The following is a 144,179-nucleotide window of genomic DNA, read 5'->3' on the forward strand; positions in this document are numbered from 1 at the left end:
GGGCTCTTAATAAGCTACAATGCACAATTAAAAGTACATGCACTATAGTTGTTCAACACAGCACAATGCAAAGTGCTTTCAGTGTTGTGGTGCACTAAAGGGCTAGTGGGTTTAACACACTTGGATTGGTGTACCATTTTTAGAATGCACTTCAAATCAGATATACTATGCATTGTGATTTGTTGCCTTAACATGCATCTTAATATATGTGAAAATAAAGCCTATTTTTTAGGATGACCCCTATTTCTCAGTTGTCAAAGATTATTTTTATATAATGTAAGTGGTGCTCAATTCATTGATTGGTAATTTTAAGTTAAATCTTTTAAAACAATCCCTTTGCAATATGCTAAAATAGAAGGAAAAAGTGGATCTTGAATATTGTAAAGTAGAGAGTGTTCTTTAATTCACAGAAGATAAAGAAGTACTGATGTGTATTGACCTGCATGGAATTTCCAGCTCTGCTTGTACTTCTTGACAGGGCCAGGCAGAGGGTAAGGCAGAAATGGTGGCCACCTTGGGCACTGCAGCAGGAGGTGGGAAGATCAAAAATGGGCAAGACCTACAACTTATGCTCTTAAGGTAGTTTGCAGCTGGTGGGGGGCATTTTGTCAATAAGCCAGCATATTGGCTGGTTCAGCAGGAACCAGCCTAGATTTGAACCATGTATGTGCAAGCTAAATGTACCCAAGCTGATAGACCAGTCAACTTGGGTACAACTAGCCTGCCAGATTTTACATGCAGTTATCGCTAGCAGCTGTTTTAGTGGGCTAAAGAACTTTGTTCCAGCTTGGGCAGCAGGGGAGTTTTAGGTAAATCCCTTTAAAAAAAAAAATCTGAGACAGAAAAGGAACAACTGTACTTTGGTCATTACTGGTGTTTATTTATGCACCCTTTATGACTTTACCTGAAAGTTGAAACAAACAATAGTGGGTTTCCAAATTATATTTGCATATAAGTAGAGAACAGAAAAAGGTGGTGTGCACAGCATGCTAGGTTATTTAATATATACAAAAATACGTCGTCTAACATAATTTCACTATAGGCATTTAGTTTAAGTGGCGTTCTACTTTATAAATACGACTTAAAGTGTATGTAAACGCTAACATTATTTATTTGCTTCTTTATGGTCTCTAAAATATAATATTAAAAGCATTTTGTTATATCTGTTCAACAAATGCAAAATAAAAAAAGCTGTTCATTAAGCCAGAAATCATGTTGGCTCATACCTTCCCCTTTGGACAGTTATCAGTTGGCAATGTTCCCAGCGAAACACCTCCACCTATTTAATGGAAGTGAGGTGTTATATAGCACTAACACACTAAGGTGACGATGCTGTTCCTACTAACAGGAAGTGTGCTCCTGGCACAATCGCCGGGTAAAAATGAAGATACAAATGTGAGAAAAAAAAATAAAAAATACAGCCACCCCATCTAGAAAGGTAAGCGGGGCTGTAATGCAGTACATTTTTGTTCTTTGGTTTTAGACACATTTTAATGCGCAAAACAATTCTGGGTAATGTACTGCAACTTTCTTACCATGGTATTATTAGAGAAATCTTTGAGCATAGCAGCCAGAGATTGATAGAATCATAAAGTGTTTGTCAGGTGACTTCAGGCAACAGAAATGAGACATGAAATGGCTAATTTTCACATCCTGAGCAATTGCACTGTTTAATAGTTTTTTTATTTTAATATTTGGATACTTAGATGGAGGATACAGTATATAGGGTAATCTAGCACATTACAGGAAATGATGGAGCCATTTGTTGGACATTTAGTGTCCCTAGATACTGAAGGTTGAGTAGGACCAGCTTTGAAGAATAAGTGCAAAAGCTACCAACCCTTGGTAAGCCACAAAAGGGTATGGAGGTCCTGTTAAAAAAAAAAAAAAAAAAAAGTTCTAGCTTTTACTAGCAAATAGATTAACTGTTATTGCACTCATATTTTACTCTACAGAAATAGACTAAGATCTTCTGAATGAACGTCCCTCCCAGCATTCCCTGGTGGCCTGGCTGTTACCACTGTGCCAAGTGAAAAAAGTTCTGCTCTCTTCACAGTGACAGCTGCTGTTATGCAAGCCAGGAGCATTAATCACGTTGGCATGACTAGACTTGTGCTGTAGACAACTCATTCCACCCAGCTTTTATAATAAGTAGCACATAGCAAAACTAGCCTAAACAGCTACATAAAAAAAAAATGACCTTAAAACTTCTCTGCCCATGCAACAGGTCAGCTTCAAGAAGCATTTTCGTTAATTCGGTATGCAAAGACATTTTGCTTGAATAATAGGATTTTTATAACAGCTTACCTGTAAAATCCTGTTCTTTGAAGTACATCACGAAACACAGAGCCATAGTAATTACTATGTGGGTTATGGGCCACATTTCAGGTGATGGACACTGGCACACCCTAAACAGGAAGTTGCCTCCCTATAAAACCCCTCCCACTACTGGGAGTACCTCAGTTTTTGTAGCAAAGCAATACACGTCTATACCAGAAAGAGGGGAGGGACTTCTGTGTCCCATGATGTACTTCAAAGGAAAGGAAAGGATTTTACAGGTAAGCTGTTATAAAAATCCTGTTTTCTTAGGCGTACATCACGGGACACAGAGCCATAGTAATTACTATGTTGCGGCCTTGCAGATTTGAGCCATGGAGGCTTGGTAATGCACTGCCCTGAAGCACTAACAGCCCTGGAGCAGCTTTGATTTGAGAGGGTGGAATCTACCTCTTTAAACCATAAGCTAGAATGATTACAAATCCATTTAGAAATAGTAGATTTCAATGCTGCCTGTCCTCTTTTAGGACCTTCAGGCAACACAAACAAAACATGTTTTTGGAATCTGAGCAGTCGCCTTTAAGTAAGACCTTGACTACTCTCACCACATCAAGAGAATATAGTGATTTTTCTTCCATAGAACAGGGTCCTGGAAAAAATTAAGGTAGAACAATATCCTGGTTTAGATAAAAACCTGACACTACCTTTGGTAGACAGTTAAGCTGAGGACACAATACTACCTTATCCTTGTGAATAATAATATGGCTCTTTACAAGAAAGAGCAGCCAACTCTGATACCCTTCTTGCAGAGGATATGGTTACCAGAAAAACAAGTTTCCTTGTCCAAAGAACCAAGGGAATATGTCGTATAGGCTCAAAAAGGCTGTTTTGTAATGCCGACAGAACTAAATTCAAGTCCCAAGGGTTCAGGGGAGACCTAACCGGGGGATTAAGCTGCGTTACCCCCTGGAAAAAAAAAAACTACAAAACCAAAGAATGTGAAACAAGTGGTCATTGAAACAATACTGATAAGGCTGAGACCTGGCCTTTGAAAATACTCAAGGCCAGCTTCATTACTAACCCCATCTGCAGAAAGTCAAGGATTCTACCCATGACATACTTCCTGGGGTGCCAACCCCTGGATTCATCCCAGGAGACATATGCCTTCCAAACTCTATAATATGTAATTCTGGAGGCCAGCTTCCTTGCATTAACCAAGGTAGATACCACGTAACTTGACAGCCCACATTTCTTCAGAATGTGGGTCTCAATAGCCAAACTGTAAAATTTAGTGTTTGTAAGGTAGGATGGAATACCGGACCTTCTGAGAGAAGGTCTGGACGTGGTGGTAGGGTCCATGGGACCCCTACCGCGATCCTTATGATCTCTGAATACCAAGATCTCCTGGGGGCCACAAGAATCACAGACTTCCCTTCCTGCTTGATCCTGCAAAGAAGTCGTAGACGCAGGCAGAATAGGAGGGAATGCATAAAACAGAACTGATTTCACGGTAACACCAAGGCATCTGTTGCACATGCTAACGGATCTTTTGTTCTTGACACAAAGTTGTCGATTTCTTTGTTGAACCTGACTGCAAACAGATCCCCCATCTTTGACATATTGACAGGAAGATATTGGGGTGAAGGAACCATTCTCCTGGGAACAACTGCTGGCAAATCAAGTAGTCCGCCTGTCAATTTTCTATTCCTAGAATGAAGACTGCTGATAGGCAAAGTATATTGTTTTCTGTCCAAGATAGGATATGGTTCACCTCTCTCTGGGCCACACAACTTTGTGTGGCCCCTTAGTGATTGATATAGGCCATTGTCGGATTGGATCCTGACAGGACAAGTCCATAAACTGAACGTTCAGTCCCTCAGGGCCAAGTGCTTTGCCCGAATCTCCAGAATGTTAATGGGCAAGGTAATTTCTGATCGTGACTCTTCCAGGACTGCTCTCCAATTCAAAAAAGGTTGGCGTATGCTGTTACCACTTCCAGGGTAACTGTAGGAAGGATTTTCCCCTTTGCAGATTTTTGGTTATTAACCTTAAACTGAGGCTACAGTGGAGTTAGACACATTGGGAAATCTAGAGCTTGAACCTTCTTGTTCCAAGCCGATAGGATACTGTTTTGCAGCAGTCTCGAATGAAACTGAGCATAAGGAACAGCCTCGAATGAAGCCACCATCTTTCCCAACAACCTCATGTAAAGCTGAATAGAAGGATTCATCTTGCTTCGACTCAATCAGTTCCTTTATGGCGCTCATCTTTGCCTGAGGCAAGAATACCCTTTTTTGGGGTGTATCTATGATCAGACCCATGTATTCTAGCCTCCTTCATGGTTTTAAGGAAGATTTCTCTAGGTTGGGAATCCAACCTAGGTATTCAAGGTAGTTTAATGTGTTGACCATATTTTGGTCTAAGCGGGCTATCAAGAGCAGATCATCTAGGTCAGGGCTTGACAAATTTGCTTAGAATCTAGGAGCCAGCTGAAAAAAGGTTAGGAGCCAGTTATTTAAACCCTCTGCCCAGCGCCCAGATCGGGAAAATAAGAATTGCTCATGCCTGACGCCAAGAGAAAAAAGGATAATATTTTTTTTAAAAATTAAGATTTTGCAAATACTTTTTTTTTTTCTCCTTTACTGATGTGTTCTGATAGGCTGCACTAATAGGCACTGATGGGAACTGACAGGTGGCACTGATGGGCAGCACTGACAGGTGGCACTGATGGGCAGCACTGGCAGGTGCCACTGGCAAATGGTACTGGCAGGTGGCACTAATTGGCACTGGCAGGTGGCAATGGCAAGGGGCACCGATTGGCACTAAAAAGGTCCGTCGCTGTCATCCCCATTCCTGTGAATGAACTTATCGAAAGAAGTCAGATACGGAAACAACTTTAGGTTACGGGCTGGCTTACGGGACCGTTACTGCAGAAGGACCTGCCACATCCTGAATCTTCAGGGTATCACGGACATCTGTGATAAATGCTCCAACTAGTGCTTTTCTTGCACGGACCCGGACGGGGACTCATCCTCACTGTCCGATCGGTCCTGGTCAGCGTCACCTGAAAAACAACAGATCAGGGGCCCGAGTCTGCGTTAGAGCTCTCCCCGGAGGACAAGGGGGGGAGCAAAGGACCGCCAACAAAGCGTCCAGAGGCACTGCACTGTCTGCAGGCGAACCGGTTGCAATTTCCTGCATTTCAGGGGAAGAAACACCAGTTTCTGAAGCCATGCTGACCCTACCCTGTCTACCACCTGTTGGGGACTTAGGACATTGATGGTCCCAACCTCAAACTGCTGTAGGCTGAGGGGCCCCCACCGCAGGACTCACCACCCCGACCGAGTTCTGCGCTGTCCAGCTAGGAGTGCCTGCATCAGCTCCCAGGTGCTTGTGAGAGAAAACCGCTCTGTACTTAGCCTCAGGGATCAGCGCTGGGCATGAAAAACATGTTAGGCTACAACAAAATGGCCGCCAAGCATCCAGTATAAAAGACATAATCACAGGGAAAATGGCCGCCAAACTGCAAAAAAAAAAAAAGGGGGGGGGGGGGGTTCCCGACCATGCTTCTCCCTGGTCACACCAAAAATGGCCACCAAGCACTGTATAGAGAGAGAGAGAGAGAGAGAGGCAGAAGAAATGGTGTCAAACAGCACTCCAGCGATCAGCAGACACAGACCTCCAGGGCACAGCCACCCAGCGCAGCCCCCCCCCCCCCATCCAAGGTGAGAGCCCCCCCAGGGGACCCCTGTCTATGTGACACACACACACCGCTCAGCAGCCCATGCAGCATCCCCCACAGGGGGGGGTGGGGTGGAGGGAAGATAGGGACAGGGAGAGAAGAGAGGGAGGACAGGGACCCCAGAATCGACCTCCCAGGGAATGCTCAGCTGCTCTGCCCCACCGAGGCAGGGAGAGCTGTACTTACCTGTCCTGATGAGCTGGGAAACATTCCATCACAGACCCACTCTCGATTAGTACCAGGTGGCTGCTGGCCCAGCACACTGACGCAGACATCAGTAGCCCGGACATATATGTGTGCCGCCCCTGGAGCCTTAGGGGCATGTCGTGGCTGACCAAGCGCGAAGCTCTGGTCTGCACACGCTCACTGACCAGGCTGGGGAAACTACAAGGCTAAGGGTATCCAGCCTGTCACCCAGCCGGCTGTTAATAGCAGATCACAGGATCTTAATTTTGTGCAAAAAGGTAAACTTCTGCAGAAAAAACAAAATAATCCACGGACCGATGGGCCCACAGGGTTCCTAGGTCCTTCTCCTTCATTAGGCAGAAAAAAAAAAACTGAGGCTGCAGGAAGCAGACTGGGGGGTTGTTACTGAAGGGACAGCTTCTTGGGCGGAACTAGAAAGTTCTGTTTTTTGTACATGTTAACCTGTTCTGCCTAGTCCTCTCCTGAAGGTGGTGTAACAACACAATGGTCAAGAATAAAGGAGCTGTGTCAGTCAGTGAATGCAAGAGAAAAAAAAAATCCTTAGAAAAAGTAAAAGTAATACATCCATCACATCTATGGACTGGTAAGCTGTACAGAGTTACATTTTTGATTTGGGATTTAGAAATGCTTTAAGACTTTATCACACTTTTACATGAGCCTCTTCCGGGAAAACTTTTGTCGTTGATGAACCAAACTAAAAAAGGGAAGCTACTCTCCTGAATGGCCACGCGTGCTTCCCAAGCCAGTACCTGGACTATTGATCTTAAATGTCTGCCCAGGACATACACTTGAGCACATTCATTCTTGGCTTAAATAACAGTGTGAAAAAAAAAACTGACATTTTATAGCTCATATAATCTAATAAAAAGTTAACCTTCATCCACTTTTACAGTACAAATGTCTCATACCTTTGACCTAAAAAAAAAAAAAAAAAAAAAAAAAAAAGCTGTTCAGCCAAGTTATTAATAAAACAGACTAGAAAATATTTAAACACAAAGAAAAACTGGTCTTAAATTATATTTTACTTTTTTTGCGACCATTATTTAAAAATATACAGTTAGCATTATTCTAAGAAAACACATTTTTCCAGAAGTTTTGAAAAGTGAAAATATATACATTCTACCATAAAATTCCCAGTAATACATACACAACTACATGGAGCCATATGTAAATTGTTATTGCTCAAGCCGTTTTACAGTCATGCTGACATTGCTGTTCTGGAAATGCACTCCAAGGAGGAGCTCCTCTCCTTGTCCCACGTGGAGAGGGCTCTCCAGGACAAATGCAGCTTGTTTCCAATGTGATGACTCATGGGAGGTGTCCAAGCTAATGTCTTCATCAAGGTGGAGATGATACCAAAAGGGAATGGCCGTCACTTGTCCCGATTTACAAACTTTGACCTACAGCAAGACAAAAACATATTCAATTTACATAACGTGTAAACTCATAAGCACCAATTTCTTCGTTAGCTATAAAATTTGAAGTATAACTAAACCCAGAGAACAAAAATGCAATATATTGAAGCTTATGCTTATTAGATGTGGTGAGACTGCATTAAGGAGAAGTATAGCCAAAGCTTTTTCAGCTATATTTTTCCTGTACGTCACAGGAGTACACTTCGTTCTGCTCTGTGACCCGTTTTCAGCCAACAGAGGGCTAAAGTCCGCTGCCATCTGACACCATAGAGCTGGTCCAGGCTCTGAAAAGGATCTTGATCATATGGTCGGGATCCACAGATGCCTAGCCAGCAGCTGGCTCAGTAATCCTCTGGGGAACTGAGCCAGCTGCTCCTGCCCCTTCCACAGCGCAGTGCTATAGTGAGTGCAGAGCTTGCAGTTTTCTTCATCGGAGCACTAAGTACATCAGCTGAAAAAAAAAAAACAATTGGGAGTTAGGCCTCATGCACACTGGACCTTAAAATAACGTTATAAAAACATCAGTAGCTTTGCTGTGAATTTTCAACGTTTTTTCCAATTGCGTTTTTTCCGAATCATTTTTTTTTCCCCGAATCTTGGTGGAGGATTTACGTCACTTTTCTATGGACAATCACGTTTAAGTCTTTTGAATAACAAGACCCCACATCTCACCTCTAGGTTGGGAAGCCTAAAATCAAAAAAAAAAAAAAAAAAAAAAAACCTGATCACGGTTCCCCATCCGTGACGGTGCTGTTTCTTTGAATGCAGAGGCCAGGTGTGATGTCATAATATCACGCCCGGCCTCCGAAAGATCATAGAGACTCCGGTGACCATCAGGCCTGCCGGAAATCTCTATCCTCACCATCCGGGGCCGGCGAATACTTTCTCAGACTCACTGATGGAAGAGGTGAGTCGGTATCCTTTAAACCAGAAAATATGTTAGCAGGGAATGCCTTCCTTTCTAAACACTGGAAGACAGTTCTCATCACAGGAAGTATTACTAGTTGAGTCGGAAAAGCTTCACCCAATTCACGGTTTCTAATCAAGCTGGATACAATCAGTATACTATACATTAGTAAGAGCCCTTTCACACTGGGGCATTAGCGGTAAAACGCTGCTAGTTTTAGGTGATTTTAACCCCCACTAGCTTCCAAAGGGTTAAAAGCGGTGCAAGCACTGCCCATTGGTTTCAATGGCAGGGGCGGTTTAGGCGCAGTGTATACTCCGCTCCCGCACTGCCCCAAAGATGCTGCTTACATTACTTTTATTTCCGTACTGCAAGCACACCGCCCCAGTGTGAAAGAACTCGGCTTCACACTGGGGTGGCTTGATAGGCACTATTTTTAGTGCTAAAACGCCAGAAAAGCCCCCCCCCCCAGTGTGTAAGGGGTCTAAAGATTCCTCAAAGCCATAAAGGAATGGCAGCAACCTTTGGATAATACAACACCTTTAGTTCATTAACAAAGCTGAAGTTGTTTGAACATGGGTCCATAAGATCCAGCCTGAGCAGTTCTAGTGGATCACTTAGAGAAACAAAAGGCAGGGTGGATAAATTCAAGAACACCTGGACAGGTACCTGCAAAAGAAAACAAACACAGCTAAAGCACAGACTGCAGTGGTATACTAACACACAATTTTGCTAATCTACACACACAGCACCACATCTATCTTAATGATGAACTCTAGGCAAATGCAAATCAAAAATAAAAAAGTTGTGCTCAAAAGTTTGCATATCCTGGATGTTGGCATTGATATTTAAAATATAACCGAAACGTATTTAAAGTGATATAAAAAAAATGAATAATATGTTCTACTTCGCATGTTATATCTGCTCTGTGCAGCGATTTTGCACTGAGTACCCCGGATCCTCCTCTTCTTGGGTCCCACAGTGGAAAACCTGGCTCCTGCCGAGTGCCCCCCACAGCAAGCAGCTTGTTATCCACATATGGAGCTGAGGCTTGGTCCCAACTCCTCCATCTCCCGATTGGCTCACTGACTACCATTGCCAGCAGCAGCCAATCAGGAGTGTGAGTCACCGGAGAGGCAAGACTATTCTGGTGATTGAGAGAGGGCTCAGGTAAGTATAAGGGGGCTGCTGTACACAGTTTTTTTTTTTTTTACTTTCATGCATAGAATGCATGAAGGTTAAAAAACAAACAAAAAAACAAAACAAAACTTGTGCCTTTACAACCACTTTAAGGCTAATGATCACAGCCATTTATTATCACGATTGTTTGGCTCCTTTTTTAAATCATAACAGAAATCATCCAAATGGCCCGGATCAAAAATTTATATGGAATATTTGGCCTTGGTACAGACACACAAGGCGACACACATTAACATTACTTTCCCACATTTCTGGCATTTTCAATTGCAATAAGTGCGTGTGTATATAAATGTCAATGAGTTTGTTAGCTCTCAGATGGATGCACGGAGCAGACTAGATACCGAGCCATGGGGAGCAGAAAAGAACTGTCAAAAGACCTGGGTAATAAAGGTGATGGGACTTTATAAAAAGATGGAAAATGATATAAAAAGATATGCAAAACCTTTAATATGCCAGTCAGTACTATCACTTATTAAGAAGTGGTAAATTCAGGGATCGCTTGTTACTAAGCCAAGGTCAGGTAGACCAAGAAAGATTGCAACCACAACTGCCAGAAGAATTGTTTGGGATATTAACCACTTCCCAACCAGCGCACTCCGATGTACGTCGGAAGAATGGCACAGGCAGGCATGTTGGCGTACAGGTACGTCCAATCTTAAATGCTGCCCTGCCACCGCGAGCGCGCCACCGCACTCACGTGCTGGTCGGGACCCCTCACCCCTGTGAGTCCTGTCGCGGGTCCTGCGGACTCGATCGCCGCGGGCATACCCGAGATCGTCTCACGGGGTGGCTGAATGGAGGAAATGCCGTTGTAAACAGCATCTCCCCGATCTGCCTAGCAACAAGCGACGCCGATCTCTTCTCTATGTGATTGGAGCAGAGATCAGTGTTTACTAAAAGAAAGCCCAGCCCCCAAAAGTTATTAACACTGCCAGTGTCATTTACACAAGAATCACTGCATTTGTATAGCAGTGATTGCTGTATAAATGACAATGGTCCCAAAAATGTGTCAAAAATGTCCGATGTGTCCGCCATAATGTTGAAGTCACAATAATAAAAAATAAATAAAAATAAAATCGCTGCCATTACTAATAAAAAAAAATTTTAATAAAAAAAATGCCATAAAACTATCCCCCATTTTGTAAACGCTATAACTTTTGCGCAAACCAATCGCTTATTGCAATTTTTTTTTACCAAAAATATGTAGGAGAATACGTATCGGCCTAAACTGAGGGAAAATTTTTTTATATATATTTTTGGGGGATATTTATTATAACAAAAAGTAATAAATAAATGTGTTTTTTTCAAAATTGTCGCTATATTTTTGTTTATAGCGCAAAAAATAAAAACCGCAGGGGTGATCAAATACCACCAAAAGACAGCTCTATTTGTGGGGAAAAAAAAGGATGTAAATTTTGTTTGGGAGCCACGTCGCATGGCCACGCAATTGTCAGTTAAAGTGACGCAATGCCAAATCGCAAAAAGTGGTCTTGTCTTTGGCCAGCAAAATGGTCCGGGGCTGAAGTGGTTAATAAAAAAAAAAAAAAGCCCACAGGTAACCTCAGGAGAAATCCAGGCTGCTCTGGAAAAAGACAGTGCGATTGTTTCAAAGGAGCACAATACGAAGCTACTTGAACGAAAAGAGCTGCATGTTCGAGTTACTAGAAAGAAGCCTTTACTGCACCAATGCCACAAAGAAAAAGCAAGGTTACAATATGCCTAACATTACACAGCTTATGGCGCACTAATCTCGAGTGAAAAAAACAAAATAGAGCTTTATGGTCACAACCATAAGCGATATGTTTGGAGAGGGGTCAACAAGGCCTACAGCAACAAGAATACCACTCCTACTGTGAAGCATGGTGGCAGCTCACTGATTGGGGAGTATGTGAGCTCTGAAGGCACAGGGAATCTTGTGAAAATTGATAGCAAGATGACTGCAGTACTTTAATCTCAGTATAAATAATGCTGTTCTGTGAAGCCCCCAGAGGTTTGTTAGAGAACCTTAGTGAACAAACAGCATCATGAAGGCTAAGGAACATACCAGAAAAGGTCAGGGATAAAGTTGTGAAGATTTTTAAAAGCAGGGTTAGGCTATACACATACATACATACATACACACACACACACACACACACACACACACACACATATGCCCATGGTAACTCTCGAGGAGATGCAGAGGTCCACAGGACAACTATTAGTTATGCACTCCAGAAATCTGTCCTTTATGGAACAGTGGCAAGAAGAAAGCCATAACAAGTTCTGTTTGCAGTTTGAGAGAAGCCATGTGGAGGGCACAGCAAATGTGGAAGGAGGTGCTCTGGTCAGATGAGACAAAAACTTTACTTTTTGGCCCAAAAAGCAAAACGCTAAGTGTGGCGGAAAACTAACACTGCACATCACCATGAACACACCATCTCCACCGTGAAACATGGTGGTGGCAGCATCATGTTGTGGGGATGCTTTTCTTCACCAGGGACAGGGAAGCTGGTCAGAGTTGATTGGAAAATGGATGGAGCCAAATACAGGTCAATCTTAGAAGAAAACCTGTTAGTCTGCAAAAGACTTGAGACTGGGGCGGAGGTTCACCTTTCAGCAGGACAACTACCCTAAACATACAGCCACAGCTACAATGGAATGGTTTCAATCAAAGCAGTGTCATGTGTTAGAATGGCCCAGTCAAAGTCCAGACCTAAATCCAATTGAGAATCTGTGGCAAGACTTAAATTGCTGTTCAGACTCTCTCCATCTAAACTGAAAAAGCCTGAGCTATTTTGCAAAGAAGAATGGGCAAAAATGTCACTCTCTAGCTGTGCAAAGCTTGTAGAGACATCCACAAAGAGACTTGCAGCTGTAAATTGCAGAGAAAGGTGGTTCTACAAAGTATTGACTCAGGAGGGCTGAGTACAAATACACACCACACTTTTCAGATATTTGTAAAAAATGAAAAAAACATTTATAATTTTCCTTTCACTTCAGAATTATGTGCCACTTTGGTCTATTACATAAAATCCATTTACGTTTTTGGTTGTAACATGGGACAATGTCAAGGGGTATAAATACTTTTTCAAGGCACTGTACATCCCACATTAATAATTATGCTACCAACATAGGTGTGTGCTGTAAATTGCCCCCACCATTGTTCTGGTTTCTTCTTGCTGGAGGCTGCCATTTTGCTTAAGTTCAGAGCTCCTGAATAGCAGTAAATCATAAAGCAGAACTAAAGCCTTCAGTTTCAGTAAAAAAAAAAAAAAGTTACATTCTTGGAATGCCAGGATTGATAACTGTCACATTTGCTTGGGTCCTCAACCAAACTGCTGGTGTTATAACTGATCACATATGCAGCACCATGGCAGTTACAGATCAAACAGAAGCAGCTTCTTTCTTTGCAATGGATAGGAGGGTTCAATTCTGCCTTAAGGCATCAGCAGATTCAGCAGTGCCTAAAAATGGAGACTGACACACTAGGCAAAACAAAAGAACGCCAACAGTAACAATGAGTGCTGCCATGTAGAGGATTACAGGACAAAAATCTCAGATTCAAGTGCTTCAGGTGCTTGTTTTCTGTAGGATACATTTAGACCTCACTTACACTATTCGAAGCAGAAAATCACGTGACTGAGATTCAGTTCTACCACCCCAACATCTCACCCGTCAAATGATCTGTGAATGTGGATCGATCTTCAAAGTGCAATCTACTGTAAACTAGCTCTAAATTCCTATCCTAGCTTGATTAAATGGTGTGTTAATTCTGCCTGAATTAAGATTTAAACAAACGTACGTAATATAATATAATATAATATAATATAATATAATATATATATATATATATATATATATATATATATATATATATATATATATATATATATATATATATATATACACACACACACACACACACACACACACACACACACATATACATACACATATACATACACATATACATATATACACACACACACACACACACACACACAAAATGCTTTTTTTTTTTATCTTAATCATACAGGTCAGGCCACAGGCTGAATATTCATCGATCTTGGTTATAGGCCGGTAATTTCAGGTGACTGGACACTGGTGAGCTTTGGAGGGCATGTCCTTCCTTTAACCTTCTTAGTCCTCAGTTTTTTTGCCAGTGTCCTAAGGTGATGGACCTCTTCTCCCTTTTTGAGAAATCAGTCTTAGCTTAACTAGATTATTTACTTTGGATTCTTCAACCAACTCCTCCCTGTCTCCCAATACAAGAGAGGCAGTGCCTCCAGATTGCTGCAACATGAGCATTATGCATTTAACTTGCTTACAAGGACACAGCCTACCCTGAATGGTTCTCATTTTCACCCTTACAATTCTCTTTGGCTTCCAGTATCCTCAAGTTACAAAAAGGCCATGAATCTGAGCTTAAAGAAATAAACGTGTGTTTACTGGGATGACCACCATTACCAGTTCTCTGAGGCTGTAGCTTTGAGGATACAGAGTGAGAATTCAAAGCATAGAATCATGAGACAAGGAATTTCAGTACTGTAAACAAGAACAGCTAAATGCACAGTACAATTCTTCTGTAATGAACGATAAAGAACTCAAGTGCATTTCTGGATCAAGTGCATTTCTGGATCACAAGAGAACAGACAATAGAAGAAGAAAAAATAAATTAAAAAAAAAAAATCAGGTGGGGTGGACTGGTGCAGGCAAACAAAGCATATCTGAAATATTACTTTTATACAGAATGACAATTTACAGGTAAAGTATAATTTCTGTTGCCTCTCTCTGATTCAGATGCTTTGGCTTCAGTATGCTGCGTCACTAACCTAAAACAAGTATGTAGATCAGAAGACCCAAGCTCACTGGATACTAACTTGTTCTGGGCCTGTGAGCGTTATAGCCCAAGGTTGTATTAAGGGCCGGTTCACACAGCGGGCGATGCGAGGCGACACGACTCGCCTCGCCTCGCTCCCGCAAGTCGCCCCCGTTCTGTACAATGGAACCGTTCTGAGAGGAGCGACTCGAGTCACTCCGACTCAGAAAAAAGGTTCCTGTACTACTTCTGGGCGACTTCGGGGGCGACTTGCATTGACTTCTATACAGAAGTCATCTGCAAGTCGCCGCTGAGGTCGCCGCAGGTCGCGGCGAGGCAAGTTGGAGACGCCTCGCCGCGCCTGCAGTGTGAACCGGCCCTAAGGCAACCAATCTTTCAGAATATGCTGGAATGATATGAACATTGCAGGACATGTAGATCTCTGTTCTTGTCATGGGCATGGACCGGGAGCTCCTGTTATCCGATTACATACCCTGATACACTGCCTACTCATTTATGATGCGATATTACTTACAGTGCCTTGTGAAAGTATTCGGCCCCCTTGAACTTTTCAACCTTTTGCCACATTTCAGACTTCAAACATAAAGATATAAAATTTTAATTTTTTGTGAAGAATCACCAACAAGTGGGACACAATTGTGAAGTGGATCGAAATCTATTGGATTTTTGCAACTTTTTTAACTAATAAAAAATGAAAAGTGGGGCCACTTTGTAGAGCCACCTTTTGCTGCGATTACAGCTGCAAGTCGCTTGGGGTATGTCTCTATCAGTTTTGCACATCGAGAGACTGAAATTCTTGCCCATTCTTCCTTGCAAAACAGCTCGAGCTCAGTGAGGTTGGATGGAGAGCGTTTGTGAACAGCAGTTTTCAGCTCTTTCCACAGATTCTCGATTGGATTCAGGTCTGGACTTTGACTTGGCCATTCTAACACCTGGATACGTTTATTTGTGAACCATTCCTTTGTAGATTTTGCTGTATGTTTGGGATCATTGTCTTGTTGGAAGATAAATCTCTGTCCCAGTTTCAGTTTCTGCCTGAAGGTTGCGTGACCCTTTTATATGTACCACCGAGAGTGAAAGGATCTTCCCTTCCGCCTCTTCTAGGATCTCTTGCGCTAATTTCCTCAGTCTGCCTGACCTTGTCCCTCCCTGATGGTTCAGGTAGGATACCGTAACCAGGTTGTCAGAGAGGACCTGTACCTCTTTGCCTTGAAGCTGCTGTTGAAAAAAGTCTAGCGCTTTGCCTACTGCCACAAGTTCCCTGAAATTGGAGGACTCTCTGGTTTGGCTGCGGTTCCAGGACCCTTGGGTATACTCATTTCCTAAGTGAGCACCCCAACCCCAAGCGCTGGCATCCGTGGTTAAGACCAGCGGGTCTATCTGGGACCAGGGGCGACCCTTCGATAGATTGTCTGAGTTGAGCCACCATCGTAGAGAAAGGGTGACCTCTTCTGTGAGAGACACCCTTTCCTCCAGTGCTTCTCTTCTTTCCCTCCCCCCCCCACCCCAAGAGGCAAGAAGGAAGGCTTGGAGTTCCCGAGAATGGAGTTGTGCCCAAGTCACCGGTGGTATACAGGCGGTCATGAGTCTCAGAAGTCTCATGATATACCTGAGAGGCTTCTCCCCCTTCAAGGAGGGTGGTTACTGCACCCTGGACTTTCACCACCTTCTCTGCTGGCAGGAAAATTCTCTGTGCACGTGAGTATCAGGTAACCCAGGTAAAGCTTGGACTGTGATGGGGTCAGTGAGGACTTTTCCCGGCTGACCATCCAACCCAAGGTCTCTAGGGCGAGTAGAACCCTGTCCCTGTCTATCAAAGCCTGCGCCTGATCCACACTGTAGATCAGCAAATCGCCCAGGTAGGGTATCAAGCCAATTCCCTGGAGATGCAGGTAAGCCACCACTTCGGCCACTACTTTGGTGAAGATCCTTGGACTGGCAGCTAGCCCAAAAGGGAAGTGCCCTGAACTGCCAGTGTTCTATCCTTTGCTGCATGCGTATTGCGAAGCGTAGGTATTGCTGGTGTTCTGGGGCAATGGGTATATCTAAATACACGTCTTTCAAGTTTAGAGTGACCATGAAAACTCCTGCCTGAAGATGCTTCCTTACAGAATAGATACTTTCCATCCTGAATTTCTTGTGTAACAAGTAACGATTGAGTCCTTTTAAATTTATTATCAATCAAAACTTGCCCGAGGGTTTTGGGACCATGAAAACGTGGGAATAAAACCCCTGGGTTAACTGACTGGCTGGCACTGGAGCAATAACGTCTTGCTCTGCCAGCTCCCGTATACTTCTCAGCAGACCCTCCGCCTTGGCAGGGTCCCTGGGAAGAAAGGTGACAAGAAAATTCTGAGGATGGTACAGCTGAAATTCTAGTCTGTACCCCTCTCTTAAGAGAACCTGCAGAGCCTTGCGCCCACCTTTACGGTGGCGTCATTTGGTTTCTTTGTGGGAAGAACCGGAAAAAAGGATCGCACTCTTTTCCTTTCCCTTCCCAAGACCCCACTTCTTCCTCTGGTCACTTCTCCCCTTGTGTTGACCTTTTGAAGGGGGGCTACAAAAAAAAATCTCTTGCCCTTTTCTGTCTTAGCCCTTGTACACACGGTCAGACATTTCGACAACCAAATCCGTCGGATCTTGTCCGTCGGATCTTGTCTGAAACTGTTGCACACACACGGTCGGACAAAGTTGTCGAAAAATCGGATCTTTCAGAATGTGATAACATAATTTCGTTATGATGGGACTACGTTCAGGCTAGTAGCCAATAGCTTTGATGTAGGAATTTGATATGAGCATGCGTGGCACTTTGTCCGATCGAAATTCTCTACACATGATCGGAGTATGTCCTATCGGACCAGTTTGTCGGAAAATATTTCCAGCAAGTTTGAAAATTTGTTCCCACGGATATTCCGACGGAAACAGTCCGATGGATTCTCCGACCGTGTGTACAAGGGCTTAGGCTTCATAGGGAGTTTCTTTCCCTTCTCTGTGAACTGGGAGAGGACCTTATCCAGACCCGAACCAAAGAGCAGCCCTCAAAAGACGAGACTTAGAGGTGAAGTCCCCATCCCAGGTTTTTACCCATAGGGCCCTCCTAGCGGAGTTTAGATGTGCCACTGATTTGGCTGTGGTTCTGACAGTCTCCACCGCTGCGTCTGCCACATATGCCACTGCTCTGCTAATTACCTCTAGAGAGTCTACTATTTCCTTAGCCTCTCTCTTACGCGAGACCTGGTCCATTAATCTACCAAGCCAAGCGTTCGCATTTCTGGCTACACAAGCCGAGGCTAGGGCGGGGGGCCATTGCCGCCGCGTTTGCCTCCCAGGCCCTCCTGAGCAAAGTCTCAAGACTTCTTGTCCATCTGGTCCTGAATATTTCCTGAATCCTCAAAGGACAGATGTGACCTTTTGGATACCTGTGCTTGGGCTGCTTCTAGGCGAGGAGTCTTAAAAAATTTCTCTTCCTCCTCATCCTTAAAAGGACATCTCCTCTTCCAGGCCTTTAGCCTAAGAAGTTTCCGCTCAGGTTCTCTCCATTCCCTGAGGATTATATTCTTCAGGGACTGGTGAACAGGAAATGTTCTGGCCTGCAGCTTTCCTAGGCCCCTATACACCCCATCTTGGGCCGATACCTGAGCAGAGGGTACCTGTATATCCTCTGAGGCATAAATGTCCTTTAATAAACCCTCCATGTCGTCTGCTGAGAACAAGAGACCCCCAGGCTTAGCCTCCCCCTGGCTATCCTGGTCCAAATCCTCTTCCCCAGAACTCAAATCTGGGACCTGACCTTAATCCACCTCAGATAGATAGAAGACCTGGTCTTGGGACCCTCCCGTATATGACGTGGACAGGGCTTCCTGTGAAAGGGGGGTATCTCTACCAGAGGGACCCTCTTCCTGACTTTTCTCAAATGTGGTCCGGAAGGACTGGAGGGTTGCTAGCATTTCAGACTGCAAGGCGCGACACTCCTTCGCTACTTGAGCGGTCTCCTTGCCTGCAAGCTTAAAAATGCACTTATCGCAAAAAAAGGCTTGCTGTGGTCTTCTGGCAGTTTGGCATTACAATACCCACAGCGCCGGGAAGCCTTTCCCTTGGACCTACTGGCTGACCCCTGGGCAGAGCCCTCGGTCCCTGGAAACAGTAAAAAGGTACAGTTAACTACTCATGTCCTAAGAGGAGGGAGGTCTGCCTCAGGGTACCTAACCCTTCATTATACAGCCAGATCACTCACCCCCTGTGGTGACCTCGCTGGCTGTCTGCTCAGATGCACCTTCCTTGTCCATGGCGTCTTCACTGCCCCACAGGATCGCTGAATCTGGACCAGGTGTTTTGAGCGTCCCCTCCTGTTTAACTGCTGGATTGAGCCTGCCTATTGTGCCTCCGAATCTGATAGTGCTGTCTGGGTGCTTTCCACTGCACCTCTCCACAGCGTTTATCCCGGTGATCGGTGCCATTTTCTAGAAGTCCGTCGCCCGGAAATGACGTCGGTCATGCGCAGCATCTCTGGAACGCAAGCCGCTCAGCCAAGCGTCCAGCCACTGCCGCCCTCAGTGGGGGAAAGAGGATGCTCGCCACACTCCACCACCGGCTAGTAAAGAAGGCTCCAGTGGTCCCCCACTCTTAGGTAAGGGGGAGCAAACAGTACAGACAGGGAGTAATGCTAAGACAACTCCCCTGTCTTAAAAGCCTGCAGATAGGAGTTTTACTGATAACAGGAAAGGATCACCCCCTGGAGGCCTCCGTTGGAGTCCTACCTCTCCTGAGACTACCGCAGACCCCCTTCCTGCTCAGAGCCTGGGGAACGGTTGAAGGCAAAAGGTCCCAGACCCTTCCTGTTAAAAAAAAAAAATGGAGAAACTCGGTTTCGCTGCCACTCATGGGAAACACAATCAAGAACTGAGGGTCTGAGGAAGGGGTGGGGACTTTTAACTTTGTTGTTAATTGTGTTTCCTGTCAGGTGGACCAGTCCTCTCTCAGGTGTGCCGTCCTAGAAGATGACTGGAGAAATGCTGTTTTTTTTTATATTCCTTACATGTTTCCTTCAGATCTACAGTGAATGCACTTCCATGTGCACAGTGGATTTGCCTTTGTTAAATAAACCCCACAGTCTTGGTTTCAAATGTATATGTCGATTTTATTCTGAAGGATTCATTCTAAAATAAAGAGCTTTGCTTTGAAGGCATATTATTCATTTCATAAAAAAGTGAAGTTCTGGCAATTATAAAAGTCCCATATTTGGTGGGAATGTACAAAAATAAAGAGTATTGGGACATATGATGTTATACAAAGGGAAATTACAGGGGAGGACACTTTAAATGACCAATGGGTGTGCTTATTCCACAATACAAATATTACAAAGAAAAAATATATATACCGTATTTATCGGCGTATAACACACACTTTTTTCCCCCTAAAAGCAGAGGGAAATTGGGGGTGCGTGTTATACGCTGATCCACCACTATTTTAACCCCTTCTGCGGCTTCAGGGTATTTTCGGCCGCACTCGGCCGTTCTCGGCTATCTTCAGCTGCACTCTGCTATTTTTCGCCGTTCTCTGCTATTTTTGGAAAGCCGAAAACCGCAGAGAACGGCAGAAAATAGCCGAAAGCCACCGAGAGCGGCCGAGGACTACCGAGCGCCGCCGAGATACACAGGACATCCGCTCTGTATATCGGTTGCGCCATTTTTAAATGACAAAGCCACAGACAAGGCTAAATGCAAGGCTGCAAGTGATTGACAAGGCTAAATGCAAGGCTGCAAATGACACGGAGAATGCCAATCAGAAGTGTTTTGAGGATGTGTGAGCTACAAAAAAGGCACAGGAAATTTGGTCAAAATTGTTGGCAAGATGAATGCAGTATGTTATCAAAAAATACTGGAGGAACATTTGCATTCATCAGCCATGCATGGGACATACTTGGATATTCCAATATGACAATGATCCAAAACACAAGGCCAAGTCCACCCGTCATTGGCTACAGCAGAATAAAGTGAAGGTTCTGGAGTGGCCATCTTAGTCTCCTGACCTCAATATCATTGAGCCACTCTGAGGAGATCTCAAAAACGTGCAGTTCATGCAAGACAGCCCAAGAATTTACAGGAACTGGAGGCTTTCTGCCAAGAGGAATGGGCAGCTTTACCATCTGAGAAGATAATGAGTCTCATCCACAAATACCACAAAAGACTTCAACCCATCACTGATGTTAAAGGGGAAAATACACGGTATTAAGAACTGGGGTATGTAAACTTTTGGGTCATTTGGGTAGTTTCTGTTGCCATTATGATTTAAAAAAAAAAAAAAAAAAAAAAAAGAAGAAGGGGAAGAGTAAACACAGTTGATTAATAATAAAGGGCTTCAGCCAAACACTAACCATGAGTAAAGACGTTTTTGTGTCATCATTCATATTCTCTGAAAAATGGCCTAGAGATTATAAATTCTGTATACAAAATATTATAGACACTTGATGAATACTACTGTATCCGTCTTAAAATTAGACATAAGTGCATATTTTTATTTATTTTTTGTAGACAAAACTAAATAAAAGTTTAAATAAAGAATGGAATACCAAGAAGCAGCTTTGTCTGTAAATGTGAAGATGTGTTTAAGCTAAGGAAACTGCAATGATATGGTAAACATGCAGGCATATTACACCAGGACTTGACAAATTTGCTTAGAATCTAGGAGCCAGCTCAAAAGGTTAGGAGCCAATTAATTAAATCCTCTGCCCAGTGCCCAGAACTGCATGTCTGGGGCATCAGACAATAAGAATTGCTCATGCCTGATGCCAAGAGAAAAAGACAACATTTAAAAAAAAAAAAAAAAAAAAAAAAAAAAAAACATCAACATTTGTTTTGGTATAACATTTTGCAAATAATTTTTTCTCCTTCAGTAATGCTCTTTGATAGGCTGCACTAATGGGCACTGATAGGGCGGAAATGAGGTTGGAATTGATGGGCACTGACAGGTGGCACTGATGGGCACCAATAGGCAGCACTGAGGTACCACTAATAGGAACTGGCAGGTGGCACTGATGGGCAGCACTGGCAGGTGGCACTGATGGGCAGCACTGGCAGGTGGCACTGGCATTGGCAGGTGGCACTAACTGGAAGGCGGCATTGGCAGGTTGCACTGGATGGCACTGGCAGGTGGCACTAACTGGCAGGTGGCACTGGCAGGTGGCACTGGATTGCACTGGCATGTTGCAATGGGTGGCACTGGCAGATGGCATTGGCAGGAGGCACTAACTGGCATTGGCAGGTGGCACTGGAATGCACTGGCAGATGTCACTAACTGGCATTGGCAGGTGGCAATGGGTGGCAAGTGGCAATGTTTGGCACTGGCAGATGGCATTGGCAGGTGGCAATGGCAAGTGACACTGGCAGGTGGCACTAAATGGCAGGTGGCACTTGATTGCACTGGCAGGTGGCAATGGGTGGCACAGATTGGCAAGTGGCACTGGATTGCACTGGCAGATGGCATTGGCAGGTGGCACTAACTGGCACTGGCAGGTGGCACTGGATTGCACTGATTGGCATGTGGCACTAACTGGCAAGTGGCACTAACTGGCATTGGCAGGTGGCACTAACTGGCATGTGGCACTGGTAGATGGCATTGGCATGTGGCACTAACTGGCATTGGCAGGTGGCACTGGAAGGTGACAATGGTTGGCACGCAGCACTGACAGTTGGCATTGGCAGGTGGCACTAACTGGCATTGGCAGGTGGCACTAACTGGCATTGGATTGCATTGGCAGGTGACAATGGTTGGCACATGGCACTGGCAAGTGGCACGTTGGCACTGATTGGCAAGTGGCACTGGCAGGTTTCACAGCCGATAATGTAACTGTGAAACTGAATGCTCCCTGAAGTGCTGCTGTATGGAGAGAGAGAGGAGCTGACAAATTCAGCGTGATGTCAGAGGTGGGCGGGACCCGGCAGCTATCCAGCCAATGATTGGGCAGTTTAAGAAAGGGGAGGGGCCACATAGACGTATCAGCCCGCACAGATCGCATCCCATTGGCTGGTGTTGGAAAGCTGGGTACCGCCCACCCCGACATTCAGCCTCAATTTTGACAGCTCCTCTCTACAGTTTCACACACTGTGGTGCTGCTCTGTCAACAGTTTGTGGAGAAGGGAGGAGGATGTCAGAGGCTGCTGAGCTGCTCTCTTCCTGCTCCATCCCGAATACCAGACAGTGCTCTCTGTCTGGAGGCACCAGACAGAGCAACAGACGCACCTGTCAGTGACAAAAACCCAGGCGCCAGGGCACTATTTCTAGTCGCAACGGCAACCTGGCACCTGGGATTTGTCGAGCCCTGATCTAAGCAGTCAGATGGAGTTCTAAGTCCTGTATTTCACTATAGAAACTGACTTTGCTGTTATAAATACGTGTAAAATGCAAAACGGCAGCACGTCACTTCTGTAGCAAACGGCAATGGATCGCCGAATATGTTGTTACACCGGCAATAGCACAATCCGAAATTTAGCACACTGTACGAGTCCTTCATAAAAACGAGGCATGTAAATATCTTTATAGAGCAATCTACAGGCTGGTCATGTGACTTTTGGGTGCGTTACATCTGATAAATGGCTTCTGCAGGAGGGGCAGACGCCTCACTCTGATGCCAGCTGGGGAGGTCACATGGCTGCTCAGTCCCTCCTGCAGTAGCCCTGGAAACCGGGCGAGTCACGTGACTGGCCTGAAGATCACTAAAAATATACTTACATGTCTCGTTTTTAGAAGTTTCATACAATGGCTGGTTGTGACCAATTATAATTAATTTTACTAATAGCAACAACACTCAGAACTCTTAGTTCCGCCCAGGGGGCAGTCCCTTGGGCTACAACCCTCCAGTCTGTCAGACAGACCTCAGTACATCAACATGCAGTATAACGCAAGATAAAAAGGAGGGGCGGGTGCTGTGTCGGTCGGTGAATTACAGAGAAAAGGATTTTACTGAGAATACAAAAAATACTCTTATATTCACCAATGGACACAGCTCCTCTTTTAGCCATTGGGACATCCCCAAGCAGTGCCAAACGAGGGGTGGGAAACCAGCATAGAAACTTCATCCACCGTGGCAAGTGGGAACAAGTGAAACTTTACCCACAAAAAACAGTGCGTGGGAAAAAAAGCACCACAAAAACCAGGGTAACCTCAACAGGAGTGACTAACCATAACCGTACCAAAAACTGTGGAATGTAATGCAACAGCACATTAACTTAACGGTAGTGTGTTTTTATCAAAAAAACAACACAGGAAAAAAAAAGAAAAAAATAATATATTGCATATCAATTGCAACTTTGCGGCCACAACAGGCATCAGACGATGCATTGACGTCTACCTTGTAGAACTTGTTAAACGTATGGCCAGATGACCAGGTCGCCGCTTTACACACCTGAGCGACAGACACTTGGTGTCGGAAGGCCCAAGACGTTCCGATTGCCCTCGTGGAGCGGACCGTGACCGGAAAGGGGGGCACCTGCCCCTTCAAGGCGTAGGCTTGTACTACAATCTGTCTGATCCACCTAGAAATGGTGGCCGACAAGACCACCATGCCTTTCTTGGGACCAGCCACTGAAACAAACAGTGAGTCTGACTTCTGAAAGGGAGCAGTGGTAGACAAATACACCTTTAGAGCCCAAACCACGTCCAGAGCGTGAAGGACCACCTCCTTAGGGAACTTCGGCTTAGGACACAGAGGTGGTAATACAATGTCCTCATTGATATGAAAAGCCAAGACCACTTTCGGTAAAAAAGATGGTTGTGGACGCAACACCACCTTATCCTTGTGGACAACCAGATAAGGCGACTTGCAGGACAAGGCCGCCAGTTCCAAAACCCTCCTGGCTGATGAGATGGGCACTAGAAAAGACCAAGGGAACAGGGGAATCTCCCTGATATTTTCAAACGGCGGTTTTTGAAGCACCGACAACACCAGGTTCAAATCCCAAGGGGGCATGGGTGGATGCACGGGAGGGACTGCATGTCATAACCCCTGAACAAAAGGTACTCACTAAGGAGCGAGATGCCAGGGGGGTCGTTGAAAAAAAAAAGACAGCCAAGGCTGATATTTGCCCCCTAATGGTGCTTAACGCCAATTTCTGGTCTTCTCCTTGCTGAAGAAACAGCACTATCCTGGATATAGAAAAGGAGCGCCGATGCAATCCTTTCTCCTCACACATGGAGATGTAGGCCTTCCAGGTACGATGATATATCTTCCAAGAAGAAGATTTCCGTGCTCTCAACATAGTTGGGATCACCGAGTCCGACAGACCCCGGATCCTCAACACCTGGCTCTCAATAGCCTTGCCGTTAAAGCCAGCGATATTAAAGCATGCTGGAGAATCAGACCTTGAGACAGAAGGTCTTCTCGCAACAGCAGTCGCCAGGGAGCGTCTGCCAACAGAAGCACCAGGTCTGCATACCAAGGACGCTGAGGCCAAACTGGAGCAAACAGTATCACTGGGATCCCCTCGGCTTCCACTCTGCGAAGCAGGCGTGGTAACAGATTCAGTGGGGGAAAGGCGTATATCAGCTGTTACTGATCCCATGGAGCCACCAGCGTGTCTGCCCACGGATACCTTGTCCTGGACACGAATCTTGGCACCTTCTGACAGACGGGAGGCCAGAAGATCCACGTCTGGTGTGCCCCACTTCAGGCACAGTAACCTGAATATCTCCGGATGCAATGCCCATTCTCCTGGGTCCAGCATCTGTCGACTTAGATAGTCCACCTGCCAGTTCTCCACTCCCGGGATGTAAATGGCTGACAGGGCCGGTACGTGTTGCTCTGCCCACCGAAGTATGTGAGCGACCTCCCGTGCAGTGGCTGAGCTTCTTGGTCCCCCTTGGTGATTGACGTATGCCACAGCCGTGGCATTGCCTGACTGGATCCTGATCGGACGCCCTTTCAGTCTCATCGACCATGTGGAGAGGCACAGCCTGATCGCTCTCAATTCGAGCAGATTGATCGGCTACTTGGATTCTTCTGTCGACCAGAGGCCCTGAGCCGACTGAACCCCCATCACTCCACCCTAGCCGGATAGACTGACGTCTGTTGTGATGACTGTCCACTTCAGAGGAAGGAACGGTTTCCCAGACTGAATCACCGGAGACCTCAACCATCAGATCAGCGAGTCTCTGACTAACTGGCTCACCTGGATCCGTCGATCAAGGGACAACTGAGATTTGTCCCATTTCGTCAAAATCTCCTTCTGCAGGATTTTGGTGTGGAACTGGGCATAAGGTACTGCCTCGAAGGAGGCTACCATGAGTCCAAGTACTCGCATGCAGAAGCGCAGTGATGACCACTTGCGGTTCATCAGCAGTTTTACCGCGGCTCTGAGTCTGCAGTTTGTCTGAAGGGAGAAACACTCTCGCTTCCCTGGAGTCCAGCAGCAAGCCTAGGTACTCCAGATGCTGGGTCGGTACAATCACCGACTTCTTTAGGTTCAACAACCACCCAAATTCTTGCAGGGTCTGCATGGCGATCGCCACATCCTCCTCTAATTCTGAGGTGGAAGATGCCCTCAGGAGGAGATTGTCTAGGCATCCCACGATCGCGATCCCTTGTTGCCGTAGCAACGCCAAAACCGGAGCCAATACCTTAGTAAAGACTTGTGGTGCTGATGTCAGACCAAAAGAAAGAGCCACAAACTGGTAGTGGGCTTCCACGACTGCAAACCGCAGGCATATGGATATGTGCAGGTACGCATCCTGGATGTCTAAGGACGCCAGGGAGCCCCCTTGATGGAGTGCAGAGACTACTGAGCGAACTGATTCCATTCTGAACCTCTGCACTTTTACAAAGTGATTGAGGGCTTTTAGGTCCAAGATTGGACTTGGGAACCACAAACAGATTTGAGTAGAATCCCTGGATCCCTGTCCATGGGCACTGCACAGTCTGCAGGTGACCCGGTTGCAATTGCCTGGATTTCGGGGGAAGAAACACCAATTTCTGAAGCCATGCTGACCCTACCCTGTCTGCCACCCGAAGGACTTAGGACAGTGACAGTCCCAACCCCCTTGCTGTCGCTGGCTGAGGGGCTCTTTCCCGCTTGACTCACCACCCTGAGTTCTGCACTGCCACAAACAATGCCCGTAGTCCCTGTGGGCTCCCAGGTGCAGAGGAAATAAAATCTGTGTCGGTGGCAGCCGCTGTAATTAGCGCTAAACCGCTCTGAAACGTGCTCAGGCTTCAATAAAATGGCCACCCTGCGTCCAGTACAAAGACATAAAACACAGGGAAAATGGCTGTGAGAGCACATGAGTACATGCTGCTGCTAGAGAACACTGAAAAATGTGTTCAGGCTTCCAGAAATTGGCCGCCAGTGTCCTGAATAGGAGATCACTGGGAAAATGGCCAGGAAGGCATGCTGCCCTCGCCCACACCTAAAATAGCCACCGGCAGCTCCATGAGGTACAGAAGAAAAACGATGGCAGTGAACACAGCGCCATATAAGACATCAGCAAAACCTCACAGGCACCTTCCAGGGACATGAAGCACAGGACCCAGGACACCGCTAGGCAGTACAGTCCCCCAACCCAAATGAGAACCCTCCAAAGAGCCCCTGTATAGGCACACACACCTCTAAGCAGCCACATGCAGCATCCCCCCTGGGGTGAGATAGGGACAGGGGAGAGAAGAGGGAGGTGAGGGACCCCAGAATCGACATCCCAGGGAATGCCTAGCTGCTCAGCCCCACCGAGGCAGGGAGAGCTGTACTTACCAGTCCTGAAGAGCTGGGAGACATTCCATTACAGACCCACTCACTGATCAGTACAGGGTGGCTGCTGGCCTCGGCACACTGTGATGCAGACATCAGTAGCCCGGTCATATGTCTGCCCCGGAGCATAAAACCTCACTGACCGCCTCTGGAGCTGAGGTTTTGTTGTGGCCAACCCAGCGTGGAGCTATGGTCTGCACACGCTCGATGGCCGGACTGGGGTGACTACAAGGATAAGGGTATGCAGCCTGTCACCAAGTCACCTGTTGATAGTAGATCACAGGATCATTAATCTTGTGCAAAAAGCCAAGCTTCTGCATAAAAAAAAAAAAAAAAAAAAAAAAAAAAAAAAGCACAGACAGATGGGCCCGCAGGGTACCTAGGTCCTTCTCCTTCACTAGGCAAAATAAAACTGAGGTCTGTCTGGTAAACTGGAGGGTTGTAGCCCAAGGGATGGGCGGATCTAAGAGTTCTGAGTGTTGTGTTACAACTAATGCCTAGCATCTCCTAGTAATAGGGCATAACAACCCAATGGCTAAGAGAGGAGCTGTTTCGGTTGGTGAATATAAGAGAAATCTAATGTTATTCATTATGACATTGAGGTATGAACATGCACTACAGACCAATGTTCATTTTGAAGTCAAATTTCAATTTAGTTTTAGTCTTTTGACTAAAATGGCATTTTTAATTTTAGTCATATTTTTGTCATCTCAGTTGTTGTAGTCGCATTTCAGTGGACTAAAATGTTTTAGTCGACGAAATTAACACTGCTTAAAAGGGACGTTTTTTTTTTTTTTTTTTTCAAATGACATTTCACGATTATCTCAATAGGTAATTCACAAGGGCTCCTGGGGTAGCGGCGTCATGTATCCCAGGAGTCCTTGCGAACCACCTACTGACAAATTCTAGCGTTATTTGCAGGCAGTAAATGACACAAACATGTCTGATTTACAGGGTGCTGTAGCAATGGAGCAGGAACTTCCGCCGAAGAAATATAGGGAATGGTGTACCTGGCCCTAATATTCCCCATATTGCTTTTATTTGAACTGTGATCACTTTTATTCAGGAATGTCGGTTTTTATCAATTAAAACCTACCATTTTTGACCTGCACCCAAGTGTGAGGAAATCACTCCAGAGTGTGGGAATTCTGGGGGGGGGGGGGGTCACTGGGGGCATCAGAACTAGTGTCTCCATTGAAAGGCCAACCCTATTATTCCTGTTCTGGTGACAAGCCCAAATTTAGGACTTTCTTTTACTTTCAATTTTGATGATAACGGTAAAAAAACAGTACAAATAGAGAGGGATAATCTCCCTAACGGGGGCACAGACATCAAGACATCAATAATGACTGACAGGAGTTCTAATCCCTCTCCGCTCTATTCAAAGAAAAAAAAGTTATGCTTCAGTTACATTATAAAAAAAAAAAAAAAATTAAAAAAAAAAAACACGTTTTTTGGTAGAATTGGTAAGGAACGTGGTACCAATGATCACCCATCAATCCACTGAATACAATATATTGGATTTTTTTAACATAATAAATATATTGGAAAATAGAGGTTCATTTTTTTTACTGTAGAACAGTGAAATATTTACAGTAGAGATTTGCTCTTTTTTGTACTATAAATGGCTAATTTTTTTTTTTAACCCCATTATGTTACTGACCGATTAATTGATTATAAAAATAGTAAATGATTCATTTCATAATCGATAAGTTGTTTCAGCCCTACTGTCGGCTATTGTGCGCAGGCGCGGTCTCACCATCACAACAGTCGATTGTAATAACGGCTATTCCGTATGGCGTATGTGTCGTTCGTCCCAGGCACTTCTCAACACAAACACCGGTGTAACGACATATTCGGCGACCCATCATAGTTTGCTAAGGAAGTGATATTCCATCGCCGCCATCTTTCTACACCCCACACTGGTCCACAGTAAGGACACACCAAGAAGGGGGAAAGCGGACATGTTACACCTACTGGAGTTTTGCATTTTACACGTATATTTATAAACGGTAAAGTGAGTTTATGTAGTGAAATACAGGACTTACAATTCAGTCTGACTACTTAGATGTTGAATTTTAAAAGCAGCGGCAACCCTGCTCATCTCACAGGTTTGCTAATCTGACAGAAGTTCGCTGCTTTTAAAATTCAACATTACACTATAGCCAGCATTGCAATTAACCAGAAGAAAAAAAACAAAAAAAAACAAACACACCACAGTAAAAAGGTATGAAATATAATAAAACAGGCAAAATAACCAACCTTAAAATGATTAATGGATGCCGCTATATTGAACCCGAGTGTAGGCTCTGTGCCTTGGACAGCACACTCCTGTAGTAAGGTGTGAGATTCTATCAACATACCATATATAACTACAGCCCGGGGGAATATCTTTCCTCCAGACTGAAGTAAGCACCTACAATAAAAATAAAATAAAAATAGAGCTTGGAATAGCAACATCTCTGTCAAATAAAGCATACAGCTACACTTTACCAAAACAATATTGTCAGTTATATATAATCAGTGCTGCTCCCATACTAAACACAAATTGTCATCAGGTGAATGCACTACTCATGTCATATGAGAAGGGACACAGAGCAGTTAGTAACTGCAATCTGGCCACGATTGATCATCCAAATGCTGACTGGGATATAGTCTGTCTGTCTCTTAATTGCCCAGTTCAGTGTAGACTTACTGTACATCAAAGCACTGAAATTCAGTTAGTTCTCTAAAATGAGGTCTGTTATCAGATCTGCACACAACTAGATAAAAACTGGAGATCAGACAGGCAGATTTAATGCAGCTGCTGAATGATCTTATTTTTCAAATGACTGATGCATAAAAATGCTCAATTACCAAGAGCATGCACGCATGTTCAAACTTCCTGGTCACTTCACGTGATGTAGCTAACTAAAAAACCTGTCAAAAAAATAAAAAATAAATAAAATGAAAGTGATTGTAAATGTTCATTTATTTTTTCGATTTTTTAAAATAACAAAACGTCTATACTTGCCTGCTCTGTGCAATGGTATTGCACTGAGCATCCCGATCCTCTTCTTCTGGGGTCCCCTGCCGATGCTCCAGGCCCCTCGCTCTTCATTGGGTATCCCCATGGAAAGCCGCTTTCCATGTGGGCACCAGTGCGGGCTCACTCCCGAATCCTGCTGCTACGTCCATTGACACAGACAGCCGACTCGGCCCTGCCCCTCAATCCCGGGTAACAGCTTTTGATTGACAGCAGCAGGAGTCAATGGCTCCTACTGCTATCAATCTGTCCAATGAGGAGAGCAACAGTGGCTGGAGCCGCTGTGCTCTTGCACATCGCTGAATCGAGCTCAGGTAAGAAAAAAGGAGGGGAGTTTGGGGGAAGCTGCAGCACAGGTAGTTTTTCATCTTCATGCATTAAGGTGAAAAACCTTAAGGCTTTACAACAACAACAACAACAACAACAACAACAAAAAAAAAAAAAACAGCTCCCTTGGGATTTTTTTTTTAGATTTGGCAAGAGGCCATCCTTATTTGTGGTAAAGGGCACAAGTGTATTGGTCATCTCTTCAAGATACAGTCAGAGTCAGTGGATAGTTGAATGTTGTCACTTTTTCCTGGACTTAACTGGGGGTTTTTTTTTTTTGTTTGTTTGTTTTTTTGTTTTTTTCTTTTATAGGATTTACACATCACTTGATGTCTGTGGACTTGTGTGGCTGCGCAGTCATTTTATGTGGATGTGGATTCTGGCATCTAATATTACTATGCTCAGTGGGTGCTGCTTTGTGTACACCTTTTCACACTAAAAGCACAATAGATGTTTGTATTTTTTATTTTTGTACATGAACTACACTACATTTTATTGAAGAAAGGGGGTATATGGGTTTACTGCTGCAGCCTGACTTCATATAAATAAATAAAAAACATTAAACAAAGTGACCTGTTAAGTGTAAATACAGTATCCAAAACCAAAAAGTTGAGTTACCTTGCTATTGCTGTTTTTTCCATCACCTCTTGTCTGATTAGGCCACAGGGCTCAACCACATCTAAAATAATAATGCTCCATAACTTATCAGACCTTGGCCTCCGTAGGACCTCATCATCTGTATCCAGCTGGTTCAGCCAGAACTCTAAACTTTCTTTAGCCAGGCCATTCCGTTCTGCCAGTTTCTGCAGAGCAACACAATGTTGTTCCTCTTCCACTGAGCTGTATGATTTTACTTTTCCTAGTTGGGCAGCAATTAAGGGTAAAATGGAAAATCCTTCAGATACGTCAAGGACATAAAGTGCATTTGAGTAATGTTCTTCAGGTGATGATGCACCAATGCTGACCCAATGGTCTCCTGATGCCAGGGAAGATATAACTTTATAGATGGCCAGCTTGAAGCTCTCATGATATGCAATGTTGTTTAGGATGGCAATCTCATTAGGATCCAGGATGCACGGCCCTTGCACAGTGTCCTCCTGGTTGCTAGTATGAAGGCTGGCCAAGGCATCACACAGCTCAGTCTCATTTCCAGACAGCATGTTACAAAAAGATGTGCTATGATCAAATTTTCCACCTCTAGCAATGGAGACGAGGTCCAATCTTAAATAGCAGTTAGGGCAGGAAACATCAACTACTACTATATCGCCAGGGTTCACAAAGTAGCCATCAACTATTAAAAAAAATATATATATATATATATAATAATAATAATAAAAAGGGAAGGACAGAGAAATTAACAGAAGGATGATTCTATATAGATATCACCATTCATTTTGGTCACAAAAAGCATTTTATTTCTGTGTTGCCGTTAGTAGAGATTTCCCCTCACTTCCTCTCCTGGAGATGATCTTTTTTTACCAAGCAAGAACTGAAGAAATATCCAACTGTGGTAAAACCAGACAGAAGTTCTAATCCTTATCCACTAAAACTAAAATAAAATGGTCTATTCTAAACTCTCTTTCACCTTTTTTATCTCATCTGTTTCCCCCTGTGGGGAGATTTACCCTTATCTGTCCTGATCACAGAAAAAAATAAAAAATTCCAAAATGTTATGGTCATCACTAGCAAAAAGCAAGAAATTTCCAAATAACATTATCCGTTAGACTAATAACTGCAGAAAGTGGGATTTCAACTCACTTCAGTGAAGCAAAAAAATAACAGAAGTTCTAATTATTTCCCACTACATCAAACACAAGAATCCAAAACATTTGCTTGGAATTGTGCTTTAGATTGGAAAAAAATATTTGTTGGTTTAGTGGCTAGTACTCTGGTTTTGATGGAATCAGACATTTTCATTCCCACCAGGAACCCCATGTGCATGGGTGTCATACTTTTCTCCTAAAATCCTAAATTATTATTGGATTAATAGGCTTCTATTTTAGCCAAAAATCAGCTCTAGTTTGTGGCTTTTGTGAGCAACGTAGAAATACCAGACTGCAGCTTCCTTTGGGAGAATTTATTGATGTGAATGGTTCTGTGGTCTCTAACTCACTGTGTAATATATGGCTGAAAAACAAACACAAAAACACACTTACCAGGGAGGTTCTGAATAGGGAAGACCGCTTGCTCCCAGCAAGTTTCTTCACTGGGTCCAGTTGACAGATTGTGTTCTTCATCCAAATGCAGGACAAACCAAGTTATAAAACAATCAAGCTGTCCTTGTTCATTGATTTGAACCGGTATACGGCAGGTCTTTCCAGAAGCAATGCTTTCCATATTCTGGCAGCAAACCACAAAAACATTTTTTAGTACATGGAATACCTGTTCCCCAACAACATGCACTCCGGAATTGTCCCCTACTATTCTTTATAAATAAAAAAAAAAAAAAAAAAAAAAAAATTCATAAATAAGCATTCATAAAGCATTAGCATCAGACTGAAAATATAAACAGGAGTAGTTACGATGATGCATTCCCTTCAAAATACACTGAAGGTTATATTCTGACACATACATTTGTTACAGTATATAAACACACACACACACACACACACACACTTATTAAAACTTGAGCACTCAGAACCTGATGCAGCTGTGCATGGTAGCCAATCAGCTTCTAACTTCAGCTTGTTCAATCAAGATTTGACAAAAAAAATAAAAAAATCTGGAAGCTGATCATGGTTTCTATACAAAGCTGCACCCGATAGTGCACTCTGCAGTTTTAGTAAATAACCCATCCCAGTGTGCATTTACTTTTGTGTACACTTTTACAGCTCTTTCACACAGGCACTCAGCCCCGTATATCATAAGAAGTTTGTGTTTTTGTACTTGCGGCGAGCTGCATGGAGGGAGCCCTGTACAGCCGAGGTTGACAGGTACAGAAGGCCGGGGTGCACAGCCTCCAATGAAGAGCTTGTGCACCCAGGTTCATGCACTTCTGCCTGCATACTAGCTGGCAGCCTTAAAAATCTGGTAAAGAGTTGCTTGATGCCAAAAAAGATCAAGAAGCGCGCACAGGTCCAGTAGCATGCGTCTTGACAGGAAAAGGTAGAACTCAATCCTTCAGACCTGAAGCTTTGATTACCCTCAGGAAAGTCAGCAGTGGCTGTAGGATGGACATGCACAGTATAAACAATGAAGGGAAGGATCAATTGGAGTCAAACAGACAGAAGGAAAATGTCATGCGAGGTAAAAGGCTAATGCCACGTACACACGACCGGACTTTCCGGCAGAATAGGTCCGACGGAATCATTCCGGTGGATAGTCTGATTGTGTGTGGGATAATGGGATAATTTTTCCTTTAAAAAATTCAGACGGACCTAGAAATAGAACATGTTTCAAATCTGTCTGACGGACTCAATTCCTATTGGGAAAACCATTCATCTGTATGCTGGTCTGATGGACAAAATACGACGCAAGGGCAGCTATTGGCTACTGACTATTAAACTTCCTTTTCTAGTCCCATCGTACGTCATCACGTGCAAAACGACAGACTTTCGAACGGACTTTAGTCGTTCGTGTGTGGGCAAGTCGGTTCAGGAAGTCCGTCGGGAAGACTGTCGGAAAGCCCGGTCGCGTGTATGTGGCATAAGGCTTGCTTAGGAAGGAAGGACTAGGACTCAATAACACCATGACTCTGTGTAAGACCAGAAAAGCTGAGTTAGACTTACCGGTAACTCCTTTTCTGAGAGTCTTTCAGGACAGCCCATGAGACCTAGGGCTCCTCCTACCTGGACAGGAAACACGTTAACCCCCTCCAGGTCCCATGTCAGTATTCTCAAAAACCGTATGACGTCCCTGTAAACCATATGCATAATACACATTACTTCAAGACAAAACCGGGTGGGAATCCGGGTGTCCTGAAAGACTCTCAGAAAAGGAGGAGTTACCAGTAAGTCTAATTCAGCTTTTCTCTAAGCGTCTTCCAGGACAGTCCATGAGACAATGAGCCAGAACTTACCAGTCTAGGGAGGGACAACTGCCTGAAGGACCTTACGACCAAACGCCTGCTCATGAGCAGATAGGAGATCCAGGTGAAAATGTTTAATGAAGGTTAAAAAACAGGACCATGTGGCAGCCCTGCAAATAGTTTACGGTGAGGCTCCAGCCCACTCAGCCAAAGACACAGACAAAGCTCTTGTTGAGTGCGCAGTGACAAAAGGCAGTGGAACTTCTCTAATTTTGTAAGTTTCAGAAATAGCTTGCTTTATCCATATAGCCAAGGCGAATTTAGATGCACCCTTTCCCTTGTGCGCTCCTGAAAAGGAGGACAAACAAGGAGTCTGTTTTTCTAAACGTCTTGGTGACCTCAAGGTAGACAAGAAGAATTCTCTTCACGTCTTAAAAAACTAAAAATTTTCCTTTCTTGGTCACTCTTTGACGAACTACAAAAGATTGGTAGTACAATGTCCTGGCCACTTTAGGCAGAAATCTTGGATCGGTTTTCAAAACAACCCAATCCTCAAAAATTGTGAGGAAGGGCTCCCTTACTGATAGGGCCTGTAACTCACTTACCCTACGAGCTGAGGTAATTGCCACAAGAATAATTGTTTTTAAAAAGGTAAAATTACTTAACTGAAATATCCTCTAGGGCAGGGGTGCCCAATCTTTTGAAGAGCAAGGGCCTCTTAAGTGACTTGGTAACCTGCCACAGGCCACAATGAGCAGAGTGGGCGGATGATAGGTCCGTGTACTCTCCGCATATGCGGAGCGGACACGAACACAGCCCACTCTACTCTATGGGCTCTCCGATCCACCCAGATGGAAGGGGACAGATCCCCTTCTGTTTTTCTTTGCCATAGAATTCTATTATATCCTGCAGGTAGCACTTTCTGAAAGCACACCAAACCTGTAGGTAATAACATAGGTCTATGGCTCAGTGCAGTTTGAAAGCAGCCTGGTAACCAATGCAGAACAGATATGCCCATATATACACTGTGATTATAGTATTAAACATACCTTTAATAACAGTCTTCTATTGGGGTATCGCCAGCTGTTGCTGTTCCAGGCAGAGTGCATTTGGTATCACTCCGCCTGTGACAGAAGGCATCGTCTTATGTGGCTCTGCTACGCAACCGCTTGCTTCCTCTACCGTTGGCTTCATTCACAACACTGATGTTCTGGGATGCCGGGTCAGAAACCTGTTATCTGGGCTTGCCAACCAGCCATCCCAGAGCAGGCGGTTGTGGGCCACATCAGAGAGCTCCACGGGCCACTGATTGGGCACCCCTGCTCAAAAAGGGAATTCTACCAGTTTGAAGCACCAGGGACAGGTTCCAGGTTGAACAACTTCTAACCACTACTGGCCTGGACCTAGAAATTGATTTGAAGAATCTAGCTATAGTGAGATTTTCCAAGAGAGAAAATTGGAAAAAAAATAGTGATAGCTGCCGCTTGTACCTTTAAGGTACTAACTGTCTAACCTTTGTCGACACCCTCTTGAAAGAAATTCCAAAATTGAAGGAACATCATGAGTTTAATTTTCACATAACCATGAGTTAAAATGTCTTACAAACCTTGGCATATATGGCTCTAGTGACCGTTTTTCTGCAATTTAACAGGGTCTTGACTACTTTGTCAGAGAACCCCAGTGCGCTTAGTATCTTTTCTTTAAATACCAGGCCATCAAACTTAAGGAAATCACCTGTGGGTGCGACACTGGACCCTGCGATAATAAATCTTCTCTCTTCGGAAGACTCAGTGGGGCCTCTGAGACCAGAGTCTGCAACATGAAAAACCATGGCCTCTTGGGCCAGAAAGGGGATATTAGGCTAAGATCGGTTTCTTCTAGAAGAAATTTCCAGAGGACTTCCAGAATTAGCCTGATCGTTGGGAAAGCATAACAGAGGCCAAATGGCCATGGATTCGCCAGAGCATCGATCCGCTGGGTTCAGAGAAAAGAACTTCTCTGTCTTGCAATTGTTTTGATTTGCAAACAGGTCCACTTCGGGATATCCCCATCTGTCGGTGAGACCCACAAATATTTCGGGTTGAAGGGACCAATTGTCTTGACATACCCGACAGCGGCCGAGATAATCTGCCAGATAGTTTTGTGTCCGCTTCAAGTGCATTGCTATATGTTGGATTGAATTCATATAATACTTCTGGTATTTGTTCATGGTTGAGGTAGCCACTTAGCCTCAGATGAATGAAGCACATGAAAGCTTTGTAATCAGAAGAACAATAGCTTGACTCGGAACCCCCCTGCTGTGATGTGTGTGTGGTTGCAGGCTTCAAAGGGAGTAAAAGCAAGCTGGGTGGCTCATCGTTGAAGACACTGATCAATAGTGGACAATACAGCATGCTTCCTGAAGAATGGACATACATGTGAAGGAATGCCTCTTGGCGAAATCTATTGGATGGAAGGCAAATGGGGATGGCTACGAGTGGGTGTGTATGTTGGTATGAAAAGGCTCACACACAGACAATGTTTTCTGTTTGCTGTAAGACCATGCCATGTGGTGACTCGGCCTACTTTGGGAGATGGCTCCGGCCTAAACCTCATGGTGAAGGCCCTCTCCTGGTCTGAGCCTAGCCGATGCAGCAAAGCCTCAAGGAGGACCGTGTGATAAGTATCTTTCATATTCTTGTATTATATGTTCTGATTGTAAGCTGCGTGATATTGTAATGTCCTTTTACTACTTTATGTTAGCTTTCCTAATTTCTTGGGAAATAAATAAGATAGTGTTTTACTAGCAGCAATGTGTGTGTTTTCATAAGTAACTTTATATCAGTGTGCTTAGTAGGGTTTTATAAATTAGATAATTATGGGAAGAGACAAGGTAGTAATAGTTTTTAGAGCACAGAATGTCTTTCACTATAATTGAGGCTAGATTCCCTTCTGCCCATGATAAAATCACCTGGGTGACAGATTGAAGTATCGGACTTCTTGTACCTCCCTGTTTGTTGAGGTATGCAACCATATCAATATTGTTGGATGGAATCTAGAGATTGCAAACCCTGATTTCTGTCTGAAATGCCTGCAAGGCTCTCTGAACTGCTAGAAGCTCTCTTTGATTCGATGAAGCTCTTGCTTCCCTTGAGGACCATTCTCCCTGTGCCATTGTGTTGCTGAGGTGGGCTCCCCATCCCCAGGAACTCACATTCATGACCCTCTAGGATATAAGAATGGCCCATGGTACCTAGGAGGTACCTGCCAACAAGTACGTTAGTATCTGTGTCAACCATACTTCTAAATTTCTGGCTACACAAGTGGAGGCCAGAGCTGGTTTATGATTCCCAATGGCCCAGGCTCCGTGAAGAAGGATATCTCCTCTTTTAGCCATCGGATCCATAGGCGTGTCAATATTGTCAAACGCTAGGTCCGAGTTTCTTGAAGCTTTTGAAAAGAGGTACGTCTAAGTTAAGATTTTTGTTCCATGGCTGCGTTGTGTCCTCTCCAAATGGAAACCTTCCTTTAAGGTTACCAGAAAAGAAAGGGTTTTCTCTCTGAATTTTCCCAGAAGGGAAAGAAGGGAACCATGCACGGGAAAAACTCTAGCCTTTTTCTTATGCAAACCTTTGTACATAAAAGGTGATGTTTCCAGAATTGTACCTTCTCTTCTATATCAAGTGTTGTATAGATAGTCTTTAATAAATCATCTACATCTTCCAATGATAACTTATACCTCAAGCCCCTTGCGGATTCTTTATCCCTGGGCCCTGTATCTGACCCTGCATTTTCCGGAGAAGACTGGGTAGATCCGGTTTCAGCCTTAGTCTTCACTCTCTGCACTATGCTGTGGAGCACTAGAACCGGCTGAAGTCCTAACTGGAGGTGGACCCTCTGAAGGAACTTTAGAGTTTTAAACAAGCTAAACATAGACGTAAGCTCATCTCTAACAGAAGTCAGCATTTTCTGACAGGAGACTACCGAGTCATCCTTAATAAGGCTGTCTATACAGGTGCGGCAAACTGCTTTACTCCATGAGCTGCTCAATTTGTTGCCACAACCCCACATTTCCTTTTTGGTGGCTGCACTTAGGCCTTCTCCTAAGTCTTGGCCTGCAAGAGAACAAATGACCCCAATCAATTTTATGCTACCTACGCTCCATAACACCCCGTGCAGGAGGAGAAAAAAAAAAAAAAAAGTGCCCCCTTCACCTAGTCCCTACTGGTTACAAGGGGGAGAACACTCACAGGATGTAAAAGTAAAATACACTTCAGGCTTACCTGTTAGGTGCTGGTATTAGGGCCTGCTTCCGCTGCCTGTGCAGGTATCGCAGAGGAGTCCATCCAAACCCTGTAGTGGTCCTCAGCCACTGCCGGATTTCACTTTTTTAAAACACCAGCTTCCTAGCATCCCTGTTCACGCCATTTAGAGACAGGAACTAGCGTCTCCGGCGCCCCGCTGACGTCACACTTCCCGGAAGTGAGCCCCCCCGGGTACTTCCTGTGGGCTAGCTTGGAACACGGAAGTTCCGCCCCTTCACGCATGGCTTTCTCTTTTCCCCTGCACACTCCAGCCACGCGGTTTAACAGGGAGAGAACAGCCGACTGCCGCCATGCGGCTCGCGGAGCGGAGCTCCGACGTACACCACAGTGCTGGCATTCCCCATACACTGAAAAGCAGGGACAGCAGCTACAAGCCTATACCCCTGGTGGATGGGCTGCTCTGAGACCTAAGAAGAAGGTAGGAATACCACGCCAAAATGCCACAAGAGCCATGTTCATGAGACATAGGTGAACCAGTTCCAGGAAACATGTTGACTCCCCCGTCCGGAGGAGACACTAATACTGACATGGGGCCTGGAGGATCTGGTGGGGGTTAACGTGTTTCCCATCCCAATAGGAGGAGCCCTAGGTCTCATGGGCTGTCCTGGAAGACGCTTAGAGAAAGGGTTTTAATACATAAAAAGGATTCTAGGATCAAGTACTTGCATAGCCAAGGTGACAGCAACAAGAAATGCAACCTTGTGCAGAGAATGGACAGCGGGATATCTTTGATTGGTTAAAAGGGTAGCTATTGAGCTGAGAGCACCAAACTGAAATCCCATAGAGTCATGGGAGAACATACAGGGAGAGATCCTGCACAAACGTCCTGACCAAGGAATGGGAAGCCAGCTGTCTCTGAATAACTTTGCAAGCACAGGGGCCTGACCTTTGATGGAACTCAAAGCCAAATGCTGTTCCAGGCCCATCTGTAACAAGGAATTTCCTGGGGTGAAAGTTCTTTGGGGGCTGTGCAAAATATACTGTGCACTGCAAGTGCGCTTGCTCCAAAGCTTAGTAAATGAGGTAAACTAACACTTTGAGAAGAATACTTAAATCACATGCAAGGAAAATAAAACACAGCATTTTTGTTTGTAAATTTTTGGATAAAACTAGCAAAGCTTCCCCTCAGATCTAGAGCAAATGCACAGTAGTTTTTCCTTTAGTTAATCAACCTGTTTGTTTCACACAGAAAAGTATGTCTTCCATGTGCACTGATAGACCTTGCGGGAAGTATACTTCATAGATTTTAACATTGTGGGAATCACCAATTTAGAGATGCCCAATCTCAGAATCTGGGCTTCAACTGCCATGCTGTTAAAGCCAGCAACTATGAAATATGATGCTAAATTGGTCCTTGAGACAGAAGATCCAGACGAGCTGGAAGACCCTATGCAGCATTTACCAGGAGTCTAACCAGATTATTGTATCCGCCAAGCCAGTTTAGAGCTTTAAGAATCACCAGAATGACCTCCCACTTGATCCCGTTAAGCAAATAAGGCAGGGGTTTCAGTGGTGCAAAAAAGGCATAGATCAAGGTGTACTGATACCACTGAGCCATCAGACCATCCACTGTTCCACTGGAGGATCCCTGTGCCTGGAAACAAACCTGTCCTGTTTTTTGTTGTTGAAAATAGAAAGCTAGTACAGAGGTCCACATCTGACGTTCCCCCCGACACTGGTTCTGGAACACCTACAGATTCAGGGACAACTTTCCTAGGTGCAGGTGCTTCCAGCTGAGAAAGATTGGTCTTTTCTCAGCAGAGCAGAAAAAAAAAAAAAGGTAAAACAATGAGAACATCCATGGTCTCCTAAGACAAAACAAAAAAAGTGGAGGTATGGTGCAAAGAAGGGTTATACTGGGCTGGCCAATTTTTTTTGCCAGTGTGTAATTTTCCTGAGGTCATGAGTAAACTCAACCGCCTGAATTCACGTGTCCCTTATGCCGCGTACACACGATCAAACAAGTCCGGCAAACTCAAGTCCGCCGGACAATCCCCCCCGTGTGTAGCCTCCGGCATACTTTTTTGACCCCAAAGTACGGCGGACTTAGAAAGTAGTTTTGCACTCCAATCTTCCCGCCGGACTCGCATTTCGGCGGACGATCCGGCAGTGTGTGTGCCAGTACTGCCTGTAAAAGCTATAAGAAGGCGCGGTGGCCCGGCAGAAGAACCGAAGAGGGGGGACAAGACCCCTGAAGTCGGAAGAAGAGGGCGGCGGCGAGGAAGAAATCCGGACTCCTCCGCTAGTAAAAGAGCTACAAGAAGATAGCGGAGGAGTCCGGCGAGAAGACCCCCGAAGACGGAAGACCCCCGGAGCTATGCAATAAACTATTTTATCTTGTGTGTTGTGTTTTTTTTGTACTTCATTTTACAGGTGAATGGGTAGGGGTACATTGTACCCCATGGTGGGGGGCCGGTATCCGGGGGCCCCCTTATTAAAGGGGGCTCCCGGATTCTGATAAGCCCCTCGCCCGCAGACCCCGACAACCAACAGCCAGGGTTGTCGGGAAGAGGCCCTTGTCCTCATCAACATGGGGACAATGTGCTTTGGGGTGGGGGGGCCGCGCGGGCCCCCCCCCCTTCCCCAAGGCACCCCCCATGTTGAGGGCACGCAGCCTGGTACGGCTCAGAAGGAGGGGGCGCTTGCTCGTCCCCCTTTTCCTGGCCGGCCGGGTAGCGTGCTCGGACAAGGGTCTGATATGGACTTGGGGGGACCCCCACGCTGATTTTTTTCAGCGTTGGGGTTCCCCTTTAAGTCCATACCAGGTGGAGGGGCCAGCGACGTCTCCTTCGCGGGCCCCGCCTACCTGGAGACCCGCTCGAAATGAGCGGACTTTTCTCCGGGCGGGAAAAGTCCGCTCATTTCAAAAGTATGGCGGACTTAGTACGCCATATTAGTCCGCTGAAAAAGTGCCGTGTGTGGGCAAGTAGCCCGTTCGGAAAGTCCGACGGACAGTCTGACGGGAAGTCCGCCAGACTAAGTCCGTCGGATAGACAGCTACGTGTGTACGCGGCTTTAATGAACAAGAAAGATAAAAAATAAAAAATAAATAATAAATAAATTAAATGTAGGCCGATTTCAACAATCAATGGCACATTTCCTGAGTTTTTAATTTTTTTTTTTTTTTTTTTTTTTACACTTTATATGGCTTTGTATTTAACAGCATTTAAACCTATAATTATTGTAAAAGAATAATCCAGGAAGTTTATGTTTTTGAGCTTCACATACAGTATTGTCAGAAGAGTTAAACCGTTTGGAAGGAAACTTAACCACTAAAGTTTCATAAAACATAAACTTCAATAAGCTGGTACTGGTTCCTTGCAATGGCAGCTGCTGTGGAGGATTTATTGGAAAACCATGGCAATGCTGAAGCTATTGCACGTGTGGCAGGAGTGTCTCGATTCCATACAGACAAAAACTGCCCCAGCCGCTAGACCGCCAGCTCCTTCATCAGTTCTCCACTGAAGAAGAAGTCACACCAGCAATTGCCAGAGTGTTAGTAACCCTCTATACTAGTTTTATACGGTGTGTCTAGCTCCTCTACACACACGCTGGACTCCTTTTACCTATGCTCGCCTCCCCCCCTTCTCAGTTTCACCTCAGTTTCAGATTCCCTCCTGCCATCCACACCGCTTCTCATTCCTCTGCACACTGCTTCAGCACCCCTCCCCCAGTTACTTGCATTGCACCCACATGCACTGTGCCTACTCCTTGCAACTGCATCCATGTGCATTTCAATACTTGCTGCCACCACATAGATGTACACTACATCCACAACACAAATGAGCACTACAACAACTCATCACCCATTTGCACCACTACTCCCACTCACTGCATCAATGAGCACCATAACCACTCAACATTGCGTTGCCACTGCACAGATGCCCATTACACCCACATGCATGTCTTTCACTCGCTGCCATACTGTACAATCACGTGCTTCTCCACTCGCTGCACCCATGTGTACTTTCATATGCACACTTTTGCCAGTACAGATCTAAACAAACAGTACACAGTGCCAGATCAACTGTAACCCTCAGTCCCAGATCTCTTTAAGAAAATAATAGAATAGTCATCAGGGGCTATTACCTGCAGGCTGTTGAAGTCCACTGTCAATGCCTGGAATGGTTGACTCAGTGCTTTATATCCTCCAGGTACTCTGCTCATTTTTTCTGAAGAATACGGTTCTGCTACATCATCATTCTTATGACTGCTGTGTACAGGACTAGAAAACTGCATTTCAAGCTTCACTCCAGCAACCTCATTCACAAACACTCTAGGAGATATTAAAAACAGGATTCTTATTCTGTAGAAAGTTATAAGTACTTTGTTGCATACTTGTTCATTTTTCATGAGACGTATTATGAAAAATAACAGCTCGAATAATGGCAGGTACTTGACCGGACCATTTCTTTTTCTCTATTCAAGAGACACAAATCTTATTTTTTGTGCACTTCAATTCAATAAAATGGATTTGGAGGAAAGTAACAAGTCCCAGAATCTTATAATACAGACATCTCAGAGGCCCTTGTCTATGTGGTTGAACAGGTAGCATACTAGAGCGGTCCTTAGTCACCATTAGGTCGCCTTGAATGCTGTCAACTTCTTGCTTTTTCATTTTGATATTGCAAGGGGTTATCCGTTACGGTCCCTACAAACACCTACTTGAGGCACTGGTTAAGCACTGTAGCCATTTTTTTTTTTACCTGCATGGCTGATGCCACCCTGATTCCACTGACCATTACCAGGATGCAATAATGGCCTGAATTTGGCCCTGATACGGTGCCAAAGACGCACAGCAAAACCGCCCCAAAGATATGTGAATTGGCTCCATAGAGAGCCGGTCACAATCTCCTGTCATGCGAATTGGATGCGGGAATATCCGCATCCAATTCGCACAGCTTTGAACCCAGCCTAGTGGTATTCATATACCTAACTGGTTGTCGACCAGCTTTTACACAGCTAGGCAAAATGACACTATCTTACGTCACTTCGCCTTTTGCCCACTAGGGGCGCGCATCCAGAGCAAATGCGAGTGCCCCTCAGGCGCGATGACCGACAGGCACCTGCGATCACTCGTGAGAGCAAGAACCAGGATGTGTGTGTGTGTGTGTGTGTGTGTGTGTGTGTGTGGAGAGGAGACAGATCGTGCGTTCATACTATGTGGGATATTTTTTATAGCAAAAAGTAAAAGATATTGTATTTTTTTTTTCAAAATTGTCGCACTTTTTTGTTTATAGCGCAAAAAATAAAAACCGCAGGAGGTGATAAAATACCACCAAAAGACAGCTCTATTTGTGGGGGAAAAAAAAAAAAAGGACGTCAATTTTGTTTGGGTACAGCATCGCAAAAAATGGCCTGGATATTGAGCAGCCAAATCTTCCAGGGCTGAAGTGGTTAATACCTGAATATTATTTGGAATCAGTCTCTTACAATACCATGTACAGCAGACTGAGCTCTACGGTGTTTTGTGCTGCTGCTCTACCGGAAAACATGTCAATAGGATGAAAGAGAAAGAGACAAAGATGAACTCATCATTCTACTGCTTTACCTCTCACTGTTTAGTCACAGGCTGGGGGAGAGAAACAACCTAGTTGTACCATTTGCAATAGGGCAATAGAGAAAACTCAGGAGTTTGGACAGAACTGTGTAAATCTCAGAACTGGATAAACAGAAATACAAAGCTATTGGCAGGTAAAGCAGTTCTCATATGCATTTCATCTCCCTTTTTAGTTGACTGGCTGGAGTTCAGCTTTAAAATGGTTCTAAAGCCTGAACATTATTTTACCTTAATGCATTCCCATCTGCAGCTCTTCTCTCCTATCACTTCTGCATCTCCCTGGCTTTGCACCAGCTCCTGGCTCCCAGTGCTGTCAATCAAAGCCAGTGACAAGGGACCAGATGGTGGGGCAAAGACCCATTGTTTGTGTCAACGGATGCAGAAGCAGGATTCAGGAGCGAGCATTCACGAGTGCTCCCATAGGAAGTGGCTTCCTGTTGGGGCACCAGACAGAGAGGAGGGGCCAGGAGCGACGGCAGGGGACCCGAGAAGAAGTTTGGGGCTGCAATTCCTTTGCACAAAGCAGGTAGTTAAAAAAAAAAAAAAAAAAAAAAAAAAACCCTTTGCAATTGCTTTAAGTACCAACAACTATTTTCTAGAATGGTGATTCTCAACCTGGGGGTCTGGACCCCCTCAGGGGTCCAATGACCATTTGCCAGGGGTCACCGAATCCTGGGCTGTCCCTGAAGCCCACACCGCTCTCCCAGCAGGGCTATTCCTGGAGCCCATGGCTGGCCACTCAGCCTCCTCACAGCCACCCATTCAGTTCACAGCATGGCTGGGGGTGTAGAGACTAGAAGTCAGCTGACTGGTGAGGAATAGGTGTCACTGCTATGAGACGCCACAAAGTCTGAGACACAGTGAGTAACACCAGCTGTGATTAGGTAATTAAGTCTCCACTACAGTTCTCAGATCAACAGTTGACCTTGATCAAGAGCACCTAAGTTGGCTGATCACTGCCACTGATCCCAACTCCCCGCCAGCACTGCCACTCATCCCATTCTCGCCTCCCCCCACCAAGGAGTAAGAGAAGGAACCAAAAAAAATAGAGAACACATGAAAGGGAGAGGAAAAGAGCGGGAGGAACAAAAGGGGGGGGGGGGGGAGAGAAAGAATGAGAATGAACAAGAAAGATGGCTAGAGAGGGATAAGAAATTGGGATAGAGAGAGATAAAAAGGGAAAGAAAGGAGAACAGAGAAAGAAGGGTACATCCCAAAACATACCAAAAGAGGTTTTAATGCTGTACGAGTGGAAGGGACTCAGAGAGCACTTAATGTCCGTGGTTTAGGGACGCAAATGACTTGTCTTGCTTTGGGTGCCGACACCCCGTGCTACAAAAATAATTTTACTGTTAGGGGTCCCCACAACTTGGGAAATTTTTTTAAGGGGTCATGGCACTAGAAAGATTGAGGACCACTGTTCTAGAAGTAGCATCCCCATATTTTCTGAGGCATAAAAAAAAAAAAAAGGGATCAAATAGCAATAAACAAATATAGTTTTTGTGGTTTTACTTCTAATATCAGCAAGGTAAAAAAAACTGTGCATTCGCTCATATCACTTACGCATTATGATGCATTTTTTTATTTTTAAACATAATAAAAAAGTGACCAGTGATGCCCACCTGTGATGTCTACGTATCTCTGAGCATTCCACAGCCATTCCAAATACAACAGCACCGGCAGGTATGACTTGTCCATATGTCTTACAGTCCAAGTCTTTGTGCTGAGAAGAATAAAAAAAAAGAAACTTGTATGAAATAAAATTCAGATAAAGATGTTATACTAAGTAAGGAGTAGCATAATAATAGGACCTCTCCAACACCTTTATTGGAAGCACTTTGGGAAAGTAATATTTAATTTGCTAACCTTTGGTTCTAAAAGTAAGTTTTTCCAGGCATGAATTAGAGTTTCCAGAATACCTTCACCAAACAAACCAGCATCCACAGTTTCTGTGACAACAAGTGAAACCCTGAAGAAGACCAAAAGTGTAAATAACAGCACAAACACAACATATGCACCCATAAAACAAAAGGGCAACTCCATAACCAACAGATTTCTTACACACGTCACCCATCTCCTAATCACAGCCGCGATCATGCAGCATCACTTGGACGTGTCGAAATACAGAAGTGATTTTTTATTTTTTTTTTAAACTGAGAGACTAAATAAAATATAAGGATTGGGGCTACAAAACAGAGGCGTCAGCTGCCTGTGAATCTGCGCTAACAGTTCAGCCACAGGGAAGAGCATTGAGCATGTGACCTCAACTGGGCTCTTCCTAATCTGTCTGGCTTGCGTGATCGTTAATCGCGGTACACAGGGGCCGAAAACCAGCTGGTTACTTTCAATCTGTGTGTATAGTTGCCTGTTCTATAGAAGCCAGTCTAATGTTCTGTCGAACAGACATGCTGAAAATAACAGCATGTCAGCAGCATTCGATCGGCATTCCCAGAACATGTCTGTGAAAGTTGTTCAGGGTATTCTTGTGGGGGAATAGATAGAAAGCAGGGGTTGATTTATTAAAACTGGAGAGTGTAAAATCTGGTGCAGCTGTGCATGGTAGCCAATCAGCTTCTAACTTCAGCGTGTTCAATTAAGCTTTGACAAACAAAAAAAAGACATGGAACCTTATTGGTTTCTATGCAGAGCTGCACCAGATTTTGCACTCTCCAGTTTCAGTTTTAGTAAATTAACCGCAAAATGTCTGAGCAGGAGAGATCACTGCATCAACTTTGCTTGTGTTGATGGAGCAATCAGTCAGTTTTTTTTTTGTTCAACCCACTGGCTTAAAAAAAATTAATAAAAATAAAAAAAAAAAAAAAAAAAAACCTGAAAGCGTGTACTCACCTTTATTCTGTACAGCATTACAACAGGTGCTAAAGATACAGCATATTACACCACAACAACAACAACAAAAAAAACAAAAAAAAAAAACAAACACCACACAGGCAATAAACCGTTAAAATAAGTTGTTGTTTTTTTTTTTTAATTCATACTTACCTTGGTGGATGCAGCATTGCTCTGATGCTGCATCTGTCCTTTTACGGCTCTAAGGATGAGAACCGAGCAAACACTGCTGATCGCTTAGTTCTCAGAGCTCTGTGAGCAGACAGCTGGTGACTGAGTCACTGCTGTCTGCTTTGCACCCCTGCCCCCCACACTCACTGGAGCACTGGCCTGTGGAGGGGGCAGTAGCAGCTGGCTCAGGCTCTCACTAAGAGGATAAGCCAGGTGCCGGTCCAGGGTTCCGTGCAGATCTTCTTGACCATATGGTCACAAACCTTCCCCAGCCTGGACCAACTCTGTAACGTCAGCCAAAAATGGATCATAGGAGTGCAGAACAAACTGCACACCTGTGATCAACGTGAGAACAGCTAAACAAACTTTGGCTGTACTTCTCCTTTAATCTGACATGAGAGTAGGTTCATGGAATCTGACATGAGAGTAAAGCAGACCATACATCATACAATTTTCTTTCCTCAACTACAGGTTAAAAAAGAAAGAAAAACTGCTTTATTCCCCCATTAACACAAAATGTGTGGGGACGGGGACGGGGGGGAATCCCTCCCACTGCACTACTGTATTCTGACAGCAGGAAGTTTCTCAGCCTGGAGGTTTCCTGTTGAACTGGCCAAATTTCGATCTGTCTATGGCCAGCCTAAGGCTTCCATCACTGACCTCTTTCTGAAAATGCTAGCTGCCTGGCATTAATGTTGATTCAAAATGTCCCGATTTATTGGAAAATTAACAAATCAGAAGTTCTCACTTTATTTCCTGCATTCCTGTTCCAGAATTTAAGTCAGAGGATAAGAGTGGCAGCCATGTAACAGGAGGTAAGCAATGGCAGCCATGTTTTATGACCAGTTTCTGCTAAATACTGAGAGCTTCACATTTTTTGAATTACTTCCAATATTAAATAATGGGACAAGATGTACTGATCACATACAGTTTTCAGGAACCAAGTCGTATGTTTCTACAATTCAAGGCAGTTATCAATAAAGATGGATGGCAGACCGGAGGCTTTACTGCACTTAACTAAAGTTGGACAGTGCTCCTTTAACAGCCTCCTTAAAGCCCAATCCCACTTAAACTGGAAAACTGCTATGGTTACCAGAACAAGAAGTGAATGGAAATCTCCCTAACAGGACACCAGCATAACAATCTGATTTATAGTTTAGGGCTGGGTTCACAGTAGTGCAAATCCACATCCAATTTGCAATAGCAGGAGGAGATTGTGACCGGCTCTCTAAGGAGCCGGTTCACATATCTTGGCTGTGGCTCCGGTGCGAATTTACATCGGGTCCTGTGCATCTTTTGGTCCATTTCAGGTCAGAATTCAGCGAAAAAAATTTAGGCTGAAATCTGACCCGAAACGGTGAACAGGGATGCACTGGACCCCTGCTGTGAGTGTGAGCCACATGCGGCTTGGATATAAACCCAGCCTAAAGGATAAGTTCACCTTTTCTAACATGTTACACCCGTATTGAGCAGCAATACCCCACCCTGCCCAAATTCCCTGTTGTGGTTGTGAGAGCACCTGCTGTCACAATTTAAAAAACTAAAAATAAACAAACATATGGCCATGCGGGGCTCCACCCACCCGGCTACATCATTCATTTACAGATTTAAGTAAATGGGAGAACTACAAGTACCGACAGCCTATGTTGATGACCGCTCGTCATGGAACTACCAGAGCACTGTTGAGCAATCTAGGTAATCAACTGATCCTTCCTGTCACTGTAACTGCCTGCCCTATGAGGTACGAGCAAACACTGACAGTCTACAACAGTCCTGAATTGTAATGCCTTACAGGCTCCTAATAATGCCCTTTTTTTGTTTACATACAAAATCTAAGAGAGAATATATATATATATATATATATATATATATATATATATATATATATATATATATATATATATATAATTTTTTATAAAAAGGTGAGCTTATCATTTACCCATTCTTCATTATATCCAAAACGTTTTCTCTAAAGTTTCAAAACTTTAAATCAGCCAATTTAAGATCTTTTTATAATTTGGCTTGTCCTCAACTGCATCCTAAATAATCAAAGATGTTATAGTTAGCATTTACATTCATGCCATCCACTACAAACAAGAAATAGGAAGCTTAAAAAGCATTTTAAATGCAAAGTCCAACAGTTTTGAACGTGGGGCATACATTGTCAAAGTTTCGGAATTAAGAGCTGTCAGTATTACCAAACAGGTTCAAACTTGCATTGAAAAGGACAGTTAAATTAATAAAGTCTGAATCTGATTGGTTGTTCTGTGGCAACATAGAGAGTTCCTATTGCAGACAACATGCTGCTTCCTCTGGCAGCATCTTTCACATACTTTTCAGGGATGTGTTCGGGGACTTGAATATCATGAGACTTCATGTTCAGGAGCTTGATCTCCTCTTGCATTTGATTGGCTGCCAACACTTCATGAGCCAGGTTATACATTGTCCTGGAGAGCTCGCAAGCATAAACACGAGGAGCACCCCCTCTTTTTGCAAACATGCTAAAGGAAAAAAAGACAGGGATACATAAGGAAAACATTACACTCAGAAGACTTTTAAGCCCCCCCAAAAAATAAAATAAAAAAATCCAGCAGAGAGTCCAGCTGGAAACCACACAAAATACATACAATTACTAACAGTCCTTTAAACTGGATTCTGCTTTGAATGGTGTCCGACTGGACTTTCTTGCTACCATTCTAAATAAATGTACTTAATTTGTTTATTCATGAACACTGAAATGGCATGGTCATACCTTACTTGCTATTCTGCAACAGGCAATGGAGAAAGCAAGTGGAGGAGGAAAAGGAACTCGGTTGCATATCTGATGTATCTCAGTAACTCACTATGTACTGAAGCTACAGGATAAGGCTACTGCCCTGTGAACTTGCAACTTATAAAAACAGTCAGCAATGTCTACTTTAAATATTTCTATCATGATAGCTTCCCCCTTTTGCTCAAAGCAGTTGACATGTTTGGAAGGTGGACTCTGGTTCATGAGTGTGATCAGGTCAATATTACCAGCTGTGGCAATAGTAAAGAGGATGGAACCTAAAAAGGCACCGGCTGTTACCTGGAGATTTCTGTCATTTGGCAAAAAAGAATTGTCTAAACACTGCTTTTTGGTAAAAAAAAAAAAAAAAAAAAAAAAATGGAAAAAAAAAACAACCTACAGGCATTTTCTTTTAAGATCCAGATTCTAAAGCTTCCTGTCCCAATAAAAACAAACAGTAAGAAGGATGAAAAGACTACCACACAGACATTTTCCCCACAAACCTCTTAAGACACAAATCAATAAAATGCCAATGTATTTTAGAGAAACCTTAGAATTCCGGTACCAGTGCCAATATCCAGCACAGATCTGCAGCCAGTTCGTATGGCCTTTTCAATAGCTCTCCGATACATCAGGTTCCTCTTCTTGTCATTAAGCATAATGAAATGCCAGCGTTCCACCAACCAGTTGGATACGCGATGGAAATTTTCTTTGGCATCAGCACTGTCTGGATTAAGCTTCAAGGCTTTGTAGAAATAATCAGCTGCTTCATCTCGAAAACCTAGCCTGTATCCGAAATGTACAACATTAACAATGCTTACTGATATTATTATACAGACAAAAAAAAACAAAAAAAAAAAAAACACCACAACGCTACATGCACTTTTGCCAACCAATCAGATCACACAAATGACAAGCGAGTGTTATAGTTAGGACTGCAGTTATAGGGAATTATAAGGCCCCTTTCACACGGGCTTTCCGATCAGGTCCGCCTGGTAGTTTTTCAGGTCTCCATTCATGCCTATGGACTGGAAGAAGTCAGTGTGTTGGGGCCAAGTTTTCAGGGAAGGTTAGTGTGTTGGGGCCAAGTTTCCAGGGAGGGTTAGTGTGTTGGGGCCAAGTTTCCAGGGAAGGTTAGTGTGTTGGGGCCAAGTTTCCAGGGAAGGTTAGTGTGTTGGGGCCAAGTTTCCAGGGAAGGTTAGTGTGTTGGGGCCAAGTTTCCAGGGAAGGTTAGTGTGTTGGGGCCAAGTTTCCAGGGAAGGTTAGTGTGTTGGGGCCAAGTTTCCAGGGAAGGTTAGTGTGTTGGGGCCAAGTTTCCAGGGAAGGTTAGTGTGTTGGGGCCAAGTTTCCAGGGAAGGTTAGTGTGTTGGGGCCAAGTTTCCAGGGAAGGTTAGTGTGTTGGGGCCAAGTTTCCAGGGAAGGTTAGTGTGTTGGGGCCAAGTTTCCAGGGAAGGTTAGTGTGTTGGGGCCAAGTTTCCAGGGAAGGTTAGTGTGTTGGGGCCAAGTTTCCAGGGAAGGTTAGTGTGTTGGGGCCAAGTTTCCAGGGAAGGTTAGTGTGTTGGGGCCAAGTTTCCAGGGAAGGTTAGTGTGTTGGGGCCAAGTTTCCAGGGAAGGTTAGTGTGTTGGGGCCAAGTTTCCAGGGATGGTTAGTGTGTTGGGGCAAAGTTTCCAGGGATGGATAGTGTGTTGGGGCAAAGTTTCCAGGGAAGGTTAGTGTGTTGGGGCCAAGTTTCCAGGTAAGGTTAGTGTGTTGGGGCCAAGTTTCCAGGGATGGTTAGTGTGTTGGGGCAAAGTTTCCAGGGATGGTTAGTGTGTTGGGGCAAAGGTTCCAGGGATGGTTAGTGTGTTGGGGCCAAGTTTCCAGGGATGGTTAGTGTGTTGGGGCCAAGTTTCCAGGGATGGTTAGTGTGTTGGGGCAAAGTTTCCAGGGAAGGTTAGTGTGTTGGGGCCAAGTTTCCAAGGATGGTTAGTGTGTTGGGGCCAAGTTTCCAAGGATGGTTAGTGTGTTGGGGCAAAGTTTCCAGGGATGGTTAGTGTGTTGGGGCAAAGTTTCCAGGGATGGTTAGTGTGTTGGGGCAAAGTTTCCAGGGAGGGTTAGTGTGTTGGGGCAAAGTTTCCAGGGAGGGTTAGTGTGTTGGGGCCAAGTTTCCAGGGAAGGTTAGTGTGTTGGGGCCAAGTTTCCAGGGAAGGTTAGTGTGTTGGGGCCAAGTTTCCAGGGAAGGTTAGTGTGTTGGGGCCAAGTTTCCAGGGAAGGTTAGTGTGTTGGGGCCAAGTTTCCAGGGAAGGTTAGTGTGTTGGGGCCAAGTTTCCAGGGATGGTTAGTGTGTTGGGGCAAAGTTTCCAGGGATGGTTAGTGTGTTGGGGCAAAGTTTCCAGGGATGGTTAGTGTGTTGGGACAAAGTTTCCAGGGATGGTTAGTGGGAGTGGGGCCTTAATACAAGTGACTAATCTCTGCCCTGGGAATGCTTCTCTGAAAGCTACCAGCAATGAAAGTAAATGTATTGGAGTTCTCTGACTAATGCAGTATCAAACACAAAAAACATTTATATATTGTAGCTTACCAATACTTAAAAGTGATGGCTACTGTCGTTTATTTTATTTTTTTTACGCTATTTCTTTTATTTTTACCTGGTGATCTGGCTAGCAACACACCTCCTGTTCTAGGAAGTGTCAACACTTGATGGAGGAGTAACAATTAAATTTAGGGAGAAGGTACTGTAATGCCGCGTACACACGACCAGACTTTCCGACAGAAAAGGTCAGACAGAATCATTTCACCGGATAGTCCGATCGTGTGTGGGCTTCAGCTGACTTTTTTCTTCAAAAATTCTGACAGACCTAAAAATAGAACATGTTTTAAATATTTCTGAAGGAATCAATTTCTATCGGGAAAACCGTTTGTCTGTATGCTGGTCCGATGGACCAAATACGACGCAAGGGCAGCTATTGCCTACTGGCTATTGAACTTCCTTTTCTAGTCCTGACGTATGTCATCGTGTTCGAAACGAACGGACTTTGGTGTGATCGTGTGTAGGCAAGTCTGTTTAGTCAGAACTCCGTCGGAAAGACCGTCTGCGTTTATTCTGATGGAAAGTCCAGTCGTGCGCCATTAGATGCCCTAGCAGATCTAGATGGACTTGGCTAACAAATTAAAGCTGAACTCCAGCTAACACTTTAAAAATCAGTTACAGCAAACAGTTTTTTTTTTTCCTCTTGGGATAAAGGTTTTACAAAAATAATTAAAATCTGACTCTTGTAAGCACCCCTGTCAGTGTTACAAATGCTTTGGCTCAACCCTTTAGCTGACAAGGGAAGAAAGAAAAAATAAATAAATAAATAAATAACACACACGAATGCAGACAACATCTAAAAACTGGCAAGCAATCTCTTAACAGACCACGATAACTAGGGCTCTGCCCTGATCACCGTGGTCAAAGTGTCTCCCTCTGTGATAGGCTGACTGCGCTCTCTCTCTCTCTCCTCGCACAAAAGACATCTATCAGAGCTGGAAAGCGGCCGCAAGCGATGGGGCTGGCCTGAAGGCAGATGATATTCAGTATTTACAGCGCTCGTTTTTAAATAAAACAGTGTCCTATGCCAACCTCTAATAGAGGGAATGGCATTGACTTTTAATAATGCCTTAACAAACACTTTAAGCAGTAACATTGTTTATTATTGAAATACGCAACATATTAATTTCAAAGGTTTCTGCAAAGCTAAGTGGAAGTATTTCTCACCTGAAGAGTTGCTCACCCATGCTGTTACAAATAACATCATCGTTTGGATAAAGCTCAAATGCTTGCTCATAACAGTTAAATAAATCTTGATTTCTGCTTAAAGCATAAAGCTCTTCAGCCCATTTGAATAGTGAATACTGAAATGTTTCCTGTAATAAACATAAAATAATATAGATAAATAATAAAAAAAAGAAGGAGGAAGAGGACATAAAAAGCAAAATGTAAAAAATGCCACAGCTTTTTAACGTGGTAGTAAACACTGCTGGTAAACTTGTACCTACAGTTAGGCTTATAATAAAACTTACCTGTAGGTACCAGGAATATCTCCTAAACATGCAACGTTTAGGAGATATGCTCTTTTTCTGCAGTCGGTGACATCACCGGAGCATGCGTTCTGAAGGGACTGAATACTCATGCCAGTCCTTCAGAGCTCTGTGCCACAGCCGTGATGTCATCTCAGCTTGGCCATGCAAACAGCCAGAGCCCACAAACGATGAGACAATGCACCACTGGAGTGCTTCGTTCTAACGCAAGTACTTCATAATATGCTAGTATGCGATGCAATACATTTTTTTATGTTGAGAGTTTACTACCGCTTTAAAGCCTCCAGGTTTCATTTATCTTTAAATAGTTTGTTTGGCCCTCGAGGTGGGTCAAACAAAGTATTTCCTTCTCTAACATATACACCCCCATCAGTGCTGTGTGAACTGTATGTAGCTTCAGCTCCATACAGTGCTGTGTGCTGGCAGCAGTACAAAGACTTCCTTCCCATCATGCTCCTGGGACAAAACAAACAGAGTCCTTTACAGGAAGCTTTGCATTTTATGAATGGATACAAGTCTGTCTCTGATTGGTTGAGGTGAAGATCATGATGTCATCCACATACCACTCCACCTCCGCCATGTATTCATTGGAGATGCTCCAAAATTTCAGCAGCCAAAACAGATCAGTCAAAAATTGCGTTTTTTTGTTATTTTGCAGATAGAGAAAAAGTTGCCGATAATGGCGCAGAAAATGAATGTAATTTTTCCATGATTTTACTGTGCTTCTGGTGTGTTTTTCATAGGTCATGCGACGCAAAAATCTGCATCAAAAAAAGGAACCGGGGTGCGTTACTGATGCTTTTTCAATGCATTTCAACTGGGAGGTGAATTTTTGGTGCGTTTTTTTAACGGACTAAAAATGTAGCAAGCAAGACTTTAACACCACAACAGAAGCGCAACAGACCAGTGTGAAGATATACATAGAATTTAAAGTGATGCCTTGTTCTTGAGTTTAACTTGCGCTAAATGTGCCAATAATGGCCAACAATTTATATTCATGATATTATTTAAAAAGTCAAATATAATACAATTATATTACTTTTGGTACCAAAATTTCAATTCAGTGCACTTCTAGTATTCATTCATAAAATACAAAGTCTCCTGTGAATGGCTGAGCAGGACTCCGATTTTGTTCTGGGAAAAGGATGGGAAGTCCTTGAACCGCTGCTGGAACACATTACTGTATATTGTAAGAACCTGATGCTACATACAGTTTATAAAATGCTGACAGGGGGAACATGTGTTAGAGAAGTAAATTGTAGATTTACCAAAACAATTGAATAGAAATATATACCTAAAAAAAAAAAAAAAAAAAAACGGCCATAGCTTATGAAACTTACTTTCCTTCAACCACGGATTGATGGAAAGAAAGAGAGCAAGACAACTACTCAAGGTGAGTCTTCACTGATCCCACCCCCACTGCACACTGATGGGTGCTTGCCCTGTTCGTCTCAGGAGTCTCAATGTGAAGAAACTATGCCTGGCCACACTACCATAAAATCACTTTTATTGATACATAATTCGAAACAACAATAGACAATGTACAGATGAGCATATAGCGAACACGTTTCACGCCGTCCCCGACACTTGATCACAGCTCTCGCAGAAAGAAAATTGGTCGATCCCCCCCCCCCCCCCCCCCATCAACACAGTCAGTGTTAATAGGGGGAATCCCTCCCGCCACGCTATTGTGGTCTACTGGCAGCAAGCCTTCCCCATCGGCAGAACACAATGATTACTGCTAGTGGCTATAGCCACCTACAGTGATTGGGCTAAAAAAAAAAAAAAGATTATAATAGAGCTGCACAATTAATTGTCAAGAATGGTTATCGCGATCTTGACTAAAGTGTTTCACAATTCTTTCTTTGCCAAAAAAATTCTATCTGCTCTTCTGAAGCCACAGCCATCAAAAGAAAGGAAGAGAAAAACTGGGCAGTCTGCCAAGAATCAAAACATTCTTTATCAGCTGAACTTAAAGTGGTTGTAAACCCTTAAAACCAACTTTGACCTACAGGTAAGCCTAGATTAAGGCTTACCTGTAGGTCCAAGAAATATCTCCTAAACCTACACGGTTTAGGAGATATTTGCCGAAAGACAGGCACCGCTGTCTACGGTGCACGCGCCGTAGACAGCGGCGCGCACGCGCACTGAGCGCGCTGCGGTCAACGGCGATATGCCACGAGTGGTGGCTCCCGTGCGCATGCGCGGGAGTGACGTCATTGCGGCTTCACCGAATGACAGCGGCGGGGCAGCGAGACCCACCGAGAAGATGGATGCTCCGGACTACAGGGGACAGCGGTGACTTCGCTGGCTCCTGTGTCAGGTAAGTGACACATAATGGGCTACTATGCGATGCAAAGTACTCCATTATGCTTTACCTTTGCAGGGAATGAAAGAGGAAGTAAACCCATTGTAACAATTTGTCAATGGAATAGACTTTGTGTGCAAGTGAAAAAAAGTTTAACCACTAAACCTTTTTCGGACATTTGTTGGTTTCAAGGTAAAATGTATATATTTTTTTTTTTTTTTTTTTTTTTTTTAGTAGACACCCTAGAGAATAAAATGGTGGCTGTTGCTATATTTATTGTCACACATTTGTATTGGGAAAAAATTACTTTAATGAAAAAAATAAAAATAACTAAAGATATAATAAAAAAAAAAGAAAAAACACCCCACAACCAGTAAAGTTAGCCCATTTTTTATTTTTTTTTGTATAATGTGAAAGATTTTACCTTGTGAGAATCGTGATCTTTTTATTCCAAGAAAAAAAAACGGGATTCTCATTTTGCCCAGAATCGTCCAGCTCTAATATATATATATATATATATATATATATATATATATATATATATATATATATATATATATATATATATATACATACACACACACACACACACACACACACACATACATATACACACACATACACACACACACACAGGCTGGTTATACTAAAGTCAATCGATGGATCGAAATTCCGTGGGTTCCCAGGGAACAGTCTATGGTCTGACCAATGGAAGCCATACACCAGGTTATCTTTCCTCCAAAGCTCTTTAATCTGCTGTGAATTGGAAACTCAGGTGTGATGGTGCCAGTGTGAATGCGGGCATAGGATACATAGAGGGAGATTTACTAAAACTGCAGCACATAGAATCTGGTGCAGCTGTGCATAGCAGCCAATCAGCTTCTAACTTCAGATTGTTCAGTTAAGATTTGACAATAAAACCTGGAAGCTGATTGGTTACGATTCACAGCTACACCAGCTTTGATATCCCCCATTATATCAGGACCGATCAGCTTATGTAACAGAGATAATAAAAGAATGATCTAAATCCTAATTGTAGTAATAGAACATAAGCCCCAAACGTAGTACAGATACCTTGAAGCCTGCTTTCATCTCTGGGGCCAGGCTGAGGACCAGTAAGAAGTGGGCATAGGCAGTGCCATAGTCGTGATCCCGCAGACATTGCTCCGCACTCTGTATAGACCGGGAGATCAGCTCCCTCCTGCTGGCCGCCTGCCCCGCACTCTGCCCTGACTTACACCTTCTACCGGCCTCTGCCATGTTGACAACACCTACTACTACTACCAATCCACTGCCAAGCCGTGCTCTCTATTCTGCGTTTCATCTGTGGAACACAGAAAGTACCGCGACGCCGGGATATGACGTCCTGATCGCTGATTGGATCAGCCTTTTACATAAGCGAAAGGTCAAAAGTGAGGGAGGAGGATTGAATGTCAAAGCGATAGAGCTGATGGGTCTGTTATTATGGAAAGTGGAATGTAATGAGGAGAGAGTCTCCAACAAAGCCCACTCCATACATGCAAGATGCATATTAACCACTTCAGATTTGGCTGCTCAATTATCGAGCCATACAGTGCTGCATTGCTTTAACTGACAATTGCGTGGTCGTGCGACGTTGTACCCAAACAAAATTTACATCCTTTTTCCCCACAAATAGAGCTTTCTTTTGGTGGTATTTGATCATCTCTGCGGTTTCTTATTTTTTGCGCTATAAACAAGAAAAAATGACGATTTTGAAAAAAAAAAAAACACATTGGGGGGGTTATTTACTAAAGGAAAATCCACTTTGCACTACAAGTGCACTTGGAAGTTCAGTCGCTCTCAATCTAAGGAGTAGATCTGAAATGAAGGGAAGCTCTGCTGATCATGTGCAAGCTAAAATGCTGTTTTTTATTTTCCTTGCATGTCCACCTCGGATCTACAGAGACTTTACTTCCAAGTGCATTTGCACTGCAAAGTGGATTTGCCTTTAGTAAATAACCCCCAATGTCTTTTACTTTTTGCTATAATAAATATCCCTAATTTTTTTTTCAAAAATATTAATTTTTTCCTCAGTTTAGGCCGATACATACTGTACATATTAAAAAAAAAAAAAAAAAAAAAATCGCAATAAGCATATATTGATTGGTTTGCACAAAAGTTATAGCATCTACAAACTATGAGATAGATTTATGGCATTTTTATTATTATTTTTTTTTCCAATAGTAATGGCGGCGATCTGCGATTTTTTATTGGAATTACGATATTGCGGCAGACAAATTGGACACTTTTGACACATTTGTGGGACCACTGACAATTATACAGCGATATACAGTGCTATAAAATGCATATTTATAAAATGTCACTGGCAGGGACACTAGGGGACAGTCAAGGGGCTAACTGTGTTCCCTAGGTGTGTTCTGTAGGGGGGGATGGGACTGTCTAGGAAAGAGAGATCGGTTTTCATGCTAGTATGACTCTGTCTCTACTCTGAAAGAAGTGGGATTTGTGTGTTTACACACACAGATCTGGGTTCTCACTCTGTCACTAGCGATTGCGGGTGCCTGGCAGTCATCGCGGGCGCCGGGCACACGCTGCGGCCACACCCTAGTGGCCAAAAGGCAAAGCGATGCAAGGTAACGCTTCGCCCAGCCGTGCCATTCTGTCACTGTAAAACTACGGCGGCTGGTTGGCAAGCAGTTAAAGGAGACATGTGACATTGCTCCGCCCACTCTCCTGCAATGAGACATAATCCTGTCATTCCTCCCAACTTTCTGAGATGGGAAAGAGGGACACCTATTAGCAAAAGTATGTAGGCATAGGACACACACCCCTGCCACGCCCCCTTAACCACTTCAGCCCAGGAAGAATTTATCCCCTTCCTGACCAGAGCACTTTCTGCGGTTCTGCACTGCGCAGGTTTAACTGACAATTGCGCGGTCGTGCAACGTGGCTCCCAAACAAAATTGACGTTTTTTTTCCCCACAAATAGAGATTTCTTTTGGTGGTATTTGATCACCCCTGCAGTTTTTATTTTTTGCGCTGTAAACAAAAAAAAAAAAAAAGCATACATTTTGAAAAAAAACACATTTTTTACATTTTGCTATAATAAAAATCCTGAGGCGATCCAGTCCGCGGGACCCACGACCTGACTCACTGAGCTTGCCGCAGGCGCGCGTGCCCACAGGCCGCCTCTTAAAAGGGCAATGTACAGGTACGTTAGTTTGCCTATATGAGCCCTTCTGCCAATGTATATTGGCGTGAGGCGGTCGGCAAGCGGTTAAAGAAGAATTATACAACCAAAAATGGTTAAACCCACAAGTACTTTTCTAACCATTACTATTCCTTCATACTGGCTTTTGGAATTTACAAATTAGAAATCGGATGCAATGTTAAGCACTGGGAAACACTTTCTGCAAGATAAAAAGTGCATTTTATATACTATATAGATCAGACCAAAATGAGGGACAAATGAGGAGGACAGAGGGACATTGTTCCAAACCATGGACAGTCCCTCAAAATCAGTTGGGAGCTATGTCCTGTAATTATTGGGACACGTGGGATATGTGATGAAGATAGCACGGAGCCCTTGAAAACCCAACTACAGAAGTTACAGGAAAAGCACTCTTGCAGTGCACTCCTCCACCTTCCCAAAGATGCTGCTTGCAGGACGTTTTTTAACATCCTGCCAGCTCCCCAGTGTGAAAGTACTCTGGCTTTCACACTGGGACTGCAGGGAAGGCATTTTTCAGGCATTTTACAGGTGACATTTTTAGCCTTTTAGCGCCTGAAAAACACCCTATTGTGAAAGGGGTGTAAGTGACTTGGTAACCAGTCCATAATTAGTGGAGCGGATGTATGAGCCGTCTGTGTCCACTCTGCATATGCAGGACACCATGGGCCCCCCGATCTGTTCCACCCAGGCGGAAGGTAGGCTGGTGTAAACGGACACAAGTCTGTTTAAATCTGCAGCTCCATATTGGGTTGGACCGATCGTGTGAAAGGGGCCTAAGGCCGCGTACACACGGGCGGACTGTTCGCCCAACTTTGTCTGCTGAACAGTGTTTGGGCGGACAGTCCGCTCGTGTGTGGGCTTTCAGCGGACAGTTTCAGCGGACAGTTTGACGAACAAGGTTTTACGGAATTTCCGAAAAACTGTCCGCTGAAACCTTGTTTCAGCGAACAGTCCGCCCGTGTGTAGGCTTGTTCGTCAAACTAAGTTCCGCGCATGCTCAGAAAGGATTTACACGCCGAAAGTTATAATGCAGTGTATAGGACGTCGTATTTTTCGTCCCGTCGTACGTGCCGTTCACGTCATCGCGCACGGTTTCAGCAAACTGTTCGTTCGTCGTGTGTGGCCATGTCCGTCCATGCTAATTTTGAGCGGACTGTTTGCCGAAACTGTTTGACGAACAAGGTTGGGCGAACAGTCCGCGCGTGTGTACGCGGCCTAAGGCTGCTTGCACACTGATACGCTGCAGTTTACCCAGGGCAGTGCCCCTGTGTCTTTCCTGTGGGTTAGCTTCACTTTGCCATAGACTTCAATTATATCCTGCAGATGTGCACTTTCTGAAAGCATACCAAACCTACAGGTAATAACAGAAAGACTTCTGCACTGCGCTACACCTGCAGATCAGTTTGAAAGCAGCCCAGTAACCACTGCAGAACAGATATGCCATATATATATATATATATACTGTGATTTTAGTAATAAACTGCTCTTTAATAACAGTCTCTATTCAGGGGTATCACCAGCTGTTGCTATCCCAGGCAGAGTGCATTTGGTATCACACCACCTATGACAGGAGTTGGTGCTATACATGAATAAGGGTGGGCTCAGGTGTGTTCACAGCTCCACATGCCCGAACCTGCCAGGAAGCTTACACTGTGCAGCGCTAATCACAAGCAGTGAGACATTTCCCAATCCGCAGCTGCAGAGATCAGGAAATGTCTCACTGCCCGTGATTAGCGATGCACAGTGTAAGCTTCCTGGTGGGCTCGGGCATGTGGAGCTGGGAACTCACCTGAGCCCATCCTTATACAGGAAGCATCGGTACCGCAGCCGTGCTTCCTCTACCGCCGGCTTCCTTCAGAACACTGATGCTCTGGGATGGCGTTTCAGCAACCTGTGATCTGGGCTTACCAACCCGCCATCTTAGAGCAGGTGGTCACTGGCCACATGGCTTTGTTTGTAGTGGTGCTCTTGATCAAGGTCATCTGCTGATCCGAGAACTGTAGTGAGGACTTTTAATAGCAACTATAATCACAGGTACTGTTACTCACTGTGTCTCTGTGTGGTGTCTCACAGCAGTGATACTTATACCAAAATCAGGAGATAGGGTCTCCTCCAGCCCCTCCCACTTCACATTCCTCACCAGTCAGCTGACTTCTAGTCTCTGCCCCCCAGCCATGCCATGATCTCAGTGGGCTAAGGGACAGCCGCTGGCTCCAGAAACAGCCCAGCTGGGCAGCCACAGACTCCAGGGACAGCCCTGCTGGACAGCTGCGAATAGTCTGGGAGAGCGGTGCGGGCTTTAGCAACATCCCAGGATTCGGTGACCCCTGGCAAATCCTCATTCGACCCCCAGGTTGAGAACCACCGGTGTAGGGGATTAGTACGCATAATTTCATTTGAAAAGATCCTTGTCATTTGATTGAAATGATCATAAACTAGGAATAGAAAAAATAAATGCAGATAAATTCACTCATTTAAATTGGTGGTTTTCCTTTAGAAACAAACATTCCTTTTTGAAGAGTTGTGAGATTTCTTCATGAAGACAATTAAAACAAAATGAATAAAAAAAAAAAGAACGCAGTGTTAACCTGCATACTAGTGAACAAAAACTATGTTTTTTTTTTTTTTTTTTTAAATGGAACCCTTGAAAACAGTATATCTCTCATGAACAATAAATACCTAGATTTGTAGGATGGATGGATTCGACTGGTGCATCTTTTCACACCATAATTTTCCTTTTATATATTTTTTTTAATCAGAAGATCCTTTATCTGTATTTCTCCTTTCCTTCTTTTTCTCTATTCTTCTTTTCTCCTATTGTGTTTAATTGTGAATAATTGGGTTGGATAATAGGAGACATGTATTTACTGACTATACAGAATCTTTGAGCCCCCAATGTCAAAGGAAAACTGATAATGATAGTACGGAAACAAATACTGTACATGATGAGCAATAGTTGTTAACAATCCCTTATATTGTACATTCATTTATTACAATGTTAACAATATTGAAATATTCATACATTGTTCATTACTTTTATACTACTATCACAAAAAATTATTGAAAAATACAGTGGAAACAAATGATCTAGGAGTTTTCTAAAGCAATACCAACTACTCATATGACTGTCTCCCCCCCCCCATTTAATTAGAGAATCAATGGAGCTGAAAGAAGACTATCCTTGATCCTGCGAGGCAGCCTATGGGGAAAAGACACTGTGAGATAACGTTTAAAGTAACTAGACTTTTCTGCAGAATCTGGTACACTTGGTAACAATGCTGCAAATGTCAACATTTTTATGGAGATTCCAGGAGAGTTGGTAAAGTGGTTTAAGCCCCCAAAACAAATTCTTAAAACTTTTGTAATAATGTGTAACTGTCTGTGCTCTTGTTGTTTATATTTAAGCATGGGGGAGGGGAGGAAGGGGCAGGGCTGGCCCAAAGCATTGTGCTGCCTGGGTCCGAGAATGATATTCTGCCCCTCCCAAAAACTAGGCTAGGGTATATACAGAGAGGCTAGAGTGTATACAGAGAGGGTAGTGTATATACAGAGATGGTAGTGTGTATACAGAGAGGGTAGGGTTGCCACCTGTCCAGGATTCACCCGGACAGTTCGGGTTTGGAATCTTGTGTCCGGGTTTCAGTCTGCCTGAAACCCGGACACATTATTTAGACTGGGCTGTGGCTCCCCAAGTAACTGAGATACAGTGGAATCTTGGATTACTAGCATAATCCGCTCCAGGAGAATGCTTGTATTTCAAAGCACTTGCATATCAAAGCGAGTTTCCTCATAGAAGTCAATGAAAGTGAAGATAATTTGTTCCGCATTAACTTCTATTGCATGCAATACCGCATGTGGCCAGAGGTGAGGGGCACTGAAAATACTATATTTGTATTTTCGAGTGTTTCTGAGTATTTCCAAATGGCTTCGAACTGTTCCCATAGTCATTGGTGCCCCCCACAGCTCTGGCAAAATGCGGTACTGCACACCCCATTAGCTTGAATTCTGCTTGTTTTGCAAGACAAAGCTTGCAAACCAAGTCTTTCAAAACGCTTGTTAACCGTGTTAACCCGTTGACCAAGGTTCCACTGTAGTCACACAAGTCTGTTGCCATTCAGGAGCTGTTGGCCACTGTCTCGGGGGGCAGGTTTGGTATCAATGGGGGGGGGGCATGATGTCAGAGCATTTTGGCCACACCTACTGTTTGCCACAACGAGCTGCATTACCACCACTCTCCTTGGGGCACCCAAAGGTGTCCCAGGTCTTTTATAATCCTATTGTGTATACCACGAAAAACGAATGTGCCCTGTGCCACTAAAGTATTCGGGTTTGGCTTGAAGAAAAGGTGGCAACCCTAAGAGAGGGTAGTGTGTATACAGAGAGGGTAGTGTGTATACAGAGAGGCTAATGTAAATACAGAGAGGCTAGTGTATATACAGAGAGGCTAGTATGACCAGGGGCCTGGTGTGGAACATTATGATCTATGCTCTTAAAAGGAATTGTTGATGGTGTGCCCTATCTTAACTTGGAGGGCTAATATATGGGTTGGAAAATTACCTAATAAAAGCATAACTCTGGTAGCACTACCTCCGTAGGAGTCGCTGAAGTTCCCCACTGCTGCACAGCCAGTCATATAGCATTTTTTTCATTCACTCAACACAGAAAATAGTCCTTGGCTTTTTTTTTCTTTATTAGGGGATGATAACTTGGATAGCATGGATGAACCATGCTGATCTACTCACTGTCTGTCAAGATGCCTGTCTGGTTAGGGTCCCTCCAACTGCCTCCTGTGGTAGGATTCTTCCAGGTCAGCCTCCCAAGTTTCAGAACGAGGTAAACTCCCCCCCCCCCTCGGTGGGGGGTCCCTCAAGGGCCACCGACAGTCTCCCTCAGCACTGCTTCTCTATTTTCCACCTAACTCCCCTGCTGGCATGGCCCATGTCTATTTGTGAGTTATCCCAGTTCCCTGCCAGGCCCACTCCAGGGGATTGGCTGAGAGCCCATAAATATTCAACGCAGCTCCTCCTCAACTCCACCCACTAGTTCCAGAATGTTCTCCAACTTTCCAGATACCAGGGGGAGTCACCACAGAGCTGCCAGGATGATTCATGCAACCCTGACCCAGATTCAGTGACTCAGACTACCATACCTCCCAACATTTTGAGATGGGAATGAGGGACACCTACTAGAAAATGTATGTAGGCATTAGACACACACCCTGCCCCTTAAAGGAGCATTAACCCCCCAAAAAAGTTAATAAATCCACAAGTGCTTTTTTTACCACTACTGTTCCGTTATGTTGGCGTTTAAAATGTACAACTGCAGCACCTTAGAAATTGGATGAAAAGTTTAGTACTTGGAAACACTTTTTGAAAGATAAAAAGTGTATTTTATATAAAACTATAAAGATCAGACCAAAATGAGGGACAAATGAGGAGGAATGAGGGACAGAGGGACACTGCTCCAAATCAGGGACAGTCCCTCGAAATCGGGGACAGTTGGGAGGTATGAGACTACTCTCACTTCTAGTAGCACACCCCTAACAGCACAGCAGCGCCCCGCCTGACACAAAGCTGGTTGGTGGGATACTTGGCAATCTGCCAGAAAGGAACTGGATCTCTTCTGGAGTGAAGGGCACTTTTAACATTGTAGAATACAAATACTGTCAATGCAAGATAGTCTTCTATTGTGTGACTAAAGTGATTCCAAAGGAAATAAAACAACACGACAAAAAAACAAACAAACATGCCTATACTTACCTGGCCTGTGGCCAAAGACAATGCCTAAACATTTTTTACCTTAATGCAAGGGATGCATTAAGGTAAAGAACGTTTAGGCTTTAGAACCACTTTTAAATCATCAGTTTTCCTTCAAAGGGTTAAAGTTTGGGAACAAAGAGAAACACATTCAATCTCGTATTTTGCTGAACGTTTATTTTTCCTATGATCGGCAGGTCCATTTAGTGGCCATAATGTGGTATTTATTGATTGAGATATTTCAGGAATATACCGCATTATCGCAACTAGATGAAGCGGACAATCATAACTAATACACATATTAGGTCAAATCCGGGTTTAATCATGACAGCTAAGTGAATGCTTGAGACATTCGTGGAGCAAATTTTTTTACAAATAGACACTTAAGGTGGGTACACACTATAAGAAAATCACAGAAATAATCATCTATTTTTCCTCTATGTTTCACAGCAAGTCAAACCCGAGGTTGGAACTAATGTGCAAAAATTCACGTACAATAAAGGCTTTTTTTGTTTACAGTTTTGGATCATGCGCAGTGTTTTGTATCCAATGTTTCCTGTATGAAAACTGTACAAAACAGTAAGGCCTCTTTCACACTACCTGTCCGTTTTTCAGGCGGACCTGAACGGATGCCCCATAGAGGTGTATGGAGCGTCGGATGTCAGCAGTGACATGTCCGCTGACATCCGACCCGCTCGGATCCGAAAAAGTGTGACGGAGGAAAAACCTACTTTTCCATCCGTCTGCGGATCGGATCGGGTGACGACGGACTCTGTGGTCTGTCGTCATCCGATCTCCCACAGGGGAGAGCGGCACTCTGACAGGTCCGTCCCTGCACAGTGTGCAGAGACAGACCTATCATCTTCCGGCTCAGCGGAGATCGACGGGGCGGATCAGTGAAAGAGGCCTAAAATAGTTAGTTCTGTTCACTCATGAGAAAAGGTTTGTCCCTTTTGAAATCTGAATCGGATTTAGGAAGTTGTGCCTACACTATACAAAAAAAAAAAAAATTGAACAATCGTGCCTCGTATGTAATTTTTCTTCCGATTTTCTTATAGTGTGTGTACCCCACTTTATGTGTGTGTGGCTAGTCATAGTCAGTAGGGACAGAGTCTGAGCAAAATTTATCTGTGATAATGAGACAATTTATGATAAAATAATTTATTTTTAGCACCCATACTATTTTTTTACTCATTGATATTAACACTGTTTAGGCACACAAGTTTCCATAGTATTGTTTTTTGTTTTTTTTCCGCTAACTGCATTATCTAAGCGTTTTTTTTCTCTCACAACAGCAACATCAAATGCTTCCTGTCAGTGGCAATCAAGGAAATAAAACTGATCATTGCTGGTACTTTCTTCCTATTTTTCTCAAAACTATGGATGCAAAGCCTGCGGATGTGTTGGGCATTACACAGTTAATAAGCATCACGTAGTTGAGCTTTCCACTTGCAGGAAGAATGGTGCGCAGTGGTCATTCCATGTTCTTCCAATACACTACTTCTATCTTTATCTTGAACTGTGTGAACAGATTAGGCGTAATTCCCCTGGCATGCCCCCTCTCTTGGAAATCCACTTGCCACGCTATTTTAAATCCCCTGTTTTCTTTGGACAGTATAATATGTATCTCTCTATCTATACACACACACATATACATATATATATATATATATATATATATATATTACTCTGAGGATTTACATAAATAAAAAACAGTTTTATATAAAAGTAGGTGTGAACCTTCACCTTGTAAAACAACCCATTTAGTTTAAAATAGAAAATAGAAATGAAAGGCAAAACATTTGTGTGCAAACACTCACTGGCCACTTTATTCCCTTCACTTTCTGTCCCATAGCCAAACAGGAAGTAAGGGGAAATCCTGCAAATTAAGGGAATCCCTTTGTGACCCCCCAGGTCACCAGAACTAGTGTCCTCATTGGAAGATTTCCCCTCTTATCGGGGGACAACCCAAAACAGGACGAATCTCCCTAACAGAGGCACAGACAGTAATAAAAACTGACAAGGGTTCTAATTCATCTCCCCTCTATCCCCCAAAAAAAAAAAGTTTCCTTTGATTATACTTGAAATTCTCTATATATACACACACACACACACACACACACACACACACACACACACACACTGTATATGTACTGTATATTGTGGCAGGATGAGGCCATGCCACTATGTAATCAGGCAGTCTGGGGCAGGTTTTGGAGAAAACAGGTCCACTAATGACACAGGTGCTTTTAGCAGTACCAGGATGAGATGTCAGGCCCACCCTCCCAAATTGGTCAGTGATTATAAGGGAGACACGAGGTGCATGCCTGCACCATGCTGCCCAACATGTGATTGGCTGATTAGCAATTTTGTTTTTGCAATTGAACAGGTATACCTAATAAAGTGAACTGAGAACAGAGTGTATGTGACCTTTTTTTTTATATAGAAAAAAGTCACTTTAAAGTGGACCAATCACAGCCATCAAAAGTATAAACATTTAAATGTTTACAATCATTCAGACCATTCACAACAGAGGAAGCTTCCCTTCTACTGCTGTAAATAGTCTGCATGGTAAATACTGTATGAAGCACAATTTCAGCAGACTGAAGATGAAAAGATGAGGGAGGGGATATTAAAGTGCCGCTGACCACCACAGATGAGAGAATTTTTTATTTAGGTGGTGTAGGGGGTTTAAAACGGCCACCAATCCAATGATTGAGGGATTGTTTTTGCAGGGGGGGAGGGGGGTAAATGACCACCAATGATTATAGGGTGTTAAAGTGCTACTGACCACCAGTGATCATGAAATTGTTTTTTGGTTGGGGGGGGGGGGGGGGGGCAAGTATGACCTACCACCAATAATTTTCGGATTGTTTTTCGGGGGGGTTCTGCGCCACTGACCACCAATGATTTGGAGTTTTTTTTTAATAAATTGGGGTGTTAAAGTGCCACTGACCACCAATGATCATAAAATTGTTCTTGGGTTGGTGGTTTAAGTGCCACTGACCACCGATTGTGTGGTTTTTTTTGGGGGGGGGGGGGGGTTAATCACTTAAGGCTCCGGAAGGTTTACCCCCTTCATGACCTGGACATTTTTTTGTGTATTTGATCTCCACTGGGATTTTTATTTTTTGCTATATACTGTAAATGAAAAAGAAAACAGGCTGAAAATTAAACACTTATTGTGCTACATGTTTTTGATTAAAAATAAATAAAAAATCCCACAGTGTATATTCATTGGTTTGTGTGAAAGTTATAGCGTTTGGAAACACTGGAATATATATTTGAAAATGTACCAATCCTGATGTACTGACAGCCTATCTAATTTATTTAGGCCCTTTAAAATGCCAGGACAGTACAAATACCCAACAAATTACTCCTTTTTTGGAAAATAGATAGTTTGAAGTATTTAGTGCAAGATTTTTGAAGTTGTTACATAGTTAGTTTGAAAAAAGACACAAGTCCATCCAGCTCAACCTTAAAACAAATAAAATAAAAAATATCGTACAATCCAATATACCCAATTTTATGCCCACAATAGATCCAGAGGAAGGCAAAAAAAAAAAAAAAAAACCCCAGCAGAGCATGCTCCAATTTGCTACAGCAGGGGGAAAACATTAATTCCCGATCCCCCAAGAGGCAACCGGATTTTCCCTGGATCAACTTTACCTATAAATGTTAGCACCCAGTTATATTGTGTACATTTAGGAAAGAATCCAGGCCTTTCTTAAAGCAATCTACTGAGCTGGCCAGAACAACCTCTGCAGGGAGTCTATTCCACATTTTCACAGCTCTTACTGTGAAGAAACCTTTCCGTATTTGTAGATGAAATCTCTTTTCGTATAGACGTAAAGAGTGCCCGCGTGTCCTCTGGGTTGACCGTACAGAGAATAACTCAACACCAAGTTCCCTATATGGACCCCTTATATATTTGTACATGTTGATCATATCCCCCCTTAATCTCCTCTTATCAAGAGTGAATAAATTCAGTTCCTCTAATCTTTCCTCATAGCTGAGCTCCTTCATGCCTCTTATCAGTTTGGTTGCCCTTCTCTGCACTTTCTCCAGTTCCGATATTCTTTTTGAGAACTGGTGCCCAAAACTGAACTGCATATTCCAGATGAGGTCTTACTAATGATTTGTACAGGGGCAAAATTATATCTCTCTCTCTGGAGTCCATACCTCTCTTTATACAAGAAAGGACTTTGGAAACCACAGCTTGGCATTGCATGCTATTATTGAGCCTATGATCTACCAAAACCCCCAGATCCTTCTCCACTATGGATTCCCCCAGTTGTACTCCCCCTAGTATGTATGATGCATGCATCTTCTTAGCACCAAGTGCATAACTTTACATTTATCAACATTAAACCTCAACTGCCACATAGTCGCCCATAGAAACATAGTACCGTAATAGTAATTTTTGTCACTTTTTTTTTTTTAACTGCTTGCCGTAGCTGTATGGTGGCCACTTTAAGAGTTATAGGGGGCATGCGGCACGATGCTGGAGCCAATGCGTGTGGCTGGCGGCCACGATCTCCGCTGACCACCCACGATCGCTCCTCAGAGAGTCAGAATGGAGATCTGTCAATGTAAACAGACAGATCCCCGTTCTGTCAGGGAAGTAGAGAGAGATCTGCTGTACCTAGTAATCAGGAACAGCGATCTCTCTCTACTCCCTGTCAGTCCCCTTCCCCCCACTGTTAGAAACATCTCCCTAGAACACACTTAACCCCTTCCCTGCCATTGACATTTATACAGTAAATCGGTGGCTATTTTTTCTAGCTTTGATCTGATCTCTGTATAAATGTCAATGGTACCAAAAAAAGTGTCCGATCTGTCCACCGCAATGTCATAGTACCGCAAAAAAAAAAAAGCTGCCTTAAACTGATGAAGAAATAAGTTTATTTTTTGGGAATATTTATTATAGCAAAAAGTAAAAAAAAAAAAATGTAGATTTATTGTTTATAGTGCAAAAAATAAAAACCGTAGAGGTGATCAAATACCAAAGAAAACCTCCATTTGTGGGAACAAAAAGACATAAATTTTGTTTGTGTACTATATCGCATGACCGCGCAATTGTCAGTTAAAGCGACACGGTGCCGTATTGAAAAAATGGCCTGGTCCCAGGAGGTAAATCCTTCTGGGGATGAAGTGGTTAAATACTCTCATCAGTTCAGTACAGTGTCATACAGAGTAGTTTAATGTCAACATAGTGACACTTTACTACTCTAAGGGGGTTGATTAGGGATTTTTTTTACACTGTTAATGCTTATACAGTAAGGATCACTGTATAAGCAATAGTTTTAGCTGCCATGAAAGGGTTAACATTCATGAACATCTTGCTTATAGTATTGATCTGTGATTGGCTACTTCTAATAACGCGGTACACGTAGCCAGGTACCATGTGAGCCAATCACAGATCACAACTGTAAGTAAGCTGTTCATGAATGAAAATCCATTCATGACAGGGTGTTTACAATGTTACCATGTGATTGCTATGACCAATCATAGTGATCACATGATATCTGGTTAACGGTAATTGTGATGTGTGGTGTCTGGTGGACACAGCAGTCACAGAAGCATTGTGCCACTAATCTAGAACAGGGCGAATCCTATTCATGTACGTGATCCTGCCTGGCCATGTACTGCGGGCAGTCAGCAAGTGTTTAAGTGCCACTGATCACCAATGATTGCTGGATTGTTTTTTTTTTTTTGTTTTTTTCCTTGAAGGGGGTTATAATGCTACTGCCAACCAACAATTGATAGATATATTTTTTTTAAGGTAGAGAACTAAGGCTCCATTCACACCAATGCTTTTTCTCATGTGCTTTGCTTTTTGCAGAAATGCGGGACATTATTTTTAACATGGGTTCGTATGGAATACGTTTACTTCAATGCATTTTTGTGCCTCTGCGTTTTTGGAAAGGGTCAGGGACTTTTTTAAATGCAAAACGGTGCTTTTTTGGTTCAATAGACTTCAATAGAAGAAGCTGCAGAAAAGCACGTGGTGCAATTTTACAGTGAATTTGCCACAATTTGCATTTTTAAATCTGCTCAACAACAAATTTGCCCAAAAAAAAAAATGCAAATTGCGGCAAAATCACAGTAAATTTGCACTGCAAAAACACTCAAAAGCAACATGGAGCCCTAAAGTGCCAGAGGGTGGGACCAAATTTTTTTTTTTTTAAATGGTAAAGAAGTGAAAAGTAACCCAAATGTTCTTTTTAGCTTTATATATTAAAAAATAAAACATCTTGTGGTTAAAATACCACCAAAAGGAAGCTATCTAAAAAAAAAAAAAAATAGGTATAGTGTTATATGACCGGGTAATTTTGCAGGCCAGTACTCAAGTGGTTAAATCAGTGTTTCTCAACCTTTTTTTAGTCAAGGCACCCTTTAAAATTATGAACAGTCTCAAGGCACCCCAATCTAAAATGTAAACAATTCAAATAGTTTTACATAATGCAGCAGCAACACAAATGGGACACCCAACATTAGAGGTGATTTATCCTTCCAAAGCAAATTTTCACCTTTGCACACTGGTACCGACTAGTAGTCCAAAGTTTCTCTTCTCCCTCAGTTTCTCTCCATAACTCAGCTAATGTGACCCCAGTACTATGGGAGAGAGGCAGAGGAGGGTCAAACAAGGATGCTCTGCGGGCGATCAACACCCTTCTCATCAACACTGATGACATCACTGGTTGTTTAAGGCGCCGGTGGCCAGAAGGTTGAAATGGTGCACAACAAAAATCTGTGGCTCAAGGCACCCTGGTTAAAAAAAGGCTGTGTTAAAGGATAGAAGTACTCTCTGAGGTTATCAGAAAACTTCATGAGATACACATACTGCTGCTTGGGAAACACTTTTTTAGCCATTTAGACAATATTAGTAATTGTCATTTCCTTACTAGAAAGCAGAAGCTTAAGAGATGAAACTGCTTAATTCTAAAGAATAATTGTAGACACATTTAGGCTGAACCACACATCATACGTATAAAGCACCATTTATTCTGGTTACACCAATTAATCCACTATAGAACACTGAAAACAAGTGCCACTGCATGAGCAGAAAAAATACATCAAAACACACCAAAATCAAACCTTAAAATAATGTAAATTCAAGGAAGGATTTTTTTTTATTATTATTTTTTATTTTTAGGGTTGCAAACACTTTAATGCTTCGTGACATAGATTCAAAGCATCGTGCAGTTGCTGCAGATTTGTTGGCTGCACATCCATGATGAAAATCTCCCATTCTACCACATCTCATAGGTGCTCTTTTGAATTGAGATCTGGCGACTGTGGAGGCCATTGGGGTACAGTGAACTCATTGTCATGTTGAAGAAACCAGTGGTGAGATAATTTGAGCTTTGTGACATGGTGCACTATCCTGCTGAAAGTAGCCATCAGAAGAGGGGTACACTGTAGTCATAAAGGGATGGACATGGTCAGCAACATGGTCTGTAGGATTAGAAGAAATAGAGAGATAATTGGGACATGTATTGGATCTGATGAGCATAAAGTATCAGCCTATGCGGATGACCTACTCTTATCTCTCTGCCTCACAGACATCTTTACCAGCACTCATGTTGGAAGTAGAGGTCGACCGGTATGGGTTTTTCTCTGGCCGATGCCTATATTTAGAAATCACGGCGGCCGATGACCAATATATGATGCCGATTTTTTTGGGCCGATATGTTAGGCCGATTTTTTATTCCCCCCCCCCCCTTTTTTTTCCCTTCATCTCATAAAATCTAAGTTAGTTAGACACCTTTCACACTGGGGCGTTTTTCAAGCGCTTTTGGGCTAAAAATAGTGCCTGTAAATTGCCTTCAAAACGGCTCCCCTGTATTCTCAGTGTGAAAGCCTGAGTGCTTTCACAATGAGGAGATGCGCTGGCAAGATGTTAAAAAAAATAAAATAAAAAAAATCCTGCAAGCAGCATCTTTGGAGCGGTGTGGTGTTCCCTTGCTGTTTTTTTTTCTTATTTCTGTCATAGGGCTCCTCTTAACCACTTTGATATACTATATTATATATTGTACACTGCACTATATTATTATACCGTTATGGCCGAAATTGTTGGCACCCCAGAAATGTTTCTAGAAAATCAAGTATTTCTCACAGAAAAGTATTGCAGTAACACATGTTTTGCTATACACATGTTTATTCCCTTTGTGTGTATTGGAACAAAACAAAAAAAGGGAGTAAAAAAAGCAAATTGGACATAATGTCACACAAAACTCCAAAAATGGGCTGGTCAAAATTCTTGGCACCCTTAACTTAATATTTGGTTGCACACCCTTTGGAAAAAAATAACTGAAATCAGTCGCTTCCTATAACCATCAATAAGCTTCTTACACCTCTCACGCAGAATTTTCGACCACTCTTCCTTTGCAAACTGCTCCAGGTCTCTTATAGGAAGGGCGCCTTTTCCCAACAGCAATTTTAAGATCTCTCCACAGGTGTTAGATCTGAACTCATCAGAACACGGTAACCCCTCACAGTTACTCTTGTTAGGCGCAGGAACGAGCCATGGGTGTTGGTGGTTCCTTAAACCAAAAAATATCGTTGGAAGCTAGCATCATCATGATTGAGGAGGAATAGGATAGGCAGCATAGGCAGTCTAACAAGGGATCCCAGATCCATAGCAAATTCAGTTACATCAACATCAGGTACTTGATAGCTGCTAATCCAGGACTGATTATTTTTTATAAATGTGAGCCTAACAGAATCTGAACAGGCGCACTCTTTGATCCATTACAAACCCTCCAGCAGCACTGAATGTGTGTTCAGAAAGCACGCTGGATGCAGGACAGTAGCTCAATTGCATATTGAGCAAGTTCTGGCCAGAGGTCCATCCTCAAGAACCAGTAACCCAGTGGATGCTCTGTTGGAAAGGTCTCCAAGTCTGCTCTTGCCCCTAGATATTCCTGCACCATATAATGCAGACACTGGCGATGGTTGCTGGAACCTCAGACCTTGGCGCTGAGGACTTCTCCACCGCTCTTCCTCTGACCGGACGAAGCCTCAAAAACACTTTGTCCAGCACCAGGAAATGGTAACCTCCCAGGCTCTGGAACTTTTATTCAAGGCCTCCAGAAGATGTTTCATCCTCTGCTCCCTCTGCAAAGGCAGGATGAGTTCTGCAACCTTACCCTTGTAACGTGGATCAAGAAGGGTTGCCAGCCAGTAATGATCCCTCTCCTTGATGCCACGAATCCTAGGGTCCTTTCGCAGGCTTTGCAGAATCAGGGAGGCCATGCAGCGTAAGTTTGCAGTGGCATTCGATTCTGAGTCCTCTAGGTCATTAAGGATCACATTATCCGTAACTATCTCCTCCTAGTCACATACAACTCCTTGGGTTTCTGGGGACTGAAAACCATTCCTTGAACACTGCTACGTGTTATCCTCGACATCCATGCTGACAGAATCCTCCTCCTCTTCTTCCTGTGCGTTTGACGGACCCGCAGAAGTGCTATCTAGATAAAGGGGGCCTTGAGAGGAAAGGAAGTTCTCCTTTTCCTCCCGCTGTTCTGCCTCAAGTGCCTTGTCCATGATACCATGAAGCGTGTGCTCCAGCAGGAAGACAAGAGGGACAGTGTCACTGATCTATGCATTGCCACTACTCACCACCTTTGTGGCTTCCTCAAATGGTGACAGGACAGTGCATGCATCCTTGATCAGCAGCCACTGGCGTAGCGAAAAGAAACCAAGTTCCCCTGACCCTGTCCTGGTGCCATACTCGCACGGGTACTCATTGATGTCCCTCTGCTGCAGTGCCAATGTTGAGTTTCACCTGGTGGGCATGTCACAAATGAGGCAGTTGGTGGGCAGGTTGCAATCCCTTTGAATATCAGCCATCCGAGCACTGGCATTGTATGACAGGTGGAAATGACCACAGACTTTTCTAGCCTGCCTCGGGAGCTTTTGTAAGCCTGGGAAGAAGAAACGCTGCACTACCAAATTCAGAACATGTGCTAAACATGGAACATGGGTCAAGTGTCCCTGTCAGAGGGCGGAGAGACAGTTGGTGTCATTTTCGCATACAACCATTCCTGGCTGAAGCTGGCGTGGTGTCAGCCACCTTGGGGGTCTGCGTCTGCAGAGCTGACAGAATCTCTGTCCCAGTGTGGCTCCTGTTAGATAGGCAGACTAACTCAATTACCGCATGGCATCTTTTTGTCTGACTGCTTGCGTAACCCCTTGAGCGCTTAGGGAGTACTGCTGGTTCAGAGGACATTTCTGCAGAAGAGGCCATAGGGGAGCATACAGATGTTGTGGTAGAATCACCACTAGATATTTGGAGGTGCGGTGGTGGAACAAGCTCCAACACTGAACCTTGTCCTGCATCCTTCCCAAGCTTCCAGCAGAGTTAACCAGTGCACCGTGAAGGAAAGGTAATGTTCCTGACCATGCCTGCTGGACCATGAGTCAGCGGTAATATGAACTTTACTGCTGACCGCCCTGTCCAATGAGGCCAAAACATTGCCTTTCACATGGCGGTAGAGAGTCAGAATGGCCTTAGGTGGAAATAAATGGTGTTTTGGTACCTGCCACTGTGGTACAGCACATTCCAAAAATTCACGAAGGTGGTCTGAGTCTATCCGCTGAAAACGCAGCAGTTGCAGTGGTAGTAATTTGGCCAAGCTAGCATGTGTATGGCTGGGACCGAATTTCTTTTTATGGTTAAGCAACTGGGGTAGGGAAATTTGCCTGCTGAATTCAAGTGGTGGTGTACTGCTAGCAGATTGGCTGCAAGTTCTTGTGACACCAATCGCTACACCTTCATTCCTCTCCGTGCAGGTTTTTGAGATCCCAGATGAGAAGCAAGAAATCGTCCGCCTTTTTTTATGATGTGGGTCCCCCAGGTGCTGCTGCCAACCGACTGCATGACAGGTTGTCATATGTCTGCAGGCAGACATGGATAGTCACAGGCAGGGATAGTCACAGAATAAGCCAAGATCGGAAACCAGAAAACAGATGTAGAGCACACAGGAAGCCAAAACGAACAATATTGCTTAGGCGAGGCAAGCTTGGACAGCACGGTTTTAAATGGTGTTTTTCTGTACAGGCTAGGGTGGAGCCATGCTAAGGGAAGATTACGTAACCATGCAGCTGTGAGAGTGCAAGCCCTGAGGCTGATACACAGACCAGAGGTAAGCCGACAGACAGGGCATGAAGGTATTACTGCAGATTAATGACATGGACAAGGGCCAGTGCAATAGGCCGCTTTGGCAGTTGCATTAGAAGGAAAACTACTACGAGCCTGGGTGACAGGATGAAGACTGCTTCATTATCCACTCCAAACTCTTCTGCATGTTGTGGCTCAATAACACAGCCAACTGCAGAAAAAAGAAGGACAAATGTGCCCTGCGGCCACCTGCAGAGGATGCACCATGTCCACAACCACCACTGTTAATTGTAGAAACAGAAGCTGGTTGTCCTCTTATAGTGGCCTGTGAGCGTCTGCCTCTCCTTGGTGGCCTTCCGGACATGATGGGGATTTCTTCTTTTCAAAAGCACACTACATTGCATTATATACTATGTACACTGCCTGCACTGTATTAGAAACTGTACACCGACTGCACTATCTACTGTGTAAACTGCCTGAAGTGTATTAGAAACTGTACACCACTGAATTCACTGTGTGTGTATATATTATATAGGCTACACTGAATTAGAGCTGCACGATTCTGGCTAAAATGAGAATCACAATTTCACTTAGAAGTTAGATCACAATTCTCTCACGATTCTCGTGGCGTAACATCTTTCGCATTAAAACAAAAAATATTGGGCTAACTTTACGGTTTCATTTTTTTTTTTTATTCATTGAAGTGTATTTTTTTATTCATTGAAGTGTATTTTTTCACAAAAAAATTGCGTTTGAACGATAGCTGGGCAAATACAGTGTGAAAAAAAGAATTGCAGAAATTGACATTTTATTCCCTAGTTAAAATATTGATTTTAACTTAAGAAACAAGTGTCAGAAAAAAAGATTTAGACTTGAAGTGGTTAAACTTCCTGCATTTACACATTGTTAAAAACTTGGCAGACTGCGTGGATTTATCCCTTTGAGCTAAGAAGGAAGAGTTAGTTACAATGTTTCATGTTAAAAACTTGGTAGACTGCCCAGATGTTTTCTTTTGACAGCTGAGTGAGCAGATAAGTCTCTCCACTTGTTATATGAAAGAATCGCCAAACTCTGCAATAGAGATCGTCAAGGGGTTGAATCGAGATCACGATTTATTGTGCAGCTCTACACTGAATGCTCCAGGCCACATGTTGATTGCAGTTGGTAAGTCATTTGTTTGCTGCATCCCCCCTGCCGAACCTACCCCTCCATGTTCAGCCTCTCATGAAGTTGGAAGACCCTGAATGCTGAAGGTAAATCCTTCTGAGAAATGGATGCCTTTTTGTGCCAAGGCCACGGGCAAAATGATGCTTAACTAGTTGCCTCAAGCCCACCGTCAAATGATGGCGGTGCGGCTCTTGTTCTAGGACAGAGTCATATTATGGTGTCCCAGAACGGCCGCTCTTACGTGCCCGTGGTGGCACACAGCACGGCAATCGTGCTGTATTGCTAGGACAAGATGCGACCCTGATCTCTGTAAAGAGGCGCGTCCCCGGCTCTTTAACCATGTAATCGGCTGTGTTTAATCACAGCCGATCACATGTTAACACGGAGATGCCCCATCTGAGGTGTACAAGAGATATGCTGACACACTATTGCCCACACTTTTGAAGGTGTACAACAAAGCACTAGAAGAAGGCACGTTACCAGACTCCATGAACAAATAGTCATAATAGTACTATTGGAACGTGGAAAGGAGGCTACATCTCCTGACTCTTCTAGACCCATCTCCTTGCTCACAACCGATATTAAACTGTTGGCAATGGTGCTGGCAACGAGACTGTCCTGGGTAATATATAAAAATGTGGTTCATAGGGACCAGTCAGGATTTATACCCACTAGATTCACAGCCCAAAATATCAGACGCCTCTTTCTAAATATTCAAATCCCAGTAACTAGGCCATTCTTTCACTGGATGCAGCTAAGGCCTTTGATAGTGTTGAATGGCCTTACCTGTGGAAGGTTGTAGAGTGTATTGGCTAGGGAAACACATTTATTAGATGGGTTAAATTACTATATGCTCAACCATCAGCTTGAATTAGGGAGCTATCTGAGCCATTTCCGTTGTTTAGAGGCACCAGGCAGGTGTGCCCATGTCACCCCTGTTATTCTCCCTTGCACTGGAACCACTCGCGGCAAGACTGAGAGGGGAATAGAGAGATTATATAGGGTTCCAAAGAGCCACGGGGACAGATGTGGTATCATTATATGCTGATGATAGCCTACTGTACTTGGGCGAAACACAGGAATCTTTGACCGCGACTATGAATCTTATTAAAATCTTCGGTACACTGTCTGACTTTTCAATTACCTGGAATAAATCAGTGCTAATGCCCCTGGACCCACTGACAGAACCCCTGCCTGACTGCGCATCAATGATCCAGACACTAGAGGAGTTAAAAAACGCTGTAGCTGAAATGCCGAATCATAAATCCCCCGGCCCAGATGGGCTACCAATAGACATTTATAAACACTATGGGGAAGTACTTCTGCCGGAATTGTTGGAAACATTCAAGTGGGCTTTGGAAGCGGGCAAGCTTCCTACCTCAATGATGGAAGCCAATATTATCCTAATCCTTAAAGAGGGGAAAGACCAGCAGGAAATCTCTTTGTATCGTCTAATTTCCTTATTATGTTCCGACGTCAAAATTTTAGCAAAAGTCCTGGCGACTCGTTTAAATAAATGCATCCATAAATTAATACATCCAGACCAGTCTGGGTTCATCCCGGGTAGAACAACTAGTATAAATATTAGAAGAGCTTTTTTAAATATTCAGATGCCGATGGATAACGAGGGTCCCAGTGCTATATTAGCCTTGGACGCTATTAAAAGAGGAAGTAAACCCTTTCAAACCACTTTGACCTACAGGTAAGCCTAGATTAAGGCTTACCTGTAGGTCCAAGCAATATCTCCTAAACCTATATGGTTTAGGAGATATTTGCCCGAAAATGGGCACCGCTATCTACGGCGCATGCGCCGTAGACAGCGGCGCGCAGGCGCACTAAATGCGGCAAGTCCAAAAATGGATCTGCCTAATTTGTCGACTCCCGTGCGCATGCGCGGGAGTGACGTCATCGCGGCTTCGCCGAATGGCAGCGGCGGAGCTGCGAGACGCGACTCCCGTGCGCATGCGCGGGAGTGACGTCATCGCGGCTTCGCCGCTGTCATTCGTCGGAGCTGCGAGACGCCACCAGCAAGATGGATGCGGCGGACTACAGGGGACAGCGGCGACTTCGCTGGCTTCTGTGTCAGGTAAGTGACACATAATGAGCTACTATGCGATGCATAGTAGTCCATTATGCTTTACCTTTGCAGGGAAAAAAAGAGGAAGTAAACCCATCAGGGTTTACTTCCTCTTTAAAGCTTTTGATAGTCTGGAGTGGGACTACCTATGGGGAGTGCTGGAGAGGTTCGGATTTGGCCCTTTGTTTATCAGGTTGGTAAAACTATTGTATAACGGACTTAGGGCAAAGATCAGACAGGGTACAGCACTCTCCAGGATCTTCCAGCTAGAAAGAGGGACGAGACAGGGTTGTCCCCTGTCTCCCCTCTTGTTCGTCCTGGCCATGGAACCCCCGTCTGTCTGGACGAGGTTGCGCCCGGACATACAGGGTTTCCGATATGGTTTGAGCGAAGATAAAACCGCCTTGTTCGCGGACGATGTCCTGTTTTTCATCGGGGACATAAATTTTACTTTAAATAATGTGATGCAGATGATGGGCGAGTTCGAACAACTATCGGGCCTGGGAATCAACTGGAGTAAATCAGCACTTTTGCCACTTACCAAATCTGGAGATCAATCACTACCTATGATCCCATGCCTGGATGTGGTAAGTTGAAATATCTAGGCGTTTGGCTCTCTAGTGACGCAAGTCATTATATCAGGGAGAATTTAGAGCCCTTACTAGTGAAACTAAAACAAAAAGCGAATATTTGGTGTTGCCTTCCCCTCTCTGTAGCAGGACGCTGCAATTTAATTAAAATGATTTGGCTCCAGCAAATATTATACATTTTCCATAACTCACCAATGTGGATTAACCAGAAGTGGTACAAGAAATTGGAATCGCTATTCCGAGAACTAATCTGGAAGAAGGGTCAAGCCCGGATCAGTTTGCAGCTTCCTGTTGGGCGGGGAGGAGTGGCAATCCCACATCCAAGATTATACTTTTTGGCAGCCCAGCTCCAGCATTTAGCTGGGGCTGGGGTTTATGGCAGCGAGTGCCCAAATAATAAAATGATGATCGAGAAAACACCCTATAAACTACTGGTCGAGCTATTAGAGGCCAACTCATTTTCCCATAAGTGCCCTACTAGTATCCTATTGAGGAAAGTTTGGCAGGCAACAAAGACTCTCATGGGATATTCGGGGGTGACTGACTATACCCCCTTATGGTATAACGGAAACCTGCCTGAGCTAAGTGGTATAGATAGACCACAGGAGTGGGAAAGGCAGGGAATTAATAGGTTAACGCAATTATATGAAGGGAAGTTTATTAAATCTTTTGAAGATCTTAGTCGAGAATTTAGCATCTCTAATAGCTCGTTCTATAAAGACCTACAAATTAGGCATGGGATTAAAGCTCAGTTTGGGTCGTTAACTATAGAGAGCCGAAACTCCCCTGCTTCAGGGTCTGGTTGAACATACACTAAAGAAACGGGTGATTTCCAAGCTATAAATTAAACTTAGGGACAAGTTTTTAACCACTTAACAACCGCCCATTGCCGATTAACGGCTTCAGGGCGGTTGTTTAACTCTGAGAGGCCGTTAATTAACGGCCTCCCAGAATTCTGCTCTCGCGCGCCCCCTGGGGCGCGCACACGAGATCATCCGTGACCGCCGGGTCCACTGGACCCGGCGCATCATGGATCACGGCCGTTTACCACGTGATCGCTCCGTCAAATGACGGAGTGATCACTTGTAAACAAACCGGCGCCATGTTATGACGCCGGTTCCTCCCTCCCCCTCTCTGTACCGATCGGTACAGCGGAGGGGAAAGAGATCGGTGTTAGCAGCGCTGTGGGCTGCATCTGCAGTGCCCACATCGCTGCTCACCGAATTTAACCCCTCAATTCCCTGCCAATACTCTGCAGTACCCCGCCATTACTCTGCAGTACCCCGCCATTACTCTGCAGTACCCCCCCAATACCCTGCCATAAATTGCCATACCCAGCCATACTCGGAGATACCCTGCAATACCCAGCCATAGACGCCCCCCCACCACCCCTCACCGCCCTCCGGTGCTTCTACCAACTCGCCAGTACGATCAAAGCCAGAATCTTTTTTTTTTTTTATTTCAGGCTTCCCAGCCTAGAGGTGAGATGTGGGGTCATATTGACCCCCAGATTTCACTGTAAAGAGGACCTGTCACCCCATATTCCTATTACAAGGGATGTTTACATTCCTTGTAATAGGAATAAAAGTGATCAAAAATTTATTTTTCGGGAAAAAAAGTCAAACTAAAATAAAGTAAAATGAACAATAACAAAAAAAATAAAAAGTGCCCCTGTCCCCATGTGCTCGCATGCAGAAGCGAACGCATACGTAAGCCCCGCCCACATATGAAAACGGTGTTCAAACCACACATGTGAGGTATCGCCGCGAACGTTAGAGCGAGAGCAATAATTCTAGCCCTAGACCTCCTCTGCAACTCAAAACATGTAACCAGTAAAAAAAATGTAAATCGTATGGGGATTTTTTAAGTAGCGACGTTTGGCGCCATTCCACGGGCATGTGCAATTTTGAAGAGTGACATGTTCGATATCTATTTACTCAGCATAACTTCATCTTTCACTTTATGCAAAAATTGGGCTAACTTTACTGTTTTTTTTAAGCACAAAACAGTTTTTTCCCCCAAAAAACGCGTTCGAAAAATTGCTGCGCAAATACCGTGAGATAAAAATTTGCAACGGCCACCATTGTATTCTCCAGGGTCTTTGCTAAAAAAAAAATATATAATGTTTTGGGGGTCTATGTAATTTTCTAGCAAATAAATGATGATTTTTACATGTAGGAGAGAAATGTCAGAATTGTCCTGGGTGCTCCAGAACGCCTGATGGCGCTCCCTGCATGTTGGACCTCTGTATGTGGCCACGCTGTGTAAAAGTCTCACACATGTGGTATCGCCGTACTCGGGACAAATAGCAGAATGTGTTTTGGGGTGTAAATTGTGGTATGCATATGCTGTGTGTGAGAAATAACCCGATAATATGACAATTTTGTGGAAAAAAAAAGGAAAAAAAAAAATTCTTGATTTTGCAAAGAATTGTGGGAAAAAAATGACAACTTCAAAAAAACTCATCATGCCTCTTACTAAATACATTGGAATGTCTTCTTTCCAAAAAGGGGTCATTTGGGGGGTATTTGTACTTTTATGGCATGTTAGGGTCTCAAGAATTGAAATAGGCCATCAGTCCTTCAGGTGTGATCAATTTTCAGATATTAGCACCATAGCTTGTGGACTCTAACTTTCACAAAGACCAAATAATATCCACCAATTTGTACTTATTTTTACCAAAGATATGTAGTAGTATAAATTTTAGCCAAAATTTATGAAGAAAAAATTACTAATCTGCTAAATTTTATAACAGGAACGAAGAAAAATTCATTTTTTCGCAGAATTTTCAGTCTTTTTTCTTTTAAAGCACAAAAAATAAAAAACTGAGAGGTGATTAAATACCACCAAAAGAAAGCTCTATTTGTGTGAAAAAAAGGACAAAAATGTCATTTGTTGCATGACTGAGTAATTGTCATTCAAAATGTGAGAGCACCAAAAGCTGAAAATTGGTCTGGTTATTAAGGGTGTTTAAGTGCCCAGTGGTCAAGTGGTTAAAGGGAGAGGGCCCTGATAAGAGTAGGAAGGGATGGGCTAGAGATATTGGGCCGATAACCCAAGACCAGTGGGATAAGATCTTAGAACGAGGAAACTTGGCATCAATATCTCCTTCGCAGAGGGTGTCCCACCTGCTCTTTACTTATAGAGCGTATTACACCCCCCATAAAATGTGGAGAACGGGTAGGATACCCAGGGATGAATGTCCTAGATGTAAGGCACCAGGGGACCTTATTCATATGGTGTGGAAATGCCCAAAGCTGTACAGGTACTGGATAGAAATAATTCGTAGAATAAATAGGACCTTTAAGATAACCTTGAAGCCAGAAGCTAGGATCTGTCTTTTGGGGGATCTTGGGGGAGGGTAGAATTCCCCCCTTGATAAGAACGGCAGTGTTGAGGTGTTTGTACCAAGCTAGGCGCTTGATAGCAATGAACTGGCAGGCCAGGAATCCCCCCGCATTCGAATTGTGGGTCAAAGCTATTGATTCCACAATCTGGTGAGAGTAATGTACATAAAGCAAAATAATCTCAAGAAATTCGGGGAGTTATGGGACCCCTGGTTGAGCGAGAGGGGGTTACCCCCTGCGGGGGCCACCTGGGGGGCGGTCTCGGCTCCCCCCTAGTGGAACTGGAGCTGGTGAGGGGTAGGGGGTGGGGCTCTTTGGGTCATTATGCCTCCCCCCCTTGCTGATCGGGGTTTCGGGGACGGGGGGGGGGCATCCTGTCACCCTCATCCTCTCCCTGTCCCTATCATTTTCCCTCCCCTCCTAACCCTTCAGGGATTTTTTGACTGGAGGGTGCGGCGCGAGCAGTGTGTATTGGGTGGGGGTGGGCTAGAGTGGGAGTATAAGGGTAGGGTTGTAATAATTTGGAGGGCTTGTTCAGCTCTTTGTGTTTATTTCCTCTATGGTAGATACGATCGAGGTGACGGTTATTTAATGAGCTGTATTTACCTTTTTTTACTTGTTATATTTGTGCTTAAAAGTTCAACAATGGAAAAAGAAAAAAAAAAAAAAAGGATCCAAATAGTGCCATCTTTTCGATACTTGGGAGTGCAGGTGTCCCCAGACGTTTCTCAATACATCCCCCTCAATCTTACTCCTCTTCTAAATTCAGAGAAAAATGTAAGGCCTGGTACAAATTACTGTTAATCAGTAGTGGGGAGGGATAATCTCATAAAAATGGTGTGGGCACCGCAACTCCTGTATATCTGCCTTAACTCCCCGGTGTGCATCCCTAGGCGCTGGTTCGACAAGATAAACTCCCAGTTTAGGGAACTAATATGGTGCAAAAAGACTGCCAGAATTAGCCTATCTACCCTACAATATAAAAAAGAAGGAGGGCTAGCAGTCCCACATGCTAGGACATACTTCCTTGCTTTCCAGCTACAGCAACTGGGTGGATGGGGACTAGAAGACTTGCCAGACCCAATACGTAGAATCCTAGGTACCTCAGCAGACGTCTTTACCGCACTGTCCACCCTAGAAGCAGGATATGCCCACCTGGACAGGGGAATTCCATCCATAACTTTACTAAAAACACTATGGTCACATATTAAACGTTTACTAGGTGTGAGAGGTTTCCTTGCTCTCACACCCATATGGAGAAATGCAAACTATAGTGAACTATTGAAGCTTAAGGGGTTTAGCAATTGGAAGGCAAAGGGGATTCAATTCTTCACACAACTGTATAATGGTCATGTTCTCAAGTCCTTTATGGAGATTCAGGCGGTGTTTGGCATCCCACACACTGATTTTTTTCAAATACCTACAACTAAGGCATGCTTTACAAATGCAGTCCACACTTATGCTGCTTCGACTGACTGATCATGCCATTGTACAGTTGATCCTAATGGAGAGCGAAAAAAAAAGGATATGATCTCTAGAGGATATGGTATTATACTTAAAGCACAAGTAAACCCATCCATAAAACAGTTTCATTTCTGGGGCATGCCGGAAATGTAACACTCCCATTGGTTGTGCTCTCAATCAAACTGTTAAACCATCCAATGGCTGGTGTCATGACTGATCACATGTGCAGCATCATGGTAGTTTTATATTAAGCAGAGGCAAAGATGGCCGCTTCCTTGGCTCAAAACAATAGGGGGCTTTACTTACACTTTAATGCCCTTCAGGATTCCGCCAAACTACCTTGCAGGCGTAAATGGGAGGAAGATGTGGGGCCGATGGATGGAGAGACGTGGAATCTTTGCCTCGCCTCTGCCCCCTTGGTCTCAGTGTCAGCCTTGCAAAAAATAGTTTTTTTTGTACTCACCGTAAAAAATCCTTTTCTCTGTAATTCACCGACCGACACAGCTCCTCTCTGTAACTAAATGGATTGTATAGCCTGCCATTAGGAGAAACTAGGCAAAATTGTTACACAACACACAGAACTTTAATCCCGCCCCAGGGGGGCCGGCCCCGTGTTATCAACCCTTCCCACTGCTCCTAGCAGCTTCAGTACATCAACATGCAGTATAACGTAGAAAAAAGGAGGGGTGGGTGCTGTGTCGGTCGGTGAATTACAGAGAAAAGGACTTTACGGTGAGTACAAAAAAATCCCATTTTCTCTTATATTCACTGACCGACACAGCTCCTCTCTGTAACTAAATGGGACATCCCCAAGCAGTGCCAAACGAGGGGTGGGAAAAACAGCAAAAAAAAAAAAACTTCATCCAGCATGGCAAGTGGGAACTAGTGAAACAGCAGTGTGTGGAAAAACACCACTATATAACCAGGTATCCTCAACAGGAGTGATCCCCAAGACCGCAACATTGCGGAAGTAATGGAACAGTGCATTAACCAAAACAGTACTGCGTTTTTAATCGAAAAAACAGGAAAAAAATTAAATTGCAATACACGCCCGCCTGCAAAACTTTGTGGCCAAAACAGGCATCAGCCAATGCACTGACGTCAACCTTGTAGAACTTGGTAAACGTATGGAGCGACAGACGCTTGGTGTCGGAAGGCCCAAGACGTTCCGATTGCTCTTGTAGAGTGGGCCATGACTGGAAAGGGATGCACCTGCCCCTTCAAGGCTTGGACTACAATCTGTCTGATCCACCTGGAAATGGTGGTCGGCGAGACCGTCATGCCCTTATTTAGACCAGCCACCGAAACAAACAGTAAGTCTGACTTCCGAAAAGGAGCCGTGGCAGACAAATACACCTTCAGAGCCCGAACCACGTCCAGAGCGTGAAGGGCCACCTCCTTGGGGTGCTTCGGCTTAGGCCACAATGATGGCAATACAATGTCCTCATTGATATGAAAGGCCGAAACCACCTTCGGTAGAAAGGACGGTTGCAGACGCAACACCACCTTATCCCTGTGGATGACCAGATAAGGCGACTTGCAGGACAAAGCCGCCAGTTCCGACACCCTCCTGGCCGAAGTGATTGCCACTAGAAAGACCACCTTCTGTGAAAGGGTCAGCAGAGGAATCTCCCTGATATTCTCAAACGGCAGCTTCTGGCGGCAGACAACACCAGGTTCAAATCCCACGGAGGTAACAGAGGTCGCACCGGAGGGACTACATGTCGCACCCCCTGCACAAAAGGTACTCACTAATGAGTGAGACGCCAGGGGACTTTGAAAAAAAAGACAGCCAGAGCTGAAATTTGCCCCTTGATGGTGCTCAACGCCAAACTCTGATCTACACCTTGCTGAAGAAACAGCAGGATCCTGGATAGAGAGAAGGAGCGCGGATGCCACCCTTTCTCCTCACACATGGAGATGTAGGCCTTCCAAGTACGATGGTATATCTTCCTGGATGAAGATTTCCGTGCCCTCAGCATAGTTGGAATCACCGAGTCCGACAGACCCTGGTTCCTCAATACCTGGCTTTCAATAGCCAGGCCGAAAAAGCCAGTGATGGTAAAGCAGGGTGAAGGATTGGACCTTGAGAAGGAGGTCCTCTCTCAATGGCAGTCGCCAGGGAGAGTCTGCCACCAGGCGCACCAGGTCTGCGTACCAGGCCCGCTGAGGCCAATCTGGGGCAATCAGGAGTACTGGAATCCCCTTGACTTCCACTCTGCGAAGCAGATGTGGCAACAGTTTCAGCGGAGGAAAGGCGTAGATCAGCTGGTACTGATCCCACGGAGCCACCAGCGCGTCTGACGCGTCTGCCCACGGATCTCTTGTCCTGGACATGAATCTCGGCACCTTCCGATTGAGCCGGGGAGGCCAATAGATCCACATCTGGTGTGCCCCATTTCAGGCACAGCCGCCTGAATATCTCCGGATGCATTGCCTATTCTCCTAGGTCCAGCATCCGTCGACTCAGATAGTCCGCTTGCCAATTTTCCACCCCCGGGATGTAAACGACCGACAGGACCGGAACGTGTCAGTCTGCCCACCGAAGTATGTGAGTGACCTCCCGAGCAGCGGCTGAGCTTCTTGTTCCCCCTTGGTGATTTATGTATGCCACAGCCAACTGTATCCTGGTCGGACGCCCTTGAAGACACGCCAACCACGTGTAGAGGCACAGCCTGATTGCTCTCAATTCGAGCAGATTGATAGGCAACTTGGATTCTTCCATCAACCAGAGGCCCTGAGCCGACTGAATCCCCATCACTCCACCCCAGCCGGACAGACTGGCGTCCATAGTGACCACCGTCCATTTCAGAGGATGGAACGATTTTCCGGACTGAATCACCGGGGACCTCAACCACCAGATCAGGGAGTCCCTGACTGGCTGGCTCACCTGGATCTGCCGATCCAGGGACAACGGAGATTTGTCCCATTTTGTCAAGATCTCCTTCTGCAGGACTCTGGTGTGGAACTGGGCATAAGGTACTGCCTCAAAGGAGGCTACCATGAGCCCCAGCACCCGCATGCAAAAGTGGAGTGATGACCACTTGCAGTTCATCAGTAGTTTGACCGCAGATCTGAGAGTCAGCAATTTGTCTGAGGGGAGAAAAACCCTTGCTTCCCTGGAGTCCAATAGTAACCCCAGGTACTCCAGACGCTGAGTCGGTACCACCACCGAATTCTTTAGGTTCAACAGCCACCCAAATGCTTGCAGGGACAATCCTCCTCTAATTCTGAGGTGGAAGAAGCTCTCAGGAGGAGATAGTCTAGGTAACCCACCATCGCGATGCCTCGTTGTCTCAACAACGCCAACACTGGAGCCAGTACTTTGGTAAAGACTCGAGGGGCTGATGCCAGGCCAAAAGGAAGAGCCACAAACTGGTAGTGGGCTTCCCCGACTGCCAAACGCAGAAACTTTTGATGCCAAAGGCATAAGGGTATGTTCAGGTAGGCATCTTGAATGTCCAAGGATGCCAGGAAGTCCCCTTGATGGAGTGCAGTGACTAAGCGAACGGATTCCATTCTGAACCTCTGCACTTTTACAAAGTGATTGAGAGCTTTTAGGTCCAATATTGGACGTACCCCTTCCTTCTTGGGAACCGCAAACAGATTTGAGAAGAACCCCTGGAGGCGTTCCGATTCCTGAACCGGTACAATCACCCCCTGATTCAGCAAGTCCCTCACCGCCCCTAACAGGGCCTCCCGGCGAACCGGGGACACGGGTATGCTGGAGGGAAAGAATCTGTTTGGAGGCCAAGAGAGATACTCTATCTTGTAACCTGTAGAAATCAGATCGCAGACCCATTGGTCTGATAACCGGGAGGTCCAACGAGCTGCAAACTCCCGAAGACGACCCCCCCCACCCGAGACATGGGTGGGGGCAAACCTTCATGCGCTAGCACTTTTGTTCGCAGGCTTGCGGTTCCAGGGACACTGACCGTCCGTGGGCGTCCTGTCGGGCTGGGGTCGTTGCCGAAGCACAGGGCGGACGAAAAAGCCGCTTGTGAGCGGAAAAGGAGGGCATTTGCCTGCGGCGTGGCTTCCTTCCTGGCCTGTGGGAGTAGTGTACTCTTACCACCCATGGCATTTTTAATAATGTCATTCAACGAGGCTCCAAAGAGCCGTTCGTCAAGGAAGGGAAGATCCGTCAGGGCTTTCTTGGATGCCTGGTCAGCAGACCAGCATTTCAGCCAAATGAGGCGCCTCAGCACCACGGCTGACACTGAGGCCCTGGATAGCAGAGGGAGAGTAGCCAGGGCAGCATCACAAATGTACTTAAGGCCATGCACTAGTTGGTCTGCTAGTTCCACACAGACAGGGGAGGCATTCTGCTCTCCCAATTCGTGGTGCAAAAGTTTTGCCCACTCAGTCAGTGTCTGCGACACCAGTGCGGATGCCAGTACAGGTCGCACGGCTGACCCCACAACCGTAAACAAGGAATGAGCCACTGCTTCGGCCTTCCTGTCCATGGGATCCTTGAATGCAGGAGTCCCCTCAACCGGAATCATGGTTACTTTATTTAATCTAGATACTGGGGGGGGGTCCACGACCGGAGGAGCCGACCACTTTTTGAGAAGGCTTTCCTCAAAGGGGTACTGCACCACATTTTTGGGGACCGAAAATGTCCGTTGCGGGCGACCCCATTCCCTGTAGATGAATTTGTCAAAATAAGACAAATACGGGAACACCTTAGGGGAACTTGCTGGCTTGCGGGACCCAAAAGGGACCTGTACATCAGCAGAGGAATCCGCTGGCTCCTGAATCTTCAGGGTATCACGCACAGCTGTGATAAGTGCTCCAACAAGTGCCTTGTCGCGCCCGGATGGGGAATCATCCTCACTATCCGAACGGTCCTGGTCAGCTATGTCTGATAGGTCAGAGCAGGGGTCTCCAGCCGCAGAAGGGCCAGAGTCTGCATCAGAGCTCTCCCCAGAGGACAGGGGCCTCTTACGTGAACCTTTCCTGCCACGTGCCGCCTCTATCTTAGCAACATAGGAGTCAAGGACTGCCGTCAGGGTGTCCATGCGCACCGTGCTAACTGCAGGTGACCCGGTTGCTATAGCCTGGATTACAGGGGAAGAAACACCAGTTTCTGAAGCCATGCTGACCCTAGCCTGTCTGCCACCTGCAATGGGACTTAGGACAGTGAAGGTCCCACCCCATCCCCCCCTCCAGACTGTTCCACCCCATCCCCTCCTCCAGACTGTTCCACCCCATCCCCCTCCAGACTGTTCCACCCCATCCCCCTCCAGACTGGTCGCCACCACCGCCCCTCCAGACTGTGCCACCCCCCCCCTCCAGTGCCACCACCCCCCCTCCAGTGCCACCAGCCCACCACCCCCTCTCCAGTGCCACCACCCCCTCCAGTGCCACCAGCCCACAACCCCCTCCAGTGCCACCACCACCCCTCCAGACTGTGCCACCCGCCCTCCAGTGCCATCACCACCCCTCCAGACTGTTTCACCACCCCCCTCCAGACTGCCACCACCTCCCTGCAGTGCCACCCCTCCCTCCAATGCCACCATAGTGCCACCAGCCCCCCTCCAGTGCCACCACCACCCCCCTCCAGTGCCGCTACCCCCCCTCCAGACTGTGCCACCACCACCCCTCAAGTGCCACTAGCCCACCACCCCCTTCCAGTGCCACCACCACCCCCTTCCAGTGCCACCACCCCTCCAGACTGTGCCACCACCCGCCCTCCAGTGCCACCAGCCCTCCACCCCCCCTCCAGACTGTGCCACCACCACCCCCCCTCCAGACTGTTCTACCACACCCCCCGACTGTTCCACCCCCCCCCCCCCCGACTGTCCCACCCCATCCCCCCCTCCAGACTGTTCCACCCCCCCCCCCCCCCCCAGACTGTCCCACCCCATCCCCTCCTCCAGACTGTTCCACCCCATCCCCTCCTCCAGACTGTTCCACCCCATCCCCTCCTCCAGACTGTTCCACCCCATCCCCTCCTCCAGACTGTTCCACCCCATCCCCTCCTCCAGACTGTTCCACCCCATCCCCTCCTCCAGACTGTTCCACCCCATCCCCCTCCAGACTGTTCGCCACCACCGCCCCTCCAGACTGTGCCACCACCTCCCTCCAGTGCCACCACCCCCCCTCCAGTGCCACCAGCCCACCACCCCCCCTCCAGTGCCACCAGCCCACCACCCCCTCTCCAGTGCCACCAGCCCACAACCTCCTTCAGTGCCACCACCACCCCTCCAGACTGTGCCACCCGCCCTCCAGTGCCATCACCACCCCTCCAGACTGTTTCACCACCCCCCTCCAGACTGTGCCACCACCTCCCTGCAGTGCCACCCCTCCCTCCAATGCCACCACCACCCCTCCAGTGCCACCATAGTGCCACCAGCCCACCACCCCCCCTCCTGTGCCACCACCCCCCTCCAGTGCCACCACCACCCCCCTCCCTCCAGTGCCACCACCCCCCCTCCAGACTGTGCCACCACCACCCCTCGAGTGCCACTAGCCCACCACCCCCTTCCAGTGCCACCACCACCCCCTTCCAGTGCCACCACCCCTCCAGACTGTGCCACCACCCGCCCTCCAGTGCCACCAGCCCTCCACCCCCCCCCTCCAGACTGTGCCACCACCACCCCCCCTCCAGACTGTTCCACCACCACCCCCCCTCCAGACTGCCACCACCGCCCCTCCAGACTGTGCCACCACCTCCCTGCAGTGCCACCCCTCCCTCCAATGCCACCACCACCCCTCCAGTGCCACCATAGTGCCACCAGCCCACCACCCCCCCTCCTGTGCCACCACCACCCCTCCAGACTGTGCCACCCCCCTCCTGTGCCACCACCACCCCCCTCCAGTGCCGCTACCCCCACCTCCCTCCAGTGCCACCACCCCCCCTCCAGACTGTGCCACCACCACCCCTCGAGTGCCACTAGCCCACCACCCCCTTCCAGTGCCACCACCCCTCCAGACTGTGCCACCACCCCTCCAGTGCCACCACCCGCCCTCCACCCCCCCTCCAGACTGTGACACCACCACCCCCCCTCCAGACTGTGACACCACCACCACCCCTCCAGACTGTGACACCACCACCACCCCTCCAGACTGTGACACCACCACCACCCCTCCAGACTGCCACCACCGCCCTCCAGTGCCACCCCTCCCTCCAATGCCACCATCCCCCCTCCAGTGCCACCACCCCCCCTCCAGTACCACCAGCCCACCACCCCCCCTCCAGACTGCCAACACCACCCCTCCAGACTGTGCCACCACCACCCCCCCCCTCTAGTGCCTCCACCACCCCTCCAGACTGCCACTAGCCCCCTCTAGTGCCACCACCACCCCTCTAGTGCCACCACCACCCCTCCAGACCCCTCCAGACTGTGCCACCACCCTTCCAGACTGTGCCACCACCACCACCCTTCCAGACTGTGCCACCACCACCATCCCTCCAGACTGTGCCACCACCCCCACCCCTCCAGACTACCGCCACCCACCTCCAGTACCACCATCAGCCCCCCTCCAGTACCACCACCACCACCCACCTCCAGTACCACTGCCACCACCTCCAGTACCACTGCCACCACCTCTCCAGGACCACCACCGCCACCCACCTCCAGGACCACCATCCCCCTCCAGTACCACTGCCACCCCCCTCCAGTACCACCACTGCACTGGTGACACAGGTTTCACTCGGGACACAGGCTGCACAGAAATGTTTTACTTTGTTCTACAGTGGAAAAAAATATAGTATCAAAATCATGCTTTTCGGGGGGGGGGGGGGGGGGGGGCCCTTCCTGATTTCTTGCATCGGGGCCCTGAGGTTTCTAGTTACGCCTCTGGTGAAAACTAATAGCGCAACTCTGGATTACCCCCAGGGTCTCCACCAGGCAACAATGGATTGACAAAGTAAATAAAAGCTGACCTATCAACACAGAAACGCTGCCTGCAAATTTTACACAATGTGGCAGGAATGGTTGGAAATTCCAGGGTTAGTACCCCACCAGTTGGTCAAATACAGACTATTACAGGGATAAAGTGCCAGCCAGAACAGAATCTATGGAGTAGAGAGCACCTATTCAACCTCTGCATAGATATGTGGGTGGGGTTGGGCGGGGCAACCTATCAGATTGAAACATGCTCCTGGGGCTCTGGGAATAGGTCCAATCCTTTAGTTTATACCAGGGTGTGTTCTGAATGTTTTTTCACATTTTCTTTTTTTGTGTTTTCTTCTTGACCCCACACAGCCACTAGAAATATATGGGAACTGTGACAGACCTAGTCAGGACAGAGGCTGTTGGAGGGGACAGAATGTGAGCCTCTTGCCTTGCGATTATGGGCCCTCGCATTTGGGGGAACGGTGCTCTTTGTGAGCACATATGCCTGGGGACCCCTGAGGTGGCGTTACTTGGATTCAGATCCATGTCCCCCCCCCCCCCCCCCCCAAGACACACAGACTCTGGATATGTATTTTCCATATTAGCAATAGACTGAATCACACTGTTGGGACACAAACTGTTAGATGCTAATGTCATCAACTCCAGCCACCCGTCTGTGGTGTAAATGAGTCTAGTCTGTAAGAGTATTCAACACATTGTTGTTTGTGCTAATTAACCCTGTGTTTATGTTTATGGTAATGTGTATTGAATACTCAGTGAGCTAGGAGACAAAGTCTTACCCTGAAAAGTCCTATCTCTCAGACAACTAGTCTGGGTCAAGGATTAGATAATTAGCTCATGCTAATTAGGTTAGGTTTTAGTCTTCTACTGTATTATAAATACTTGTCATTTTGGTCCTAATAAATCAGTTCATGTTGAGCAGCTAAGCAAGCGTTGTCTTGTTTTGTGCGTGAGAGGTTGTAATATCTGATATCTATATTCAGACTTAGGAAGCGGTATACTGACGGAAGCACTCAATCGGAGTGTGGGATCACATCCATCAGAGGAACCTTTCCTCTTTTCCTGTATAAATGTCCCTTGCGGACTATTGTAACATATATGTCTGATGTCGACGGTACTGTTCTATTACGGAACTATATACTTGTTTGTGTCATGTGACAATTCAAGTTCAAATAAAAACCCACACACACCACACACACACGCAGAGATGCCAGGAACCAGTGCTCCTCGCCCCACACTGACAGAGTGTGTAGCGAGAAGGGCCAATCAGTGGCATCTTCATGCAGGGGGACATCTACACATGTAATCAGGGCATTGATCATCAGTGCCCTGATTATAATATAGCGCCAAGTGTGTCACCAATCATTGCCCACAAGTGCCACCAATCAGTGCCCATTAGCAAAGCCAGTCAGTGCTGACCATCAATGCCCAGTGCCACTCAATGTCCATCAGTAATGCCTATTTGTAGCCACCAGTGGCACCTATCAGTGCCCATAAGTGCAGCATATTAGTGCCCATAAGTGCCGCCTCTTCGATGCCTATCGGTGATCAGCGCACATCAGTGAAGGAGAAAAATTACTTGGTTACAAAAAAAAAAAAAAATAAAAAAAAAAAAAAAAAAAAAGGGGAGAGAAGCCCTATACTCTGCAGACCTACAAAATCATTTACACCGCTGTCTGGCAGTTCCCATCCTGTGCTGCCCATCTCCCCGCACTCTGTGACACCATTCACAGCAACTCTCAGACTGACAATAAAGCCAGGAGAGCAGTGCGGTGCACTGCATATAAGATGACAGGGATATAAAACCCCAAGGGAAAGGTAATGATGACATTGCAGAGCTCTTTATAATACCACACCTGTACAATATCAATGCTATTTAACGACTTACCTACCGTGCACTAACACCTCCTTCCTGCCCAAACCATTTTTCAGCTTTCAGCGCTGTCACACTTTTAATGATGGTTGTGCTACATTGTACCCAAACAATTTTTTTTTTATCATTTTATTTACACAAATAGAGCTTTCTTTTGGTATTTAATCACTGCTGGGTTTTTTAATTTTTTTTTTTTTTTTTTAGTAAAAAGGGGGATACAAAATTTACTGACAGTTATAAAATTGTAACTAAGTAATTTTTCACCTTCACTTATGTGCGCTGATGAGGCGGCACCGATGGGCACTGATAGGCTGAACTGGTGGGCATTGATGAGGTGGCACTAATATTCTGCACTTATGGTCACCGATAGGCGGCATACGACAGCATCCCAGCACAAGAGCTGCACCGCCCCACCGTCATTTGACAGTCGGCTGGCGTCTACAAGTTAAGAAGACAGTGTACCTGTTTTTTGGTGAGAGGTAATATGCTTTTCTCCATATATTTTGTGCAAATATGAGCTTGCCATAACTGTTAGAGGCACAGAAGATTACCAAAAGTAGGAGGCGGCAATGTGGGACAAAATTATGCAAATGAACGTGTTTTGCATTATATTAGGAGCAGAAACCCTGGACGCAAACCCTCCAAAAAACATAAGACCTGGCAACGATCATTTTATCCTGACCAGCACGATGACACCTAACAGGTTGTCACATTCATTAACCACTTAAGCCCTGGACCATTTGGCTGCCCAAAGACCAGAGCACTTTGAGATTCGGCACTGTCGTTTTAACTGACAATTGCACGGATGTGCAACGTGGCTCCCAAACAAAATTGACATATTTTTTCCCAACAAATAGAGCTTTTTTTGGTGGCATTTGATCACTTCTGTGTTTTTTATTTTTTTGCGCTAACAAAAAATAGCGACACTTTTGAAATAAGTTATGGCCTTTTTATTATTCTTATTTTTTTACAAATATTGGCGACGATCAGCGATTTTTATCGTGACTGCGGGATTATGGCAGACAGATCTGACACTTTTGGCGCGATTTTGGGACCAGTCACATTTGTACAGCGATCAGTGAAATTAAAATGCATTGTGCCATTGAAGGGGTTAACCACTAGGTGGCACTGTAGGGGTTAAGTGTGTCCTAGGGAGTGATTCTAACTGTGGGAGGGGGAGAGGCTACGCGTGACAGGACACTGATCACTGCTCCCGTTTACAGGAAGCTGTGATCAGTGTCACTAGACAGAAAGGGGAAATGCTTGTCAACATCAGTATTTCCCCGTTCTTCCTCTCGGTGAGACGATCGTGGGACATTGAGTCCATGATCACATTCACAGAGGTCGTGGCACCCGCAAACCGCTTCTTAAAGGGCAACGTACAGGTACGTTAATCTGCCTGTGCGTGCCCTTCTGCCGATGTATATCGGCGTGAGCCAGTCGGCAAGCGGTTAAGCATGTGGTCAATACACTCTAAAGGAGTCGTTTCCACTTACACTGTGAAGGGACAGGATCCAGGAAATTGGCGCATGCGTTTATGCCAACATGATTGAAAATGGCTCGCCCAGCTCAGGGTGCATTTTAACCGGAGATTAAGGTCAGCAACCATTTTCACCAAACTAGATCTACGGGGGGGGGGGGGGGGGCTTGGGGTTCTACAATTTAGTCCGAATCCGTCAAGGGGATGAGTGGAAGACAGCTTTTTGCACTTGATTCGGCCTCTATGAATGAATACCTGGTGATGCCCTTTGGACTATGCAATGCCCCGGCTACCTTCCAATACTTTGTCAATGACATATTCCGAGACTTCCTGGGTATATTTTTGATTGTTTACCTAGATGACATCCTGATTCTCCCCCCCCCCCCCCCCCATTTCTCTAGACTCTCATCGGGGTCATGTCAAAAGGGTGCTGAGCCGGCTCCGCCAACACGGACTATATGCTAAAGGTGAAAAATGCCAGTTTGAATGAAGCAGCATCCAATTTCTGGGACGGATAATCTCACCTGAAGCCATCAAGATGGACTCTGAATAGGTCTCTGCTATCCTAGACTGGCCTGCACCTAACGACAAGGGGGGTGCAGCGCTTCGTAGAATTTACCAACTTTTACAAGAGGTTCATTAGGGGCTTCTCTGCTATCATAACCCCTATCAGGCAGCTGACTAAACAGAACATCCTCTTCCATTGGACACTGAGGCACAAGCCGCATTTGAAACCTTGAAGGGACTGTTTACTTCAGCACCTGTTCTTGGTCACCCAGACCCGTATCTGCCGTATACACTAGAAGTAGACACATCTGAAGTCGCTATTGGTGCAGTCATCGCCCAACACCAAAGCCCTAAGGATCTGATGCATCCAGTAGCCTTTTTCTCCCATAGGCTCTCTCCAGCAAAGAGAAACTATGGCGTTGGGGAGCAAGAATTACTGGCCATAAAGATGGCTTTAAAAGAGTGGAGGTACCTCCTGGAGGGAGCAGCGCATCCCATATTGGTCTATCCTGACCACAAAAATCTTGAGTACCTGAGGACTGCTAAACGCCTAAAGCAACGTCAAGCACGTTGGGCCCTGTTATTTTCCCGATTTGTGTTCCACATTACCTACCGGCCGGGCTCTAAGAATGTCAAACCAGATGCACTGACTCGTATGTTTGATGACCCCAAGGAACCACCAGTAGCAGATACCATCTTGTCCGAAAAGAACTTCTTACTTTTACAGGGTAACCTTCTCAACCAAATGAAGCAGGCTTTGATAGATGTTCCTAGCCCTCCAGGAGTCCCACTGACATTCTGGGAAGGATTGCTGTTTAACGGAAGCAGGGTATTTGTGCCTGAATGTCTACGCGTAACCATTTTGGGTCTGTGTCATGATCATCCCCTAGCAGGTCATTTTGGGGTCCACAAGATGCTTGATCTCCTGAAACACACATTCTGGTGGCCAGACCTGGAAGAAACCTGTAAGAGATACGTGAATTCCTGTGCAATCTCCAACCGGAGCAAGGGTACAAAGAACCAAGCCTGGGGTCTACTTTGGCCACTGCCAGTCCCTGACAGACCATGGATTTCATTGTGGAAATTCCCCCATCGGAAATATGCACAGCCATCTTCGTGGTAGTGGACAGATTGTCCAAAATGGCCCATTTCTTGCCTCTGAAGAGTACTCCCTTGGCCATGGAGATGGCTCAAGTGTTTATCAGAGAACTTGTCAGGCTTCATGGAGTCCCTTCAGTTCACTTCCCGATTCTGGAAAACTGTGTGAAAGATCCTTGTCCTCCGCCTACCATCCCCAGACCAATGGACAGAGAGAGAGAGGACCAATCAGACGTTGGAGCAGTATATCCGATGCTTCACCACTTGTCCAGGATGACTGGATATCGCTGCTACCACTGGCAGAGTTTGCCTACAATAATGCCACTCACTCAGCCACAGGTCAGTCACCCTTCTTTGCAAATTATGGTTTTCACCCATCCTTCATGCCTGACTTTATTCCAGAGACCACAGCTCCTGCTGTCCAAGACAGTGGATTTCCTCAGCAAGTTGCTTCAAGAAGTGGTTACCAAGGCACAAGCAGCAAGCAAGACGGCTTTTGACAAGAAAAGAAGGGGTGAACTGATTCTCTACCTGGGAGACCAGGTATGACTGTCTACTATGAATCTCGGGTTGGCATCTCAGGTTGGCCTCAAAGAAACTGGCACCTAAATTTGTGGGACCATTCCCAGTCAAAAAGAAACTTAATGAGGTTGCTTATGAAGTATCTTTACCTGATTCACTTAAGATACATCCTGTCTTCCACGTTTCTCTCTTGAAACCCGCAGTTCCTGGCTCTTTTCCAGATAGAGTATCCAGGCCACCAGAACCTGTGACCAATGGCAAAGAGGAGTACGAGGTAGAGGCCATCATAGAATGTAGGAAAAGAAGGAATCAGGTACAGTACCTAGTTAAGTGGAAAAGTTATGGCCCAGAGGATAACTCTTGGGAGGCTGAACAGGATGTGCATGCCAGAGACTTGGTTAAAGCGGTTCTTCACCCTAAAGGGGAAGTTCCGCTAATCTGATCCCTTCCCCCCTCCGGTGCCACAATCGGCACCTTTCGGGGGGAGGGGGGGTGCAGTTACCTGGATAATCCAGGTAACTGCATCCACTTCCGGCCAGACCACTGCAGACCCCGCAGACGCCCCGCCCCCCCCCCCGTTGTGTTCTGGGAAACACACAGTTCCCAGAGACACAGCGGGGGACCATAAGAGACACGCAGCGCAACTCGCGCATGCGCAGTAGGGAACCGGGCAGTGAAGCTGTAATGCTTCACTTCCCGATTCCCTGACAGAGGATGGCGGCAGGGGCAGCAGCGAGACGAGTGATCGCTCGTAATCTGCCGCCGACATCGCTGGACCCTGGGACAGGTAAGTGTGATTTTATTAAAAGTCAGCAGCTGGAATATTAGTAGCTGCTGGCTTTTAGTATTTTTATTTTAGGTGCAGAACCGCTTTAATGCCTTTTTTCTCAGTCATCCACAGAAGAGAGACCTGTTGGGCACTTGGAGGTTGCCCGCAAGAGGGGGGCAATGTCATGGATCTGCCATCTAGGGGTTAAAATAGTGCAGACTAATTTACTAGCGCTGTTAATGTAGTAATGTTGTTTATGACTATGGTTAAAATCGTATTGCTATATATATATATATATATATATATATTTGAAGATTTGACATCTGATTAATAATAGCTGCTTTTTTTTTTTAAGGGATACTGGTCGTTTTTACATTGAGCGCTAGGATAAGGAATATATTTTTATTGTATTATTGATATTTGTATTGTAGTCATTTTATAGTGTCCGGATGCAAGCTCTAGCATTGCTGACAATATTGGTGAGTATTCAGTGGTTTTAAAGTGTTTGTTACCGTAGCATTTCATATTCCTGATCTGTGTCTGCGGTACCATGTACTTGTATGAAAAAGTATACTGTTCTCCTTGTATTGCTTTCTTTGTGTGAAATTCCTGGTGTTCCTGACAGTTCCTCTGCTTTCCTATTAAAAACTGACCACACTAAGCAGGAGGAGAACACACCATGGTCAGTTCTCTAGATATGCTGGGAACTCAGCCTACTCTCCTCCAATGATCAAACTTGTCCTGACAGACCCCCCCAACACACACACACACACACACACACACACACACACACACACACACACACACACACACAGAGCCATTTACTGGGAAGCTCAGAGTACTGTTGCTTCTCCACCGCCCAGCTCTTATGCAGCTGAGAACAGAGGGAATGTGATCACGTATAAAAAGGGGGGAGGTATTTATATCTATACACAAATGTTTTGCCTTCTGTTTCAATTTGAAACTGAATAGGCTGGTTTACAATCATTTTAAGTCTTATGTGGTGATCGAGCGGGGAAAAGGATGGTTTATGAGGTGTAAGGTGATATTTATTTCTGAGTTATGTTCCTTCCAGGTTACATTGGGGCAGTCCTACAAGTATAAAAAACAACTTTAAGGGTCCATTTACACCAAAACGTGGTGCAGCAAACCCGCGTTTGTGTGTGTTTCCCACACGGTGTTCAAAATGGGCTAGGTGTACTCCTAACGACACCCTAAACGTGGGGTGAATGTAAACTGAACAGGAATGCGGTGCGGTTGTTCATAGTGTGAACTGAGGCTTAAACTGGGTATACATGCAATTCGGTCAGTTCAGCAGCCAACTATGGACCTGCGTGTACAGCTCCCTGTATGACAGAAGCCAGGCTCACGACCAGCTTCTATTAACCACTTGCTTACTGGGCACTTAAACACCCTTCCTGCCCAGACCAATTTTCAGCTTTCGGTGCTCTCACACTTTGAATGACAATTACTCAGTCATGCAACACTGTACCCAAATTAATTTTTTGTCCTTTTTTTCCCACAAATAGAGCTTTCTTTTGGTGGTATTTGATCACCTCTGGGGTTTATTTTTTGCGCTATAAATGAAAAAAGACCGAAAATTTTGAAAAAAAAAAAAAAAAAAAAAAAAAAAACGCATATTTCTTTGTTTCTGTGACAGAATTATGCAAATTATTAATTTTTCTTCATAAATTTTGGCCACAATTTATACTGCTACATATCTTTGGTAAAAATAACCCAAATTAGTGGATATTATTTGGTCTTTGTGAAAGTTAGAGAGTCTACAAGCTGTGGTGCGAATCGCACAAAATTGATCACATCTGATGTACTGGTGGCCTATCTCACTTCTTGTGACCCGAACAAGCCAGGAAAGTACAAATACCCCCCAAATGACCCCTTTTTGGAAAGTAGACATTCCAAGGTATTTAGTAAGAGGCATAGTGAGCTTTTTGATGTTGTCATTTTTTTTCCCACAATTCTTTGCAAAATTAAGATTTTTCATTTTTTTTCTCCACAAAATTGTCATTGTAATAGGTCATTTCTCTCAAGTGGCATGTGTATACCACAAATGACACCCCCCAAAAAATTCTGCTACTCCTCCTGAGTATTATAATACCACATGTGTGGGACTTTTTCACAGCCTGGCCACATAGAGAGGCCCAACATGCAGGTAGCGCCATCATGTGTTCTAGGAACATAAATTACACATCTAACTTGTTGACTATTTATTACACTTTTGAAGCACCAGGACAATGAAACGTGACACTGATGACAGATGGCACTAATATGTGGCACTGATGACAGATGGCACCAATACGTGGCACTGAAGACACGTGGCACTAATACGTGGCACCGATGACGCATGACACTGACAGATGGCACTGATAAGTGGCATTGATGACACGTGACATTAACAGATGGCACGTGACACTGACAGGTGGCACTGATGACAGATGGCACTATGTGGCACTGACGACGGATGGCACTGACGACGGATGGCACTGACGACGGATGGCACTTTTTTTTTTACTTTTTTTTAAATCAACTCAAGGCAGAACGGCTGCCGCTGCAGCCGTTCATCTCTCCCCTCTCACACTGTGTGAGGAGGGAGAGCAGCGCTGAGAGATGATCTCATATGTTTACATATGAGATCATCTACCATTGGACACGCCAATCACGCTGTAAACGGCCGCTGTGATTGGCCGTTTACAGCGATCTGTGTTTGCCTGTCCCCGGGGGACACGGCGAACACAGAACTTCCCTGATGCGCGTCCGCGGCGGCGCGCATTGCGGAAGTAAACATTAGGACGTCCAGGGAGGGCCTCCCGGACGAATGCGCCTGCTCTACGGCCGTCATTCGGCTATAGGGCGGGTGCGAGGTGGTTAAACAAGCATGCTGGAAAACCAATGGCTGCGAGCGTTGATTACTGTGTTTTGATGGGGGGCAGTCCCCCTGTCAGAACACAATATCTTCCCAGGGAGATCGCCATAGTAACATCAGATGTGTTAGGCTGGCCAAACACGATGCAAATTTCTCCTGCTGAGCAACTGTCTGCTCCTTGCGAGGGCGGGCAGGGGAAGCTGTCCTCACCGGGAGAAGACCATGATAATGTCTAGCGGCTATAGCAGCAGTTAGTGACAATTGTAATAGAATCCTGCAGGCTGATTGATCAACTTGGGTACAATCAACTTGGAACATTCAGCTTGCCCATTAAGGCTTTGAATCTTGGCTGGAGCCTGTTGAACCGACTGAGATTTGAACTGTGTATGGCAATCTGTAATGCCGCGTACACACGACCCTTTTTTACCATCAGAATAAACTCTGACGGTCTTTCTGATGGAGTTCCGCTGAAGCTGACTTGCCTACACACAATCACACCAAAGTCCGATCGTTTAGAACACAATGACGTATGACGGGACTAGAAAAGGAAGTTCAATAGCCAGAAACCAATATCTGCCTTTGCGTCGTATTTGGTCCATTAGAATAGCATACAGACGAACGGTTTTACCAATAGAAATTGATTCCATCGAAAAGATTTAAAACATGTTCTTTCTAGGGGCGTCAGAATTTTTGAAAAAAAATAAAAATAAAAGTCAGATGAAGCTCACACACACACACACACACACACACACACAATGGGAATATCCGATGAAATGGTTCCGTCTGACTTTTTTCTGCCGGAAAGTCTGACCGTGTGTACATGACATAAATAAAAAATAAAAAAAAAAAAAAAATTTACATTCAACTTGATGGGTTAAACAAAAAATAAAAATAAAATATACTTCCTGTGCGTACCCAACATCACAATATCTTCCATCAGTATAGCCTGCAGGCACAGGAATGATCCGACACAATGTGCCATTTCCTTTAACACATTATATAAACAAGAAACACAATCGACAACAAGAAACATTTGCAAAGTACTTGACTCCAGCGACTAGTTCTGCTAGCCTTGTCAGGAAATTGCCTTGGCTGTGCATCATGTTCTTATTTCATTACTGGATTTCCTGTATTAACTATAAAGTGTTAGCAACACTATGGTGTGCTGTGGCAGCATACAAACTGTCCAATGTGTGTGGCCAGAATGCCGCAGGAATGCTAACCCTTGACACACACCGTTTGCATCCATTTGGTCAGAAGAGTAGAAATCTGACAGCCAATGCTGATCATACACAGTGTGTGCAGGGAGCATTTAAAACTGCAAGAAAAATCGACTGGTGGCTGCCCCCGTGTAGCAGTATGACACTATCCTAAAGCTGGCCATAAGCTAATTAAAATTCAGCAGGGACCGGCTAAATTCTGGTCAGTGTGTGGCTCTGGGACCTACGATGAAGTCAGTGACTGATGAGGCACTGGCTAGTATCAGAGCCAGATACACACAGGTTACATAGGCCACGAACATTAGAGCTAGAGTTGCATATAAGGCCCCTTTCACACTAACGTCCCGTTCAGGCCCGCCTGTCAGTTTTTCAGGCGGACCTGAACGGGTGCTCCATAGAGCTCTATGGAGCGTCGGATGTCAGCGGTGACATGTCCGCTGACATCCGACCCGCTCCGATCCGAAAAAGTGTGACGGAGGAAAAAGCTATTTTTCCATCCGTCTGCGGATCAGATCGGGTGACGACGGGCACTGCGGTCCGTCGTCATCCGATCTCCCATAGGGGAGAGCGGCGCTGTGACAGGTCCGTCCCTGCACAGTGTGCGGAGACAGACCTGTCATCTCCCTGCTCAGCGGGGATCGGCGGAGTGATCCCCGCTGAGCAAACGGACATCCACGGGGCGGATCAGAACTGATCCGCCCCGTGTGAAAGGACCCTAAAAGTGTGTGGCGCTACCTTTAAAATAAATACCAAAATATGTGAAAAAAACAAAACAAGATCAAAATAAATGTGCAAATAGCAAAGCTCTATGCTTACATACACATGCACAACACAAATGTATATAATGACTGAAAAGTGCAAATCACCTATAGCAGGGGTGTCCAAACTTTTTTCAAAAAGGGCCAGATTTGATGAAGTGAACATGCTCGAGGGCCGACCATTTTGTCTGACATTCTTTAAACCATTAAAATTCGGTCTAAGTGTGTTCATCCGAGCACTAATACACGGCCCAACAAGAATTCTCTTGCCTTTGTGCTGTGTGTGGTGAACAGATGAGCTCGGGTGTGTTATTTGGATATACTGTATTTAATCGGCTTATACCACACACCTTAACTTTAAAAAGGAAGTTTTAAATAAAGACATGTGAAGCAAAATAAGGGTCAGTGCCCATCTGCAGCCCCCAGCGTATTGCCAGGAATGCAGCCCCCAGCGTATTGCCAGGAATGCAGCCCCCACATTGCCAGGAATGCAGCCCCCACATTGCCAGGAATGCAGCCCCCACATTGCCAGGAATGCAGCCCCCACATTTCCATGAATGCAGACTCACCATTACCATCAGTGCAGCCTGATTCACGTCCTCTGCAGCCTTGGAGGAGACAGGGAGGGGGGGCGGGATGAGCGCCAACAGACATACAGGAGAAACTCCTGTTTCTATCGACGGCCTCTTTAATTGAAAGTCCCGCCTCCTGTGATGGACAAAACGGTTGTCCAATGGCAGCGCAGGACGGGACTTCCTTTTACACAGGACGCTGTCCTGTATCCAAGGCATACGTCCCGCCCCCTCCATGGCAGCCAGCACATCTATCTTTTGTGGCCCCCGGCGATCGGGGATTCGTTGGGGGCCACAAAAGATATATATGTGAACATGACCAGACGGGCCGTCCGAAACCGGAACGCGGGCCGCGATTGGCCCGTGGGCCGGACTTTGGACATGCCTGACCTATAGCAATGTGATAAATACAAATCGCATAACATGTGCAAAAAAAAAAAAAAAAAAACGCTAAAAGATAAAAAATAAAGTGTCCAATAAAATGTTCAAACTGATGTTTCAGTGCTTAATAAATAAATTAAATATACAAACGTGCTGATGAAAGCATGCCGTATTCACTCAGATGAAAACTTGCTCCACAAACCACCTTCAGTGCTCCACCAGTGCACCCCCCCCCCCCCGTTTCCCCCAGCCTCTCACCTCAATGGTAGACCCCGCAGGCTCAAATAACACATGTAGGGGAAATAGATGATATGGCTCCTTCTCAGTATTCCTCACAAGATAATCTCACAGGGTAATCTCACAAGGTAATCCAGTGCCAGTAATCATAAGGGAAGAAAGGGGACTTTCATGTGTAAAATCGTATCATTTATTTAAATAAAAAATATCCACTCACATGAAATTTCGAATATTGCGCTTGTAAACATAAGAACTTCCGGTCTCGGCCGCGGCTGGAAGTGACGATCGTAACACCTGGCTGCTCCCTGACGCGTTGCGTCACAGACACGTGACTTTTTCATATCCTAGGAGTGTGAAATTCACACTCCTAGGATGATATGTAGTCACTTGGACCTTAATTTAATTTGTCTCTCGTGATTATCGTCTTAGGTCTTAAATCAATCCTACCTTTTCCTTCACTTCACTGGTTCACCACCACGAGGCTTCTCCCTTCTTCCCCTTCTTTTCTAATTAAAGGTATATCCTTTATTTAATTTGGTAATTTATTATAACCTTATTTACTTAGAGCCGGCCTTTACCAATCCCCCATGTTCACCGTGGGGGGACTTTATGGATCTCCCTACCTGCAGCCTGTTCCTTGAAGTGGGGTGAGCTGATCTCCTTTTTAAATACATAAGGAATTTATGTGAAATGAATAATTTTATGACAACTAAATTGCTCATGTGTTTCTTTATGTATGTATTATCTAATGTTTATGATACTTTTACATAGATATCCTCCTGAAGAAGCAGGCCTGTTCCCACGAAAAAAAATTTGTGCACCTTTTATGGTTGAATGCTTCCTGTGGAGAACCCGTCAGGAATACTCTAACTGTGATGTGCATATTATTGTATTTCTTAAGTGATATTCTATTATTGTTTTGTTTTATACCTTTATTAAAATTATATTGATTTTAAATTTTATTAGTGTTTGTCCATTACCAAGTACCGGTATAGTCCAATTAATTATATGGCTGAATGGAACTACGTATGGGGTTGGTGTGAGCGACTACCCGGTATTTCCATTTAAGCTTTTTCCTTTAAAATTACAACTTCTGGATGATGGTACTTTATATGGTATTATAACGATATAGATCAGAGGTGATACTCATAGTATGAAAATCCTCATCCAGAAATTCAATATCCTCCTGCCAAAGAGTGGGTAGATGTAGAGAATGGAGAAACTCCCTACGCCTGTCCTCAGGCCAGCCAGGGACTGCATTATATACATTTTCATAGAAGGATCTGAATTAATCTAGAACCAGTTCGGGAGTAGATACCAGTTGACCAACCAACCCACAAATTTCTGATACCACAGTCTGCATTTTTGAATCTGCCACTAAATTCGCTAGGAGTTTGCAATTTTTGTCACCGGACTCAAAAATCCTCCCTGCCAGAGTCTTTAAGTCTAAATGTGTGGCCGCTGCAAGATGTCGAGACAAAGCCCTTCTTGCCTCAGCTAGCCGGCTGTAGTGATCCAGAGTCGGTGAGCCGGAAAAAGCCTCAGCCACCCTAGCCTCTCCCTCCTCGAGTGTCTAGACCTGGCAGGACATCTCAGAGCGGACCGCTTTAATAGCTGAGATTGTATTCACCTCTGGTATTGGCCTTAAAGGCGTCCCAGACTATCTGCGCTGAGGTTGAGTCCTCATCAATCTCCCAGTAATTTAGGAGAGACTTCCTTCCCCACCCTCGAGTCCTGCAACCATTTGGGTGCTAAACATCAACAGTCTCGTCCCCTGGTGTCCGACAACTTCAAAGGTGACCTCCAAGGGTGCATGATCAGAGAGGCCCGCAGGTAATTATGAGGCACCCCTCACCACTGCTAGGGCACCGGGGTTGCCAAAGACCAGGTCAATCCTGGAGCCCGATTTATGAGTGGAGGAGTGAAAGGAATAAGCCCTAGCAGTTTGATGCTTCCATCTCCAGATCTCAGTATAATTAAATGTTTGTGCCCATTGAAGCAGGTCCGATGAGTACACCCTATTTGGATTGGACAAATCCAAGGACGGATCCAAAATAGAGTTAAAGTCACCAGCTATGTATAATCTAGAGAATTGTAATGGAGCCAGAAGTTCATACAGCTTGTAGAGAACCCAGTTGGTTAAAGGGAGGAGGCACATATATATTCACTAAAGCATAGACCACCTCACTGATCTCTAAAAGTAGGATTATGAATCGGCCCCCCTGGTCAGTGTGGAGATGAACGACTTTATATGCAAGGGATTTATTCAATAAGATGGCCACTCCCCTTGCATAACTAGAATACGTTGCATGAAATGATTGCCTTACCCAGGATCTTATTCCCCAGGAGATGGGTCTCCTGCAGAAACAAGATATGGGGCCTGTGAATGTTCAAATATTTAAACATTAACGCCCTTTTTACCTTGTCATTAAGACCTCGGACATTCCATGATACCAGTCTTAACTCCATGAAAGCAGCAACAAATATGATACAGCATTGTAATACCTATATTCGGAGGGTCAGCCCCTACAGGTTCAAGGGAGAGCGCCAAAGAAATAACCACTTTTGCAGCGGGTATGGTGTGCATTGATATAACATACAAAACATAGGCATCAGTCAGTGGATACAGAGCGTACAATGAAAATAGAAAAAAAGAAAAAAAAAGAAAATAACCTGTGAACTCCCTACTGACCATGAATACGCTTTTAAAAAGAAAAAAAAAAATAGTACCAAAAAAACCAAAAAAAATAAACCAGTAACAATAACTATGGTCAGTTTAATACCCAAAACCTGAACTCAAAGGCCGCGTACACACGGGCGGACTGTTCGTCCAACTTTGTCCGCTGAACAGTGTTTGGGCGGACAGTCCGCTCGTGTGTGGGCTTTCAGCGGACAGTTTCAGCGGACAGTTGGACGGACAAGGTTTTTCGGAAATTCCGTAAAACTGTCCGCTGAAACCTTGTTTCAGCGAACAGTCCGCTCGTGTGTAGGCTTGTTCGTCAAACAAAGTTGCGCGCATGCTCAGAAAGGATTTTCACGCCGAAAGCTATAATGCAGTGTATAGGACGTCGTATTTTTCGTCCCGTCGTACGTGCCGTTCACGTCATCGCGCACGGTTTCAGCAAACTGTTCGTCCGTCGTGTGTGGCCATGTCCGTCCATGCTAAGTTTGAGCGGACTGTTTGCCGAAACTGTTGGACGGACAAAGTTGGGCGAACAGTCCGCGCGTGTGTACGCGGCCAAACACTTAAGTCTTCAGACTCCTTAAAAACAAAAAAGTTGCAGCGACTATGCCGCTGACGCCTCTTCAATAGGCGAACTAAGATTGGGAACTATTGTGGGGGGGGGGGGGGGGGAAGGTCTGATATGTCCCTGAGTTATATCTAACCAGGGAACTCAGAGTTAGAAGGATGTGTAAAAAAGCAAATCCAGTCTAGAACCAGCAGGATCTGGAGTGAGCAATGTTTCTGGGAAAGGAAGAAAAAAATATATATAAATAATCTATCCAGACAATCTCAATCAGGGAGAAGTCAATTCGCCATCATCCGGGATTGAAAGTACTCCCGCCCGCCAGAACAGGTAAATTCTGCTCGGTGGGCTCCGGAGACAACTAGCAACAGCATCGGACGAGGAGAGCCAAGGAGCTAAACATCAGGATAACACTTGGGCGAGCACAAACCCCCCCAAACTAGGATCCGGAGGAAAGATGGATTTGCAATGATAACTTTCAGGTAGCGATTTGGAGTGGGGATGACACTTGTATTTAACGTAGGTTGTTCAGCCAGTCGTTCGCATCCTCAGACGAATCAAAAAACCTCACCGAGCCATTATGAGGAACCCGAAGACGGTTGGGGTATAGCATACTGTATTTTATATCCTTTTCACGTAGGCACTTGCGGACATCATTAAAGGACTTTCTCTTGTGCTGTAGGTCTGCCAAAAAATCCAGAAACAGGATTGAGGAGTTGCCAAATGGAAGTGAAGGGTGTTTGCGAGCTGCGGAAAGGATCCTGTCACGGTCCCTGAAATTCAGGAAGCGGACCAAGAAGGGTCGGGGATTCGCTCCAGGGATATTGCGTCCTGTGGGCACGCTCAACGACATATGTCAGGGAGATATCTGCGAGGCTTAACAGCTTTTCGAAGAATTCTTCCGCAAACTCCGCTGGCCGGTCACCCTCTTCCCCCTCCGGAAGACCTAAGACACGTACATTGTTGCGTCTTGCTCTGTTTTCCACATCGTCGGATTTAGCGACTAGCAGTTGTACCGTGCGTTGCAGGTCCGCTATAGTGTTGGTAGCTGTAAGGTCTTCAGCTGCAGAGATTCTAGATTCCGATTCAGTCAGCCTGCCCCTGATCTTATCCAGGTCATTTCTAATGAGATTACATTCTTCAGCGAGGCGGTCTTTTCTCACCAGCATAGAGGTTTTACTTTGCTCTATAGCTGCCAGTATCACTGCAGTACTGTCCTGGGAGGGAGGGGCAGGCAGAGCCATACACTCGGAAGACCCAGACTCCATGGCTAATTCCGCAAGCAGCGTCTGTAACCTCCCAATGAGAGAAGGATCTGGAAGTGCGGCCGGCACAGGAGCCGAACAGCCCGGTGTAGATGAGCTCTTAGGCCGGTGCTTAGGGCCCATGAAGGTGCTTAGGGCCCATTTGTAGGTAGTAAGTGTCCGTGGTCCTCCGCTCCCCACAATTAGTGGTCTTTGAGCGGAGAGAGTCGGCCTGTGGCTCTATGTTATAGGTCCCAGGGAGCCGGATGGATGCAGGGAGTGACAAGGATAAATGATCCCCAGGAGCCCTCAGTCTGTTCACATAAACAGCCCTCCCTAAGGAATCAGTAGCATCCTGCAAGGGGATGAAAGGCAGCAGTGACTGTATTTTCAGGGTCAGGCCGGCCACAGTACTCCCCTCTGGCCGACTAAACAGAAAACTGCGGTGTACTGCAGGCTGTACTAGGCTGTGGCCGCAACGGCGGCCCCACAGCCTCTCCACCAACTCAATAAGGGATGTGGGGAGCCCCCGCCCAGTCGGCAGCGACCCTGCACCAGTTTTCAGGCCGATCGCGGAGGCCGCTCAGGAAAGTCGGTTGGTGGCAGGCTGCACCAGGCCACACTAGGCTGGACCAGGCCTCAGCCCCGATAGGCAGCGCCGGTGGCCCCACGGATCAGCGGGCCACCCCTGGGACACGGAGGGTGGTAGATGGATGAGGGGAGCCCTTACCTCTCCCACAGTCCGCGGAATGCTTCCCACGGCCCTGCACAAGCCGGAAAGATAGCGGCAGTCACAAACGAGGGGGAGGGGGGGAAAATCAGCCTTCTCCCGGCCACCCATGGGCAAAAACCTCCACAACAGCCTCACAGGATGAAGTGTGTGGGTATATTAGTCCCCCTGGCAGGCAATTCCCCAAGTGCTGGCAGATAGTTCTGAAGGATGGAAAAGGATTGTAAAACGGATGGCCGGAGCTCCTCACACAGACGTCTGCCTGCTCTTACATCCGGACACGCCCCCCATTTCACAGTAAATTAATAAATTATGTTATAACATAATAATAAATATTTGATTTAGCTTAAACACTTTAAGAGCAGCCGCCGCAGTTGTACTGCGGCAGGTTGGCTCTCCTGGGCGAATTGACTTCATTGTACGTTGGTCGCTTTAAGCTCTGGCGTCACGCCCCCTAGAGCTCTTATGTGCGTGGCCAGCGGCCACGATGTCCGCCGGCCACCTGCGATCGCTCCTGAGGGAGACAGAAGGGATCTGTCAATGTAAACAGACAGATCTCCATTCTGTCAGGGGAGGCGAGACAGATCTGCTGTTCCAAGTGTCGTAGAAATTTGGCTGCTATGCTATGCACACAGGCCCATATTCTGCTGTGCTTCCAATAAGCACCCATTTCCATCTTAATGATATAATGCTTTAGGCTTACCTTTTCCAACCCATTCATCCCAATGAACAGACTCAACCATCCTTCTTACGTTCTCAGTTGCATGCTTATGCCCCCCCCGGGGGCTCAACATCCCCTTTTATTATCTCCCAAAGAATAACAGGAAGTCCTGCCCCCAACAGGCAGGCACTTCCTCAGTACAGAAAATTACATCACAAGAAATGACACACATTAAAGGGGAGGGCATTCACAAGAGGAAGTGCACACACCCCCTTTTAGTCAGCATGGAGCACAGACCATAGTGTTTTTAAAGTAAAGAGTATGGAGTGAGCTCATTATTATGATTCTTAAAAGCTTGAGACAATCTGCGGGGACATTGCTACTGGTGTTGTTAACATACGGTACTAGTATATTAACAAGGCAGATACCAATGTCCTCTTATTAAAGCAGATATGTATCCAAAAAGGATAACGTAGCCACACAGAGATAAAATAATATGTATATCTCGTTATGTAGACTTTGCTTCTCTAATGCCCATATTCATTTGAAGGCAAGAAGCCCAGCGCATTGCGCTTGGTACCTACAAACCAACAAACATCCACAGACACAGAGAACACGTCTCAAATCCGATGAGAAGGTTTTCATACTGACTTTTTACCACTGGTCTCGATTTGACCCAAGTACGCTCTGCTAGAGCGCTCCTCGATCAAACCGGACACAGGGAGACAGATGACAATCTATAAAACACACATCCTAGAATAAAATGTTATACAATCAAATTTTCCACAACACAAGTGATTAGGAACTGCGATCTCTCCTCCTCCCGGTCACTACACTCCCACCACAGTTAGAAACACCTCCCTAGGGAGCACTTAACCCTTCAATCACCCCTAGTGTTAACCCCTTCCCTGCCAGTGACACTTATATAGTAATCAGTTGCCATTTTAAACACTGGTCCCAAAAAAATAAAAAATAAAAAAAAAACCTGATCAACGCCATTAGACCCCTTTCACACCACACCGCACCTTGCGTCGGCGGTAAAACGCCGCTATTTTTTGCAGCGTTTTACCGCCGGATTTGCGGCGCATTTCAGGCGCTAGTGGGGTGCTTTTACCCCCCGCTAGCGGCCGCGAAAGGGTTAAAACCGCCGGCAATACGACGCAATAGCGGCGTTTTGCCGGCGGTATTACATCGCTGCCCCATTGATTTCGGTTTAGGAGATATTGCTTGGACCTACAGGTAAGCCTTAATCTAGGCTTACCTGTAGGTCAAAGTGGTTTGTAAGGGTTTACAACCACTTTAATGCATTAAGGTGAAAAAACATCTGACCGTGCCGTCTCTCCCAGCTCCCCGTTTTACTTGCCTGACCCCTCGAAAGTCCCGCGCTCGCCCCGACGTCCTCTTCGCTGCTCAGCCTGGCCGCTGATTGGCTAGAGTGAATGGATTGAAACCAGCGCAGCCATTGGCTTGCACTGCTGTCAATCACATCCAATAACGTGGTGTGCCGGGGGCGGGGTGATACAGTGAGCGGCTATAGCCGCCGGCTGTATCATGGAAGCGCTCCCGCAAATGCTTCTCAGGGGAATACTTGCCTTATAATCTGCTACATTTCCATCCTCTGAGGTTTTTTTTTTTTACCCAGGCTACCAGTGACAAGAAGTGCATACATAATTAAGTGTGTATATTGATAGCACAAGCTCTCACAATTACAGATAGAGCAGCAGATCGCTATATAGAATGTTGCATTTTTACCATAGGTACACTTTGACATATTGCAGCTTGGTGGCTGCACTCATTTTAATTTTTCAGGCTCAGGACATCTTAAAACCCATGTCCAGGTAAACATTAATCATTTTCCCCCATCCCCCCCTCTAACCTACCCTACGCGTTGTATTACTTTATGAAGAAAGCTACAGTATATTCACCTAAGTCTGTCTTCCAGATCCCCCACTTGGTCCTTGAGATCAAAATTCCAGTGTTGTAGATAGATACTGGTCTCTGGATCCTGGGAGGACCCTGCCACTGCACAGCCAATAGGAAGTGTCCAAGTCATGCAGGGAATGATGTGTATACCCAAAGAAGGACCCTGCCTCTTGTAAGCAGAAGAAGAAAGAAGAGTTAAAGTGGATGTAAACCCCGTCCTATACCCAGTGACATGAACAGCCTCAGATGATACACAGATGAAACAAATCTCCCTACATTAGTTGTATATGTATATGGGTCCTTTCACACGGGGCGGATCAGTTCTGATCCGCCCCGTGGATGTCCGTTTGCTCAGCGGGGATCACTCCGCCGATCCCCGCTGAGCAGGGAGATGACAGGTCTGTCTCCGCACACTGTGCAGGGACGGACCTGTCACAGCGCCGCTCTCCCCTATGGGAGATCGGATGACGACGGACCGCAGTGCCCGTCGTCACCCGATCCGATCCGCAGACGGATGGAAAAATAGCTTTTTCCTCCGTCACACTTTTTCGGATCGGAGCGGGTCGGATGTCAGCGGACATGTCACCGCTGACATCCGACGCTCCATAGAGCTCTATGGAGCACCCGTTCAGGTCCGCCTGAAAAACTGACAGGCGGGCCTGAACGGGACGTTAGTGTGAAAGGGGCCTAACTGATGTCTTTTCCTTTCTTTATATTTTAGAAAGTGCACATGGTGTTACAAATCGTTCATTTCCTATCCCAGCAGTGGGAGGGGGGTCTGGGCATACACAGTGACAGCTGATTGGAGGAAAGGCACCCCCTCCCCCTCCCTACATAGGCAGAGGAACAAATAAACTTGCAGAACTGTGCTGTGACTAGACAAGCTCTCTGTGTCTCTATCTTCCCAAACCGACACAAATTTTCAGCTGCTTTTTATCTCCTGTGTCAGAGAATTTCTCAGAAGTTATCATGCTGATAACAGAAGAACGGAGCAGCAGAAAGACAGGGGACTAAAACCCCTTTCACACTGGGGTGTTTTTTGGGCTTTTTTCAGGCGCTTTAGCGTTAAAAAAAAGCACCAGTAAAGCACTTGAAAGAAGCTGCAACTGCAATCCCAATGTAAAAGCCTGAGTGCTTTCACACCGAGATCCCTTTCACACTGGAGCGTTTTTCAGGCACTTTAGCTTTAAAAAAAGCACCTGAAAGAAGCCGCAACTGCAATCCCAATGTAAAAGCCCGAGTGCTTTCACACCGAGGCGCTGCGCTGGCAGGGCGTCAAAAAAAGTCCTGCAAGCAGCTTCTTTGCAGCGCTTTTGGAGCCGTGAATACAATGCTCCTAAAGCGCCCCTTCCCATTGAAATCAATGGGAAGCGCCTGTAAAATACCTGAAAAGCGCTATTAGCAGCAGAGTTTTGTGGGCGCTTTTAACCCTTTATTTGGCCACTAGCAGCGGTTAAAAGCGCTCCAATAGCGCTTGAAAAATGCTGGTAAAGCGCTGCTAGTTTAAGCGGCGCTTTACGAGCGTTTTTCGGGCACTGACATTGTGAAAGGGCTCTTAAAGCACTTGGGCTTTCACATTGGGACTGCAGATGAGGCTTCTTTCAAGCGCTTTACAGGTGCTTTTTTTAACGCTAAAGCGCCTGAAAAACGCCCCAGTGTGAAAGGGGTCTTAGGGCTTTGGAGAGAGATAAGAAAACACTACAGATATATGTGCCCAGCTCAGATTTCACAAATGGGGTTTAGAACCCCGGTATACAGTTGTAATAGATTTCTATATAATGCCCTGTATACACTTGTTATAGATCTCTATATAAATGCCCTGTATACACTTGTAATAGATCTCTATATAAATGCCCTGTATCAGGGCCGTTTTTAAGGCAGGGCAAAAGGGACAGCTGCCCTGGGCCCTGTCATTGTTATGGGGCCCAAAGCACCTGCCTCATACTTGCCAGCTATCCCAGTTTAAATTCCCTTGAAGTTTTAGTCCTGTGCTGTGTCCAGATATCTCAGTGTGAAGTACTGCTACTAATGCTGCCCAGCTCTGCCCTAATGTGTACAGATGACTCATCTGCAGACCCTGTGTTTACATGTAAATAACCAGCAATCATATGTAAATAGCGGCAGCATTACTAAGTAAATAGCTGTGGCCAGCAGCATTGATATGTAAATAAAGGTGGCATTCATATGCATATGATGCTCCCCTGCAGTGAAGAGATGTGCTGTAACCTCTAGCAACCAATCAGTGAGCAGTAATGATATGCTGTAAGCGCTGGCAACCAATCACAATTTCTGCCTGATCTGATACAGTAAACTGAATTTAAGTCTAGCTGCTATTTAATATATGTCTCAGAGCAGGTGGAGAGTAAAATTGCATGGAGGCCCCCCCCCCCAGGGTCCAATCAATATTAAAGACGGCCCTGCCCTGTATACACTTGTTGATATAGATCTCTATATAAACGCCCTGCATACACTTGTTGTTATAGATCTCTATATAAACGCCCTGCATACACTTGTTGTTATAGATCTCTATATAAATGCCCTGCATACACTTGTTGTTATAGATCTCTATATAAACGCCCTGCATACACTTGTTGTTATAGATCTCTATATAAACGCCCTGCATACACTTGTTGTTATAGATCTCTATATAAACGCCCTGCATACACTTGTTGTTATAGATCTCTATATAAACGCCCTGCATACACTTGTTGTTATAGATCTCTATATAAACGCCCTGCATACACTTGTTGTTATAGATCTCTATATAAACGCCCTGCATACACTTGTTGTTATAGATCTCTATATAAACGCCCTGCATACACTTGTTGTTATAGATCTCTATATAAACGCCCTGCATACACTTGTTGTTATAGATCTCTATATAAACGCCCTGCATACACTTGTTGTTATAGATCTCTATATAAACGCCCTGCATACACTTGTTGTTATAGATCTCTATATAACGCCCTGCATACACTTGTTGTTATAGATCTCTATATAAACGCCCTGCATACACTTGTTGTTATAGATCTCTATATAAACGCCCTGCATACACTTGTTGTTATAGATCTCTATATAAACGCCCTGCATACACTTGTTGTTATAGATCTCTATATAAACGCCCTGCATACACTTGTTGTTATAGATCTCTATATAACGCCCTGCATACACTTGTTGTTATAGATCTCTATATAAACGCCCTGTATACACTTGTTGTTATAGATCTCTATATAAACGCCCTGCATACACTTGTTGTTATAGATCTCTATATAAACGCCCTGTATACACTTGTTGTTATAGATCTCTATATAAACGCCCTGCATACACTTGTTGTTATAGATCTCTATATAAACGCCCTGCATACACTTGTTGTTATAGATCTCTATATAAACGCCCTGCATACACTTGTTGTTATAGATCTCTATATAACGCCCTGCATACACTTGTTGTTATAGATCTCTATATAAACGCCCTGCATACACTTGTTGTTATAGATCTCTATATAAACGCCCTGCATACACTTGTTGTTATAGATCTCTATATAAACGCCCTGCATACACTTGTTGTTATAGATCTCTATATAACGCCCTGCATACACTTGTTGTTATAGATCTCTATATAACGCCCTGCATACACTTGTTGTTATAGATCTCTATATAAACGCCCTGTATACACTTGTTGTTATAGATCTCTATACAACGCCTTGTATACACTTGTTGTTATAGATCTCTATACAACGCCTTGTATACACTTGTTATAGATCTCTATACAACGCCTTGTATACACTTGTTATAGATCTCTATATAACGCCCTGTATACACTTGTAATTTCTATATAACGCCCTGTATACACTTGTAATAGATCTCTATATAACGTAATGTGTGCGGATTGGGTCGGATCTCTATCCATAATGATGTGTATAGCGTGTGTCGGTGGTGGTGTCCCCGGGCGTCAGGAAGGGGGAGCTCTCCTCACAGTGACATGGAGGGGAGGTGGGAGGAGACAAGGAGCGGACAGGAGGAGTGAAGGAGGATAGAAGGAGAGTTCCCGGGATTAGTGGGCGGCCTGTGTCCGGTGGAATGTGACTTGTGTCCGGGCTGTCCTCTCCTGGATGGAGCGCCCCTCTCCTCCTATGACACGCTGAGCTCCCCGCTCTCTTCATTCCTCCAGCCCGGAGGGCGGACTATCCTTTCTCCTATTCCAGGCTCCTGAGCCGGGGAAAGACCATGGGGCTCCAGCCGCTGGAGTTCAGTGAATGTTACCTGGACAGCCCCTGGCTGCGGGAGAGGGTCCGGGCACACGAGGCCGAGCTGGACCGAACCAACAAGTTCATCAAGGACCTGGTGAAGGAAGGGAAGAACCTGATCGCCGCCACCAAGAGTAAGATCTCCTTTATTATTACACCGGGACATCCCATTACAGGACGGAGGGGGGCTTCTAATGGGGACAGCTACAGGGTGTCACTGATCCGTCCGATTGGAATGGCTCACACTGGGGGGAGAATTACTAACACTGGGGAGTCCAAAATCTGGTGCAGCTCTGCATGGCAACCAATCAGCTTCTGGGGTTTTTAAATGAAATCTTAATTGATCAAGCTGATTGGCTACCATGCAGAGCTGCGCCAGATTTTGCACTCTCCAGTTTTAGTAAATTATCCCCCTCGAGTGACGGCTTCCGTCATCAACCCAGGTAAAAAAAAAAAAGAAGGAAATAAATAATAATAAAAAAAAATAAAAATGAATAATATATATATATATATATATATATATATATATATATATATATATATATATATATATATATATATATATATAATTATTCATTTTTTATTTTTTTTTATTCACAACAGCAGGTAACTTGGGTACTGAGATTTATTAAAACCGTAAGGGTAGATATAGATGTGTGCCTAAATATACTGATCCTCTGATGAGCAAGCCATGTTCAGATCACTTTTCAGAAGGGATTGACATGGAGGCAATGTGACGCCTTCTTGCCGTTTTGTTTTAATTACATTTTTGACAACACAAATGTGGGGAATTGGCAGTGCCTCCCTGTTCACTCAAATGGCTTTCAAACAGTGGGCTTGCTGCCCACCAGTCACTATATGTCAGGTTGTTTTTGCTGCAGACGCAAAGCATTGTGACATGTAAACACCATCGTCCACCGCCTAAGTTTGCTTTCATATTGCTCCATTGCAAAAAACGCATATGCGCTTTTGCCATGTTTCTGGTGCACTTTGCACCTGTGAAAAAGGACACGTGACTCCAAAAAATGCAACCACGGGTGCGTTTTTCAGTAATTTTAATTTAAATGGGTGTGTATGGGGTTATTTTTTTTATTTTATTTTTTATTTATTTTTTTTCCTTCATGTGGGACTTTTAAAAACTCAGCTGACTGCTGTGAAGAGTTTGATAGGATTTAATGGTCATGCACTTTTTCTTCTGCTTTTGGTATGACAGAAATGGAAGAAAAACTGATCATTGTGAAAGGTACACACAATCAGAAATTCCGATGAAAAATATCGCTTTCACAGCAATCGTACGATAATCTGATCCTTAGTACATGGCTTTCGAGAGCCGATCATGACCGTTCATGCAAAATTATCCAAAGGGACAAACCGATATATTTTTTAATAATAATAAAAAAAAAAAAAAAAAAAAATATATATATATATATTTATTATTATTATTTTTTTTTTTTTTTTTTAAATCAGTACAGCATTTTTCTGAAAAAAACACAACAGAAGAGCAAGACCACGCATACTTAAACTGAAGAATGCCATACAATAGAATATGTTACTTCCAAAGTTGTATGGAGACTGACATGCAAAAGAAAATAAACAGACGATTATTCGTCCGATCTCATCGTATACAAGGCTTAAGGGGAGGCGGTAAAAATGCAATTCAACTGGGTATTTTTTTTTTTTTTTGCTGCCTCCCAATCACACATCTAAATGAGCCCTTGCAGTCACTCATCGGTCAGCCATGCCATTGATCTTATTTGCTGGCTTAGTCACATTGGCCACCATGCAATAAGTTTTATTGCACTGTGTATGGACACAACAGGCACAGCATGGAAAGCCGCTTGTTTTCTCTTTTTGGACTGTGCAGGTAGGGAGGCCCCGTGGTTGTACAGACTCACCAGAAAGTCAAGTCTGGCAAGTAAAACTCCACTTTTTGTTTAGTTTTTGGATAGAGTGGAGAAGAACTCCTGTCAGATTCTTGTTGCTGTCCGTGTCCCTGTTAGGAAGACTCGCCCTCTCTCTGTGACAGTAAATGTTGGGTTGTCCCAGAACAGAAATAGAGGGGTAATTTTCCAATGAGGACACTAGTCCTGGTGACAACCATGGACTCTCACTTTTAAAGAGATTTCCTCTTTCTTCCATGTTTTGCTGTGGACAGGAAAGGAAGGGAATTCTCCCCAATGGGACACAGGTGACAAAAAATCAGACGGGTCATAACCCCATTCTATACAAAAAAAGTTGTCATTTTGTTCTACTTTAACTTTATTTTATGCTCTATCCAAAATGAGAACAGTGCCTTTTTAGATATACTTTAAAGTGGTTGTACAACCACATTTACCTATATTAACCGCTTCAGCCCCAGAAGATTTTATCCCCTTCCTGACCAGAGCATTTTTGGCAATTCAGCACTGTCACTTTAACAATTGCGTGGTCGTGCGACGTGGCTCCCAAACAAAATTGACATACTCCCCCCCCCCCCCCCAAATAGAGCTTTCTTTTGGTATTTGATCACCCCGTGTTTTTTTTTTTTTTTTTTGTTTTGCGCTATAAACCAAAAACATTTTGAAAAAAAAAAAAGCGTTATTTTTTACATTTTACTATAATAAATATCCCCCAAAAATATATAGAAACGTTTTTTTCTTTCGGTTTAGGCTGATATGTATTCTACATATTTTTGGTAAAATAAAAATCGCAATAAGCGTTTATTGATTGGTTTGCGCAAAAGTTATAGCGTCTACAGAATAGGGGATAGTTTTATGGCGTTTTTTTATTCATTTTTTGTTTATCGTGACTGCAACATTATGGTGGACACATCGGACGTTTTTGACACAATTGTCATTTATACAGCAATGAGTGCTATACAAATGCACTGATTCCTGTGTAAATGACACTGGCAGTGAAGGGGTTAACCACTAGGGGACAGGGTAAGGGTTAAGTGTGTCCTGGGGCCTTTTTAACTCTGGGGGGCGTGGCTGTGTGTGACACATCCCTGATCCCTGCTCCAATCACAGGGAACAGATATCAGTGACACTGTCACTAGTCAGAATGGGGAGATGCTTGATTACATTAGCATCTCCCCGTTCTTCCTCTCCGTGAGGCGATCACGGGTATCCGCGCAGCAATCGAGTCTGCAGGACCCGCAACCTGACTCACGGAGGTCCCGGCCGCCACGCGCAGGGACGTACAGGTACGCCCATTTGCCCAGCCGTGCCATTCTGCCGTCGTACATTGGTGTGCACCAGTCAGGAACCATTTAAGGCTTACCTGTAGGCGCTTGAAATCTCTCCTAAACCTTGGAGGTTTAGGAGATATTTCAAGCACCTACAGGTAAACCTCTAGGTTCATACGTGTGTGTGTGTGTGTGTGTGTGTGTTTTTTCCTGGCGCATAAACATTGTATGCCCAATTGCTTGCATATAAGCCTTCAAGCACTTTTAATTTTTCACATTCGGGTCCCATAGACTTCAGTGGGGTTTGTTATTCTGTTCTGAACTTTAGAGATGTTCGAAAGTTCTGGTGCGAACCGAACAGGGGGTCTTTTCGGCCCATCCCTAGTCACAAAGTGACATTCCGTGAATATTTCTTCACCGGAGCAGGTTGTAATGCAGTATAGTGTGACCTCCTAGGACCTGGGACAGATTGCCTTGCCTGTGTGTTGGGACTGTGTTGGGTGCGCTGAACTTCTACAGCCACTATATAAACTATTCAACGATAATAGTTTTACCTGCTGTATATTTTCCGGTATAAGAGGGTAAGTCATATATGTGACCTTCTTCAATAGAGATCTTCGTCTTCTGTGCAGTGACCTGTATACAGTGCTCCTGCACCGCCACGAAGATGCTGATTACAGGACTTTATTTTATTTTTCACACCCCGCAAGCGCCGAAAAATGGAAGTCATGGATGAGGTCAGATCTGCGGATGGGAGAAAGTTCCACGGGCCAAGCTGCGTGACGCATGAAACTCCCCTCTGCGGAACCCCTTTCGAGGCCAGAGGGCGGCGGGAAAGGTTTCTGCGGATATGTGAGGAGGTGATTTTCACATAGCCATAACCGAGGAACCTCACGCTTGGACTGATGCTGCTCCCTGGTGGGGGAGGGGAGAAAGCACCCAGGCCCCGGGGAGATCGCGGGCCGCCTGGGTGCCTCGACCCCCTCCCCACTGCCTGGGGAACGCTTCCCCCGGCTTTCACACTGGAGAGACAGGAGAGGCGCTTTACAGGTGCTATTTTTAGCGCTAAAACTTCTGTAAAGTGCCTCACTGTCAAAGGGTCTAACAGACTTTAGTTCCTGGGTTCATATATACGCAGGGCAGGTTTCTGTGAGAGCCCGGTGCAGTGTCTATTCAGCAATTCAGGTGCAAATCTGACGCTTAAATCGCATCTGAACCAGACTGAAAAACGCACAGGACCCTTTTAATTTGCACTGCAACCCGCTGTCATATATGTGAGCCGGCTCCATTGAAAGCTGGTCTGGTTCACGTGGTATGGTGTGGTTAAAGGGGCATTTGATTTTCATATATGTGAACCGAGTTTTAAAGTGACTGTCACCTGGAGGTCACTTGTCAGCTTCTAAGAGAGATAAGTGTAGACCTAATGTGAAGGGGTGGGGACAAATTATTTTTATGAGGGACCTTTAATGGGTGGAATTAAAACGACTTTTGAAATGATATTACTTCCTAAGGCTTATACAAGATTTTAGTCATTTTAAAGTGGTTGTAAACCTCAGACATAAAATTTGAACAAAGCATATCCCTCTATAGTGTGTACTTGCCTCAGTTAAGAGCATGAAGTGTAATTTCTGCCTGCTACTTTGTTCCTCTATCAGGATGAATCACTTCTGACAAGTTTTCCTGACACCAAGAGAAAGATGGTGACAGCTAATTGACAGCCTCAACTCTGTTCCTGTGTGCTGTATGAGGAGGGGCATCTCCCTTCCTTCCAATCGGCTCTGAGCTCTGCAGTGTAACTTCAGCTCTCAGCCAAGCTTATAAATTCTGTACTTTTTTACAGATTTATAGAAGAGGATTGCAGATGAACAGATACAACGTTTATGTAGGTGGATTTTTAATTTCTGTGCAGTTCCTTCACTGGGTATATGTAAGGGTTTACAACCATTTAACCCAATTATGCACATAAAAAAAATGATCCCTTAAAGCGGTAGTAAACCCGCAATTTTTTTTTTTTTTAAACCTGCAAAGCAAAATGCATAATGAGCTAGTATGCACCGCATACTAGCTCATTTTGAAATACTTACCTTAGAACGAGGCCCCGACATCTGGCCCGATCCACGCCAAGGGAGCTGACATGCTCCCTCGGCGTTTCTTCCGGGTATCGCGGCTCCGGCGCTGTGAGTGGCCGGAGCCGCGATATCGTCACTCCCGCGCATGCGCGCGGGAGTTTTCATTGACGGCCGGCCACTGCCGGATTTTCAGGCCGAGAATCCCCTTGTGCGCATGCGCCGCTGCAGTCAGCAGCGCATACCGAGGGGAATATCTCCTAAACCGTACAGGTTTAGGAGATATTTTTTTTACCTACAGGTAAGCCTTATTATAGGCTTTCCTGTAGCTAAAAGTTAAAAAATTTGGGTATACAACCACTTTAAAGTGGGAGAAAAGGTTTTACTTGATCATCTGCCCCTCCAGCAAATGGTGGCCCCACGTTCCAGTAGTGGACCATCCCTCATTGTCCTCACATCCAGATCAGGGCTATGAACCTCTCTCTGGACTTGATGTCGGAACCCTAGACTGCAAGAGCATGGGGGAGCAGAAGCTGTGGGGAGGATCGAAAAAGTATATTTTGTTTTATTCCATAAACAGAGCTGTTACTCCTGCAACTGCAAGGGGCAATTTTATTTGCTCAGAGTTGGGCTTTAAGAATAATGCCCCATACACACGGTCGGACATTCCGACCACAAAATCCGTCTGATTTTTTTTTCGACAGATTTTGTCCGAAACTTGTCTTGCATACACGCGGTCGCACAAAGTTGTCGGAAAATCCAATCGTTCAGATCATGAGGTGATGTACAAAACATACGACGGGACTACGTAGAGGCCAGTAGCCAATAGCTTTCGTCTCCAATTTTTTTCTGATCGGAAAAAGTCAGATCGGATTTTGTTGTCGGAAAATTTTAGATTCCGCTCTCAAACTTTTTCTGTCGGAAATTCCAACAGAAAAAGTCCGATGGAGCCCACACATGATCGGATTTGCCAACAACATAATCTGATCAGACTTTGTTCGTCCAAATTTCTGACCGTGTGTATGGGGCATAACAGTTTTTTTTTTTTTTTTTTTTTTTTTTAATACAGCTGATTGGATAGTTTATATGACAACATTGTCCGTTGCAATCTTTAAGGCTGGGTTCACACTAGTCCGAATTGGATGTAGGTTTCCCCACATTCAATTCACCGGTCAGGAGACTGTGACCGGCGCTCTATGGAACCAGTACACACATCCCTGGAGTGGCTCCGGTGAGAATTGCACAGGAGTCCTGGGCGTCTTCTGGTCCATTTCAGGTCCGAATTAAGCCAAATATTCAGGCTGAAATCCATCCTGAAATGGTAAATAGGGATGCACCAGTGCCCTGCTGTGAGCCGCACTGCGGTGTGAACACAGCCTTAATGTTTATATGTTTAGTGTCATGTTATAAATGGCTCTTTATATCCCGTCTATGATTTACAAATATCCTCTTCTTAGTACTAAATCGTGTGGCTAAATCCTATACAGTACAAAAAAATAAAATTTCATATAACAGGACACTATATCACAGTGCATAAATGGGTGGAGCACTGTTGTAAATCTGGATTAAATTATTTTTTTAATGACTTTTCGCTGTTAAGAGATGTGCGACAATGTAAATAAAACCAAGACACATACTCGCCTAGATGGCTGCAGCGTTGGTCTGAGGCTATGGTTGTCCCCTTGCCGCCTCTACACTGAGAACTGAGCTATCAAAGACTGCTGATTGCTGATTTATTTTCTTTTTTTTTGTGTTTAGTAATACTTTAACCCCTTCATCTCCAACCCCCCCCCCCCCCCCCCCCAACCATTTGACTGTACCTTAACCCATTCACCCCTTGACCACTGTGCATGGCATGTATATTTGTCGTGTTTAGTGCACTATTGTTGAGCTATTTGTCATGATTTAATTCAGAAAGTAAGGAAAGCTGTTTTGTTCACATATTCTGGTCTTTTATCCTCTCACGTAGTTGTGGTGTGTTTTTATTTTATTTTTTTTATTTTTTTTAAGCAGTGGTTAAATATCACCAAAAGAAAACTCTGCCTCAAAGAATGGGTATAATGTGAATTTGGGTGTAGTGTTGCATGGTGGAGTCATTGTCCATCACAGCACGGGTAATGACGGGGTGTAGCATGCAGGTACTGGGGTGGTTAAGGATAAGAACACTTGCTTCTTGCACAGCTGTAGGCATCCAACACCCACAGAGTGAAATACATTTGTAGCACAGCATGAATCATTAGAAAAGTATTGTTCTGTATATGGCACCATGCTGTGCACAAATGGTTAGATTTGCTTGACCATATTCTTGTAAATGTTTAACCTAAATGTCTATGATTTACAGGTGTCTTATTATTTTGTATATACAGTCAAGGCATTTTGTTTTATGGTTTATGGGAAGTGCCTGATAATCTTTTATTGAGACATAGATTGCAAATGCCAGTCAACTGTCACTTACCAACCTATTAACAGAATGACGCTACAAGCCTTAAAGCTGAACTCCAGCCACAAAACCTTTTAATTTAAAACTCCTCTCCAGCTGAAGTCTAAAAAGTTGGTCCAAACGAGCTATTACCTTTACTGCTAGGGGTGTGTGTGTGTGTGTGTGTACAGCCTTGGCTACATACAGTATACAGCACTGTGCTCTGACAGTAGGATGGGAACTTCCCTTCCTGCTGCCAGAATAAAATTGAGTTGAGCGAGTGCTGCCATTCACAGGGAGCTTTGTGTTCTATGAATGAATACAAAGCTTCCTCTGAATGCCTGAGTCAGAGAGGCATGCAAATGATTTTACAATCTCTGACTCAGCCAATCAGAGAAAGCTTTGTATTCAGAGTCAGAGATTGTAACATCATTTGCATGCCTCTCTGCCTTAGCCAATCTCTGACTCTGAATACAAAGCTTTCTCTGATTGGCTGAGTCAGAGATTGTAAAATCATTTGCATGCCTCTCTGACTCAGGCATTCAGAGGAAGCTTTGTATTTGTCCATAAAACACAGTTTTCTCTGAATGGCTGAGCAGTGGTCAGCAAGATTCAATTGTGTTCCCAGTTTTTTTTGTTTTTTACTGAAAATTTACATTAAGGGCTTATGTACACTACAGCTTCTAAACTTGAGTTTAGTGTGTGCGTGTTACCATTTTATTCTACAGGGCCTCTGATTTCAGAAAAAACAACAAAAAAACACCCTGGTAGGAAAATGGTTACACAACATCATCATCTTCTTCTCTTACCTATAGGTAAAACTCACAATCGGGGGGTTTACATCCACTTTAACTGAATATGGTATCTGCACATTTCAGATATTCCCCCATCGAGTGGATTTAGTGTTGTGGCTGAGCCCAGCCACAGCTCTGTGCTTCGCAGGCATGTTCTCTCTAACGTCTTTGGGAAGCCCGCCAGGTCGTGTGGGTTCAGTGGTGGGCCTCTCGATGATGCGCTAATAGGCCCGCCCCTCCTCCTTTCCTTGAATGAAAGTCCATGCCTTCTGAGAGATGTGACATGCATATCCCGGGAGGCACAGTGGGCAGTGTAAGTGCCATTCGCCTAAGGCGAGTGAGGTGCAAGGGAAGGCAGGGCAGACTTTCAATAAAAAAAAAAAAATAAATAAAAAAAAGAAAAAAACAATTCCCTATTTCTGTAGCGGGGTGGATAGGCGGCATCGTCCTCAGGAGGTTGAAGGTTAGTTTAATAAATTAAGATTTGCATGTAGCATGTAGTTAAAAGCAATGCGCATATAGTAGCTGTTTTAAAATGTCAATTTTGGGCAGTTTTGTAATAATTAAAAATATTTGGGACACACCTCTTTTTGTAAACTGACTGTGCCATAAACATTTGATTGCAGTTGTTTGTAGTCTATACGATGGATGGGAATATTTAGTAACATTAGAATTTAGATAGCATGTCGCCGTTGCCTACCAGGAGTTTATCTAGATAAGGTTTTCAAATATTACTGGACAATTGGAATGGGTTGCATTTTGAGAGGTAAATATGTGAAGCAGGAAGACCTCCATATAACCAATGTCATTGGCATAGAGTGCAAATATGTTGTGCGGTGGATCCTCTTGGAATTTTAGGTCGTATATTTAATATAATCACATCAGAACAGAATGGTGTTTTAAATGGCTGCGGCACCTTTTATTGGTATTAAAACAAATTACTTTATTCAAATAATCAATGAAATATATACATTTTTTATTTCAACTTAAAACCAATTCTAAGGCAGCGTACACACGGGCGGACTGTATGGCGTACTTAGTCCGTCGAAACACATTTCAGCGGACAGTCCGCTCGTGTGTGGGCTTCAGCGGACTTTTTCAGCGTGCAGTCTGGCGTACTAAGTATTTCGGATTTTTCGAAATTCTGTCCGTCGTACTTTGGTTTCAGCGGACAATCCGCTCGTCAGTAGGCTAGTTCGACGGACTAAGAGTGGCGCATGCCCAGAAAGGATTTACACGGCGGAAGAGTGCTTTGCTGTGTATTGGACTTCCTATTTCTAGTCCCGTCGTACGTGCTGTACACGTCATCGCGCAAGCTTTCGACGGACTGTTTGTGCATCCGTGTGTGGTCAAGTCCGTTCAGTCGAAAGTATGACGGACTGTCCGTCGGATTGTATGACGGACTAAGTACGCCATACAGTCCACTCGTGTGTACGCGGCATAACTTGCTCAGTCATAGGACTCAAGCTATAAATACATCAGTTCATAAAACAAGTCCCCACCAGCCGTTTTTTTGCAAACAAAAACCAGGCTACCCCAGCACCGCGGCCTGTTCAATGCAGTTTTGAAGGCCTAAGTTAAAGCTGTCCAGACAAACATCTGAAAGATGTACACCATTTTGCCTATAAAGACCGGGAAAACCTCCTTCCAGATCGACGTGATGGAAAGAGATTCCCCCAATCAACAGTAATTCCAATTCTGAAAGAATGAGTAGAACATTTAAAAAGGGAAAGACCTAAAGGAGAAAAACATAATTTTAAGACTGTGGAAAACTGAAATTTTGTCATAGGAGAGGAATCCATGTGAACAAAAAAAAGTTGACCTGAAACCGTTCTGACCGAAAGGTATTTCTTGAGAATTAATAAAGGACAGAGTATGGATCTGAGATGGACACTTATGATAAAAACAAACCTTCCAAACTGCGTTTGTTATTTGGTAACATCTCAAAAATACGAAAAGCTAAAAAGAACATGAACACAAATGCAGCATGAAATAATAAGGCCTTGTATCTTGAGACGCAAACAAAAGGAGTTGCAAAACACAGCTTGAGTAATATGTCCAACGTAATCGGCCTGTGTATATCTGAAGCTAATTTAACCTTCTTTAAACCTTTTAATGCTTGTTTAACAGAAAAGAAACTGTTACATGGCAGGAAATCAGTTAAAAAAAAAAAGACTCCTGCTAATATTTTATTAATGCGATTTTAAAAGAAAATTCTAACTGTATTATTGAACAGAGAAATGCCAAAATGGAACTCTCAGAAGAGGGTAAACCAGTACCTAACTCGTTAAAATTCAGCCACCTTTTCCATGCAACTGAATAATCAGTCCATGTTTTCGGAGCGATCAGATTTTTAATAACCAACATTACTGAACTTAAATTAGATCCCAAAGATGACTCAGGCAACGGTACTCAACCAGATCTGCCGGGGACAACAGTTGTCTGAAGCGAGCCATCCAGAATCGAGATAAGGCATTAGCGAAGATTACCTGGTAAACGCTTTGCCTTCATCCAAATGTTTAATTTCAAGCATAGTAGCACTAAACAGCGTAACAATTTTATGACTAACAAAGATATTTAGAAGAAAGGCATTTTAAAGCGGGAGTCTGCCTTTTTTTTTTTTTTTAAGCCAGCAGCTACAAATACTGCGGCTGCTGACTTTTAAAATAATGACACTTACACGCCCGCGATGTTGGCACCCGAAGCCGATCTCTCGATCGTCTCTTGGGTAGGGGAATCAGGAAGTGGAGCCTTTCGACTTTATTTCCCGGTTCCCTACTGCGCATGCGCGAGTCGCGCTGCGCAATAAGGATGGTCCCTGCTGTCTCTGGGATCCGTGTGTTTCCCAGCAGGCAGCGGGGGACCTTCGGAAAGGGGCGTAGCTTCTGCAGAATCTACGCCAGAAGTGGGTGCAGATACCTGTACTGTACAGGTACCTGCACCCCCCCCCTCCCCCCTGAAAGGTGCCAATTGTGGCACCGGAGGGGGGCAGGGTTCCAATGAGCGGAAGGTCCACTTTAGGGTGGACCTCCGCTTTAAAGCAAATAAAACGCCTCTATTATCTGTATTGATAATGATTATTTAGTTAGCAAGTTGATTACCCCAGATTTCCAATTCAACTACAACTAGAAATAGTTCAAGCAAAACTACGTTTTTTTTTTTTGTAATCTTGCTGAAAATCCAAAGGGGGGGGGGGGGCTATGAGCCCACACACCAATGAGAACGGAAAATATCAGCAAAACCTTGAACCAGCAGCATCTGTAAATGGTTCTAAATCTACTGATCTCTTTTCTCCCGGAAAAGAGATCTGCCATTGTAATCCCTGCAGAAATTGGGACCATACCAGCAGATCGTCTTTTAAGTTCGCAAGTCAACCTAATGTGTGAAAAGGGGGATTTTAGACCCGACATCGCCAAAGATGACCTAGAAAATATTCTGCCCATTGGCATAATGCGTGTAGCAAAGGCCAGAAGACCAAGAAAAGATTGAAGCTCTTTTTTAATAAGATTTTTTTTTTTTCTACGCAGGAAGAAAAATAAGGGATTGAAGCCTGTAAATTTTTAAAGCAGGAAGTTCAAATTGGAATAAGTGTAGATTTTAATGCCCAAAAAATGCAATGGTTGGAGATGGCTAGGTATTTTATTTTTTTTCCAATTGCTAGTGGAACGCCAAAATATTCTGTTTTAAAAGGAAAAATAACCGGAGGATTAACTCACAAACTATAGAATTTGGCGGACCAATGAACATGAAGTCCTCTAGATAATGAATTTTTCCAGCATGACCTTATTCAAAACTTAAAACCCATTGAAGAAATGAGGCAAAAATTTTGAAATTATAACATGACAATGCACAACCTATTGGGAGGCATTTATCGAAGAAAAAATCCTTCAAAACAAAAACCAAGGGAATTGTAAGACTGGAGCAATGGGCAACAATCTAAAGGCTGACTGAATGTCAGTTTTTGCTAATAAAGCACCCCGACCAAACTTTTTAATAACATGAATAGCATCATCAAACGTTGCATGCTTAACTGAAGCAGATAAAGGGTCAATTTCATCAATTAGAGATTGACCTGCGGGAAATGAGAGGTGATTTAAAAGCTGGTAAGAGTTGGGCTCCTTTTTTGGTACTAAACCGAGGAAACTCGAAAATTAAACGGAGGGGAGTCAAAGGGGCCAGCTATCCTATTGGCTGAAATGTCTTAATTTGTCGCTTACTATTTCAGCATGTAGAGAAACTGATTTTAGATTATTTGCTAGCTGACAGCCTGGGCCAGAAAAAATAGGGAGCTTAAAACCTGTAGAAAAACCTTCAATTAGTAATTGTGTTTTCCCTTGTCGGGGTATAACATTAAACATGGATACATTGCGATTAGCCTCACTGGTGTGCAGGCTTTTTGTATTATCCCTGTTAACTTGATTGCTAGTTGGTCTTTTAAAACATCTGGAGACTGGGTGGCTACTGAAACAAAAAGAACATTCATGGCGGTAATGACATGAATTCAACCATTTGCTCTGATTTTCATTAAATGCATAAAAAGTTCCCTTTTTATATGCTGATGGTGATGCATTTGAATTAAGGTTAGACTGGGGCTGAAATCTTGTATATACCGGCTTCTGAGGAATAATTAGGTTTAACCATAGCCCCACATTTGTTACCCCATTTTAGGTTAGGATAGATTACGACTCATCTTTTCATCAAAAGATTGCATTTAAACCATCCCATATCATGATGCTTGTCTCCAAAATATGCTCTAAATGCTGAAAAAGCCCGGGACATTTTTTCTGGATACTTCTCACCCAGTATTGCAGAGAACATACGAAATGCCTGCAGCCAATTGAAAAAAGATCTAGAAACAGGGCGGTGCCTATCTTCAGACCTTTTATCCGTTCTTATAATGAAATCTTTAGCGATGGGTAATAACGATAATATATCAAGGAATTTGCCTTTCCATATTTTTTTTCTTTAATTACTAAAGGCAAATGAAATCCTAAAGGAGACATTTCACAAGGGAGTACATCTTTAAAACAAGTCTCAGAAATAGAATTAGGAATGCAGACAGGAACGTTTGTATTTGTAGCAACTGGATTGATATTAGTTACAGAGTTGCCTGACCAAACATTAACTGGAGAAGGGGATACAGATGTGGTATGAGATATATATTCTCATTAAATTTTATTTAATGAAATTAGTAACTGATTAATTAAATCCTTCTGAAAACTCACCAGCATGGCTGTATTCTGCATGACTGCATCTGACTGGGATGTTAATACCTGGCGTTGACACTTGGCTGATACCTGGACCTGTATAGGAAGACATAGGGGCCCTCACAGCATCCAGCCTGGAAGGCCTGGATGCGAGTGATGCCGAATTTGTTATCTGAGGTATTTGCCTGGAATGACTTCCAGCACAATTCGGCGCAGTGGGCAGAGCTACATTTGCCCGAGGAAAGGCAGGAGGAGCATCTGTTAAGTTAGGCAAAGACAATTCATCTGTTAGCTGAGTTTCCCTGAGCGGTATGGATGCCTCTGCTCTGCTGTTACGGCTGGGAGAAGGGGATAAAACCCTTCTGTTTCTCTTGCCACTCTGGTTCCCTCTGCGAATCCCATGAAAAGGCTCCTCTTGCTTTGCTGTAGGTATAGACCGTTCGTCACTCACCGCTGTTGTTTCTATTACCTCACGCTCCGATGGTAAGCTTCTCTGAATGCTGCGAGCGCTGTGCTGAGGCAGAGGCCGCTGACTGAAAATCGTCAAACGGATCCAAGATACTCTGGGCAGCACGCTGTTCAGCTGCTACAGACCCCACAGTATTGCCCTCCTCAGCCAGTGCTAAACACAGCTGGAGCCATACATTACCTCCCTCAGCTTCAGCCCTCAAGGGCTCTTCTCACTAGAGACTTCATGCCCTGACACAGCTCAAGCTTTAAGTTGCCTCAGGGCAAATGAGCGGGTCTAACATGCAGGAGCTTATATAGCCTCCTAGTCTGAGGCAAAAACTCCCCCCCCCCCCCCCCTTATAAATAATAAAAAAAAAAAAAAAAAAACTTTACAATTGTATATTATTATTATTATTATTATTATTATATATTTTTTTTCAATTCCATTGTCACTGGAGAGGATTGCAGACCGAACAAAATGCAGTATAAGATTGTATCCAAGACTAGTGTCGCTGTTTATTGTAATAATTTTGTCATATGTATGACTGTAAAATGTGTGTTTCTATTACAAATCATTGTAAGGTTAAAGTACAACTGAACCCTCCTGTCCAGTTCAGCCAAGGACACAGCCTCTATTTGATCTGCAAGTGCCATGGTGCTGCACATGTGATCAAATGTGGCAAAGCACTATACAATTTCTGCCTGTTCGCCATTTTTTATTTAATATCAGGCCTAAAGTTTTTCACGTTAACAGTTTCAATACCAGGCACTTATACACCTTTCTACGCTGTCGCTGTTTAAATGACAATTGCATGGCCATGTTACACTGTACCCAAACAGAATTTTTATCAAAAGACCAAAAATGTTGTGTCTCAATCAAAAATTTGTAAATAAGTACTTTTTTTTTTTTTTTTTTTTTTTTCCTCCACTGGTTGGCACTGAGGTGGCACTGACAGGCACCGACCTATGGGCACTGATACGTACAAGATGCTGCTTGCAGGACTTTTCCTAACGTCCCACAAGCGCAGCGCCCCAGTGTGCAAAGTCACATTGAAATTAACGGGAGGTGGGTTTTCAGGCACCCTTTCTAGCATTAAAACGCCTGAAAACCGCCTCAGTGTGAAAGGGGTCTTACTGCTCACCAGTTATCCTTATTGTTGATTTATGTGTGGCCCAGTACAATTCCTCTTTTTCCAATGTGACCAGGGAAGGTCAAAAGGTTGGGCACCCCTAGGCTAGATTATCAACGTCCCCCAGCTAGGAAACTATCTGAATAAGCTATTTTAGTAGAGAAGTGTCTAAAGGTAAGAATGGAATTCAGTTTTTAAGATCTGTAATTACAAATTTTCTTTGGTGTCATAAACACTACAGGCAGCTATACTGGCACTGACCATGACACAGAGTACTTTAGTATTCAGTGCAATGTAAGGAACCTCAAGAAAAAGGGTCTTGGCATTGCTCAAAGGGAGTATTAGTGGGTGGGCTACAAATTAATCTACTCACCCCCCCAGCATTTGTATGTCTCACTTTGGCATATTTTGCCATCAAGAACAAATTATTATAGTGTGCCTTGCCACCCCCTTAACCACTTGATTACTGGGCACTTAAACCCTCCTCCTGCCCAGGCCAATTTGCAGCGCTGTTGCACTTTAAATGACAATTTTGCGGTCATACTACACTGTACCAAAATTATATATATATATATTATAATTATAATTTTTTTTATTTTTTTTTCACCCAAACAGAGCTTTTATTTTGCTGGTAGTTAATCACTACTTGGGTGTTTGTTTAGCAAAAAAAAAAGACGGCAAATTTAGAAAAAACACAAACCTGTTTTATAGTTTGTTAAATTTTGCAAACAGGTCATTTTTCTTCTTCATTCTTATGTACTGGTAGGTGGCACTGGTGGGCACAGATGAGGCTTCTCTCCTTGATCGGGACCGATGTCCCTCTGACAGCAACCAATAATAGGCTTTTTTCTCCTTGCGCTATCAGTGCGAGGAGAAATAACCAATTACTGGTTTACATCACATGATCAGCTGTCATTAGCTGACAGCTAATCACATGGTAAGGGGTCAGGATCATTAGACTCTCTGATCAGAGCATGCTGCGCACGCCCTCCAGGGGCCCCGCACGCCTCTTGGGTATGGGAGGATGTCTGACGCCCTCCTGGCAAAGTAGGCCCGTGTTAGAGCTGCATGATTCTGGCTAAAATGAGAATCTGGATTTTTTTTTTTTTTTAAGAAGATCACGATTCTCATGGCATAACATTATCTTTCACATTAACCACTTAAAGAGGAAGTAAACCCTGATGAGTTTACTTCCTCTTTCATTCCCTGCAAAGGCAAAGCATAATGGACTACTATGCATCGCATAGTAGTCCATTATGTGTCACTTACCTGACACAGGAGCCAGCGAAGTCACCGCTGTCCCCTGTAGTCCGCCGCATCCATCTTCTTGGTGGGGTCTCGCAGCTCCGCCGCTGTCATTCGGCGAAGCCGCGATGACGTCACTCCCGCGCATGCGCACGGGAGCCGTCACGCGCGGCAGCTCCGTTGTTGAGAATGCCGCGCTCAGTGCGCCTGCGCGCCGCTGTCTACGGCGCATGCGCCGTAGACAGCGGTGCCTGTTTTCGGGCAAATATCTCCTAAACCATATAGGTTTAGGAGATATTGCTTGGACCTACAGGTAAGCCTTAATCTAGGCTTACCTGTAGGTCAAAGTGGTTTGTAAGGGTTTACAACCACTTTAAGGACCAGGCCTCTCTTTCAGATTAGGCGTTTACATATTTAAAACAGATTTTTAATTTTTTTTGCTAGAAAATTACTTGGAACCCCCAAACATTATATTATTATATCACAGAATAAAATGGCGGTCATTGCAATACTTTTTTTCACACCGTATTTGCTCAGCGGTCTTACAAGCGCACTTTTTTTGGAAAAAAATTCACTTTTTTGAATAAAAAAATAAGACAACCGTAAAATTAGCCCAATTTTTTTTAAATTGTGAAAGATAATGTCACGCTGAGTAAATTGATACCCAACATGTCAATGTGCTTCAAAATTGTGCCCGCTCGTGGAATGGCGTCAAACTTATACCCTCAAAAATCTCCATAAGCGACATTTAAAAAAATTCTACAGGTTGCATGTTTTGCGTTACAGAGGAGGTCTAGGGCTAGAATTATTGCTATCGCTCTACCGATCGTGGTGATGCCTCACGTGTGGTTTGACCGCTGTTTTCATATGCAGGCTCTACTCACTTATGAGTTCGCTTCTGTGCGCGAGCTCGTCGGGATGGGGTGTTTCTTTTTTATTTTTATTTTTTTTTAGTTTTTCTTTTTTACTTGATTTTATTTATTTTTACACTTTAAAAAAAAAAGAATTGGATCACTTTTATTCCTATTACAAGGAATGTAAACGTCCCTTGTAATAGAAAAAAGCATGACAGGTCCTCTTAAATATGAGATCTGGGGTCAAAAAGTCCTCAGATCTCATATTTGGACTTAAATGCAATTATATATAAAAAAAAAAATTAAAAAAAATATACCTTTTTTTTAAGAGGTATGGGTGGAAGTGACGTTTTGACGTTGCTTCCACCCTCCTATGGTATAGAGACGAGTGGGGGCCATCTTAGCCTCACTCGTCTCCATACTCAGCTGAGGAAAGGACCTGATCGCCTCTGCCGCTACCGACAGTGGCGGGAGGGGGGTGGCACCTCTCCTGCCGCCGATAACGGTGATCTCGCGGCAAACCCCCAGCGGAGATCACCGTTATCGTACACAGGACCGCCTCCTGTAAATAGGGATATCTCGGTTGTGGCAGGAGCTGCTGCCGTTACCGAGATATCCCTTTTCAAAATAACGGCATATATATACAGGAGGCAGTCCTTAAGTGGTTAAACAAAATTGGGATAACTTTACTTTTACTACTTCCTTTTTTTTTTTTCATTGCGGTGTATTTTTCCCAAAAAATTGCATTTTGAAAGACCACTGTGCAAATACAGTGTGACATAAAATATTGCAACAATTGCCATTTTATTCCTTAGGGTCTCTGCTAAAAAAATATGTTTGGGGGGTTCCAAGTCATTTTCTAGCAGAAAAATCAGATTTTAACTGTAAGAAACAAGTGTCAAAAAAAGGTTTAGACTTTAAGTGGTTAAACTTCCTGCATATTCACACAGTTTTCTCTCTTTTGATCTTTGACTCTAAGAGTTACAATGTTAACTTAGCAGAGTGAGCAGAGAACTCTCTATACTTGTTACACAAAAGAATCGGGGAACACTGCAATACAGATGGTCAAAGGGGTTGAATCTAGATCACGATCTTTTAACAATTAATTGTGCAGCTCTAGTCCACGCTGTAGCTGTCATTTAGCTGTAGCGTGGATTTGAAGGGGTTAAAGGAGTTGTAAAGGCAGAAAGTGTTTGTTTTTTTATCTTAATGCATTAAGATAGAAGGTTTTTTTTTTTGTTTTTTTTTTTTTTTGTTTGTAGCAGCACCCCCCTTAGTGCCTACCTGAGCTCCTTCTCTCTCCAGCGATGTTCATGATCCCCCTCAGCCATCTAGAACACTCCTTGATTGGCTGAGACAGACCAGCGGCGCAATCCCGTGGCTGTCAATCAAAGACAGTCAGACAGTCGGGAGAGGGGGCGAGGCCAGGTCAGGGATCAGTGTCTGAATGGATACACGGAGCTCTGACATGGATTGGGTGCCCCCTGTAGCAAACTACTTTCTGAGAGGCCATCAAAGGAGGGAGGGACTAGGAGCAGCAAAGAGGGACCAGAGAAGAGGAGGATCTGGCCTGCTCTGTGTAAAACCAACTGCAGAGGAGGAAGGTATAACGTGTTTGTGAAAGGCTATTTTTTTTTTTTTTTTTTTTTTTTAACAATCACTTAAATCCTGTATAGAAAATGTAAATCTGCAGTTTTAAAGAAGCATTACTAGCCATTGACCTCTTTTGTAAACTAAAATTCTGCTTTGCTTCCATAAAGGCTCTCTTGCTGATTGCTAAGGCTGTATACAAAAATATAAACCATCTGCCATTGTTATGAAGAATGGTCTTTGAGTTTTTCTGTATTTATAGAAGAGATACACCAGATTCTGGTAAGCTTTAGTGTTAATCCCAGTGAATCCACAAATTGTTCCTAATTGTACAGACGAGAACTGTCTTGCCAAGGAGGCAGACCTAACTGTACTTCTCTGTCACATATTAAAACACAAAAGATACTGTAGAAGTCGCACGTAGTATATACATATGTAAACTTTCATAACATGACTACGCTAGTTGTAATATTAACAAGTAAACCGTGTTCGGTGGCGGAGAATGTCAAGGGGAAGTGGGATTCAAGGAAGCTTAAGCAATAAAAACCTGAAACTTGTGAGTTTTTCATATGTGTTATTCAGGTCACTTCTCCTTTCATAGAGACTCGTTTGCACACATTTTCGAAAGAATATTGCCTGAAGTCTTTCTATATGGAACATTTCGTACTCCAGTGATGTCATTTATGTATACATCACCTACTAAGAAAGAGACAAAGGATCTGCCTATGCAGCATGAGATATATACATATATTTCCTGAGTCCGCTAAGACTATGGGACACTATACAAAGAGATAATATTGGTGGAAGCTTGCTATGCTCACATTCATTCAAGAATTTGTATCACAGAAACCTGTTTGCTTCCATTTCCTTAGGTACCCTAATGTGAAGTCTCCTTTATACTCCAGTACCTCGGGCTGCTTTTTTCCACCAGAAAGTCACGAAGGCCGCTTCTTACTGGTGATTTCTGAACTGCCCTAAAAAGCTGGGAAACATTGGATCTACAGCAGGGGTCTCCAAACGTTCTAAACCAAGGGTTTGTTTACTGCAATTTAGACTACAGGGGCACTGACTTCTGATAACAGTGGGACTAAAATGCCCCAGTGCCAGCAAGAGTAGACATTGCCTCTGGCTTGGCGGTCAGTGGGAGTAAAAACAATTAATTGTGCCCCATAATTGGAGTCAGTGTAAGGATTGGTTATCTGTTGGTGTCTGTGGAGGGAATCGTGTTCCGTCATTGGTATTTGTGGGAGGAATAGTTTTCCATCATTTAAGATTAGTAGTAAGTCTAGAGTTCCATCATTGGGTGTCAGTGGGAGGAAGTTTGCCTCATTGTTGCTGATGGTGAGAGAAATAGTGCTGGTTAAATGAAAGCAAATGACTGCAGTTTGGCGACTTCTGACCACTGCAGTTTGGCGACTACTGACCACTGCAGTTTGGCGACTACTGACCACTGCAGTTTGGCGACTACTGACCACTGCAGTTTGGCGACTACTGACCACTGCAGTTTGGCGACTACTGACCACTGCAGTTTGGCGACTACTGACCACTGCAGTTTGGCGACTACTGACCACTGCAGTTTGGCGACTACTGACCACTGCAGTTTGGCGACTACTGACCACTGCAGTTTGGAAACCACTGACTTACAGTAATTCAAGGGGTGGCAAGGGTCCCTCTTCTAAAGGACATTCCCCCCTCCCCCCCTTTTTTTATTATTTTAAAGCATTGCAATACATAACCAAAAGGGGAGTAGCTAAAGAATGTACATCAAGGCTTAGTTGAAGGCATAGTCTCTGCATTCAGAACATAAAAAACATGTCGTGTATAACAATATTGCCAAAAACTAAAATGTGAAGAACAAAAGTTCCTATGTACAAACATCCAATTTTATGGCTGGAATATGCATCAAGGGGAAAAGGGCAAGAGTTAAGGGGGTAGCGAGGGTGGATTGGAGTGGTGGAGGTAGGTTATCATCCCTGTGGGCAATGAAACACCACTATGGGGAAGGGCATTGAGTGGTTTTGGCTATTTTAAGATGGGCTGAAGGGGGAAGAGTAGACCTGATAGGCTCCAAGTGGGGCCTTTAGGCTATAATTACACTAAGCATCACCTTTTCAAGCATTTTTACAGTTTTTTTATTTATTTATTTTTTTGCAGCAGAATTGCATCTTTTTGCCTCTTGTGTCAGGCGTTTTTCACCTAATAGGCGTGTATTGCCTTTTTGCTTGTTGAGCATTTTTGAGCTTGTGTGAAAGCTGGTTTAAAAATCTCGCACATATTCTTTTATAACGTTTTATTTCTCTGTGGTGGTTAAGTCTATTCAGCAAAACAAAGCGACACCAAACCATTTTATCCGTGTGCTTAAGGGAACTTGCGAAGCCCTCCATGTGTTTAATGCCGTGGGTGAGGTGTTATCAGAGGGCAGAAATATAGGCAAGGGTGGCATTGAGCAGTTGGATAGTAACTGATCATTTGCAAGTCTTTCAAGGGAAAGTCAGTAATGCAATAGAAAGAAGGGCCTGTGTAAATTGTAAAGTCAGTGAATTTCTGCATGATGGTTCAAACCAGGTTGTAAGTGGAATCCCCCTTAATGTACGTTTTTTTGCTTTTCATGTTGGCTTTATCTCTGATTGTCATATTTCAGTACACATGCATCTCGAGTGATTACGCAGTTCCTGGTTTGCTTGTGGGCTGAGAGATAATGCAGCTTGGCTTAGTTGTGTTTTTAAGCTTCTGATAAAGGCAAAACAAACCCTCCTTCTCCCTCCTGTGCTAGCAATACCATTGGCTATATGTAGTAAGGAATTCTTATTGCAAAGTACACATTCTTAATGGGAATCCATAGATATCTAATGGTCAAATAAAAAATATATATACATTTTTTTTTTATTATATATATTTTTTGGAATGTAAAAGGTCCGCTTGTAAGCGTTTATGCAAACTCGCTGCCTTGCAGTGCTGCATAGAGCCTATCCATTTTATTCCTCATCGCAATCAGGCTCATTAAAAGCAATTCGTGCCATGAGTCTTTCCTGTCTCAACAGTTTATTCAAACAGCCCGTGTAACTGCACTGAGTCCCTGAGAGCACCCCCTAGTGATCAACTGACAGATTTCTATATCTCGTACAATTACGAAAGTTTGATGAACCTTGTAAAAATGTGAAAGTTGTATCAAATTTATATGAAGTTAAACCATGTAGTATGAACTCCAAAATATGTGCTCACTGAAATGTAATGTAAATTCCCGTAACGTGCCTTTAGCCAGTTTACCAATCCGGATCTAACCTTTCCTGGTCTGACTAAGCAAAGCAGTTTCTGATTGCTTGCCATACTGCATGCATTAATCATAGAAAGAAGAAGAAAAACAAAAAAAGCCACAGTGATATAATGTAACTTGCAGTAACTGTAATGAGAAGTTGCAGTTTCGTGTAGTCAAACAAATGAAAGCTAAGATAACGGCTAACTATGTATTTCTCAGCATGACATTTCTTTGTATCATGTCAGTTAGAAAAGCTATTGGGTGAAAAGACACAATTTCAGTAGAAAAAAAGCTGGCCATGCATTTATTGAAATTCACTACATGGGTGACTCTGTTGGCAAAAGCCAGAAGGAACTGGGTGGAAAATTGTTGGCAGAAAAGTGCCTGCATCCAAGCAGATGCCCACAGCGGATGATTTGTCCATCTGTGCTCTGTAGTGTGGATGGAGGAATCTGTTAGATTTCCTTCATCTTGCCCAGTGGTTCTCAACCTGGGGGTCGATTGATGATTTGCCAGGGGTCATGAATCCTGGGCTGTTCCTGAAGCCTGCACTGCTCTCCCTTTTTTGCGGCAGCCCAGCAGGGCTGTTCCTGGAGCTGTCAGCCGCCCAGCTGGGCTGTGTGTGGATCCCGTGGTTGCCCACTCAGCCTCTTCACAGCCACCCATTCAGTTCACGGCATGGCTGGGGGGGGGCAGAGACTAGAGGTCAGCTGACAGGTGAGGCATGTGAAGTGAGAGGGTCTCCCCCAGCCCCTATCTCCTGATTTTGGCATAGGTGTCACTGCTATGAGACACCATAATGTTGGAGACACAGTGAGTAACACTACCTTTGATTATATTTGCCATTAAAAGTCCCCCACTACAGTTCTCAGATCAGCAGATGACCTTAATCAAGAGCACCTAAGTTGGCTGATCAGAACTCCCCCAGCACTGCCACTTAGCCCATTCCCCTCACCATGGAGTAAGAGAAGGAATAAAAATGGTGAATACATGGAAGGGAAAGGAAAAGAGGGGGAGGAACACAAAAAAGGAGACACAGAATAAGAGCACAAGAAAGCCAACTAGAGAGAGGGATGGTAAGAAATTAGGACAGAGAGATAAAAGGGAAAGAGTGTGTGTGTGTGTGTGTGTGTGTGTGTGTGTATAAATTTCACGTTTAAAAAAAAAATCTATTTAATTTGTAAATAACGGTGGTAGAGCAATAAAAACCATCTAGAATCCATAAATATGAGATGGATGCATCAAAATAAGCTCAACAATGTTTTGTGAACTTCTATCCACTCATCAGGAGACAGTGCATCCATATACTAAAAAGGGGATAAGAAAAATCGCTTGATAGTTTGATATAACCACAGACTGGAGGGGTTAGAGGAATGGATGATGATGAACAAATAAACGGTCATATAGAGTAGACCTATCACCACAGTATAGAAGTATATTGCGGAGCATATCAACAAGGTGAACAGAATGGAAAAAAAAAAAAAAATAGGGTGTCCGTATAGTAAGAATAGAGAAAAGGAGATGAGATTCCGGAAATCAGGAGAAATTAGAGTAGCGTAAAGAGATATTAGTAATGCTTGTTATAGAGGAATTTAAAAATAAATCAAAAGCTTGCCATGTATTTACCCATATAGGTCCTAATGGTATATGAACCAAAAATGGAGTGCAGTATGAGGCTGCTGAAAAACGGTCACTGAAGGGGAACAGCAGGGGGAGCCCAGCGGCTAGGGTCCCATCCAGCGTCACACTGGCATGGCAACAAAGGCTCCCGTGCTGGACATATTTATCTGGCTGACCTCCTCCAGTAGGTGGTATTGCATGGCCTAGTATCAGCTCTTATGTGAGTACTTTCAGGCATTTTAACTGTGGGTACCCGGCTGTGGCTTCAAAGCCGGGCATCCACTATGCATGCAAATGTGGCATGTCGGGGTCACCTCCCTTTAAAGCGGAAGTTCCAGTTTTGGGTGGAACTCCGCTTTTAAGTACCAAATCTGTTCAGCTTAAAAAATAGCACATGCTAAAATACAAAACAACAAAACTACGATGACCAAAATTGTAACTAGATGACTCGTTGAAAATTTTTAGAGCTCATCCCTGTAGGGCTTGTTCACACAATGTGTGGTGACGTTCTTTTTCCACACAGACCAACACAGGTCACTGCAAGGTTACTTAGACGACCATTGTATTTGTGTGTCATTCACACCACAGGGCAGACGGGTGTGAAATAAGAAGGTCTGGTCTTCCACCTGGAATACAGTGCTGTAAAGTGTATGTAGCTTGAGGCTACATACAGTTTTTACAGCACACCCAGCTGCCACAAATGTTGGTGAGGTAAATGGAGCGTTTGGGCCAGATTGGAAAGCTTGGAGGAAGTAAACCCTGATGGGTTTTACCCCCCCTTTTTATTTTGGAGGTGGGGGGGGGAAGCTTAATGGGCTAGTATGCATTGCATACTAGCCCATTATGTTGCACTTACCTGCAAACTATGTCTGCGCTGGTGGCTGCATCCATCTTCACCCCTCTTCCTTCCGGGGCTGTGGACTCTGACTGGCTGGAGTCTCGTTAAGTTGCATGCATGTGGGAACTGCTGGTCACTGAATGTGGCCTTTCTTCAGTACGCATGTGCCAATGACGTCTGCACAATCTTAATATGGTAAATATCTCTTAAACCGTGCAGGTTTAGGAGCTATTTACAGTACCTACAGGTAAGCCTTACAGGCTTACCCGTAGGTAAAAGTGGTGTAATTTTAGGTTTACAACCACTTTTAAACTAAAGCTTGAGATCGGCTTCAAGGCTGGGTTCACACTGGTACTACACGACTGTTATGACTGTCATCCTACTTTGCCTTGCGACATGGGTCCTACATCGGTCCTACTTCCATCTGACTTGAACGAACAAGATAAGAGTTTGTTCCGACTTTGAGATGCTCTGACTTGTTCTTTGACCGATCAAAAGCATCCCAGTGTGAGATAATTTCCTTTTTACTGCTGCTGTAATCACCATATCGGATGGTTAGGATGGTTAGGACTTCAATGATATTCAGTGGGCTGAAGTTGGACCAAAGTAGTGCAAGAGAGCATTTTCAAAGTTGGACCAGTAAACCACTTAAGGACCGCCTCATGTAGATATACGTCAGTACTTTGAAGCTGCTGCCACAACTGATTATATCCCTCTTTACAGGAGGTGGTCCTGTGTACGTTAATGGTGGTCTCCATGGTGGGTTCGCCGCGAGATCACCGTTATCGATGGTGGGAGAGGTGCCACCCCCCCTCCCGCCGCTCTTCCGCTCCCTTCGCCGCTTACCGATCGGGTCCTTTCTTCTGCTGGGTATGGAGACGAGTGAGGCTAAGATGGCCCCCACTCATCTCTATACCTCTTAAAGGTACATTTTTTTTATTTTTTATTTTTTTCAAATTACTTTTATTTTTTATTTTTATTTTTTTATTGCATTTAAGTCCAAATATGAGATCTGAGGACTTTTTGACCCCAGATCTGATATTTAAGAGGACCTGTCATGCTTTTTTTTCTATTACAAGGGATGTTTACATTCCTTGTAATGGGAATAAAAGTGATCCATTTTTTTTTTTTTTAAAGTGTAAAAATAAATTCAATTAAATCAAGTAAAATACATGGGAAAAAAATAAATACGTGAGTAGCGCCCACATATGAAAACGGTTGTCAAACCACACATGTGGGGTATTGCCGCGATCGGTAGAGCGAGAGCAATAATTCTCGCCCTAGACCTCCTCTGTAACGCAAAACATGCAACCTGTAGAATTTTTTAAATGTCACTTGTCAATGGAGATTTTTTGAGGGTAAAAGTTTGACGCTAATCCACGAGCGGGCACAATTTTGAAGCATGACATGTTGGTTATCAATTTACTCGGCGTAACATTATCTTTCACAATATAAAAAAAAATTGGGCTAATTTTACTGGTATCTTGCAGTATTGCAATGACTGCCATTTTATTCTCTAGGGTGTTAGAAAAAAAACAAAATGTAATGTTTGGGGGTTCTAAGTAATTTTCTAGCAAAAAAAAAAATGTTTTAAACATGTAAACACCAAATCTGAAAAAGAGGCCTGGTCCTTAAGTGGTTAAGATGGCTCTCGTAAGGAAACATTGATTTTCACACATCATGAGCTCCCAAAGTCAGAGCATTTGTTGTACAAGTGTGAACCCAGCCTAAGGAGCAGCTGCCCCCCATTGCCCCTGAACTCCTCTGTTATCTTATCAGTACATGTACACAGGGTCTTTTACAGTCATTTCTATGCAGTTCAGTTTAGAAGCATTTTTTGGAACACAAAAAAATTTGTTCAGAAGCTGAGATTACAGGAAATTCAAGCGCCAAACGCTGTAACTTGCATTAAGCTGCGTTTCGTTTACAGGCGTTTTTCATAA

At 44.5% G+C, this 144,179-nt stretch overlaps 2 protein-coding genes across 7 annotated transcripts in view; one reads left to right on the plus strand and one right to left on the minus strand.

Annotated features, from left to right (window-relative positions):
* Positions 1 to 7,230: 7,230 nt before the first annotated feature.
* On the minus strand, positions 7,231 to 57,990 carry PRMT9 (protein arginine methyltransferase 9). 3 transcript variants are annotated; one of them, XM_077477006.1, is made up of 12 exons: positions 57,715 to 57,990; positions 54,010 to 54,158; positions 50,822 to 51,058; positions 49,836 to 50,003; positions 46,351 to 46,453; positions 46,107 to 46,207; positions 43,014 to 43,200; positions 32,810 to 32,993; positions 31,272 to 31,944; positions 29,564 to 29,717; positions 9,089 to 9,217; positions 7,231 to 7,626 (listed from the first exon to the last, which is right to left on the minus strand). In XM_077477006.1, the coding sequence occupies exons 1-12, from the start codon at positions 57,898 to 57,900 to the stop codon at positions 7,402 to 7,404; spliced, it is 2,496 nt and encodes an 831-aa protein (XP_077333132.1). In that variant the 5' UTR covers positions 57,901 to 57,990; the 3' UTR covers positions 7,231 to 7,401. The 3 variants fall into 3 exon arrangements, 2 of the variants coding, with proteins under 2 accessions (XP_077333132.1, XP_077333133.1); XR_013272320.1 differs by lacking the exon at positions 29,564 to 29,717 and having other exon boundaries at positions 7,489 to 7,626; XM_077477007.1 differs by lacking the exons at positions 54,010 to 54,158; positions 57,715 to 57,990 and having other exon boundaries at positions 50,838 to 50,969.
* Positions 57,991 to 117,366: 59,376 nt separating this feature from the next.
* ARHGAP10 (Rho GTPase activating protein 10) overlaps positions 117,367 to 144,179 on the plus strand; it is a 433,763-nt gene continuing 406,950 nt past the window's right edge. For 2 of the 4 annotated variants that reach the window (XM_077477009.1, XM_077477008.1), the window contains exon 1: positions 117,367 to 117,735. In XM_077477009.1, the coding sequence (XP_077333135.1) occupies positions 117,582 to 117,735 (154 nt within the window). In that variant the 5' untranslated portion in view covers positions 117,367 to 117,581. The remainder of the gene's footprint in view (positions 117,736 to 144,179) is intronic. The other 2 variants (XM_077477011.1, XM_077477012.1) reach the window with 2 other exon arrangements.

The sequence above is a fragment of the Lithobates pipiens genome, unplaced genomic scaffold, assembly GCF_037356315.1.
Source record: "Lithobates pipiens isolate NorthernLeopardFrog02 unplaced genomic scaffold, aLitPip1_a1.2 Scaffold_13, whole genome shotgun sequence".
Taxonomy (NCBI): domain Eukaryota; kingdom Metazoa; phylum Chordata; class Amphibia; order Anura; family Ranidae; genus Lithobates; species Lithobates pipiens.

Excerpts from the sequence above, each read along its gene's own strand:
- PRMT9 (XM_077477006.1), bottom strand. The coding sequence starts at position 57,900 with ATGGCAGAGGCCGGTAGAAGGTGTAAGTCAGGGCAGAGTGCGGGGCAG. Across the intron at positions 46,208-46,350 it reads ACTTACTTTTAGAACCAAAG|CACAAAGACTTGGACTGTAA; the intron begins GTTAGCAAATTA and ends TATTCTTCTCAG. Across the intron at positions 32,994-43,013 it reads TGGACTTCAACAGCCTGCAG|AATATGGAAAGCATTGCTTC; the intron begins GTAATAGCCCCT and ends GTTTGCTGCCAG.